This window comes from Micromys minutus, assembly GCF_963924665.1.
Source record: "Micromys minutus genome assembly, chromosome: 14".
NCBI lineage: Eukaryota > Metazoa > Chordata > Mammalia > Rodentia > Muridae > Micromys > Micromys minutus.
The window spans coordinates 16,624,454-16,768,632 of NC_137983.1; the positions used below are offsets into that span (position 1 = coordinate 16,624,454).

Sequence of the window (144,179 nt, forward strand, 5' to 3'; positions counted from 1 at the left end):
TTTATGTGAAAGTATCCACTGCATTGTAAGATGCTTTTAAAATAATTTAATAAAAATATTCATGTTTTATAGCAAAATCTAGGGAAAAGAATAATTGGCAAAGGGCTTTTAAAACAAGTTCTCCCAATATTAGACATAACTTAAATAAATTAATTAACATTATTATCATCATCATCACCAGAAGACTACATTACATCAATAATCTAATTCCCACTTGGCATTGAACCTAGTGTGGCAATCATAAGTATTACTGCAGTAGCAGAAAGAACATGGCTATAGACCACCTCTCAGGTATTTTTATCCTGTTATGTAACATGGGAGCTCTTGGTGCAGTGAAAGGCTTTTAACAGTCTCCAGTTGTAGTTGTTTCATTCTAAAACACGAGAGATAATCCTTTATAATCATTAAAAATGCTCTCTAGAACTAACACAAATTAGGAGCAGAAAGAGATTGGACTAGTTGTCCAAATAAATTTTACAACCTACAACATCTCTTCAGCATTTGGACACCCTAGATTCATGAAGCAAAGAATATGAGTACTCATTGTAGCTAAAAGCAAGCATGCTCTTAATTTATGGCTATTGTATGTGCTCTGTAAAGCTAATTGTCTATCATCATTGCCTTCCCTGATGTCACGGGAACAAAGAACTTATCTCATACAGGGGGAAACCAGTCATCTAATGTGTAAGAGAAACACCACAGTGAGATAGATAATAAAGTTTTCATATGATCTGAACTTTCACATAGAAACTTTTGCCCTTAATCTATGTGGAAGGAGACAGTTTAGCTCTCCTATTGACCTTCTCAAAGGTGGGGCATCAGTAGGGCTGATAGGAAATTAAGTAACATTCAGCAAGTCCATATGGAAAATAGAGTAGAAAGATTTTTTTAATTCAATAACTTTATTTTATAAAACAAAGATAAATGTACAGATTTTAAGCATTTTTGCATAAAAGCATATAAATACATTTTTGTCAGTATTTGGTTTTTTAAAGGTTTGATAGTGTGCATTAAGATCTTACTAGTTACAATGAGCATAAAGTACATGTAAAACAGGATGTAACCTGGAATTAGTCAACGTTTTCTTGGTGTGTAAAGATTAAGCATAATGGTTATTCATTTTATCTTGAACTTTATATAGTCTGTGAGTTGTTTCTTAGGCCATCTGCCCCCAGGAACAACAGAGATCCAGGGACACAGGCCTGGTGAGATGGCGCTCAGAGTAGAAAGATTTTATAAGAATCTTTCTGTGTTATATTTCAACTTTTAGTGAAATGTTGACATTTTCATGAAACCATGATGGTGCAATTCTAAATTCTTGCAATAGAAAATATATATTGCACTTTGTCTTTCTTGTTCATAAATTGTTAAAACATTTTTATACATTTTAAGAGTTTGTACATCTTTCTAACCCCTGTCCAAGACAGTCAAGGTCTTTAACATTCTTTCTTTTTTTTTCTTTCTTTCTTTCTTTCTTTCTTTCTTTCTTTCTTTCTTACTTTCTTTCTTTCTTTTTTTCCTTTCTTTCTTTCCTTTCTTTCTTTCTTTTTTTCTTTCTTCCTTCCTTCCTTCCCTCCTTCCTTTCTTTCTTCTTTCCTTCCTTGCTTTCTTTTTTCTTCCTTTATTTTTTCTTTGCTTTTTTCTTTCTTGTATGCATTCCTTATCCCATCTGATTTCTGTTTCTTTATACATGTTTTCATCTTTCCCCTAATTTCTTTTGCAGTCCATGTTCTCTACATTTTAGTAGCAACTCTAAATTCAGGTCTAGGTTCCTTTGTTGACTGTGTGTTCTGTGAAGAGTATGAACTTCTATCATATACACTTTAGGAAATAAGAGAATCCTCAGAGGAGGGAGGCAGGGAACAGGAGCTGAGCAAGAGCACGATGAAAGAAGGTAGTGTGAAAATGAATGCCATGATGAAAACTATTACTTTGTGAGCTAATTTTTTTAAAAAACCTAAAGAGAAAGAATGTTTTAAAATGAATCCCAGTCTGTTGGTACACATTCTAGGATAGAATCAGAGGAAGCTGGGAATGTTTTGATCATGGATACCAAAAAATGCATTTCATTTCCAGCATTCCTTCTCATTCCTTAGATAAGTGTTTGTCAACATTTTAATGATTAGGAGCATCGGAACATGGACAAAAGGAAACAAAACAACACACACACACACACACACACACACACTATTGGGGCTAAAAGTTACTGTTTAAAGATGAGTAGTTACAAAGAGAAATGAAATAGTTCCTCATGAACCGTAATGAGGGTTGGAAAGAAAACACAGCTGTCTGAGCCCTTGCTGTTCTTGTAGAGGAGCTGGGTGCATTTCCCAGAACTCCTTGTGAATAGCTCACAACAACTGCTAATAATTCTCGTTTCAAGTGATCCTGTTCCCAGGATGTGTGGATTCACTTCATTTTCCTTGCCAGTTAAAGAACTAAAAGGCATTAAAATCAAACTTAGAAACAACAGGTAGCAGAGAAAAAATCTCAAACACAGCAACAAAACCAATATAGGAAAGACACTTAGTTGAAGGTGGAAACATGCTGTGTGTGTGGGGGGGGGGTGGAGCAGAAAGAAGAAAAGCAGGAGAAATGGTAGAGGAGAAGGAGAAGGAAGAGTAAGAAGAAAGTAGCAGCAGAAGTGGAAGAGGAAGGAGGAGGGGGAGAAGAAGAGAGAAAGAAAAGGAAATGAGGATTAGAAGGAGGAGGAAGATGTAGAGAAAAAGAAAGGAGAGGATTCACTGCAAACAAGATTTGCCTATCTTATTCTGGAGGACTGAGGGTCTTCCATGTCTTTGGTAGTCTTTCCCAAGTTAGCCAAGTTTGTAATGCATATTATCAAACCTTTAAAAAAATCAAGCACTGACAAAAATGTATTCATATACTTTTATGCAAAATGCTTAAAATCTGTACATTTATCTTAGTTTTTTTAAATAAAGTTGTTCAATTTATTAAAAAAAAGAAAAAGAAAAAAATCATAAAAAAACAATGAAAGGTGATTATGTTTACTAACAATTTTGGGTAAACATGTTCTGATCTGAATTTTAACTTCTGTCACCATTCTAGACAAGAGCAGTAGATGCGGTTGGGGTGGGAATGCTGACAGAAATAAAAGTTCCTCAAACATGTCCTTAGCTGCTAAGCCTTTGTCCTTTGGTCTGGAAGGTGAGAACAGAGCTGGAACTGGGTCATTTTGTTTGCCTGTGTCTCCTTTGTCTAGCTTTGTGCTTTAAGTGCTCTAACTAACCCCTAGTAACTACACACACACACACACACACACACACACACACACACACATACACACACACACACACACACACACACACTTTTTTGAGTGATGTTTGGAAAGAGAATATAAGTTGCATGGTTTTGATTTTTTAAATGATAAGTTTCAAAGGAAAAAAGACTGCTTCTATATGTTGCAGCTGAGGGCATTAAGAAGTCAGGGCGACAATTCTTCTTAGCTACCTCTACTACCTAAGTGTTTAAGAGCAAATTACAAGGACAGCATAAAAGGGGCAGTGTTTTGGTTTATAGTCTCACATGTGAAGCATTGAATAGATGCTTCCAGGAAGCATTCGTACTGCAGTTCACAGAAATTGTAACATTAGTGCCTAGGCTTTAAGCACAACTTCAATGCAACTCTCCCTTCCAACCTTAACATGTTGGGACCCAGGGAGCTTGATGATCTGCATAGGGATATAGAGATGTCACAGTTTAACTTGGTTCATGATTTACAATTCAGTACCCAATTAGATTGGATTCTTCTACCACAGTGTGACTTTTTAAGCAAAGAGTTGTCATTTTGGGATAAAAAATTTTCAGTTCCTATAAATTAGCAACAGTCACTTCCCAGTTAAAAAATAACCAAGAGATCAGTAATTAAAGCACACAGACCAGCCACTAATTATAAATGCTGTTCTAAAATGTGTCACTGGTTTTCTTAAATAGTCATTTGGGTATATTATTTTCATTTTAAAGGATAAAATAATTCAGAACATAAACTCAAAAGGAATCTTTGGGAATGTCGCCTAGTGTAAGCTCATGCTTAGCAGACAGCAGAGCAACGCAGAGATGTGTCAAGCATATTTTCCTCCATCCTTATCTTTCTAGCACATCTGGGTCATGAACCAGAGCATGCCTCTAGCACTATGGTACACGTGTTCTGCTATATGCACCCTCTCGCCTGGAGTCTATTCTCCTCTCTACCATTGAGAGACATCCCTTCAGAAGCCATGTGTGTACAGAGAACGGTTCATGTCCAAGTAAGTTCATGGCCCTTCCACCATCCTTCAGTGCTTACGCTGATAAATGCAATAACATATTCACACCATTCAACTCTGTCCTAAGTGCTTCACATATGGAAGAAAGGAAGTATTTTTAGATGTTCTAAAACTAAACTCAAAGCAGTTTGTAAATATTAAATCCTCCTTCAAAAACAATCTGGAAGCTAAATCTTACACAACTGCTTAGCAAAACATTTTTGCCTTCAGCCTTTCAGACAGAGTAGACGGTATTAGATTTCTAGACATGAAATGTTGTTTAGAAACTTTCCAAGTTTTGGTTCTATTAGTTGTTGCTGTGAGCTTCTAGTGTTTTCTCAACTTTATCTTTTGGACCAACCATGGTATCTTGGGATTCGTGCAGAGTTTAAGAACATTCTCATTCTGATTGTTAGCTTTTGCTAAATCACATGAGTGACTATTTTTAAAAAGTTTAGTTTCAGCCCTAGTTCATCAATGACACACACACATATACACACAGAGACAGATCCTCACACATTCACACACACATGCACACACACAGAGAGACACACAAACACTCACACACAGAGACAGACCCACACACACTCACACACACACACACACACACTCACACAGAGACACAAAAACACACACAAAGACCCATACACACTCACACACATTCACACACACACACACAGACACACTCACTCACACACAGAGACACAAACACACACACACACCATCTATTACAGTGTGTTGAAGTGGTATATTTATGGTTCACATAAAATTGCATGCAAGCTTCGATAGCAATTTATTATCTTTATCTATGCTACTCTTGCTTTTCAATCAAAATTATTACATCTCTAGGGACAATAAATGTTTGTCTCTGAAATACTTCTGGCTTTAATTTTTAGTTTAGTGATTTTTTTTTTTGGTTGTTTGGGTTTGCTAATATACTCTAAGAAATCAAAGATTTAGATTGGCGTTCAAGCTAATATATAACAGTCATTGTAACAGCTTCCAACGTTCTTTAGAAATCCTCAGGAAGCTTACTGAACAAAGCTATTATTTCCTTTTACTCGCTAAAACAAGTGATTCATTTCAAGTGTAGGAAATCTAAAACTGATTTCCCAGTGGAGAATGAGTGATAGACAGTGTCTGCTGTGTTTCACCTTTAGAACAAGTGAGTTGAAAAATGATTTAGGGTCTGGGTAAATTTCCAAGGTGGGGAACATTAGGTTCAGACGGATCCTGCTGCCTTGTAGGATGCAGAGAGGTTGACTATGACTTTCATCATTTTCCTCTTCAATCACATTACAAGGTAATCAACTTTCTGTTGGCAAATTAACTTTTTCTCTTTCTCTTTTCCTCAGATTTAAAAAAAATATAGGGCTGATCTACTCTATCCAGACAGTAAGTGAACGCACAGTGAACATGGCACCGGCTTAGAGTCTGCAGACCACTCTTTGGCTAAAAAAGAAAAAAAATGTGATGAGACAATTTTGGAAGATGCTATTTCATTTCCTAAAATCCGACTACAATGTAAGGTGGCAATAGACTGAACTTCACAACTTATAATACAATTTTCATTTTATTTTAAACATAGTTTGCATGTTATAAAAATACTGATCACAGTGAGCTTTACCAGTTGTTATTGCTATAAAAATGAATGCAGGAACAATATTTTTAGTGGAAATAAATTATATAGTCATTCTTTTTTTTTTCCTTTTTTAAAAAATCACACGAGAAAAACCTCAGCTGTCTGGTCACTGGCAGGAAACCAGTCTTTGAAGAGGTTTTATGCACACAAGTGCCAGTCCATTTCTGCAGTAATCCACATGGTTCAGGAAACACAGACTTGGGCCATTACCATGGTCCCACAGAGTCTTTCTGTGCATTGACAGTTCTAATGTGACAACAGTTCTTCAAGACAGCAAAAATGATGATGGACTGAAAACAGGTACAGTCTTAATTCAGATGTGGTCTTTTCCAATATGATGGGACACAACGACACACTTCCTCACTAAATGACAGTCCTGGATCACAATGCTTCAGTCGATTTGTACAAGGTCGTCTGTAACAACTAGAAAAAAACAAGAGAGAGAGAGAAACACACATGGTGAAGGCCAAAGTAGCGCGTCAATATGCTACAGACATCTTTTATGTTTTCTTCAGTTTAAAGCAGAAAAAAATTACTAGCTTTATTATAAATGTGTTTATAGGTTTATAAATATTTGAGTGTGTGCTTAGGTTTACAGAATTGGAGAGGAATGGAAAATCCTTTCAAACCATGGCCTACTTGCTTACATAGCAGCTGAAAGATGGACTACTGTAAGCATGTGTTCTTTTGAAGTCCTTTCTGCTTTGTGGATGAAAGTAACATAGAACAGAAAGTTTGAAAGTGAATATTTAAGGTCTGCTGATTTCCTGTGATCACATAATCATGGCAGCGTTCACAAAAGTCTGGGATGAGCCTGGGACCCAGACTTCCAGGCAATTAAACCCAGCCATCTTGGCAGAACCATAGCCTTTGGACAGACGCCCCATCCACCCTCTTGTGTTTTTACTCAGCAGCTGGCTGCATGATGGTGGGCGACTCCTCTCTCTCTACCTGTCTTCCAGATCATGAGAGGAACAGTAACAAACAGGGGCCCTTCTCCATTCACACGAGACTCTCAGTTACTACAGGTGGTGAAAGGCCCCATTTATGATCATTTCATGTTTGGAAGTTCTGCTTGATACAGTAAATTGACTCTAGCTGTGAACAGTGATTCAGTCTGACTGTGTCATAGGCTGGAAAGAAAACATGAAAAGTGCACTAAAGAGACCCTTAAACAGTAAATAGATGATATCATTTGATGTTGAACGGAAAAGGTAGTCAGGGTTTTTTTTTTAATGTTTAAAATATTTAATTTTTTCAACAATTTCATGTACATTTCTACTCTTCCTCATTTCCCTACCACCACTCCTAATGCCTTCTCCTCCCTGATAGCTACTTTCACACATTCTTGGTTTTTATTTTGCTTTATGAAACATTCTGCTTAACCATGACCAGCTGGGTGATCTCTGGGTTGAAAGAATTGACTAGGGTCTGGGGAGTGGGGGTTTCTCACTGCATACACAACAGATGGCAGTGAATTCTCTCTCCCTGAATATATCAGGAAAAAGAATCCAACAGTGAGGGGCTCTATTCCTTTAGCCCCTCCTCCATCCATGCTCCACACAGAAAGAGCATCTATAACCATGGATTCGTGATGTCAATGTTTGTGCCTTGCCCAGAGAAAGACGGCTTACAGAGTTTTCCTCGATGGTGTTAGCTTTTACATTTATTCAGTCCTCTTTTCCAACATGTTCTTTGAGCCTTAGAGAAAGACAGTATCAATGTCTTGTTAAGCTAAACATATGACTGAGCACAGGGACCCCATAGGAGGAGGCAGAAAAAGGACTGAAAAAACTGAATGAATTTGCCACCCCATGGGAAGAAAAAAATATATCAACCAACCAGACACATCAGAGCTACCAAGGACTAAACCACAAACCAAATAGAACACATGAAAAAACCCATGGCTTCAGCCACATATGTAGCAGAGGATAGCATTGTCTGGCATCAAGAAGAGAAGTCCTTGGTCCTGTGAAGGCTTGTTTCCCCAGTGTAGTAGAATGCCAGGGCATTGAGGTAGGAGTGAGTAGGAGGGGGAGCATTTTCACAGAAGAAGGGGTATGGCAGATAGGAAACGGGGGAACCAGGAAAGGGGATAACAGTTGGAATGTAAATGCATAAACTATCCAAAAATATAAAGAAAATAAAAAAGAAATTTTATAAAATTCATAGTTACATAATGAATACAAGTTTATTTTAGAAATAAATATGGACAGTACTCAGTGGTCAAAGACACCCAATGATTAAAGCAGTGTAAAAAAAATACACCCTGCTTTTCTCCATTGTAATTAACATTGAGGAAAATTGTGTAACTGTCTATTTTACAGTTTCCTCTCTTGCTCCATCCATTTGACACCATATAAACTTTGGACCAATACACTAAGACAAATAAACACTCAGAGGGCTGCTATCAGTAGAAAGACTTAGCCTAGAGATATAGTTCATGGCTGGGATATTGTTCCATGTGCATTTTCCCAGGATATGCCACCTTTCACTTTTCATACCCTAACAACAGGAAAGGACTTATGAAAGATTGTATCTTGTTAAGCAAAAGTATAAGGACATAAATATAATCTACTTAGTTAATTTGGCAATTCCCTGTAGAGAAATTATGATGCCAGGCTAGTCTATATGTAGTCAAAAAATAAAATTTCAATATGTACTAGAATCATTGACAAAAACTTCACTGTAGAACATGGCTTAATAAGGTTTGCTGAAATATAGTAGCTTTATTACTTTGGATATAATATCTTATTTTGAAAATATCACTTGGTAAGTAAAGTATGAATATGTAAGTAAAATTGGAAAGTGTGTATTTATTAAAAATATTTTAAATGACTATTAGGATTCCTGTAAGAAACTCTGCAACAATGCAGGAACAAAACTAATATGGTCAACAAAATGCCTGGATTTATAGAATTCTAATTATATAGTCACAACAAATGACAAATCTTTATAATTATAAGTTAAAATGAGAGAACACCCTCTTCAGAATCCAAAGATAGGGTCTGCCTACTGAGTTACTAGTTTTATTAATGAATAAAAGTCATGAGTATGCAACATTAAAAATAAAAAAGGATATGACTCTTTTAGATATTCAAGGGGTATTATCTGCACATATTTGAATGGAAGATGAGATGCTATTAAAGAAAAAAAATAATGAGAATTGGACACCACAATTTCATGTGTAAGGAGAAGAGAAGAAAAGTAGAAAAATATAGCATTAAGGACACCTAGATAAACATGAGGATCTTTATTGGATCCAGCACCTAAGAGGCTTAAGCAGCTTAACACAGAGGCCTCTGCCAGGCTGTTATCCCAGCTTAGATTAGAGACGGAAAAGTACAAAAATCAAGTCCACATGAAGAGGAACAACTCTGTAAAATAGCATGACGGGTAAAGTGTTCTCAGCATTAATGAAAAAGGAAAGTAAAGCAGAAGAAGGCTGTAACCTTCCTAAGCTGAGGGAGAAGAAAGAGCCAAAGATGCTGGAGTAAGCAAAGAAGAGGCATGGATGCAGTACCAACATCAAAAACAGAGATCTCGACCAAACAGTAGTCATTTTCTAAGATGCCATATAAATTCAGTCTGTATGGTATGTCCTTGAATCTCAGAACCTCATTTATTTTTCTTGATATGAAAAGAACAAAGCCATGTTGTAAAAATAAATAATGCTGGAGCAGGAGAGATATCTCAGTGGTCCAGTACTTGCTACTCTTCAGAGAACCCAGATCATCATGCAGAACCGCAGAACCTACATGTTGACTTACAAATGTCTAGCTCCAGTGTCCTTTGGCCTCCATGGGCAGCAGGCACACACAAGGTACCTAGACATACATGTAGGCAAAACAAGTATAAAGGTAAAATAAAATAACATTTAAAAAATGAATCTTGAGTAAAGTTTTAATGATTTTACTTTCCCTTTTTAATTATGTGTATGTGTCTGTGTTTGTGAGTATGTGTGACTTGGTGACCATTGATGCCAGGGAGCTGGATCCCAGGGAATTGGAGTTGGAGGCAGTTGTGAGCTGACTGAAGTGGGTGCTGGATACCAAACTCAGGTCCACTGAAGGAGGAGTATCATGCATTCTTAACCATTGAGTCATCTCTGCACTTTGAACATTTACCAGCATTTTATTTTATTGTGTTAACTAGCTTTATCTATTCATGACAAATCCAGAGTCATTTTAGAAGAGAGAACATCACCTAAAGAATTGAGTAGATCAGATTACCCTATGCCCATGTCTGTGAGATATTTTTTTCAAAATGCTAATTTATGAAAGACCTGGCCACTGTGGATAATTCCTGGATAGGTGGGCTTTGATCTTGCAAGAATATCTAGGATTAAACCAGTATGTGCTATTCCTCCAGGTTTCTTTTGTTCCTGCCTCCAGTTCCTTCGATGCCTTTCCTTGATGTTAGACTGAAAATTTTAAGTCTTCTTTGCCAAAGTTGCTTATGAGTATGGTGTTATATAACAGCAACAGTAAGCAAGGTAGAGCACTTATTTCATTCCCAATAATCATTTAGTGTAAATGTTTCATCTTTTGGATCAAATTCTGAAGGAGACGGTACTGCTCGTGATTTTCAAGTTTTAAAATAAGTTATACGCAGAAGTATAATTTTTGGAGGTTTGAAACAGAGACTGCTGTATGTATTTCTAAAATAATACATGAATCCTCTTGGAGAAGAGAATTCACATAGGACTCTTCTTCATTACCCTCTAGAACAAAGACTTGGTTTTGACCTTCTTCATGTTTTTGTTTGTTTGCTTGTTTAGTTTTCTGTTTGTGCCTTCATGTTCCTGTGGTTAAGTCAAGTCTCAAAGACCAAATATGTTTATGTGGTCCAAAATCCCAGTATTCCTGAAAACTAAGGGAGGAGAATGCCAAACTCTAGGTCAACCTGGTTGTAGGGTAAGTAGCCAAACATCTTACAAAAATCTAGTGTCAAGAACAACAATCAGCATTGACTTGAATAATAATGTTTTTTTTTTATTTTTTTAATTTGGTTGTTGTAGTTGATTTTTGCTTCTCTGAGAGGATTTACTACCTTGATTCTAATAATCTGCTTCTGGTCTGGTTGAGAGAACAGCTTCTGGTTGGTAACACTGCATTTTCTAGAAGGGAATTAGAGCTGTTTATGTAGACGTCTTACCTGCATGTTTGATGGTGGAATTTCTTCCCTTTTAGGAAGCACTTCTGTGTGTTTTCTGTACATTCACAGACACACTTTCCAGGATTCAGGGGTTGATTTCTTGGACATGTTCTTTTACATACACACTGGCATGTATTCTCATCAAATTCCTTGTTGGCTCCACACGAATTAGGGACAAGTTTGTTTTTACACACACACTGGCATGAGTCTCTATCTAGTTCTTTGTGGGGTCCACAGCTGGATGGCCGAAGCCCCCCCTTGCAGACACACTGACAGGTGTCTTCATCCAGCTCCTTGTTGGGTCCACAGACATCATGGAATCCATTGGTTGAGTCTAGAAAAACACAGGACACATTAATTGGGCCTTACTTGGTTCCGGATATGGTTACTAATACATAGATTCAAAAGATCTTCCCTTTTAGTTTTTCTGTAAAGAACTGTGCCTAAACATGCCACGCCTCTTTCTATAGAAGTTAAAAACAACAAGAAAAAGAAAAAAACACATATCATACTTGGTATCTTTTTCAAGGAATGGTGAATAGAAGATTGTGAGAATTTAATATGGAAATATGTTAATTTAAATATAGATAGGGTATAGATAGACTATTGTTTTTCACTCACCATCCTCAACATTTGTATAAAAGATAAAATCCTGCTGAGCCAGGCATCGGCACATGTAGTTATTCCACACGTAATTTGCTGGACAAGTCTTGTTAGCTGCATGGCACCTTTTTGGGAGACAGATTGAATAGAAGCTAAATAACAGTGTAACTGTAAGTTGAATGATCATTTATTTTATATGTACATATAACAAATCAATACTCATGGCAAAGCTTACAAATATATAAGAACATAGGAGATGAGCAGTCAGTGTCTCTTCTCAAACATTCCCCACCTCACTTCAGGCAACTCTAGAGGTCATTTATAAAAGTTTTCTGCATGGCTTTCAGTGGCTGTATAAAACTACATAAGATGATGTGATTGAACTATTTCTTTTGATAACTATTCAGGTGGCTTTCATTTTTGCATGTCAAATACTACTGCATCTATGGTGACATCATATACTAACATATTTATGGTCTTATATATAAAACACATACCCCGTAGGTGTAATATGTTTTGATCAGTGGATAATTTCCACCTTGTATTCATTCCACCACGAAGATATCCAAGGGCCCCCTTTTGCTGTCATGGCCATCTCCTTACTTCTATGTTTTTTACTGACATTCTTTTCTTCCTTCCTCTCTACATTCTTTCTATTTTCCTTATTTGTCTTAGAAAAATTATGAACAAATAGTCTTCAGTCATGAAGTTAAAATACACCATGAATGTTGTGATTACTTTGCCCTTAGCTAACAGAATCTCATTCATGTTACTGACACTTTCGTTATGATAGACCTCACTAGCTCATTTTATTAACTGCCTCCACACCTAGACGGATCTATTCTTCACATAACCATGACTACTACTATTACTACTGCTCTTATTGCTACTACTTTTAAAGTGATGCCTAAGAGCAATCATTTGATATTATTTATGTTCTGTGTCATTCGACTGAAATCTTCTAGACCTTCTTAGGAGTCATAGGCAGCTATATTCTCCTAGCCACTCTGCCCACAAGCCTTCTTAGGCTTTTAATATTTTAGCTTACATAGCATGCATTAACCTTTACTACTTGACTTGTTAAGAGACATTGGTGTAGACACCACAGGGAAATGTTTACTTAGATATCACACACATCATTCATTTTGAAGCAATATTGTAAACAACAGTATGTGGTGGAAGAATGCTGAATTAATTCCAAATTGTTACAACATAGAAATCATCTGTGGACACTGTAAAAAGTACATGGAATACAAAGAAATAGGCTATGTGCTTTGGACGCTGAGAAGAAAATTTACATAGATACAGCCTCAATGTGATGATACTCTGTCTTTCAAAAACAGCCTGAAAACTCTTATGAAACCACACGAAGAACTTTTTCAGGGTTTTCTTTTACAATGTGCAATTCTGAATTGTTTGTCTTAAAGCAGCTCCTCACTATGGAATGTAAGCTGGCCTTGAACTTGTGGTCTTCCTGCCTCAGCCTCCCCAGTGCTGGGATCACAGGCACACACCTCTATGCCTATCTTGCAAATATGCATTCTTTAGCCATGTCCTCCTTCAATCTGGAAATCACCTCTGATGATTTAGCAGTGTTTTCCTTTCCAACTGTCTACATCAGCTCTAAGACACAGTCCAGTCGTTCTTTCTCATATGGCAGTAGTCTAAAATGTCCCATATGCTTCAGCAAATGGCACTGATTATTTTAACTTTGCTCTCTCTTTCTTCTTTGTTGAAGTCTTCCAAAGTTCACAGTCCCTTTAGGTTGTTTTTTTTTTTTTTTTTTTTTTTTTTTTTTTTTTTTTTTTTTTTTTTTTTTTAAGAGTCTATTATAAAGCATTTAAGTTTGACTTTTTTCCACCTTACTATTTTGCTATGTCATTTCAACTACAGCATCTCCTAAAGCACGCAAATTATTCCTGGTAATCATCTAAAAGCAATTATATATTGATGGCAGTAATACTTGCTCTATGATCATGAAACTGTTTAAAAATCTCAGATGCTACCAAGATACTTTTGTTTTTCTTTTTGTTTTTTTGTTTTTTTTACAAACAGTGCAATTTATGATAAGTCATCTAAAATAAGCTACACTTGGGGTCTAATAACAATTCTCTGTAATTTTTATTTAAAATAAAATTATACATGCTTACCATATATTTTTCAGAAAGAAATACATATTCTTAAGCAGAATAAGCATGTATTTGTAGGCAAAAAGAGGATCCCTGATATCCAAAACCAACAAAAGATAGCTAAGGCCTTCAGTTGGTATTTGTGACCTCATACTAACAAATTCCAGTAAAACATTTGTTCTCCAACAATATTTATATAAATAGCTGCTCACTTTATCCTGTGTCTGTTACACACCTTTTGTTTTTAATTTTAAATTTGTAACATATTTACTTATGTGACAATGAGGGAAGACTATAAGAAATGTGTGTTCATTGAACTTCATTCTGGTCCATGTCCAGTGTGCTATTATTTTCTTAGTTATCTCTGTTTATATGATTTACTATTTAATTTGAAAAAATGCAAACACCAATACTCAATAACAGGGCAACATGTTTAAACCTTTGTTCGCTGTTCACTTAGTCTTTCCAGGAACATGCTATCCCATCCCAAATTTTCAATTAATCCTAACAGAAAATTTTTCCTCAACCTCTTGAATGTGAGGCTGGCCAGAAGTCACAGATACCAAGATACTTGATCTCCATTTAGTAGCTGCTGGGAGGAGGGCAAGGAGGTGTGGCCTGCTAGGCCAAGTGTCACTTGGGCGACGGGTATTAATGCTTTGAAAGACTGATGTAGGTTTTCTGTTTCCTGCATATGGAACAAACTCTCAGATATTGCTCCCGCCCATGCCTCCCTCCTGATTCCAGGATGCCTGCCATGATGAAAGTGAGCTAATTTCCCTCTGACAACCATATCTTCTCAAGTAAACCTCTTTCTTTTATAAGTTATCTTGGTTATGGTATTTTATCAGAACAATAGAAAAGTAATCTAGTCATTTTTATAGTATAGTTTAATCATGAATACATATTGCTTACGATAGGTTTAGATAGCACTTATCAATTTTCTAAACCAATATAATGAATTTTTTATGTTTATTCTATCTAAACTTTTGTATCCATACAAAATGCCTTTATTATTCTTCTATATGTGGTAATTTTCCTTTTATATGTTGGTTATAGGTGCACACATAGGGTCATGTTGACAATAAAAAGCATTTATTTTTCATTTTTGCTGGATGTAATTTATCCTACCTTTGCCTCATGTAGTGCTTTTCTTGGTTGGTTACATATCATATGTGAAACATGAAATCAACTAAACAGTCAAAATCCACATTGAAGCCCAGCGTGGTGGCACATGACATTACTTTCAGCATCTGAGATTCTCAGGAAGATGGATCAGGAGTTCAAAGGTATCTTTCTGAGCTATATAATACATTTCAGCTAGTCTGCGCTACATGAAAAAGCATTTCAATCAAATCAAATCTAAACCGAATCCATACATTTCTGAATATAATGGTATGTCATGTAATCACATATGTTATCAGTGAATTTAGTAAAGATGGATTTTTACAACTTTTTTTCAGTTAAACAACACACACACACACACACACACACACACACACATTGATGCACATGCACAAAATCTTAGACACAGGTCCCCTCTCTCCAGTTGTGCTATGCATATATTTGGTTGTAGTTATGTTTTTATAATTTTCAGTCTATATATTTGACACAACAAAGATCTAAGTTATTTAAGTTTTAGAGTGATGGGAATCATCTTAGTTTCTGGTGTCTGTTACTGGAGAATGAAGGAATCCTCCTTCAGGAGAACTTGGTAAGCTTAGTGCTTGTGTTTAAGTTGGCAGGCAGAACTCTAGCCTAAATAAGTAGGGAAATAAAACAAGTTTCTGCCTTTCATATAGTCAGAAAAAATAGTCACAATATTTCTTTATGTCACAATATTTTCAAAACTAATTTAAATCCATGAACTTCATGTACACAAACAATTGGTGTGGTTTGTTCTGGGGCAGTAGGGATAAAAAGTGCACATAATCTGCTTGCACTACCTCTTTTCTCTTTCACTGCACTTGTGTCAAAGACAACCATATTTTAGAAACACTTCCGATTATACGTGCAACAGTCTTGACAAGACAAACATATCAGTTACTAATGGTTTGCTTCAGGGAACTAAATATTTTGAATTCTCATAGTCTTAAAGCACAATTCAAAATTTAAAAAATAAATGAGGATTTATCACATAAATAAGAAAATATTACTCACCATAAAACATATTTCAATATTAAAATCAGAGGTTATGCTAGATATTATTGAATTAAAGAAACAAATATTTAAATAAATTTGCTTTTATGTCTAAATGATGCCCCCTCCTCAGATGTAAAAATGAAAATCTTAGGTTTTACAGAATACCACTCAAAATATGGGTAAAAAAATTTCAAACATTGTATTATTATGATCAGAAGTGCTGTCAGATGAGATTGAAGAATTAGCACAATATACTTATTGCCTTTGTGTTGTAAATCAAGGCATGTTCATGCAGTTGAAACTGATATTCAAGAGTAATGATTAATGTACATATACAGAGACTTTTATAAATAAGACATTTCCTGTACTACATTTGCAAAGCACATACTTGAAGTATAAGTTCTCTGCTTGGCACAGAATAATTCTTAATTTTGGTCTATGTTGGGAACCATGTAAGCAAAGGAACTTTCTCATGTTCTCCTCCAAACAGAACTTGGAATTTTTATGAAAGATAAAGTTACCTTTATAGGAATTATTTCATTATTTGAAAACTTCAGTAGACAAATTTGCTAGCTATTGGTTTTGCTGTTTGAAATCAGAGTTTAAACATCTATTTCTCAATGGGAAAATGATATACTCATTGATATAGTCAATTTTATTTGTCTATTTACATCTCTGAAATTCTTTCTTTTTTCAACTTTTTTAAGTTGGATATTCTCTGCATTTACATTTCAGATGTTATCCCTTCCCTTAATCCCATTCCCCTCCTCCTCCCATTGTCACCATGAAGGTGTTCCCTCTCTCAAGAACCCTTTCCCATTATTCTAAATGTTAAGTGACTATTTCTAGCTCTTACACTTTAAATGTGACATGCTTTCTCACGCATTCTACACTGGTGACTTTTTTTATACCTTTTGTCACAGGAATTGTATATTCCTAGATATTCCTGGACTCCCCAAATAGACACTGAATGAACTAAAACACACTACCCTTATGTGACATCTGATAAAAAATGAACTGACATGTTATGATTCTTTTAAAAAAGTATAATCCTAGTAATAGATTTACATTATAAATTAATCTCAATTTCTTTGCAGGTTTTTAAAGTATAATTGACAAGATTTTAAATACTTTAGTTACAAAAGAAGGTTTTGATATGTGCAAAACATGAACCATAATTCTAGATAATAAAGGAAATCCTAGCTACATGAACGATTTTGATAACTATCACGGCACTTATTTGATTGCTTAAATATTTACCATTAATGGCATCTGAATGTCATCTCTAAAATTATGTTATAGAAGAATATAGACCCTGACACTACTTTTTTTTTATTGAATATTCCCTGTATTGACATTTCAGGTGTTATCCCCTTTCTTCCAATCCCATCCCCCCTGCCACTCCCATTGCATCCATTAATCATTACTCTTGAATATCAGTTTCAACTGCATGAACATGCCTTGATTTACAACACAAAGGCAATAAGAATATGATCTTCCTCCCAACCTCCCTCTCCCACCTCAGTGCCTTGGTGTTCCCCTATACTGGGAAAATGATTCTTCACTGGATGATTGATGCCAGAGAATGATACCCTCTGCTACATGTGCACATGGAGCAATGGGTCTTTTCATAAGAACTCATTGGGTGGGGTTTTAGTCCCTGGGAGCTGTGGTGGGTTTGGTTAGTTAATAATTTGGTTCTTCCCATAGGGTTGCAGATCCTTTCAGCTCCTTCAGTCCTTTCTCTAGATCATTCATTGAGGTCCTCCTGTTCAGTCTGATGTTTAGCTGCAAGCATCATTCTCTATCTGTACGGTTCTGGTCGATGCTCTGAGATTCCATCCTTATCAGGTTCCTGCCAGTAAGCACTACTTGGCATCAGCAATAATGCATGGGTTTAGTGGCTGTATGTGGGATGGATCTCCAGGTGAGGAGGTCTTTGGTTGATCTTTTTTTCTATCCCTGATCCTCTATTTGTCCCATTATGTCCTCCCATGAGATTTTTGTTCTCCCTTCTAAGTAGGACTGAAGCACATCTTCTAGCTTTTTATCTCTTTGAGCTTCATAATTTCTGTGAATTGTTTGTTGGTTATTCCAAGCTTTGGGGGCTATCTTCTTATCAGTGAGTACATACCATGAGTATTCTTTTGTGAATTGGTTACCTCACTCAGGAAGATAGTTTCTAGCTCCATAAATTTTTCTTAGGAATTTTATGAAGTCATTGTTTTTAATAGCTGAGTAGTACAATATTGTGTAAATGTATCACACTTTTTGTATCCATTCCTCTGTTGAAGGACATCTGGGTTCTTTGCAGCTTCTGGCTATTATAAATAAGGCTGCTGTGAACATAGTGGAATGTGTATCCTTGTTAGATATTCAAGTATCTTTTAGGTATATGCCCAAGAGTGGTATAGCTGGGTCCTCAGGTAATACTATGTCCAATTTTCTGAGGAACTCTCAGACTGATATCCAGAGTTGTTGTACGAGCTTACAAACCCACCAACAGTGGAGGAATGTTCCTCTTTCTCCACATCCTTGCCAGCATCTGTTGTCAACTGAGTTTTTTATCTTAACCATTCTTAAAAGGTTGCTGTCTGAAGAGCAACTGGAAAGATTGCCATATTTTGGTGATGAAAAGGCTGCAGATCTCTGGATAAAATCTTCCATTAGTTTTGTTCCACATGACTTTTAAAATAAGTTTTTATACTGACATTATTCTTCATTTTACTGGAATATACTTTTATATTTATATAGATATTGATTCAGTTATAGGTTTTATATAGTGCTTCCCAATCAATAAAAAGTAATACAACCTTTCACTCCAAAGGTTTTTAGAAGTTTCAGCTTTTCATAGATGAGTGGTAAAGTGTTTGTTACTATATGTAAGACTATAGGTTCAGTTCCTACACACACAGAGAAAGAGAGAGAGAGAGGGGAGGGGGGAGAGACTCATACCACATGTATGCAGAGTACCCTTGTATTCAATGTTATATTGTAACTTTCCTCAAGGAACATTGTAAGAATTAATGCGTCTTAAGACTCTGAAGTTTAAAATATAAGAGACTATATTTAATATGCATACATCTAAATAATGTACATATGTTTACTTGTCTTTATTGATTTTTTTGATTCACATGAGTTCCTAGCCTTGTGTGTTTGTGCTGTTGTTTGCCCATGTTCTGTTGGTCTTCAGACAGGAAGAAGAAAGGTCAGAGCCAGGGTTTATTCACTTGTCAAAGAAAAATAAAGTAAATTAAGTGTGATGGGTAGAAAAGTCTATGCATTTATTATATTTGGCAAACAATATTTGAAAGAATAAGGAAGTATGTGTATTTGTTTAAAAAGTAAATTGACAATATTGAATATTTTTTATATAATTTCAAACAACTAAAGCATTAGCATGCCACAAAAGATGTCCAATATTTACTATAAAGCAGTCATGCTATATAGTCATTCACTAATTAGCTAACCACACAGTGCTTGATTTTTGAACTGTATCATTAAGAAAGGAGGGACCCGGATGATTAAAATGTGGAGGAAGGTATTAAGGCCCATGATTCATTGGTTTTTAGAAGGTTTACAGAAGTTTTAATATGATATGACAATAAAAATTATTATATCACAGTCATATTTTATTTCCACAGTTATTTCAGATAAGTTGAATTAAGCTACAAAATAAATAATGTTAAATAATCCAAAATTCATTAAGAATGTGCTGCCAAAAGCCTCTGGTATTATAACCTTGTTACAACAATACTTCACTCGCAGAAAGTTAAACCCAAACCAAGTAGCAACACTAAAAATCATTAACAGGCAATAGAAGGTTGATGTGACCTGAAAATAACTCACTGGTGTCAGGAGTACAAGGGAAGGAAAATGCAGAGGCATAACTTGGCATTTCAAGGGCACTGAAACTCTTCTATGTGGTAGTAAGACAGGGAATATGTGACATTATTCATTGGCCAAATTGTCTAGAATGAACTACCAGTTGAACTTTGATGCAGCCTATGGAATTTTGTTAATTATCATACTAACTCATTGATGAAATGAAGACAAGTACAATCCATCTTCCTTACATCTTTCCCTCCAAAAGGAATGATACTCTATGTCAACAAGGTTGAAATATTATTTATTGTCCAATTAATGAGAACAAAAATATGCCAAATGTTTCAATTTTGTTGAAACTTTTCTTGCCATTTTTTCTTCTGTACACAAAACTTCCTATACTACCATAACCCATTAAAAAGAGAAGCAAATCTCTTATAGCTGCTATTTGATGCTTTAAAAGCATAGCTTAGACTTTTGAATTTATCAATCATTTTATTTTCTGTTGAGAAAATAACATTCACAGTGCCATTGAGGCACATGAACTGATAGACTACTCAGTTCTTTACACTGTGTTCTTCATGCTTCTCGTCAACCACCAAACCACAAAAACGCTATGATGTCAACTGCAATCTTTGAAAAATTAGACCATCCAGCTACTACATGATACTTTGTTAGAAAAAAATATTGCTTCAGGATTTATACAGTGATCCTTTTGCCTAACTTTCACTGGCAAGTTTGTTGAAGCCAACAGGACAATTGAGTATGATAATATCACACACACACACACACACACACACACACACACACACACACACACACAAACATCTATATATACATATATAGTGTATATATTCTATATTGACATATGTTTGTATAAAAGCTTTCTTTTATGTACACATATATAGAGAGAATTTAAGAATTGATGAGCAGATACATACACTAAGATTTCAAGAAAAATAATAATGACATGTGTCCATAGGGATTTTAAATGTGCAAAGACAATATTTCTAGAACATACTAAAATGCATGTTTATGAATGCTGAGAAAAAATTCTTTCTGATCAGATGGTTGAGGGAATGATTGGGAGCCCTAAAGGGGATAGGAACTCTGCAGGAAGACCAACAGAATCAACTAACTTGGACCCTTGGAGACTGTCAGGGCCTGAATTACTAACCACAGAACAGACATGGTTGGATCTAGCTCCCCTGGTACATATGTAGCAGATATGTAGCTCAGTCTTTTGGTGGGTCCCCAAAAAACTAGAGCGGGGTTTGTCCTTAAAGCTGATGTCTGTCTATGGAATATACACCCCTAATTGGGCGGCCTTGTCTGGCCTCAGTGGGAGAGGATGACCCTAGTCCTGCAGACACATGATATATCAAGGTGGGGAGATATGGCATGGGGGATGTATCTTCACCCTTTCAGAGAAGAAAGTGATGGAGTGATGGAATGTATAAGGGAATGTGGACAACATTCATGATGTAATGTGAATACATATTAAAAAATAAAAATCAAAAAATATTTTATATGTTTTGATTTAATGAGAGTTTCCACTATTTGTAATCTTTAATAATGCTAGCAAATAATTTTTATGGTCATCTCTTTATTTATATTTCAAGGCTGGTACAGTGTATGATCTTCAAACTTAAAGGGATATTGGCATATAAAGCTGGGGAAAGAAAATGTCATGACTTTTGAGCATTTGAGGAATTTGAGCATTTTGAGCATTTGGACTGAGGATCTATAACAAATTGATAGTCTAAAGATTCTGAGTTTTATGTCTTCAGCAAAAAAAAAAAAAAAAAAAAAAAAAAAAATTGCCTAGGACTTGTATCTGCTGTTCTCTTTTGCAAAGATAAATGTCTTCAAATAATGAAGCTCTCCCCTTAAATCCCAGTAAATGTAATTTATTACCACTGAGCACATTTTATAACAATGTCAGAAAACAAATAAAAGATGAGTTATTACCTAAGCTAGAATTTTCTGTCTTTCATCACTACTTATCTTTCTTTTCAAGTTGACACTACTCCAAAGACTGACATAATGCCATAATCATTTTCAAATGGTAATTATCAGACAATTTCCAATCTATCAAGTACAGTTTGGGATGCTTTGACTATGCCGAAGCTTTTCGTGTCATTTGCTTATCTGTTAAACTTCCTGTTCTAGTTTCCTGTCTTATACAAACATAAGGATCTCTAGGTTGGTGCTCACTACTTGAAACTTGCAGTCTAACTTTTAATTTAATTTTCTATTGATTTAGTGTATTAAAAGCTAATTAATCCATCTCATTCATTGCCACTAGACTGTTCAATTTCATTACATATTCATGGACACAACAGACACCAACCAATTAACCAACCAGTAAATTCAGCACCCTTAGCGTTAAGATACTCATGTCTCCATATAATGTCTCTCTTTGTATGTCTCTTCTTCTACACTTCCTGATTATATCCTTTTTTTATATTTTATTGTATATTGATTTACCTATAATATACTGTCCTAGGAAAGCATGATCATTTAATATTTCATGGAATATAGAAGTTATAAAATAAACAAGTTAGATGTAAATGTAATAACACAATTACATTTCTGAGGCATATTGTCCAGAGCAAAAGGCAGAAAAGAAATAGTCCTGACTGGTATTTTGATAAAGAAAATGAAGGGAAAGAAGCTTCATCTTAGGTCAAGGAATGGATATAAATTTAGAAGGGCAGAAAAAGAAGGAGAACTCACTTTGCGCTAAAGTCATAATAGAAACAAGATTCAGAGCAGGAAATGAACTTGTGACCAGGGATTTAGACTTTGTAGAACACAGACATGGAGAATAATGACAAGTCAGATGACACAGTAAAAGAGTGTCGAGAAATGTGTGCTTGACTCTTTAAGCAATTTAGGTGAATCAAATGAAGTCTTTTAAGGCTTACAATAGTGAACAGAATAAGAGAAAGAGTTAACACTAAGAAAATGGCTGGATACTGATAAGCTAAAGCAGACCTACACAGAGAATGAAGTGGATGGATATAATTCTATGTAATTATATATAAGTTGGAGCAGGTGTTGTCCTCTTCTCACAAATGACCAATCTACTTATGTGGGATAAAGGAAGAAATAATTAGCCATACCTGCAATTTTCTCAAAAGGATATGAGAACTCTGTGTTATGACAAGTAGAGAAATGGAAGTGAACTGAACTCATCTTTGAATTTGACATACAGCTAATCCAATTATGCGGAAGCATAAGATAAGTGCAGAATAATTACTAGAAACCATAATCAGATCTTCAAATAATATATGGGGAAGCATGAACACAAAGATGATTCCTAAAGTCCTCAGGATGGATGCTCTGCCTAAGGAAATAGGGTCTAGAAATGAGAGCTGCATGAATAAGCCTACATATAGGAACCAATTTCTAGTTAAGATATTTGCTTTGCCTTCTTATATTACTACATTTTCTTCACAGATATCATGGGATCTTTTATTCTTCATTCCAAGGACCACAGATTTGTGTTAATATTTAAGCTGTCATTGAGGTTTCTAAAATGCCTTAAGAAGGCCCCTTATCTGCCAGATTAAGGTGATCAGCAAGAAGAGACTCCATGGGAAGCCCACCATTAGTGAAAATTTTCTGTCCATCTACTTATGCTATTGTAATAAGTACTGGAATTGTGCTTGGTTCACTCTTAAGTACCTATTACATACACCCAGAAACAATCTTAAAATCTCTAAGCACCATCTTTGTTTTGGGGTTCAACGTTCCTAAGACCCAAATGACAATAAAAATCATTCCAATGTCAGAGTTATTCAGAGTGTCCAAATAATTGCTCTGTCGTTTCTTTTAATCAGATGCTACTCTTTGCTTAGTTAAGATGAAGATACAGAAGCAACTTGAATATTCAATGATAGTTTGAATGTTATGTCAAGTAATATCAAGAGAAATGTCAAGTCATTAAGATTTCAGTAGCCACACTCTGCTACAAGTACAGGGAGATATATTTCAACTCTATATATCATCAAAATATGTATGGCTAATTTTTGTTATAAACTTACATCATTGAGGTTTACATTCTAATCTTTAGAATCATTTGCAAGGGAATATTCAATTTCATAGATGTTAACTCAGTGTGAATACTTAGTTTTATGAATAGTGGTAGGTTGTGCACCATTCTATAGAGCATCCCTTTATATTGCAAACTACCCCACATATGCAACAGGTGGCTCAGTATAATTTGACTTTTATTGTATAATATCTTGTGTCTTGTATTCCATGAGAAATACAACAGTCTTTTACAAAGCTTCCTTCAATAAACTTGTGTTTATTGGAAGATAATTTTATATTAGGAGGAGATGTAGAAAAACAGGCTTAATGAATACTCACTGTGGTAATGTTGCTGGCAGAGAGCGTCTAATAATTGAATGAACTTGTCTGTAAACATCCAGTTTAGACATGCACCGGCACGAAGTGTGATTGGCAAAACTGATTGTGACTGGTTTGGGGCCTTGAGAGAGAGGCACTGTAATTTCAAACAACTACAAGGGACAAAAAGAAGAAAAGCATTATATAGATGCTACAGAGGGTGTTTATGGTAAATGTTGGAGTCCAAAAGAGGGTGTGAGGTTAGCTTTCTAAGACTGTGGAATATAGGCAGGGCATTAATGCTGTCTGAATAATAACAAAGTGAAAAGTGGTTTGCTCCCAAACAGAATGTTCCATTAGAATAATAAATAGCTCTGACGCTTACATAACAGCACTAGCTATGAATAATATTAAAAGTACAATGAGCAGCTAATGATATGGAACAAAGCCGTGACACACAGTGTGTTCATGGAAAGAGAATTTGTTCAGAATTCCAGATTACTCAGTGTCAAGGCCTTAAAGCTCATGGATTTAAAGTGTGACACAAATTATCTGTAGCAAATATCTTCCTGACTTATGAGCAAAGCAACTGGCCACACAGCCTACAAATGCTTATGTAAGTTCTATTTTATGTAAAGCGAATCCATAGACATAAATTATGCTTATGAAATTACTTTTTGTTCCAGATAAAATTTCTTCTTGAAGGTTTTACACATCTCAGATCTTAAGAATTTACAACATTTAAAACAAAAAAAAAAAAAAATGAACAATCTATTCTTTTAACAAACAAAGCTGTGTTACTGCAATCTTGACAGGCCTTATAAAATAAGCTAAAAATAAAGTAAGCCATTTTACTTGCTGTTAAACTAGAGTCTGAAAATATAGTTTACCCAAGGTGTCTGCTGCAATCTTAGTTCATGGAGAACTTCAGTTCTCAAGGGGAAAAAGACAGTGTCTTAACCAGAACACAGTGACTTAGTATATATCGATTCCTAAGGTTTATAAGCCATTTTATTACTAAAAACAGGTAAAAGTGAAATCCTACCCATTCACTGTTTTTTTGTAAGATGCATTTATAGTAGAGAAATGACAGTTGAACCCTGTGTTGTTCTGAATCTTTGTGACAATCCGAGAAATGCTACAATGGGCAAAATACCTCAGAGCTGTGTAACTGTTCCCTGACTGGCTGGACTTTCAAGCTATCAGTTGACAATTACTGACAAGGATAAGGGGCTAAAATTCACTTGACAGTTTCGGATATATGGTATAAATACAACATAGATGACACACTTAACAGTTTTGGATACACAGTATAAAGAGAACATAGCTGGACCTGAAGATTGTGTTAAGTAAAAAAGCAAGGCATAAAAGTACAGGTACTTTGAGATCTCATAAGTATTAGAAAATTAATTATCTGGTGTCAGTGAAGTTAAGAGTAGAAAGGTTGGTTTCCAGAAACCAGGGAGGAGTGAGGCAGACATTGCTGCATTAGGCTGTGGTAATTAATTCTGTGACACTGTTTCACAATGGAGGGACTACATCCAGTGATCATAAATCAAATATCTCAACACATCAGAAGGATTTTCAGTATCTTTTGTATGAATAAGTTCATATATTTGGAGACAGATTTGTAACCTGTTTACACAATGTGTGCATATTCAAATGATACATAGGACACCACTGATAGAAATTGTATGTTTTAATGTATCTATCAGTACATTTTGGGTTCTTCTCTAAGCTCACATCTGCTTATATCTTTGTCAGGAAACTTTTCATTTAACGAAATCAATGACATCTTTATATATAGCTTTTTTTTTAATGAAAGAATTCTGCAAGACTACATATGCCACAGCTTCTTTACTTTTCATGGCATGGGCTAAACCCACAATGGTAGCAAGAAATGTAGAAGATATATAAGTTGTGTATAACAGGACAATTTTTAATACATTGACAAATTATTTCTATAAAATTTGTGGTCTTGGGGATATAGCTTAGGCTCTTGCACATGATCTAACCTGGAAGTATGCTTTACTTCTTAGTTTTATATTTATAATTTTATATTCATATTTAATGTATGTTAGAGTTTACAATGTGAATGATAACAAGTCACATATGTCAGTAATTAAATCTAATAATGCATATATAATGGACAGTCAAATGTTTGTGTCTAGAACTGGAGGAGAGCCATAGAAGGGTTGTCAGTATCAAACTTGTGAATAAAGTCATGGACATTTATATGTGATTTAGTGACATTATTGAGAATACAAAGAGAACACATGTAATGAAGAAATGCAGGGAACGGGATCATTCATACAGGAGATAAATGAACATATAATTATCTTGTGAAAAACTAGACTTCTAATGGAGAAGGCCAGGAGGACAACAAAGAAGAATAGAACGGGAAAAGAGTCCCGTTGGTTAAGTGTTGGGCGAAAATCTCTTGGTAAACTAATATTGTTAGGATTAGGAGGAGACGATGAACACAGCCAGCGACTCTGTGGGATGTGGCTGGGAGGAAGCTTACTGTATGAGAGGAACAGCATCTAGAAGTGTGGTACAGGAGGAGAGACTGATATAACTGGAAAAAGAGACAGAGGTGGCAGTCAACTGGGACATTTGTGATTACAGAAGACTTCCTGTTGTGAGAGCTGACATTGCCTTAAAGATGAGGCATCACAGAATCCAGCATAATGGACTGGGCATCACTGTGGATAACAGATATGGATGTAGAAGAGTTGAAGTGACCCTGGCCCTTGAGTTTTGCCAGGAACATCTCTAACCACAATGTTACTGCCATGCCAGGTTCCATCCACGTCATTACTCAAAAGGAAAAGAGACCAGGAGTGCACAACAAAAAGCCCCAGTGATTATGGAGCCATTTAAGAAGCAGGGGGATAACATTCACTGCCATGGTGTCCTGCAAGTATGGGTTGTATTTAGTAGCAAGACCTTTTCAGAATGTTCTGGTTGAAGGGAGAACAGTTAAACTGTGATAATACAGCATATTCCTAGAAAAAAGAACATGGCTTTAAACTTCTGAAGGTAGAAAAAGAAACAGAGCTAAACAAAAAGTTCTCAATTGAGGAATATCGAATGGCTGAGAAGCATTTAAGGAAGTGCTCAACATCAGTAGCCATCAGGGAAATGCAAATCAAAACAACCCTGAGATTCCACCTCACACCAACCAGAATGGCTAAGATCAAAAATTCAGATGACAGCAGATACTGATGAGGATGTAGAGAAAGAGGAACACTTCCCCACTGTTGGTGGGGTTGTAAAACTTGTACAACCACTCTGGAAATCAGTCTGGCGATGCCTCAGAAAACTGGACATAGTACTACCTGAAGACCCAGTTATTCCACTTCTGGGCATATACCCCAGTGAAGCTCCAACATACAACAAAGACACATGCACCACAATGTTCATAGCAGCCCTATTTATAATAGCCAGAAACTGGAAATAACCAAGATGTCCTTCAGTAGATGAATGGATACAAAAATTGTGGTACATTTACACAATGGAGTACTACTCAGCCATCAGAAACAATGACTTAACAAAATTCTTAAGAAAATGGATGCATCTAGAGAATATCTTCCTGAGTGAGATAACCCAGTCACAAAAGAACAGACATAATATGAAGTCACTGATAATTGGATACTAACCCCAGAAAGCTCTGAACACCCCAGAAACAACTCACAGACTATATGAAGTTCAAGAGAAAACAAAAGCCAAAAGCAAAAAAAAAAAAAAAAAAAAAAAAAAAAAAAAAAAAAAAAAAAAAACCCAACAACAATAAAAAAAGAAAATGAAAAACCATTATGCTTAATCTTTACACACCAAGAAAACTTTGACTATTTCCAGGTTACATCCTGTTTTACAGTTACTTTATACTAATTGTAATTAGTAAGATCTTAATGCACACTATCAAACCTTTAAAAAAATCAAGCACTGACAAAAATGTATTTGCATACTTTTATGCATAAATGCTTAAAATCTGTATATTTATCTTCGTTTTTTAAATAAAGTTGTTCAATTAAAAAATACAAACTTTAAGAAACAAGCAGGCAGTCAATAATCAGAAATATGTTTTGAAAATACAAGTGCTACTTTCAGATTAAATATAAATATTCTTCACATAGTTGCTTGCTTGCATCCTTAGTCATTCCATAGTATGAAAAAACAAACAAACAAACAAACAAACAAACAAAACCAACAACTTGGTCTTAAGGGATAAAAGGCATCGGCTAGAGTTCTAGACTTTTATAACTGTGGCTTAGAAAGCGTTATTTCAGTCCTTAGCCATCCTTGGTCTATGACTGGAAAACAGTGCTGAGAATAGATGACTAGTGAGGAATTTCTTTTCTCCCTTCTCTCTCCTCCTCCTCATTATAGCAGCAGCAGGCAAGAGTAACGTAAATATGTGTAACTTTTTGATATTTTAAACATTTCTGCTTAAATTATTTTTTCTTGTTCAGATCTTCAAAAATGATTTCTTGAGTATCTATAAGCAATATAAAGTCCTTGCTGGAATTCCAGAATGACCATCACCAGTAATGATACTTTCTCATATGCAGTTCCTGCTTAGTGGTATTATCAGTGAGAATGAATGTGACCAACCTGAGCATGTACTGATATACACACATATGTACATGTCCTTGTTCACACACATACACATGCACGGCAGTGATAGATGCCATATGAGAATTTTTAAGGTACCAGAGAGATTTTTTTAAAATGCTCTAAAGAAATTAGTAAACACAGTGTAACTTTCATGTGAACTGTCTCTGGCCATTTCATAAAATCTTAACAATATAATTAACTACAATCCTCTGTCTATAAAGTCATGATCTATATTTTATAAGTGGATTATGTCACGTTTTAATACTATACTTGCTCTGCTATCAGACTAATTTGAGTTTTAATCTGTACATACTAGTATTTTTTATTCACTTTCATTCGAAGAACAAAATTCAAGCATGATGCACAAAATTATATAGTGGTCCAGATCTAGCCTGTCTACTCAATTGTTACTGAGAAATACCACAGCTGAGTTAATGCTGCAATCAATTGCAGTCTCATATGTAGTAAGACAGTCTTATGCTATAAAGAAAGTACTTCTAGAATAACACATAATACCTGGCTTAATATTTAAGTGGTAAAAGTATTATTTATGAACTCTGATATTATAAATGTTTGCATGCTTTGTTTTGGCTTTGAAGTGTATTTAAAAGGGCATACTCATAAAGAAGGCTTTTTTTTTTTTAAAGTTTGAGAATTCAAAATCATCTGATTTTACATTCTGTGAAAGTGTGCTAAATAAAGCGAAACAGGAAATATTTCCGACATTAGGTTCCCTGTTGTTATCTACTGGCATTCTTTAATAAGAATATGTAATAGTTAATTCTCATCAACAAGAATGGACTTCTAATAAAGTGCCCTTTGAAACAATAGTGTTTACCCAGCATAGCAACTGCTGTAGATCAACAGTTCCCATTTCCATACATATCCCAGGCTGGTCAAGAGAGAGTGCAGAGCTTCCTCATCAGCAATAGCCTGGAGCCCAGTTTATTACCAAATTCAACAGAGATATTTTGGGATACAAATATATTCTTAAAATGACACCTTTAAAACAGCTTTATATCTAAAATAGAATTCTTTATTCTTCTAGTTGTCCTAACGTTGAGCACATTCAACATAAAAAAAAAAAAAAAAAAAAAAAAAAAAAAAAAAAAAAAAAAAAAAGGCTTGGCTGGAAGGTATAAAAGCAACAATTCCTAAAAACGAGAAGAGGTAAAAGCAGTTAAATTTAGTGTTCTGGCCACACTCACAGTTGTTCAAAACCTACACAACTCAGACTGAATCTGGACAGAAAGCAGATAAAAGAGTCTTGACACCTAGTTCTGAACTCATTTTAACATACTGTGATGCATTACAAATAGGTTAAAACCCTAAATCAGGAGTTTTCAGTCTTCAATAAAATTCCTAGCAACATTAATATCTTTATTTGACCAAGAGCAACAGTTTTTTCCCCACAGATTTCCTTGTTAATTTCTTCAGGAAAAAATATTATTTTTGCATAACTTTCTGCTAACTCTTCCTGGTCAAGAGGTCTTTATCCACATCAAAATGAAACCTGTTTTCTAACAACTGTACTTGCCAAATATTAATTTGTTAAAGATACAACACAAATCGCATTCTATTCATAAAATACACAAATACATATGAGTGTAATAAATTAATCTTCCACACCTCTGCAGCATTCTGGAAGAAATCTTTCTAATTACAGTCCAAATAATACTGCCTGCTTGTACTAGAAAGTTCCATTTTATACTAAGGCACTAAGGCACAAATATGTTGTAAAAATGATACACTGTACTCAAATATAAAAATAACTTTGGCAATACATATGCTTATATGATTTCTATAAACATAAACAAATTGCTGGGGTTTTTTGAGATAAAAATACAGAATTTTGAATAACGTTCAAAATTAGTTCAAAAAGGCTAAGCTGACATCTCTGGCCTAGTACTGACTATTAAAAGGGGGGGGGGAGCTTACTTGCTTGAGAGCAAAGCTCGGGCCTCCCAATTATACCTATGATTCTTGTAACCATCCATTATTATGTTTATGATGACATTCGTGGGTAAAAAAAAGGACATTTAAGGAACTTCTTCTGACTGCACACATGCATTTTCAAAGCAGATGCCTTTCTTCCAGCTCTCCTGTCTGCAGCAAATACCTTTCTGCAAGATTCACGTCAGCTTTTGATGTGATCTCCTAAACATACAACTTCATGTGAGAAAGTACACTCAGTGCATGTTCATGCAAGAGGCTAAGATGGCATTCGATCTATGTGCTTTAGACTTTCAGGGAGAGGCCGCTGAGGCGGTTGCTATTGATTACTTCAGTTTGGAATGCTCAGCCCATGTGGTTTTACTTTGCAACTAGAAACTGGCTTCCTCATGCATTCTGATAACCTGCCCTTCACAGAGACCCATAAAAAACATCATTTCTATGAAGTTTCCATTTTAAAAATCAACAATCGGAGCATAACACTAGGAATGCTGGTGTTGTTAAAGTTTATACACTCAGACTGGTGAAGTTGGCAGCTAAACTATATGCCTGAAGCTTGAACAAAAGTTTTTCCTTCCCCCTTTTACTTGAAAGACATTTAACAAGAAGCTTACTTTTATTGAAAAGATATCTTCACACATTCCCATGTGTACATTGGATAGATGTCTTTTTTATAACTATAGGTGAGAGTTATTAGGTAGAAGATTTAACAAACTGTATTATTAAAACAAGAAACACAATTGAACACTTCCTGCCTTTGGGCATTTCATGCTTTGGCCACTTGGGATGTGAAACTTCATAAATGCACTTCTATAAACCTGTATGGCTCTCATTAATAACTCTTACACTACTTTTGATAACTCGATGAGTATTAATTTTATTTTACACCTATAGTTTTAATTATGTATGTGTGTGTGTGTGTGTGTTTGTGTAAGGGGGGAATTTTCTGTGTATGCTTCATACAAGTGCCTATGAACTAGAAAGCAGTTCGATCCCTTAAAGCTGGAGTTACAAGCAATTGTGACCCATCACACATCAGTGCTGGTAACTGAACTCTGGTCCTGTACAAGATCAGTTCCCTTAACCTCTTAACCCAAGTACTAATCCCCTTGGCCACATACTAATTTCTATTTGGACAGAATGCATATGTCACTACTTAATGTAAAACAACAATAAGTTCTGCTCCTTTAACTGAATTTAAGTTAAATTTATTCTTTAGTCTAAACAAGAAAATAAAAGAGGATCCTTGTGGTGGGAGGAAGGCATGGTTTTCCAAAATGAGAGAAAGTAATGCATTCTAGTTTTACCTTTGCATTTGCCTTTCTCTTCTGAGAAACATGTCTGCTATTCACAAGCACAATGAGCTTCATTTGATAGTACAACTATTAACGTGATGCTTTCTCCCAACTTAAAAGCAGAAGACTTGGACACTTCAGTAGAATTCTGTGTCCATCATCATTCTAGCATCTGCATCTTTCAGTGCTTTCAACCTCCCAGCATCTGCACACTCCCAACTCGCCCTCCTTGAAGTCATTTCCTTTCATTGAAGCACTCATTCTCCCCAGTGCCAAGCGCTGACCACAGGCCAAGTATAGCACTGAGACTTCTCTAGATTAATAAACAAATCATGTTTGTGTTCACAGAATTTAGAGCCCAAGGAATAAAAATTAATAGAAAGAAATAAAAGTCTTACAGATCTCACAATGGTGGCAAATTATAGGCAACAAAAGAAGCCATGGAACAACACAGCGCACTGTCATGGGAATGTTGACTTGGTTTCTATGAGTAACCAACCCTGAGGATGAACAGAGACTGGGTAAGTGGAGGATGCCTTCACAACTGCAGGTGAACAGCTACTTAAACCAAGAGCTACAGAATCTGAGTAGCAGGAAGAAACAGTTTTGGGGTGTGAAAGCAATGACAAAGGGAAGCTGAGAGATGAGAGGAAGAGACTCTAGAAAGCTCTGGGAAACTGTGTCTTAAGGAACTGAAAAATGAAAAGTACACGACTTAGTGTCTTTGTACAAATCAGACCTCATGTTTTTGTTTTTTTTTTGTTTTTTTGTTTTTGTTTTTTTTTTTTGGCTATTCCAACCAGCAAATGCAAACAGAAACTTAACAGTACATTGGATGAATGCATGTCCACACTCAAGAACACAATGCTACTGAAAAGAGTTCATGTCACTACAAAATGTTGCAAGTATATTGGAAGGAGCTAAGTATGAATGTGGATCAGTGCCTATTATATTCCTGGTGAGAGACAAATGTGGCTACATCAGAGTGAAGACAGGCTTTGGTTTCTAGAGATACTTGTGAGTTAGCAAATGAAGTCATTGATTGAACTTTTAGTTAAAAGAAAGTTGGCTTGGCCCAACTGATGACAGGGTAACTTAATAGGAGAGAGAAAAAAGAAAGAGGATGAGTTGTCATTCAGTTGCTTCTCAGGCAGGAGGAGGCATCCCAACTGCCTTCCCGGGAGAAAGCAGAGTCACAGTTTCTTCTTTCTTTCTTTTTTTTTCATAGACCGTCTTTTATTGGTAAAAGTGCACATAGAAACAATAAAAACCACAATGGGGTTTCCTAGAAAGAACAATAGTACACAAAACATCTAAAGAAGAAGCACAGTGTTTCTAGTACACAGAATTTAACCAAACTCTTTCCACATGGTAAATAAGGCAGTGAAAAATTTGCAGGCAATAGTCCCCTGGTTGTCCAAGACTTTAGAAAAACATTTTAGAGAGTTTAACAGAAAGAAAAGAATGTTGTAGAAAATATCAATCAATACAGTTTCAAGTAGGGATTATGGAAACCAGGAGAGAGATGGAATGGATGACTATGACAAGCAAACACTGCAGATGAGAAGCCCTGAGTGTGCAGCTGGAAAAGACAGGTCTCCAAACAAATGTTAGCTGCCCCCTTTCAGTGGCTTTAGGCCCCAATGTTTCCCCTGGCTTAGAACATTAGAAGACACTTTCTTCTCTTTCCAGTTAGTGTGATGTTATCCTTCCTGCTTCACACACCAGCTTCCTCTCTTCTACAGCTGTTCCTGTTCTCAGACTTCCATCCGCAGCTACTGTAAGCAGCACGCCTAATACCACCATCCTCTGCAGAGGATGTTCACGGATGCCCCATTGATTTTAGAAAGACTATAGCAGTCAACAAGGCCTAATGAATTTCCCTGTAACTTACCTCTGTATCTTCTAATAGACTATCTTCTGTCCCTGTTTGTAAGCCCAGTTTTCTTGGTTTCCTTCAATTCTTTGAGATTACCTATTTGTCTCTACTCTAATGCTTTCACATGTACCTTGAGTTAGGCTTAATGATCAATTTTTAACTAGATAGACTGGTATTAAAGGGATTGTCTTAATTTTCACAGTGGTTGACATCATACCAAATTAAGATAATGCTTAGCTGATATTGTTGATCTGCTGATATTGTGGGTAAGTTAAAATAGTTAAACTATCAGTTTGAAAAGAAAAGTTTACCTTAAGCAAATCAAGTAAGAGTTTAACTTTTCTCCTTTTCCTTTACAGCATAGAACATGGTTATTTAACTTTATACTTTAAGTGAATATTTTTGCTAAACTTCTATAACCAGAGGGTTTAAACATTTAAAAGGTTTTATTGACAAATGAAAGTGGTTATTCCATGGGGTATGTGTGTGTGTGTGTGTGTGTGTGTGTGTGTGTGTGTGTGTGTGTGTGTTTTAATATGTATGTGAGTTTAAGTGCATGTGATTATGAAAGCCAGAGGTCAACCTCAGGTATCATATTTTAGGAGCCACCTACTTGGCTACTTTCACTGAGGCTTACTTTGAAAGGCTGACCCTGGAACCAATCTCAGACTCCTTAGCACAGGAATTATAAACCAACATCACTGTGCAATACATTGGTACTGGAGACCAGAACCTCGTGCTTGAAAACTAGAAACTTTAACAGCTGAGTCATTTTTCTAGTTCCTATTGATGAATATTCTTGAACTTCACCACAAATTCAAGTATGAAAGAATATACATACATAGTGCAAGTAGACATACATGCTATAGATATGTGTGTGTGTGTGTGTAATTAAACGATACCATGCATACTTGTTTCTTCACTATGCTTTTACTCTATTATATGAACAGAAATTATAATGCATTAATTTCTTTGTGAAACTGTAGCATCAAAAACCACAACATCATCAAAACATTTATTTCTTTCTCAGTGAAAATGTAAGAACCCCTGGCTTGAAATAAGTCCCTTCAGTGGGACCAATCCCACAAGTCCCTTCTCCCCGGATCACTCAAAGGGCTCTGATGCAGAGCTGGGACATGGAATACCTACCGTCTTGCTGAGGTAACCTGTGCTGGTGTTCATGCATTGCAGCCCCTCGCTGTTGCAGCAACCCCCACATCTGTAGACGGACACACATGGAGGTTTAAAGAAGGTGTTTGTGGCTGCTCCAAACTCCTTCCCCACATCTATACACACCTCTCGTGGCATGCATTGGGTCTTCCTCCACTCATTATCAATACCTGTCAAGTCACACGAAGTCAATTGAGTTATGCAGCAGCCACCAAGGAAGACGCAGAGCCCACAGCATTCGTTATTTATTCACATTTGATATCAGGTGCTAATTTTGTGTAAAGCAAATAGAGAAACAATGGCTAGGATCCTGAGTTTCCCTTTGAATGGGAACGCTATTTTTTCATCAGAATAGCTGAGGAGACATCCTTTTAGAATTATTTCTACAGGAAGGTATAATGAAATTAGAACTAAATTAAGGGATTTAAAAAAACCTACACACACACACCACTATTTTAACAAAGCAGCGTTCTTGCCTGGTATGTACAATTTTTGTGGTCTTGAAGTAAATGTAAACAGCATGATTTTGCTATTTTTTTTAAACCGACAGGTATATAAAAAGAAAACTATGGTTTTGGTGTCAATTCAAAACTCCTTTTCAGGGAAGTCATTTAGTAATTTTAAATAATGTCATGACAGTAGCTACATTCAAGGCACGGCTATTTTCTACCTGTTTAGACTGGTAGCCTAAACTGACCGGTTGCAGAAAAATCAAATTACCCATCCCTTTCATGTGTTCTACTGGACCTCTGCTTCTAATAGGTTATATGTAGGCCTACCTGTGACTCTTCCCTCTGTGCTATATTAAAAGTGCTTCAAGTTATAAAATCACGTTTTTTAAGGACTATAAGTTACAGTGTTATTCGACCATGAATCTAGCCATCTTGTTTGGTTTTGCTGTAGATGTACTTTGCAATATCAAATTATGTATATGTGGGGTGTGTGTGGTTTATATAGAGTTTAGAGGAATACTTCTGGCCTTGTATCTCTCTCTATGTTTATTGCCTTGAGACAGGAAGTTTTTCAGTGAAGCAGAAGCTCTCAGTACACTAAGCTGGCTCACAGGACTTTTCTTTTTTGTTGTATGCATTCTGGGGTTATAGGCACCCATAACTTTGCCTATCTTTACATGGGTGTCTTGCTTTCGAACACACATCTTCATGCTAACATACATAGTTCTCTTACCTACTGAGGCAGCTTCCTGTCCCCAACATCAAACTTTAAAACACCATAATATTTAAAACTTAAATGGTCCACAAACTCATGTTATGCATTTTTTTCACATCATGGTTTTTGTGAAATGCTATGATAAATATTCCCTTGCTTCAAAAATCGCAACTCCGAGCCAGTTATCTCTGATATAATAAGACAGTCAGTAGCTTTTGAAAACTGATTTGGGTTAGTAAATATTATTTCAGTATTTTACAGGTGTGTGTGGGGGCAGGGGGTATGCATATTCAAGTCCACTTGTCTGTCTGTCTATGAAGATAACTCCTGAAGTGTTAAGGCATCTTATGCATAATATATAAACATTTTAGCACGTAAATAAAATGATGTCACTATTCAGACCAAAAAGAAAATATATGCATTTTTAAGATACTCATTTTCTTGAAAAAGCAACCTTTAATCGAGTGGTTTTCAAACTCTGGGTGGGTCACGACCCCTTTGGGGATAAAATGACTTTCACAGGGTCACCTAAGACTATTGGAAAACATAGATTTACAGTATGATTCATGTCAGTATCAAAACTGGAGTTATGAAGTAGCAAAAAAACTAATTTTTCAAGTGGTGTCACCACAACACAGGGAACTGTAGGAAAGAATTGCAGCATTAGGAAGGTTGAGAATCACTGATGTACATTACCCTAAGAAACGAAATCAAATGAGCACAGTGTAGAAAATTAATTTAAGTATTTTCAAATGTCTGCCATGGACTATCGTGTCAATTCATAAGTGCGTGTGTTGATATGGATAGATCTTCTAGCCGTGGACTTCAAGAAATTGTCTCACTAATCAAGAATGAATTTTCAAATAGTTCTGTTAGTTTTTGTTCTCTCAAATGCTTTGGGCTTGAGGTTTCCCAAGCAGGATGCAGGGGCCCTCATTGGCTCAGGCATTGGTAAGGATAACACAGGGCTCTGTATGAACCCAACAACCCGTACTTACTTTTCAGGATCTCGGTGTTATAATGTGCAGCAGCAAATTTTACAGTGTCCCCTGTCCTGGTGTTGACGGTGGGCTGCTGCCAGCCACCTTTCCTCAGATGGCACTTGTACATTTTCCAGTAGTCTGGGTATAGAACAGACATGAGCTCATCTACACTGGACACAGACCGCAACTGCTCCTCCAGGTCTTTGCCTTCGAAAGCCTGTTAAAGACAGCGGCAGGATCAATATTTTCCATGGCTGAGAGTTTAGAAAGCAAACTCAAAACCATCCTGGTTTAATGGATGGACACTGCAGCTGCTAATAAAAGTATTATTAACACATCTTGGCTTGTTTAAATTGTCATGGTGAAATTAAAATGCATATTAATATTTAAGTGTCTCTGGCACAGCACAGTTAAATTGCATTTGTTTATGAGACAAAAATTGACATATTTTTAAAATGATTTTTATATTACTTATTGAAATCACAGCTCTATATCACATTGATAACTGTTGACTTACAAACGTATTCTCTCTCTCTCTCTCTCTCTCTCTCTCTCTCTCTCACACACACACACACACACACACACACACACACATATGATGATATCAATAAGCAAAAAAATAATAATTAGTTCTTTGAGCCCTAGAGAAGTACATATTTGTAGTTATTCAAGGAAAGGATAGTATTCAAAGCTGCTGGGACTTCCCACATGTAGGCAGTAAGTTCACTTCGGGATTGCACTTTACAAGAGTGACGTTCTATCAGGTAATGCATGCTCATTCATTGTAAGAAACTTCATATATGAATATAAACTAGTGCAATACAGAAAATACAGAACTGGTCGAACAAGTTGCAAAGAACAGTTATCTCAGAACGAAATGCAATCACAATACAAAATGATGACAGCTGTATGACTTAAGCACAGAAAAGGTACACAGTTTGTACATTAACCTATACAAAAAGCAGATATACAGTTCTTGAACAAAATTTACTTATGGGTGGACTGAGGAATTGTTGACTGTCTTAAGTAAAAAGAGATGAAGACAAAGTAGCTCTGTTCTCTTAATGTAGATTTCATTACACTTTTATAAATTTTGTATTTTAGGTTTTAAGAAACATATATACATAACTTTTAATAAACAGAATAAAAATTTTACAGTAGTCTTCTGTCAGCATTTTGTAGTCTATAAGATTAGCTTTTTATAATTTTATAGAAGGAACTTCTGATATAGAATTTAAATTATGAGATTCACTGAAAAGAGCAGAAAACATTACGATCAAATAGAATAAAAATGGACTCCAGGCTGAGCAGCTCATTTCCTCCCCCCCCAGGTGGTAATTTTTGTATTGCATTTGTATCAAAGATAGCCTTTGGCAGGGAAAGGCCCAGATGATCACCATTTTGTTATGGAGATCCATATTATATTGGATAATATTAAAATTCATCTCTTGGAGCCATAAATTTACTGTGTGAAATGCCAATACTATCTTATTCATGGAGGTTTTGTGATGACTCACGGAAAAACTTGACACAAAAGTGTAATGTAACTGTTGCATGCAAGGGAACTGTCATTTGATGATCTTGAGTTTAACAGAAACTTCCACAAGGCTGTGATCACAGGGTGTGTGGTACAGAATGCCTCTGATGTGCCTGCTACACGTTCTAACTAACTTGCAAGCTAACAATTGAGCACTGTCAGGTAAGCAGTAGGAGTGTGTTCAGTTGGGATTTCAAGAACAATGGTACATAAGCCCTAAAAATTATGACTACATTTGATTATCTAATAGTGGAACAAGCAATTCATACTCTACTTTCGAAGAAATGAAGAGGCCTCAGCAACTGAGAAAGTGACACACACACACACACACACACACACACACACATACACATACAAATCCGCTAAAGGAAAGAGCTATTTACACAAATGTCAAGTCTCTTCTTGACTTACTCTTGAGTCTGTAAGTTCACTAATGTTTCCTAGTACTTAGGTCATTGGCTTGAATATTCGTGGTTTTTGTTTTCCAGAAGATCTGTGAAGTTTTATAAAAGGTGTTGTCTTATAATACCTAAGTTGAAATGAAGCTTCAGACATTCTGAAACTGAGTCTAATTTTGTAGGTCAGTTAGGGTAGATCAAGTAGGTGATATTACCAGTTACCCTTGCATAGCTTTTCACACTTTTGTGTTAGCAAAGCATGATATAGGAGCCACCAAGGGAGACATTGTAAATTGAAATAGAAGTTAAAAATAAGTTAACCATGATCATCGAACAAGAGAGCAACAAAAAATAAAACAAAACAATAAAACATCACCCCAATGACAATGTTAGCAGTCACATGATGACAAGGAGCCTCCGATCTGTGCCCTGGGTTTCCTCTCAGTTATGAAAAGCCATGACATACGCCAAGAGAGTCATAAACAAAGTGGGCTCTCATCTAAGGGCCTCTGATTTAAAGGTGCCTTGTTTTTCAGACCGATGAGGATGAGTGTGTTCCTAGTGGCAGTGGGGAATTGTGCCCAAGAATGCCATTACCTTCACAGGGTATCTTCTACAGAATTATCCAGGGCAATGTTTTAACTGCTGCTGTTGGGAAACCCTGCAGGGGGCAGGAGAGGGCTTCATTAGGTGGGATATTTTAACTTAATCAGATGCATATTATACACGGCATGTGTTACTCTCAAGAATATCTGAGATGGTATGGATTTTTATAATTTTACTCTGTGAAATCCTTTAAAAACTTTGGAATGAATGAGAGAGTGAGTTTCAGTTTCAGTACCACTACCTGCTTGGATTAATGACTGTATTACTCTGTGTCAGAAACTTGCTTTCTGTTGGCACATTAAGTATTTCTTAACAGTGTTCCCTTGGCTCATAATAGCAAGATGTATTTATTTATATATAGTATTTCAAAGTAAATCTCAAATATTTCAGAACTATTTCACTTTTATTAATTACAATTTCAGAAGCAAGCTTTATGTCTTTGAAAACATACAGTCAACTTCCTGGGAGTGTGCTTCTGTGGACAAAGCACTGATAAAAGAAGAACATGGGGAGTTGAGTTTGCATCTGCAGGACTGGCATAATGCGGGACAGGAATGGTGGCTGCCTGTAACCCCACCCCCACTCCAAGTGCTTCAGAGACAGACAGGGGTTCAGTGTAGAGACCCTGCAGACAGGACAGACAGCATCAGGGTCAATTCCTGTCTATACACTAATGACCACCCATGTGCATGTGCCGCAGCACACACATCAACATACACATGCAAAGACACACACAGAAGAACACTACATATATGGGATAAATTTTCTCTGGAAATGAAGGCATGTAATATGTTTTAAAACATTTATTTTTAGTAAAGTTCCTTTAATATGATAAAGAACAATGTTAATAATAGATACTGTTAACATGATCTGGTACTGATTGTACAACGTTTATTTTTTATTTAATATATAGTACTCAATTAGAAAATATTTAGGTCCTGATCACAGAGTTTGATGGAATTTTATAAACTGAACTTCCCTAAACCCACACAGATTCTCAAGGAAAACACAGAATATATCATAAAAGGCTTCTTTATTCTATTTAATTACAATGTTTCACTAAATGTAACTAACACCATCCTGAGTTGTTTTTAATTCAGTTTTAACTTTGCCTTGAGTTCACAATGGCAGTATGCTGTGGCGCATATTATATGCAGTGCATATGTATGCTGTGGTGCATACTGTATGCAGTGCATATGAATGCTGCAGTGTATATTGTATGCAGTGCATATGTATGCTGCAGTGTATACTGTATGCAGTGCATATGAATGCTGCAGTGTATACTGTATGCAGTGCATATGTATGCTGCAGTGCATACTGTATGCAGTGCATATGTATGCTGCAGTACATACTGTATGCAGTGCATATGTATGCTGCAGTGCATACTGTATGCAGTGCATATGAATGCTGCAGTGCATATTGTATGCAGTGTATATGTATGCTGTGGTGCATATTGTATGCCATGCATATGTATGCTGCAGGGCATATATACATACTATTGGGTTTCTTTTCTCAATTTAGATACATAAAATTGAATCATATATGAAAGATGCTGTTTTCCTATTCTATGAACTACGGCAATTACTCTACTAAATGTGTGAGGAGTACACATTTAGAGGGTACATAGTAAAAAAAGGAATCGAGGGCTCATAAATTAAGCACATCATTAGCTGTCCAGATAAGGCCCAAATGAATATCAATTTACACTTCTGAGGGACACATATGAATTCCTTTGCTCAGTGTCTTTGCCAACAAATATTAGTTGGTTATTTTTACACTTTCAGTCCTTCTAATATGTATCTAATAATATCCCATTGTGGTTTAATGTATTTACTTATTTGTTGAAGCAACTGCAAACTAAAAGCTTTTAATTTCTGTTAATCATCTTTGGTGGTGTTACTTGTAAGACTATCAATGCATTGTGGATGTGTGCTCTTTACATTGTCTGTCTTTGGATATATAAATCACAGACACATATCATATAACTATATTTTTAATCATTCAATTGTGATATTTGGTGAACACACACATTAAGAATCCTAAGATAATATATATATATATATATTATTATATATATATATTATATATCTTAGGATTCTTGTTTTTTAAGATTGAAAACACCACTCTATGTTTCCAAATTTGTATTAATTTTGGGATGACCATGAACCTGGAACTGTTGACTTACTGTAGTGTGAGTTAGGTGTCAGAATCCTATTTTTCATATCTATATAAACCTATAACATTTTATTCAAAAGGCCCATCACATTGGCATAGGACTAAAGCGATGTATGTATGTAGAACTTTTTATCTATGTATGTAATTACATGCCCTTAGGCTAGGACAAAACTTCAATTGTTTAATTAGTAAAGGCTTATACTAGAGACTGAACCCATGGTCTTGCACATGGAGGGTGAGTAAGTGCTCTGTGTCAGAGTTATATCTCTACCCCTTACAACAGCTTTATAATGAAACTTAACATTAAGCATACTATTTGAATTGTACATACAAATGTCCTTAAGTTAAAAATAGAATTAATATCCAAAACAATTGAAATTGTACTGCTTTTTTCTTTTATCACAAACTACAATTAAATAGAAAAAAACAAAAGAAAAAGAAAAAGTGCATTATTATATCATGTCAAATGAAATGCCCAGGGCTTTATGTTATGTGCGAAAGACAATTATAACCAAGAGACTTGGTGACAACAGTAAACATTAGGCACTATGTTTACAGGATTCATTCCTGTAGAGCAAGTTAAACTTTAAAGCCTTCTTCATTCTCAAGATTTTCTTAAGTCCTGTACTCTGGGAAATCTCACTTTCCCTAATCATGTATATGCATGTTACTTAAACGCTCACATTGCACACCTAAAGGCACGTTTTAAATATAGTATCTGCCCGGAATCTGGGTTTCCCAGAAGATCATGTTTTAAGGAAGCATGTGTGCATACCACAACACAATAATAAAAACATGCATCAGCACAGATAGATAAACGTGTATTTGAATCTTAGTCTCCATGTTTACTTTATGCACAATCTTTTGAGTAAATATGGAGACAATTTTATTTCTTCTAGTCACGTATCAATATTGCTGTAAAAGTTTCATGTGATCCCGTGAAATAAAGGAAGTAAGTAGCCAGATGCTTAGTTATGGTTTCCTGGTTCCTTTTAAGTTTCTCTCCAGATAAATGATGTTTCATGAGTTTCCTTTTATGGGTAAGTTTGAACTGAAATTATGCCAATATATTTCATATAGATGATTGATTTTATTTCCTCAGTGCTTCCATCCACAAAGTAACATCCATTTATTTGTTTTTGACTCTTTTCACTTGAAGCCTGTATGTAGAGGAGCTGGGAACATCTATATCTCCCTGTGGCAAAGCATTTTTAGCCTTACCACAAAAAAGTATGATGTACTTAAAATGATGAAATTCTCTGAAGAAGTTCTGAGCCACATCATTACCCACAAAGAGACTTCTTGGATGGTAATCAGGACTCATTTAAGCCTATGAGGATGACAGGTGGGGAGAGGGAAAGGAGAGAATTATCTGTGAGGAGGCAAAGCAGAGGAACATACACCCACTGCTGAAGAGCATTAAGGGACAGCTCAGAAGTCCCAAGGAGTGAGAACTGAAGTTCTGAATCCTTAGTGGGTTTAAAACCATCACCTGATGCCCACATGTCAGAAAGGTGTGGGGATGCTGCGGAATCTTATCAACTTCCCTAATTCTACCCCAGTCCCATTTCAGCAAAGCATCTGCTGAAAACTGCAAAGACATTCTCAAGCATCACACGGTAAAGAGGATTTGAAGCGTATGCATGTCTATTTCTTAAAACTACCTTAACATATACCATGGCTTACATTTAATTTACACAGACAGAAGCATTGCCTTCAAAGGCAAACCGTGAGAGGAGGGACTAGAAACAACCCAAGTGTTTCTGTCCAGCCCTGTCCAGCTATTCTTTCATTATTTTTGTGGAACTAAAGGCCTAAAGGTATGGGGGGGGAGGGAGAACTTAACACATTTTTGGCCAAGCCTCTCAGGAGACATCTATATCAGGTTCCTGTCAGCAAGTACTTCTTGGCATTATCAATAGTGTCTGGGTTTGGTGGCTGCATAAGGAATGGATCCCCAGGTGGCTCAGTCTCTAGATGGCCTTTCCTTACTGATACAGACTTGGATGCTTGCATTCAACCATCAGACTGCGCAGTGGGACCGGGCCTCAATGGAAGAGTTAGGGGAAGGACTGAAGGAGATGGAGGGGTTTGCAACACTATAGGAAGAACAGGAATATTAACCAACCAGACCCCACAGAGGTTAAACTACCAACCAAAGAGTACACATGAAGGGACCATGGCTCCAGCAACATATGTAGCACAGGATGGTCTTGTCTGGCATCAAAAAGAGGGGAGGTCCTTGGATCTGTCAAGGCCTAATACTAGGGCAGTGGGACAGAATTGGGTGGGTGGGGTAGTACCCCCCTGAAGACAATGGGGAGGGGTAGGATGGAGGGTTTTCAGAAAAAAAAAACAGAGACCCAGAAGAAGATAACATTTGAAATATAAATAAACAGAATAACCAATAAAATGTATTTTAAAGTCTATGTAAAGAGCAGAGGACTGAGACACACAAACTAGGCAGCCGCTATTTCTAATAAAGTATTTTAAATAAACAGCAAAAAAAAGTTTATGAGGTTACCATTTTCTATTGAATAACTACAGTGTGCCAAGGAATGTTCTAGTCATGTTATTCCAGAACTAAGTCTCTCCTCCAATATAGTTTATAAGTTACAGATTATATATGTTTATTCTGAGAGCAAAGACTCTTAAATATGTCCCCAAATGTCTTCTTTCAAAGAACTTACAAGTCTTAAGACACACCTGTTTTGTACACAGCAAATAATTCTAGACAAATGCTTTGTAGTTTATGTGCATGTGTCTAAAGAATTCCAGATTAGTTACTAAAGTGTCAGGGAGAGGAATTTGTTGCTATGAAACAATGTTGAGGAAAAACAAAGCTGAATTATTTAACCAGAAGTCTTACATCTAAAAACACACAGCCTCCATTTTTCACTTTCTCTGTCTCCCGATTGTTAAATTACTTTCTATGATTAAAACCTACTTAGGAATTTATTTGAGACAAACTATCAAATTTTAATTGTCTTCAAAAAATTTATATACTAGAGCTGGAGAGATGGTGTGGTGGTTATTTCTTTCTGCCCTCCCAGAGGAACCATTCAGGTCCAGGCTTCTTTCGCAGAGCTGCAAGCAACTGCATGTAACTGTGGCTCAAAGGGCTTCAATTCTCTCTTCTAACCTGGCCTGCTCCTACGCACATGGACCACATGAACACATACACACAAACAAACACAGTCACACACACACAAAAGAATGAATGAATGAACAAATAAAATCCACTAATTCATTTTCTAATACTCTGATACTAATTTGGTCCACAGTTATACTTTGTCCTGGACAGTGGGGGAGGGGGTATCAGTGGGGCTAGGGGTGCATTAGTTGGTGGTTAGAATATGCTGAAGCTCTATACTTTTTAAGGAATCTGGAACAGGAACTATCACCACTCCATATCTAATACATCATTAAGGATTTAGAGTTTCTCTGAGGTCTGTCCACTTAGTAAGCTCTGGGCAAAGCGCTTACTTGGGGGAAAGGGCACATACCTCTTTATCACACCATGATCCCCTACATACCTGACTGCTTACTTTAGGAACACCAAGCCAATTACCCTATTACTCAGTGTCAAGGCTAACTGGGGACAGTCTTCCCATGACACCTTCCTTCATTTTATGCCCTGCGGTGTTTGATTCCACAACAAACTAGGAACTAGGTAAATGAACACGGTGTTAAAAACCCAGGTGGTTTTTCACACAGATATTTCTGTAGGATGAAGTAAGTAGCTGTATAGGAGCCCTCCATAAATAAAAGAAGAAAACTATTATGCTAATGAAATTTGCAACCAGTACTCATAATTGAAAACAGATTTTAGCTTAAGACTTATCCTAGGCCACATTTTATTTCCGGCTTAAAATGTGCCCCGTGCAGGTCAAATTTAAAATTAAATATTTACATTCTCCCATTCTCTGTGCCAATAGGTAGAAGTTGTATTTAAAGTTTCACTGGAGGAAACTATCCATTTAGCTGAACTGACAGATTTCAAAGATTTGACTCTCTTTATAGTCTGCTCTTAGCTTCTTGACCCTAAGGTACAACCAAAGCATTTTACAGACTTTGATTCTTTCGACTTAGCTGGTAAAATTCCATACTTCATATTAGCTAATATCTACCAGGAGCAGCTCTATATGACAAGTAAATTACCAAGCTGGATTTCCCTTTAAGACAACTGAACTGAATATAGACTTTTTGCTTCCTCTTATGCCGAAGACTATATTCTTAAGGTACTTTGACTTGAGAGTATGGGGAAGAAGAGGAGGAGGGATAGTATGAGGTGAAGGGAGAGAAAAAGGGAGGACAAAATAAGCTTATCTGTCCAGTAGAAAAGCAAGGCAATCATATTTTATACATATTCATATTTACTAGTACATTTTATATTTATTGGCTATTTAGGTGAAAGGAACTCCCTATGACTCTGAGGCTCCTACATTTCTAACAGAAAAATCATATATAAAAGGAACTGAAACATGCTAATCAAGTGCCCTGGCCACAAAATTATTATGTCACTATTTTCATCTAATTTTATTTGTTTTGGAAACGTGTTTTAGTATTTTTTAATATGTGTGTATATAGTGGTTTAATAACCTCCTCTATAACCAGCTCATACTAACAATGACATTTGCTATTGGGGATATTTAACAGGCCACTAAGCCCTGTCAAATTGGCCTCAACATTTCCTTGAAAAACCTAAATATCATAGTTGGAATGTTAGATGCCCCCTACCTGACCTGTAAACATATTGGGCTCCAGGAAGACAACCAGGAGAGGTATTAGAACATTTAAGGGTTGGGGATCAGTGGGGGAGTTTCCGTGGGTTCCTGGGGACATACAGCTGAAGGACACTCTGTGACCTTGACACCTCTTTTCCCCCAGGCTCATGAAGATTTTGCTTTTTCTTCAGCAAACACTCTGGTCATGATGGTGCCTAAGCACTGGCCCATAGCACCTGTTCATAGACTCTAATCACCTTAATTAGCCCAGAATAAACCTATTAGCCCAGAATAAACCTTTTCCTCTTTAAATGAATTACCCCAGTTAGTCTGATGCAGTGATGAAAGTCTGGCTCATGCAGTTTCTTTTCCCCCTCTACTAAGTTAGTTTAGAGAAAACCTTATCTCCTTTGTTTTGTGACCACCGTGGGTATTTGATCAAATCTCACATTTTTTCATCTCCTGGATCATATCTGATCACCTTAGCTGACTTTCATCAAGAATTCCATTTCCCAATGTTTCTTCCTCCTTTGAAGAAAACTAATCTAATCCTTTTCATTCTCCCCAAAGCCATTAACACCACAGCTGTGTGCATCACTTCTGCCTCCCCACCCCCTCCCCCCCTGCTTAGGCAACACAGAACTGCTCTTATTATTGAGAGTTCTACAAACTTTATGTTCTTGTGAATTAAAAAAACAAACATGATAAATAAATGCAAGCAGAAGAGAAAATCTCAAGGAGATAAAAGGCTCTTTAAGTCCATATCCTTAGTCTTCTCTCCCTGAGCTTAATGTTTTGAAATAACTCCAGTACTCTTCCTGCTTTCAAGCATCACCTGGGTTCTGCTCTCTAACAGTCGACTGGCAGAGGGCACTATCCCATATGTCATTGTGTTGTTATTCCACTGAAGCATGTGTATGTGTGTGTGCCTCCGGGAGACCATATTTTTCTGATGTTTCCTCTCCATCAACTTCTACTATTACCCATGACCTGTGCTTACTTCCCCTGTGTATAATTTCGAGCACTAGGGGTCAGGACCTGCCTCCAGTCATTTTGCTTCTCTTTCTTAGTAACTTCATCTATTCTTTATCTTCTCCAAATGATCTATGTCTGAAAACAGAAATGGGCAATTCAGCCCAAACTTTTCTCACGTTTGTCATTCGTCTTATCAAGATACCACTACTATCACCAAATATGGATTTCCACAAGTTCCTCCTGAAATCTCTTTCTTATAGTTCATTGTACTTCCTAACCTGTATCTGATGCACCATTGTGCCAAAATGGAAAGCTAGCAGAAAGTCTTAAGCATTTTATTATTAAATTATAGCAATACAATCCCTGTGTGCTATGAAATATTTGGTCAACACAGCCATCACCTGGTCTTCCCACTTGCTTTCTTGATCCTTGCAACCAAATCACTACACAAAACTCACAGGGATTCTCACCAGTGTTCACCTAATGATGCAGTTTCACCCAGCTGATGTGCTTAATTTATATAACCATTGTATTTAAATGTAGTCCAACTACCTAAAGGAATTTCTTGGACTGTCTGGCTTCTGTTGATGCCTCATTTTTTTTCTCAACTGCTTCTACCACCTTCCAAACCTCAAGTTCTCAACCTGCCTGTTGTGAGCCTTTTGGCAACCCTCAAACACCAAGAACCTCATAGTATTTATATTGTAATCCATAACAGTAGCAAAATTACAGTCATTAAGTTGCAACAAAATAATTTCATGGTCACAGTCACTACAATGTTGAGAACCACTGCTTTACAACTTTATTGTCTTCTAACCATTAAGCTTATTTTAAGCAAATGAACTCAGCAAAAATCTCTCTCCTTTCATGTAATTATACTCTCAAAGCACTACACAAGGCTGGTAACTCAATATCCCAAGCCACAAAGTCTATCTTAGCCTGTTCTTTCTTTCCTTTTTTTAAAAATTATTTTATTAGATATTCTCTGTATTTACATTTTAAATGTTATCCCCTCCCCTTTTCTCCCCTTCCCCTCCACTTGCTTCCATGAAGGTGTTCCCCCTCCCAATCACCCTCTCCACCTCAGTGCCTTGGCATTCCCCTACACTGGGAACAAGCACCTTCACTGGACCAAAGATCTCTTCTCCCATTGATGCCAGACAATACTATCCTTTGTTACATATACAGCTGGAGCCATGCGTCTCTCCATGTGTGCTCAGTGGTTTGTGTTTTAGTCCCTGGGAGCTCTGGAGGGTTTGGTTAGTTGATAATGTTGTTCTTTCCATGGGATTGCAGACCTCTTCAGCTCATTCCCTCCTTTTTCTAGCTTCTTCATTGGGGCCCCAGTGTTTAGACACATGGTTAGCTGCACGCATCCTCCTCTGTATCAGTATGGCTCTAGAAAAGCCTCTAAGGATCTAGCAAAGCCTCTGAGGAGGCATCCATATCTATTTTCTGCCAGTAAACACTACTTGGCATTAGTAATCCTGCTTGGGATTAGTGGCTGCATATGGGGTGGATCCCCTGGTGAGGCAGTCTCTGGGTGATCTTTTCTTCAATCCCTGCTCCTCTATTGACCTTGTATTTCCTCATGTGAGTGTTTGCTCTCCCTTCTAAGAAGGACTGAGTCATCCACATTCTGGCCTTCCTTCTTTTTGAGTTTCATAAGGTCTGTGAACTGTTTCTTCTCTGGAAACTATCATCCTGAGTGAGGTAACCCAGTCACAAAAGAACACACATGGTATGCATTCAACGATTCGTGGATACTACCTCCCCTCCAAAACTTTGAATAACCTGTTATCTCTTTGTTTCTTTCATAGCATCCATGGTACAGGACAGCAGCCTCACTTGTTCTTGGCCTTATCTGTTCTGTTACTCTCTGCCACATTTGCTTTGCTGCTTCTAAGCACCTCTTCTTTGCAGCAAACTCACAATACAACAGGGTGCCCATAAGCAGATTCTTTTTCTTTTTCCCATGTCATAAGATAACAATGCAGATAACTTTCACAAAGCTTTGTAAGAGCAACTAAAGGTAACTGAATTCAAATTTCATGAAAGTTTTCATAATGTAACTGCTTTCATAATGATATTTAGATGATTTCCCTTCTTTAGTCTAGATCATGAAAGAAAAAATAAGCACATTTTCTTTTTTAGAGGAACGTTGGAAAAAATATTTGTATTCTAGCCAAGCTTTTTGTCATGTTAATACTGTTATTCTCCAACTAGGCTAAGCCAATGGAAGGATAGTAAACAGAAAATTGATGGGTTTTGCTAAATGCATTTTTCCTTATTTTCAAACTCAACTGAAATGTAACATGAATAGTTAGTTCACTGTCAGAAGAGGTGTTACAAGGGATATTTATATAATTCAAGAAATGTGGATTTCATGTCTTTCCAAAAAGCATGAACTCTAAAGTCTAAGATCGTGAATGATCACCTGTGATATACTAATGTTGGCACACACCATTCTACTGCACTGCCATGCCTGCCTGGTGCAAGCCTTGCACCGGCTAACTCCTACCACTACCAGCAATGACTACTACCAAAAAACAACTGCCACTAAGTACTACTACTAACTACTTCCCCAAATACCACCACTCACTAGTAGCTCTAAATACTACTGTTGAATGCCCTACTTACTACTATCACTGATTATTAGCCTTAAACAATACCACTGACTAATACTGTTAACTGCTGCCCACAAATACTACCACTAACTGTTATCATTGGTTACTACCAAATATTACCACTGCTACCCTAAATGCTACCACTGACTGCCACCATACACCTAAATACCATTACTGACTCTTACCACGCATTAACAACTAACCTCACTTTATCTGAATCACAGGCTTAGTATAACAGAAAATCAAACGAAAAGCATGTGAGGATAAAAGTGGTTGGAAAAGTCCCAGTATAGAAATCTACCAAATGAGGTCTGAGGAAAGGGCTCTGTGGTACGAATGCTTACTCTGCAAGGGCGAGCTTATGAGGAGCTGAGTTCTGATCTCTAGGATTCCCTCAAAGAGAGCATGGGAAGGTTGTGTGAGCTTACAACCCCAGCTCTGAGAGGTTACACATAGCAGATATTTAAAGATTCCTTTAGCCAGCCAACTGAGCTCAAACAGTGAGCTAGTTCAGTATGACATGTTTCAAAGCAGGGATCAGTAGAAAAAAGCAGCTAAATTATTGGCCCCAGGCACACAGAACAGTACAGTCATATGTATGTAGCATATACCATCAGATTGGTACCAAATTAAAAAGTATAAACCAAAGGGTAGAATGAGAAGTGTAGGCTTAGATCTCGGAATTAGTAAAGAGTAATGTCTATAGCTTTTGCCTTGTGAAGGTAAAATATCAATGATATGAATCTTTCTAAGGTGTAGACTCTTCTGCAAGACTCACATAAGCAGTTACAGTCATAGGCCTGAACAAAGACAACATGATACCATGTCACATCTTCAAATTTTATATCATCTTTCTCTGTAACTTTGTCACTGTCTTAAATATAGTTGATGCACTAAGAGCTAAGACTAGGTAAACTACAAGTGAGAAATAAGAGAACTGTCATGCAAGTATGAGCATCCACTTTATATTTCCACAACCACAAACACAAAATTCTGGGGAGAGCATTCTGTGTTTAAACTTTCTGTGTTGGTGGGGGCAGGTGACCAGTAGGTAGAATCAGAAGTCTCTGAGGATTTCTTGCCAGCCAACCTAAGTAATCTGATGAATGCCATGCTCAGAAGGAGACATTATTTCAAGATCTGGATTAAAAAGTAGGTTCAGAATGAGATCCTGGGTTAAGGAGGTAATAAAAGAGCATTAGAGAAAGGCATTTCTTCCCTATAAACGACTGCACATACATGCATGTGCCTCAAAGTATACATGCCCATACATACACATACACACACACACACACACACACACACTCACGAAAACACGCACACATATAATATGCATATGAGACAAAATGTATGAATAAATAATTAGAAGTAGATAAAAACCTTTCCATGTCTAATAAAACATGACAGGTTGAATACAAGCTCACAGATTAGCATCATTCAAAAATCAATTAAACTAAATGAATTATGTTATTTGTTTATTGAAAAACTTTATTTTAAAAAACAAAGATAAATGTACAAATTTTTAAGCATTTTTGCATAAGAGTATACGAATACATTTTTAAGGTTGTAATTAAGTATTTGTGGGTACATATACATATATAATTATGAAACAATAATATAGGAAAAGAGGTTATTAATTTGAGGGGATAAGAGAGAAACTGGGAGGAGCTGTAGGAAGGAAAAGGGGATGTGATACAGTTCTATTTTAATTAAAATATATTCTTTTTTTTCTTGAACTTAATACAGTGTGTGAGTTGTTTCTGGGGTATTCAGAGCTTTCTGGGGTTAGTATCCTATTATCAGTGACTAAATATTATGTCTGTTCTTTTGTGACTAGGTTATCTCACTCAGGATGATACTCTCTAGAGTCATCCATTTTCTTAAGAATTTTGTTAAGCCATCGATTCTGATAGCTGAGTAGTACTCCACCGTGTAAATGTACCACAATTTTTGTATCCATTCATCTACTGAAGGGCATCTGGGTTCTTTCCAGCTTCTAGCTATTATAAATAGAGCTGCAATAAACATTGTGGTGCATGTGTCTTTGTTGTATGTTGGAGCGTCTCTGGGATAAATGCCAAGAAGTGGAATAACTGGGTCTTCAGGTAGTACAATGTACAATTTTCTGAGGAAATGCCAGACTGATTTCCAGAGTGGTTGTACCAGTTTACAACCCGAACAACAGTGGAGAAGTGTTCCTCTTTCTCCACATCTTCGCCAGCATTTGCTGTTGTCTGAATTTTTTAATCTTAGACATTCTGACTGGTGTGAGGTGGAATCTCAGGGTTATTTTGATTTGCATTTCCCTGATGGCTAAGGATGTCGGCACTTCCTCAGATGTTTCTCAGCCATTCGTTATTCTTCTCTTGAGAACTTCTTGTTTAAGTCTGTACCCCTTTTTTAATAGGTTTGTTTGATCCTCTGGTGTCTTGCTTTTTGTGTTATTTGAATACCTTAGATATTAGGACTCTATCTGATGTGGAGTTGTTAAAGATCTTTTCCCATTCTGTTGGCTGTCATTTTGTTTTCTTGACAGTGTCCTTAGCCTTACAGAAACTTTGAAATCTCATTAAGTCCCATTTGTCAATCTTTGACCTTAGAGCACAAGCCATTGGTGTTCTGTTCAGGAAATTTTCTCCTGTGCATATGAGTTCTAAGTTTCCCTACTTTCTCATTTAGTAGTTTCAGTATACCTGGTTTAATGTGAAGATCTTTGATCCACTTGCACTTGAGCTTTATATAAGGAGATAAGAACGGGTCTATTTTCATTCTTCTGCATTCTGAGTGCCAATTGGACCAACACCATTTGTTGAATAGGCTGTCCTTTTTCCATTGAATGTTTATAGCTCCTTTGACAAAAATCAGGTGACCATGTATGTGAGGGCTCATTTCTGGATCTTCTATTCTATTCCATTAATCCACATGCCTATTTCTGTACCAGTACCATGCAGTTTTCAGCACAATTGCCTTGTAATATAGCTTGAGGTCAGGGATAGTGATTCCCGCAGATGTTTTCTTGTTGTTGAGGATGGATTTTGCTATTCTAGGTCTTTTGTTATTCCAGATGAAATTGCACCTTGCTCTTTCCAACTCAATGAAGAACTGGATTGGAATTTTGATGGGGTTTGTATTGAATCTGTAGATTGCTTTTGGTAAGATGGCCATTTTTTAAAAAGAATTATGTTATAATCACAGAAATAAAAATGAGGTCATGATAGAAGAAGGAGACTCTAATATTTTTTAAGATGGAGATCCATATGCTTAGCTGAGGAGCGAAAACTGAATAGATGCTCCTGGTGATGAGACAAACCAAATGAAGCATGAGATTGAAACCCGCACATTCACAGTTCTAGTGATGGCCCAGCAGTAATTCAGAAATGGAAGTAGTGAGGCAAGCCATAAATTAGTAGACTGATTCTTTAATTAAAGATCAAGACCGCCTTCATATTTCCCAGCTACCATCCTCATCACATCAAGCAAATCTGGTTTTCAAAATCCTACAGGGAACCTAAAGACTCATTCAGTGGAGAAACCAGAATTCAGATCCTACTTAAACTCCTGTGAAAAATATCCACCACTTATGGCACCATATCTAACTTTACCTTTGTGACTTCAGTCTCTTAAAACTTTGATATGAAATCAAAATCAAAACCTTTGGAAATAGGTATAAGTTGGATCACTCAGCATGGCACTTTTGTTCTTCAATGAAAAACATCGAAATGTTGAAAACCAACTTAACAGTTCAGTTGATATGGTTGACATCTGCCTCCAAGCCAGAGGATCCAGCTTAAGTAAAAGACACCCAAGTGGCAGAAGGAGAGAACTTCCATTTTGTGTAGTAACTGTGGCATGATTGGAACTGTAGCTACAGTTTGGAATCTCAGGTTTCAGTGGTCAATCTCAAAAACTGGCACATAAACTCAGTTTTCTCTCCACAAATTAATTGTCTTCAGATTTAAACAACTGAGAACCCTGTCTTTCTCACTCACTTTAATGTATGTGCACACACACACACACACACACACACACACACACATACACACATACAGGCACATACAAATACACACACACTCATAAAGAGATACTAAAATCTAAAAAGAAATAAAAGCAAACTAAAATTGTAAATGAAATAAATATACATCATATTTCTGATACAGAATTTATATGTGGAATATACATTTTTTTCCAAATAAGCTTTTTTTAAGATAAAATACTTGAACATATGTTTGGCCAAAATTATAATTAAATTTATATTTGAAATTCCTAGGAAAATGGATGGATCTAGAGAATATCATCCTGAGTGAGATAACCCAGTCACAAAAGAACAGACATAATATGCAGTCACTGATAATTGAATACTAACCCCAGAAAGCTCTGAACACCCCAGAAACAACTCACAGACTATATGAAGCTCAAAAACAAAGGCCAGATAGGGAAAGCCTCAGTCCTTCTGAGGAAAAAAAAATAAGTGTATAGCACCCTCTCAGAGTATGGTACACATCTAGACCTTAAATCATTAATAATCCAAGAGCTAAGAATATAGCTTTGAGGCAATTTTTGGTATTCAAAAATCATTATGTTTAATCTATACACACTAAGAAAACATTGACTGTTTCCATGTTCTGTTCTGTTCTAGATGTACTGTATGCTTATGGTAACGAGTAGATTTCAATGCATGCTATCAAACCTCTAAAATAATTAAGTACTGACAAAATATATTCATATAGTGTTATGCCAAAATACCTTTAAAAATCTGTACATCTCTCTCTCTTTTTAAATAAAGTTGAAAGAGAAAAAAAAAAACAGCAAAAATAAAAAGAAATAAAAATTGAGGCTAAAGATATAAAAGAAATCAAGAAAAGTATTATTCATGCCTTCCTATTCATATCAGTGTATAAGGCAACCATTTGAAGTATATACCTTAGGGCAATATTTAATACACACTACTTACTTTTACAGTGGTTCCCCAAATGAACACACTAGGCTGGGTGCACATGAAACATGTAAGAATCTCCATGAAATATCACTCACTCACTCACTCACTCACTCACTCACTCACTCACTCACTGACTCACACACACACACACACACACACACAGAGAGAGAGAGAGAGAGAGAGAGAGAGAGAGAGAGAGAGAGAGAGAGAGAGAGAGAGAGAAAGACACACACACTTTTTTAAAGTAAGATAAGTTACTAAGGCTGGCAGTGCTTCCCATAAGAACCTTAAACTAGCAACAACCTCAGGGCTAGGCATGAGAACCCTTCTTTTGAATGGCTGGACAGAGTAGTTTAAGAAACTCCAAAAGCAATATAGATTACAGAAGAAGCCCTTTGTTGCTGCTTGAGGGTTAAATTGGACTCCCATTGTTAAAGGCTCCACCTACTTAGGAACCAGGATTCAGATGATTTTATATCAATCTAACCTGAAAGTCTGTTTCCTACATCCTAGCTTCTGTGACTATGCAAACTAAGGAAGCAATTACACAGATGCAGCACCTATAAACCATGGTAACAGGCAGCATGGCACAACATGCTTAAAGGTGTAATGAGGGCACTCACAGGCTGAGAGGCAAGCAACAGCTGTCTAATTAGACTAAGGGTCACACAACAAGAGGGAAAAAAGACAAAATACTTGAACATATGTTTGGCCAAAATTATATTTAAATACTTAACTTTGATGTATTAGAAAGTTACAAAGAGGTAAAATTCAATAGGAGCAACCTAAAAATGTATAGAAGTGTCTGCAAAGAAAATGTTTGGAACATCATGTGTGTTTGCAATTATGTATTACCTGTTCATTATATTATATTATATCCTGATTCCAAGTTGAGGATCTCATTTAAAAAATGTCTGCAGAAGCAACCACCTAATATTGATTGAGGCATGTACTTTTATATTATTATTATTAATAATAAAATAATTACATACTGTGATATCTTTATACTTTTTAAGTAAGGAAAATACAATAAATATACTTTGAAATGTTAAATCACATATTTTATTTATATTTACTTTAAATTATTAGAAAATCAAGCACTCTGATTTTTTTTAAAGTCATTCTGTAGCTAGTATCAGTTCCTGCTTTGAAAAAGAAAAGTTACCTTTTTTAAAAGCATTCCATTTACTTTTAAACTATTTTACTTAACTAATGATTTACTTGGTTAGCTTTGCTAATCTGTTTTTAGTCCTCTTGCATTTCAGAGTGCCCACTGTATCTTAAACTTTTTATTTTAGTTCTCTTTCAGCCACTATTTCTTCTATTTTCCTCCATGTTTTCTTCCTGCTCTCTTGTTGCCTGCATATTTGGATGGGCCCCGCTGATTCACAGCATCTGCTTATTTACAACCTTTCCAGAAGTTCTTCCCTTGCCAAATACTGCTTTTGCTTCTCATGGAGCCTCTTCTATATCACTTACGAAGACCTAACATTAGCTAAACATGTTTTTATAACACTTACAACTTATTATTATTTATTTAAACCAAGTTTTTAGCATAAATAAAAATGTGAGGTCAGTTAAACTCATATCTAGTAATTCTTAAATATAATTCTTCCTCCATCATTCTTGGCCATATTTTTAAAAATATTTATTATTATTATTATTATTATTATTATTATTATTACAGTCCAGTCATTACTTCATTTTGGTTTTCCCTCTCACGGTTTCTTATGCCATTTATCCTCCCTCTGTCTCCAGGAGGATGTGCTGACCCGACCTCCCACCAGACCTGCCTACTTCCTGAAGCCTCAAGTCTCTGAAGGGTTAGGTGCATCTTCTCCCACTGAGAACACACCAGGCGGTGCTCTGCAGTATATTTGTCTGTGTGTGTTGGGGCTGTGTGTGGGGAGGTGCTCAGAAAAGCTCCTGTGTTCTGCCTGGTTGGTGGCTCAGTGTCTGAAAGATCTCAGGGTTCCAGGTGAGTTGAGCCTGCTGGTCTTCTTATGGGGTTGCCCTCTCCCTCAGCTTCTTCCAGCCTTTCCATAATTCAACCACAGTAGTCATTTTAACATTAAAATTAGATCCCTGCTTCTTAATTCAACAGAATATTAGTTTGAACTGAGTGCTTTTTAAAACAAGTTAACATTGTTTCATTTTAGATAAACAAAAATAACATAAATAAAATATAGCACTATTGGGCAATTTGTATTTTGAAAAGTAAAAAACATCCATGTTTTGAATATGGGTGATTTAGCTGTTTTATCATTTATCAATAAATACAAAACCAAAACAAAGCTAAAAAACAAGAGAAAGGTGTGTGTGTATCTGTGTGTGTGTCTGTGTGTGTCTGTGTGTGTGTCTGTGTGTGTCTGTGTGTCTGTGTGTAATGCAACATAACATTCTTTGTTTTTTTTATTTCAGCACTGGGTATTTTGGACAGAGGCTTCTGGAAGTACTTTGGCCAAATCTTTTTCATATTTCTTTATTTGGGATATAGAAAGAATAGGCTTGAATAGGAAATTACAAAACTTGAGGTCAATAGTTTGCAAACACAGGCTCCTGAACAGATTTTCTTTTACAAGACAATGCAAAGTTTGCATTAGGTTAAAGAGTTTCAGCCTTTGACTTTCCAGTGTGCACTATTATAAATATGTGCCTGCAGTTTGATTGTGTTCAAATTTAAGATGGATAAATATTTAAAGCAGATCTCATTAAATTACCACATATATGGAGCCCATTATAAAATCTGTAACACCTAAAACTTTGGAAACTAATACACCTTAAATGAAAAGAAGGTACCAAGGGACTAAAAATAGAGTTTTATAGCCACTATTTACTGCTAACTAGAAAACATCTTTTGTTTGTAGAGATAAACACAATGATTTTTATTGGTAGAAAATTCTTTAGTTGACCTAAGTCTAAAAGCATTTTATTAAGGAGAACAACTGGAGAAATCAAGAACTGTATCCAATACTAGAGTAAAACTTATGTGGTCACATGGTTTGGGACAATGATGACTTTGAGTTACCCTGCTGTGAATTGTTAGAGTTCACCTACAAATTAAACATACTTTCATAATGATGTCACCATATTTTACACAAATATCTACAGTTCAGTTTAAAGTAGGATGTTTTGTTTTGTTTTTTGTTTTTGGTTGCTTTTTGTTTTGTTTTGTTTTGGGCCTGCAACTTTAAATCACATAAGCACAAATCTAAACTCAGCACAAAGAATAACCTTTGGATCCAGCCATTGCTTCATGGCCATTTGGATAACATCAAGTATTGAACTGGCATGAGCACATAACTGATCCGTTTCATTGACAGCCATGGACACTGAGTAAGTTATTTTGTTTCTTCATGCCTCAATTACTTCTGTTCTAAAAGACTGTAATACAAGAGTCTTCCTCATGAATCCCCATGATGATTAAAAGAGATGTCTTGGTAAAGGTTAGTATTATGCTTGGGACACATAATAAACTCTCAGCAATTATTCAATAATTTTCTTATATGCCTAGCAAGAACTTTTAAAATTTAAAAGTGTATATAAATAAAGAATGAAAGACTTTCAAATGATCACTCATTTCAACGCAAATATTTATATTACTTATTTTAAACATTACTTTAAAAATAGTATGTCATAATCATTTAGATGCTTTTCATGATGCTAAATATGCTCACCAAATAGCAATAATAAAGAGACAAACAAAATCATAAAATAAATATTTATCAACGAGCTACTTATATAGAGAAGCATAACCGATTCCGTGTTTAAGGATGGTATTTAAAATAATGGTCTTCTGGTTCTACAATTTTAAGAATTTTAAACAAAATATCTAATGTATTAGTGTGTACACATTAAAAAATGGTTATGTGAAATCAGTACTATTCACAAGATGACCACTAATAATAATTTTTGAGACCACCTATCTTGTCACATTAAGTAGTAAACATTCTGAACTCAAATGTAAACCAATATTGCAAAAGAAATGTAAACTACTATGAAAATTATTTAACTGGTACAATAGACTTCATAAAATTAGCTTGTACAAAAGCATTTTTAAAGTGTCTTATAATATACACCTAAAAGTTATATTTAGAAAAAAACTTAAGCAGTAATAAAAATATGTATTCAAAACTTTCAAAATTCTTTCTACATATGCACATAGAAGATGAGATTGAATTGACTTGCCCTATCATGAGTAATAATGCACAAGTGGACACCATAGACAAAGAATTAAAAATCCCAGTGCTGGAAATGGGCTACTACTACTCGAATTATTATCTACTATGGTCCAACCTATTCCCAAATATTACAGATTCTTGTCATGATTCTTTCTTACAATGTAAAACTTGATGGTGATCCCTAGTGCTGAAGACACCACATATTTGAGTCATAGAACATGGACAAATCAAGCCGATGATGACCTCGAAGAGTCATCCTCCTGGCTAGTTTTCAAAGTGCTGGAAGGTGCTATGAACACTACCAGAAGAGAAAAGTCCTCATACGTAATATCCAGCTGTGATCTCTGAGAGTTGCAACAATGGTTGGTAGGCTTGGCCATTTATGTCCACTGATCCAATAATGACATGAATGTCAATGAGTGTAACAGGCAAGTCCTGGTTATACTTAAGGTTCACTTTACCTTATATGGAACCCATACCTAGTACTATTTGGGAAGTTAAGAACCTGTAGCTAAAGAGATCATCAGTCCTATGATAGAACCTCCTACCACTAATATAGGAGCTAATATCTGACTTATTTGTAAAGAATTCTCTTGATACCCATACCTCATACCTTTATACCTCCTCAGTAGAAGGCATTTAACACCGAGACCCCTGACTTACTAAGGTTCAGACAGTAAGTAGATGATGGAGTGCTCAGCCCTCTAAATGAGGCATCCATATTATATCCCCTGCATCCAAGATTCAGGAATCATTGTAGAAGAGTAGGTGAGAGAGAGAGAGAGAGAGAGAGAGAGAGAGAGAGAGAGAGAGACATAGCTAACTACAAGGAAATACTGTTTTAGTGAACCAACTGGGCAGCTGTACATTCAGGGAAACTATGACATCAATCACATGACCTGTTTGGCTCAAGCCAAATAAAATCCTAGCATAAAGAGAGAAGATAGTAATGAAGTACTACTTTGAGCTGGTGAGTTACTGGTATTGGGGAGCTGTTGGGAAGCAGTTATCTTTGTTTTGCTTTGTTTTTGTTTGTTTTTGAACTTTATTTTTAATAAAAAACAGAGATACATGTACAGATATTTTAAAGGCATTTTTGCATAAAACTATATGAATATATTTTTGTCAGTACTTGTCTTTTAAAGGTTTGATTGTATGCATTTAAATCTTACTAGTTACAAGGAGCATAAAGTACATGTAAACCAAAACGTAACATGGAAATCGTCAAAGTCTTCTTGGTGTGTAAAGATAAATCATAATAATTTTCAAATACCAAGAATTGCCACAAGGCTACATTCTTAGTTCTTGAATTATTGATGATTTAAGGTCTACGTGTACCACACTCTGAGAGGGTGCTATACACTTATTTTTTTTTTCCAAGAAGGACTGCGGCTTCCACTTTTTGATCTTTCTTTCTTTCTTTCTTTCTTTCTTTCTTTCTTTCTTTCTTTCTTTCTTTCTTTCTTCTTTCCTTCCTTCCTTCCTTCCTTTCTTTCTTTCTTTCTTTTTTTGAGCTTCATATGGTCTGTGAGTTGTTTCTGGGGTGTTCAGTGCTTTCTGGGGTTAGTATCCAATTATCAGTGACTGCATACTGTGTCTGTTCTTTAGTGACTGGGTTACCTCACTCAGGATGATATTCTCTAGCTCCATCCATTTTCCTAGGAATTTCATAAAGCCATCGCTTCTGATAGCTGAGTAGTACTCCACTGTGTAAATGTACCACAATTTTTGTATCCATTCATCTACAGAAGGTCGTCCTGGTTCTTTCCAGCTCCTGGCTATTATAAATAAGGCTGAAACAGTTATCTTTAAGAGTGTGGTCCCTGGTATAGAGAATAGACTCCAGTGGATGGGCACACAATAAAGTAGACAGGACTAATTGGACTTGATAGGTATTAAAAACATAAACATGGAAAATTGGGTGGGTAGTAAATAACATCTATGAACTGTTAGAGGATATGAGTAGATATGATCAAACTACAGTTTGATATACAAGTTCTCAAAGAATTCAGAAAAATCGGGGACAAATAGAGGAGCAGGGACTGAAGAAAAGATTTTCCAAAGACTGCTTCACTCATGGATCCATCCCATATGAACCTCCAAACTCAAACACTATTGCTGATGCCAATAAGTGCTTACTGGCAGGAATCAGATATAGATGCCTATTCAGAGGCTCGTCCAGAACCATACTGATACAGAAGAGGATGCTTGTAGCTAACCATTGGATTGAACATGGGGATCCCAGTGAAGGAGCTAGAGAAAAGACTGATTGAGCAGAAAGGGATTACAACCCCATGGGAAGAACAACATTATCAACCAAAAAAAAAAAAAAAAAAAACCCTCCATAGTTTCCAGGGACTAAATCATCAACTACTAAGCACACATGGAGAAACCCATGACTTCAGTTTGCATGTGTAGCAGAGGATAGCACTGTTTGGCATCAATGGAAGAAGTCCAGTGAGGGGTCATTTTTCCAATGTAAGGGAATGCCAAGGCACTGAGGTGGTTAGGGTGGTTGGGAGAGGGAAAACCTTCATGGAAGCAAAGGGATAGGGAGGGAAATAGGAGTTGGGGGGAAAGAGGATAACCTCTGATTTGTAAACACAGAGAATATCCAATACAAAAATCAAATACAAGCCTTCACTAAATAAAATTTAGAAATAAATAAACAAAGTGAAACAAGAATTAAGTACTTATATAGTAAGACAGACAAGAATTAGCAATAAACTACAACTCGTCATCAGGAATCTTTTGAGATCTTTATAGAAATAAAATCATCGCCAGTCCTGGTGTCTGCTCTTCCTGGTGGCGGATGTTCCCGGTGGATGTTTTGCACCCTGGAAGCAGCCAGCTGGGAACAGAGGGCACAATGCCACCGCCGGGTTCTTGGATCCCAGGATCAAGCCAAGCGGGCACACACTTTCCACTTCCTCCTCATGTGTATGGTCACCTGATTTTTGACAAAGGAGCTGTAAACATTCAATGGAAAAAGGACAGCCTATTCAACAATTGGTGTTGGTTCAACTGGCTCTCAGCATGCAGAAGAATGAAAATAGACCCTTTCTTATCTCCTTGTACAAAGCTCAAGTGCAAGTGGATCAAAGATCTCCACATTAAACCAGGTACACTGAAACTATTAGATGAGAAAGTATGGAAAACCTTAGATCTCATAGGCACAAGAGAAAACACCTGAACAGAACACCAATGGCTTGTGCTCTAAGGTCAAAGATTGACAAATGGGACTTAATGAGATTGCACAGTTTCTGTAAGGCTAAAGACACTGTCAAGAAAACAAAAAGGCAGCCAACAGAGTGGAAAAAGATATTTACCAACCCCACATCAGATAGAGGCCTAATATCCAAGGTATACAAAGAACTCAAAAAGCTAGACAACAGAGAATTAAACAACCTTATTTAAAAAAGGGGTACAGACTTAAACAAATATTTCTCAATCGAGGAATATCAAATGGCTGAAAAACATCTAAGGAAGTGCTCAATATCCTTAGCCATCAGAGAAATGCAAATCAAAACAACCCTGAGATTCCACCTCACACCAGTCAGATTGGCCATGATCCAAAATTCAGATGACAACAGATGCTGGCAAGGATTTTGAGAAAGAGGAACACTTCTTCACTGTTGGTGGGGTTGTAAACTGATACAACCACTCTGCAAATCAGTCTGGCGGTTCTTCAGAAAAATGGACATAGTACTACCTGAAGACCCAGTTATTCCACTTCTGGGCATTTACCCCAGAGATGCTCCAACATACAACAAAGATACATGCACCACAATGTTCATTGCAGCTCTATTTTTAATAGCTAGAAGCTGGAAAGACCCAGATGCCCTTCAGTAGATGAATGGATACAAAAATTGTGGTACATTTACACAGTGGAGTACTACTCCGCTATCAGAAACGATGGCTAATGAAATTCTTAAGAAAATGGATGCATCTAGTGAATATCATCCTGAGGTAGGTAACCCAGTCACAAAAGAACAGACATAATACACAGTCACTGATAATGGGATAGTAACCCCAGAAAGCTCTGAACACCCCAGAAACAACTCACAGACTGTGTGAAGTTCAAGAACAAAAAGAATATATTTTAATTAAAATAGAACTGTATCACTCCTAGTCTCTCTCTTATCCTCTCAAATTAATAGCCTCTTTTCCTAATTTGTTGTTGTATATATATATATATACATATGTGTGTGTGTGTGTGTGTGTGTGTGTGTGTGTGTGTGTGTGTGTGTATACCCACAAATACTTAATTGCCTTAAATACCTTAAAAATGTATTTGTATACTTTTATGCAAAAATGGTGAAAATTTGTACATTTATCCTTGTTTTTAAAATAAAGTTTAAAAAAAAAAAGAAATGAAATAATCAGTTGATGCTTTCTGTAGGTCATTCTAATATGAAGTTCTACTTTGAAATTCTGCAAGCATACAATGAACAAGTAGTCCATGGCAAAGTCTACACAGAGTTTTCTCTGGGTAAAAATTTGGGTAAGTACTAAAGTTAGTGTTAAGAGTTTAATGCTAATCCGACAGGCTGAGCATAGGGCTCTGAGTCTTATTTCCAGAAACAAACAGAAAAAAAAAAAACAAAAATAAATAAATACATACATACATACATACATACATAAAAAGCAAGTACAATGTTATTCATAGCAGCACATATTAAATTAATCGCAGAACATTTAAGTGGTGACTTTTCAGGCTCCATATGTTTCTGGCACTTGATCTCTTATTTATAGCATGTTACAGTAAGACTAGTTTCCAAAGCAGCCAGCCTCAAGCTCTTTTCACATGTTGTGTGAAAGCAAAACCCATCCTCTTGATTCTGTACTTGGTTGTTCAGAGTTTTGCTGTAGAAGCCTAAAGTCAGTTTGGAAACATGCCCAAAGCTTAAGTTCAAGATTGTTTCAGAACGTTGGGGGGAAAAATAAAAAAACTCCTACTAGATAAAAATATGCCTTGCCTTATAAAACAAATGCTTATTTTTTAGATTTCTAAAGGTAGAACTTTAGGAAAAATGTAAAGAACCACCACAAATTAAAATTTAAGTATGCGAAACTCCCTAAGCATAGGTAAATCCTCTTCATCATGAGTTCAGGTATTTATTTTTATTGCATATTGAGCAGTTCTTTTTGTGAGACAAAATCAGAATTGACACCCATCAGTTGAAGAAGAATGCAACTCATCAATCAAGGGCAAATAGGAAGTACTCAACAAATGCTTGGTATATTTGTGTTTTAAGCCATTAATTGGCAAGGCAGAAAAGAACTGTTTAGATCTGAAAAAGAGAGGAAAAGAGACAAACAGTAAGGAAGAAGGGACATCAAGCTAATTCATCCTTTACTTTCAAAATTTGCAACGTTGTCAGGCAATGTCTCCTTTATAGTCTTTCTGTCCTCTCCATCTCTGAATGTCCATAGTTGTTTCCTGCCTAAGAGGTCTGAGTTTTTTTGTTTGCCTTTCTCTTAAACCACTGTGTTCCAGTAGCATTATATAACATATGGAGAGTTGTGTTCAATTGACTTTAAAACCTAATATTGTAGCAAGGAAAGAAAATGCTTGCCCTAATTCGAATGATTTAAGTGTTAGAATAATGACTTAACTTATGTAAATCACTCCAGTGCCCAAGGCAGAGGCAGCTGGGTAATCAGCAATGATTCGGATTGTAATGGAAGATTGTACAGCCACATTAAAGCTAGAGAAATCTGGGCTGGAGGGTCCACTTTGCGGATTGATTTATCTGCTCTGCTTATCCTGAGTATCACAGCCATTGAGAAACCACCAGAAGCTACTAAAATATGCTGTGTATGTCGCACCTCAGACCCTTCGCTCCTAATTTAAAGCTAATAAAGTACATGGTGTTCCATACAATCTACAATATATTATGCTGTGGCTAATACAAAATAGATAAAGTGTAACCTTTTCCTGATGCTTTAATGTTTTGCAGGATGTTTTGAGTGTTGCTGATTGGATTGTTCATTAGAAGAAAACAATCTGTACTGAAACGAAGATTTACATAAAAGAAGGAAAAGTAAATTATAACTACCCATGCTTTGGAGGGCCTTGGCTTTTATTATGTTTAGAAAGATATAGATATACCGTCAATGATACAGTATTAATCAATTACTGTTTTCACCTTTTTCTTTTCTTTTTCTTCCTACATGGTACCTACCTTCGTAGCTTAGGATGGATATAAAGAGTTTTAAATTACTTTAGGCTTAATTCAAATGCTAATTTTTGATCCTTCTTAAATTTACCTTCAAAGAGTTATTAGTAATCATTTTAGATTATTCATTAATTCCATCTCCCTTACCTATGGGCCATCTATAAATTACAAAATTATGAACATTGAGTCTCTTCCAACTCAGTTCAAATCTTTTTAAGATCTGAGCAGAATGATGTTCGAGGGCCAAATATCATGTTTATATCAGGAAATAATCACTTGGCTACAGCTGTGCCAGGTCCTGAAGACAATATCTCTTAGTTTGAGACAGGTGTGGTCTGAACTACCATGATAGCGACTGAGGTGAATCAGGCTAAAGGTGGGGCTCAGCGAGTGCTGTCTGAACGGAACAGGAAGACGGGTACAAGACTAACAGCCCAGAGAGGAAGGAATGTAACAAGTTAGAAGGAGACATCAGGAAGCAGAAAGGCCAAGGTGGCTGAGTACAATGGGCAATTATTTAACTGAATTATTTTCTTTATTTATATTCCAAATGTTGCACTTCTTCCGGATACTCTATTATGTGCTTTTCCCTGAGGATGCTACTCTACTAGAAATTATGAGGACAGAGCAGAAATTTGAAGATTATTTTCAAACCATCTTTTTTCCATGTTGAGAATTTATAGCAATAAAAATATTTGAGACAAGGATATCTCTAATAAAGTATGTGGCTACAAATTGATAAGAATTGATATCCAAAAAAACTTGTATAATAGAATCATAAAATAAGGTCAACTTATTAAAAGACTTGTAATGACAAGAGATTTAAGATAGGATACTTCATGTACAATTATATGACTATTACATATAAATGAGATGTGATGGGTAAAAACTTAAGTTTTATAATTTTCATAAAAACAAAATTTATTAAAATTATATATCTATGTGAAATGTATGTGTATTATATTATATATATTAGTGGCTTTATAAAAAGAGACCCATCAACATATCTGCTAATATAGATTGTAAATAGCTGGCTCAAATCTCTCCAGTGACAATCAAAGCTATTTTGCCTAATTTTATACATATGAGTGATGGATATATAAAGGCATTTAGTGTCCTACGCGATTTATTATTTTAAAACATTTCTTCTATAATCTAAAGAAGTACAACATTTCTAAAGTCTTCATAATTTCCCCCAACAAGGTAAATGTGAAATAAATACCATTTAACTTATGGTCTCAAATCTCTATCTTATACTTTATTTTATTTATAATTAAGCTCATACAAATGCATCAAAGTGTTGATTTCCAAAAGCTCTAGTCACTGTTCTACAAACAGAAAACAGGCACAGGAACAAAATTACAGTGAACTCAAGACTTGCCATTCTCCTTGGTTTGGTACAGTTATTGGGGACTGACCTGCAGTTGGTAAAACTGAACTCATGCCTTTGTTTCATACCAAGCACATCCTAAGACTAGACTCTAACTCCAGGCTGTTTCTGTACTTCAAAGGCCATGGTCTGATGTTCTCAAATTCATGACCTGACTCAAAATTTTAATGTACAGTATTAATAAAATTTCAATGCAGTGAACCTCTTATTTTGAAGATGAAATATCTCTGTGTTGATGATGCTTTACAGGAATTCATCTTTCACTCTCACTCCCAAAAGCCTACTGATTGATGCTGGGGTCACTGGCCATGAACTTATTTTCATAAATGCAATTTGGCCTATTAGTATGTACAATGTTCTGGGTCCAACAACCAGTAACAAAAAGCAAAGCAAAAATAACAAAGTAAGTCACATTTTCTTTATTTGTTTATAAGCTTCCACTCCATAAACTTAATCTATTGCTAACGGGACCTTTGACAATTGATGTTAGCAATGGAACATGCAGATGTCTTGGAACATCCACAGAGGCCTAGGCAGAAGGCACACACAGTAAGAGGGAAAACAACTTATTTATTTTATAAACCCTACAATTCTCATGACCACAATTTTCTCATGATATTAAAAAAATGTCTCTAAATGTAAAAAAAAAAAAAAAAAGTCTATTCTTTTGGGAATACTAAATGTGAGGTAATATAAGAGATCACTAGGGCAAAGTTCAGAAACAATGCCCTGTCAGGGCCTCAGGACATGGCTTACTTAGTAACTGAGCTGTCAGCAGCTGTAGCCCAACCCTGCAAACCTGTTTTTCATCTTTAGACATATTAATATTTTTATTGTCCTTGACCAGAATTCGGGCTATGTATTAATACATGGTTACTTTTATGAACTTCAAGCTGGAGATTATCTGACTATGTAAGATGAATGAGAAGTTCACAGAAGTTCTGAATAAGTTACTAAGTTATAGGGAAAAAAACTCACAAGCTCTCCCCCAGTGTTTCTTCCTCTAGACACTACACTATTCACACTACCTTGCACTATTTTTGTAATTCCAAAATGCCCTTTTATAACTGTATAATCTCCAGTCACAGTGAACCCCTGGATAACTTCTGTCTGCATGCACACTTCTGATTGCCGGATTCTACAATCCATGTGATGAGACAAAGTACAGCTAAGAGAGTGACAGAAGGCCCCAAGTCACACACCAGTCACTTATCCTTACTGATGTCTGAGCGCTATTGTTTCCTTATATCATGAAGACATCTTACCATTTGTCACGGGTCACCCAGTTGCCAAATTACTTGCCTGCATAAAACCATTGCTACCACTCCCACTGTAATAGGGACTCTAAGACCTTTATTGAAAACGAACACACACACACACAAACACATGTCTAGGATAGACAGATCCAGTTCCAGCTCCTGTAATTATGACTTAGGAGTCCTTAGCAATCTGCTGGACAAGCATTCCATATGACTTAAGTCTCTGCAACACTGGGTCCTTAGTGCACTCTACCCAAAACTGCCAAAAAGCTTTCTGTGGTTGCTTTTGTCTGTTTCTGTGGGCTCTGCAGCCAGACTGTGGAAATATTAGATCTAGTTCTAGGGACAGTCGTGTTAACTATAGTCCCCAAAATGTGTACACAACCTAATCTTTGCTTATCAAGAATTTAGGAGAAATAGAGTGGGAAGACTTACAAATTTATTACAATCATAAAAATGAGGTACTCTTAAAGCTTTTAATGGCCCACCTGGGTGTGCCCTACACACTTGACAAGTGCAAAATATTGTTTAATTGCAGTTGCAATTCCTGTTTTTCAAGACAGGAGAGAACAACAGCCCCATGTCAGGCTGCCTAATGTTATTAATGGCCATGTAGATAGACACAATGGAAAACAAACAGAAGACGTAACATCATTTTGCGTGCACTTATTATGTTGACGTGAAGAAGACATGTAAGTTCTCAATTACTCATGAAGAAGACATGTATGTTTTCAATTACTCCATTTATACAATAAGGTTCAGCATGCAATCACAAAACTTTGGCTCAGTGGAGGAAATGTTTTCCTAAGATGGCATACTCGATAATCTAGGAGTTTCTGAGAACACAATGTATAGGTGTGAGAGCAAGGAAACAGAGGCCTTAAGTAGCCTGTGAGAGGTGACTTCTTATTTATTAGTGAGTTGGGCTTTTCCCCACCATTTCTATCCATGTGACCAGCAGAGTGCACAAAATATTTTAGTGTGCTTTAGGTTCTCCTGTGATCCCTACTCTCTCCCTCTACTCTGCCTTCTATGCTCTATGGAAGGAGGAAACACTAATCCATGCACAGCTAAGAATGCCTACCTTTTGGGAAACCTTCTATTTACTAAGAAAAAACCACAAGCTACATCAATGTCAGGACATCAGAAGAAAGGAGGCATGAGAAGACAGGAAAGGAGAAGAGAGAGGATGAGACAAAGTAGTGGGGGAGAGAGTGTGAAGTAAGGGTTCCTGCTACGTTCTAGAGGTCAGTAATCTTCCATACCTGTGTCTATGTAGTTTTTATTAGCTTTCTGCACTGAAACAGTATCAATACCTTAATCAGAAAAGAACATCCCTACCAAGTACTTTTTAAAACGTCACTCTCTTCATCATAATTCTTACCATCTTACTTGGGTTCCTTGTATTTAGAAAAGTTGTATAAGTTACTTACAACATATGTGAAAAATTTGAAAGCTGGACAATAGCATGGGGGTGGGTAATCCTATGAATTCCAGTGTAAGTTAAGTAACCATGAGGAGGTTGGTTGTCATATTAAAATTCCAAGCGCCAGAGTAATAACATGAACCTCCATAGAAATTCTAAGCAATTATAGAAATTATCAAAGGTCACCATGCATTAGTTATTCATGGAAATTCACAAAAGAAAAGTGGATGCCAGATGTTGATAAAGTCTTGATTGCTGGGCTTATTAACCAGATGGCAGATATGTACTTACTGCTTGAGTGCTTAGATACCACAGGGATATGCACTTTATGAAAATGTAGATAGAGAGACAGATAACCTCACTTGACTATGTATCATGCTGCATGACAGCGCACATCAAACAAGGGGAAGGTTTCTGCTTAGTGTTCCCACTTACATAATTCAAGCTTTGACGTCATGGAATTATATTATGGGATTGTATCCTGTTACATCATGCATAAGGATTAGTAATGTGGTTTACATAAGCATCAAAAGCAGAAGCATGGGGGCTGGAGAGATGTCGCAGAGGTTCATAGCACTGACTGCTCTTCCAGAGGTCCTGAGTTCAAATCCCAGCAACCACACGGTGGTTCACAACCATCTGTAATGAAATCTGATACCCTCTTCTGGTATGTTTGACAACTACAGTGTACTTACATATAATATATAAATTTGTAAAAAAACAAAACAAAACAAAACAAAAACCAGATGCATGGGGAAATGAAAGTAAATCAAGATAGATGCAAATTTAAGTTTTAAGCTGAAAATAAGTAAGGCTTTGAATAAAAATGAGTAATTAGAATTATTTTCCTATGTGCTGACATGAATAATTTTTGAAATAATAATAAACAGTAGGATGATAAGTGCATAAGCTAAAAATGAGTATTTTTAATGAACTGTCACTGTCTTCTTATGAAGCACATGATTGCAAAACTTGTGTCAGAAGCAAATATTCAATGCCTTAAGTACAACACTCTCATGATAATCCAGGTGTGTTTCATTAAACAGCCCTTAGAAGGAAGTGCCTTGTGCCAAGCAATAAGTATTTGCTTTGATAAATCTTGAATTTAGACTAATATTTTATGTCTCCTGTTTTGGTATGCCTATGTGGATTTGGTACGTCGCACGTGTAGGTACCTGCAGAGGTCGGAATGGAACACCAGATCTCTTGGAAACAGTATTGTAGGCACTTATGAGCTGTTCAGAGTCAGTCCTGAGAACTGACTCTAGGTCTTTGGAGATCAGTGATACACTTTACTGCTGAGCGCTAGACTATTATTTTTCTAAACACTGCAATATAACTATAAATTAATACATTAAATAAAAGTTAAATATAATTTAAGTATTAAATATTGTTCTGAGATTGGCAAAGCCATTTAAAATACATATAGGTATAGTTAAGTCATATAACAAAACTTCTAAAGAGTTTCCAGTGTATAAAGATGGCATTAAACAAGTTCTGTATAGATCCCAGACCATAGACATCATTATCATTTGATGGCATCTGTAATATTTTATTTTAAGGTGAGACAAAAGTTTTTTTTTTTCAATTTTATAAAGAGGTCATGAGTAATAAAACAAGTAAAAGATAACCACCGAAAAAATGGCAAATCAAGCTGACGTGGAAAATAAACAAACTTTGAAGGGGAATATGGCATAAAACTAATCAAAAAGATAAATGAATTGGAGTTAAAGGCATTACTTTTTCAAAACAGAAGGCATTTTGTATTGGACAAAACAAACTGTAATTAATAAAACTATATAAAGTACAGATGAATCTAAGCAACTGAGAAAGTCCATCATGTATGAAGACGAATGGTCATTTTACCTGTAAATAAAATACTTCTAACACAAACCCATCACGTGATTATCTAAGTTCTCTGATCACATTAAAGACTAAGGGTATACAGGAGTCAGGGAATATTTTACAGATATCAAATAGAGAAGAATAAAATGTAGAGAAATGTAACCCATCACCTTGATGGTCAAGAATATCACAGGGGATGGACAGTTTCAAACCACCTATCATGTTTTGTTTTCACATGGGTACCTGAACCTAGTCATGTCCCCAAGCTTGGACAGCAACATTTTACTTACTAACCAACCTCACCAACCACAGAGATAGGTGTTCTTGATTTCTAAAATACTAAATAAATACACTTACCAGAAGAAAAAAGGAAAGAAATGAAGAACAAAAAGAAAAAATATTACATAAATTAAACTAATCCTTATTTAAAAGCCATAATGATAAAGCAGGTGCATATTTTGGCCTAAGTACTGAACTCAAGCTTGAGGGAGAATATTCATTTAATACGCTAGCATATCAGTAATTGCATCAAAATTGATCATACATTTAAGACACAGGTATTTAGGGTTTGCTCTAAAATAAATTGCAATGTAAAGAATCACACATAAAACAAAATTGCATTCACTTTGAAATATGCAGTTCATAAACATAGACTAAATGTAAAATAACAATTAGGAAGGTTATTGTAACACTATGAAAACTATCAAGAGAAAATGTAGTAGCTAATGTATAATGCACAATGTTGTAGTCGGTACACTATCTATTAAGAAGTATTTTTGATACAAACCTAATATTAATGTTTTGATACAGAAATGGAGTTGTGTATATACAACATTTATGGGGAGCAAGCCTCTAGTAGAGTTGTAGTATAGAAAGGTTAAACACAGCATTAGCAAGTTTCCTCTCAAAGATATGTGTGTTTACAAAATTATATATGCAAGCCAAAAAGTACATCCTATCAAATACACCCAGCAGATTCTGAAATAACTCAAGCTATTTTAAAGAGTAATTTGTGTAGTAAGTAATTTGACCACAGCACAATTATGACAGATATAGTTAAATAAGACCTACTTAAAATAATAATAATGAAACCAAACAGCTAAACAACAACAAAAAACTCTATAAATGTTTAGAAAAATTAATCATAGATTAAAGAGGAGAATTTTTATGGGAATAAAAAAGAGAAGATAAGAAAGAATAAAAATCACAATATTACAATAAAGGTACCAGTGTTTCAAATCAGTAAGCACTTTAAAATGGAAAACCATAAGATATTTATTAAAAGGCTGAGATGGGAAACAGAGCAAAGCATAGTTGAATGGTTAGGAAAATGATGGAAATGATTAAATAGAAAGGCTATTGACCAGTGCAATACTATAATACAGGGAAAATAAAATGCAGGGTCACAGATAATGTTATTTTTAGTAGAATTTAAGTAGGCATGTATCCTGATGAGGTTAACTCAGATTTAGAATGTATAAAGAAATAATTTCATGATTGAAACAGGTTACTATGCATAAAGTGGACAGTAAAAATCATAAGGTAATAACGCTATGATTTAACATGGAATATGCAATATGGAGGTTACATGGAATTATGGTGTAAAGAATTTCAGTGATTTAGGGTCTTTGTTCTCTTCTATATTTGGATTCTGTCATAAAAAGACAAACGAATAAATATAAAAATTCATACATTTCTGTTTTTATAAAATATGTAAAGCATATATATATATATAATGACTTCTAAAATATTAGTAATGTGATTAGAAATTTATATTAAATGTTATTTTAATTTTTGACACATGGTTACCCTGAGATGGTTACTTCTCCAGTCTAACTACCAGGGATAGACCTCTACCACACATTTAACAGTAAAGATTATAAGTTATAAAGAACTGAACAAGTGCAAATTGTCAGAAATGAGGCCCAGGCTCCTGCAACATCAGTGAACAGGGGCATAATGTACATAAAAACAGAGAACTGCGGAGGGAACCCTCTGTGTGTGGGGGTGTGGCTTCTTCCGAGCTCCAGCTGTACCCACACAACATACCGCCTTCTTCCCATACTCACAACAGGACAGATCTGAGACCTGCTGCTCTGAAGGCGCTGGAGCTGCTCAGCAGCTTTCTCTTGTACTCCCTTGCTCTAGAGGAGATGAACGCTGTTTGGATATGAACAAATGAGGTGCAGGGAGTCCTTTCAGACACCATGGAAAGGCAATTTTCTCTGACTCCCCAGGTCCTCCACCTGCCATGCGAAGATGACACCTTCCCCTAATAAAAATGTCAACTGAGAACAGGGATGTGCACGTTTCCTCTGACTAGGAAGGATTTTTCTCACACTTAACTCAGAAATCATCATTTGTTCACAGAATTGGACCAGGACAGACCACAGTAAAAAGGCCCAGCCATGCCATTCGCCCAAAAGGTGGGTCACTGTTAGAAATCCCTTTCCTTCTTGGAACATAACAACGTCTTAGTATTATTTTAAAGACAACAGTATGACTTGAGGCACCTTCTTTGTTCAATAAGTGCTTACATATTGTTTACTAATATAAATAAGTTATCCATGGAGACAGGTCTGAAGCCACGTCTAGGACTGCCAGCAATGAACTGAAATTCTTCAGGGGAAGCTTCCCTTAGCCACCCATACCTGTCTCTTGGATTTCTAGCTGACCCGAGTGAATACTTCCCGGTTGCAGCAGTGACCCTCGAACCAGCTCACTGGTGGTGATGCAGTGTGAGAGTAAATACCAAGTTGTTTATTGTTGTTCTGTTTGGAGCTTATTTTGGGGAGAGACAGGAAATGGCAGTGGGTGTCAAGAATGAGCTAGAGTCTATGCTATAAAACAATGAACAGCGACGCTGCATGCCTTGGGCTTAAGAAGAGAGAAGCACCTTATGGAATTCATTAGCTGTGTGGATTCCTCAGCCATGACTCTGTAGCAGCCTGGAGTATTGCTACAAAGTTGTCAGCAGGCAACTCTTTTGGTCACTGGAATCTAGGGTGACCCTTTCATCAGAGACTTGCTTCTCTTCTGTGGCCCAAACGAGTCTTTGCTCATTTTAAGGCAGATCCAAAGAGGACAAGAAAACACCCCTCATTATTTTATCATTTTTAAGCAAAGCTGGGATTCAGTTTTCTAATCCCTCCAAAGTAAAATATCACTGCATTCATCCCCCCCCCCCACAAACTGTGATGGTTTGCACATTGTAAATACACTCAGCTAGGTCTGATTTATAACTACTCAAATTAGAACTATATCGCTTTGTTTCTATCTTTTCGACATTTGAGTTTAGGGATGATTTCTGCAACTATCATTGCCCAAGAGACAAATGAGACTATAAGCACTGGTCTGTCATCTGCAATGTATTTTTATACAAATTATGCAAATTAATACAACAACCTTCTACAAGAAACATTGCTATCATCATGTTCCTAGGTTAAAACTAAGGGAAATGCGAAGTTATCTGATATCTAATGGAGAGTAAGTAGGAAGAATTCCAACCCAGTGTTTCTTCTTAACATTCCACATCCCTTCACGGAGCACGGTATTTACCACTGCAGGAAAACATACAGAGAATTCAAGCCTTGCAATAATTTGAAAACTGTAGTTCTTTATACTGTTTTCACTTGAGGAGAGAAGCATGGGTATCTCTGTGTTTGACTGGGAAACATAATATTTTCCACTGTTGTTAGAATGCGTGGCTCACACCGTTGCTTAAAACAACACAGATGTATTATGTGACAGTGGAGAGGTAAGTGAAAACTGAGTCTCTTTGGGTCACTGTATCAAGGCAGCCTTCACTAAGGAGCCACAGAAGGACCACACACACTATCTTTCCAGTGTCCTGTCCACAGCCGTTGCCTAATGTTGTCCTTGCTGCCTGCAAGGTCAGCCATTACCAGAGAGGCTGGCTCTCCGCTATTACTCTATAGCTTTTTTATTGGGTCTACTTATAGCTAGCAAGACAATAGTGCAAAGAGTAAGGTCTAAGTTAGCAGATAAAAGAACAAAATATTTGTCAAGAAGAAAGACTAAAAACCTCCCTGACCAAGCCAATGTTCATGGTACAGAGCTTGTAAGAGAAAAAAGCCAGCACTAAGCAAATGACCCATAAAATATTACTACCCACTTTGCTTGGGTTCAGTGAGCCTTTTTGATCTTTTTCCCAGTTCTGACCCACTTTCTTTCTTGGGCATGTTTTTTCCTAATAACTTGTCTTTCTTCACCAATATCCATATATGCAAACTCTCCTTCCAGGACACAAGAACTTTGAAACACCAAAGATACTCACTGGACCTCATTACTCACCCATGACACAGATTACTATTTTCTCATCTCAAAAATCTTTGCTGCACAATCTCTACTTACATAGGGAATGGCTGCCATGTAGGAAATTACTCATTGTCCAAGTCCTAGAACATGTTCATCTTCAGGGACCATGATTCTTACACTACATGTTGGATTGAGTTATCAGAAATCTCTTGGTAAACCAGGTATGATGGCACACAACTTTATCCCAGCATCGGGCAGGCAGAGGCTGATAGATCTCTGTGGGTTTGAGGTCAGATTGGTTTATATGGTGATTTCCAGGACAGCCATGGCTAGCTTTAATCTATTAGTGTGGTAAGTACTGAAGAATATTGTTACAGATTTCTTTGATTAGGTGCTGGACACATGCTTATAATCCAAACACTTAGTAACACAGAAGACTCTGTGTATCACAACAGCTTAGTTAACATAGTAATACCCTGTGTTCATGTATGTATGTGTATGTGAGTGTGTGGGTGTGTGTGTTTGTGTGTGGGTGTGTGTGTGTGAGTGTATGTGTTTGTATGTATGTGTATGTGTATGTGTGTGTGTGTGTGTGTGTGTGTGTGTGTGTGTGTGTGTATGAGAGAGAGAGAGAGAGAGAGAGAGAGAGAGAGAGAGAGAGAGAGAGAGAGAGAGAAAGACGTTCTATACTATACTATACTATACTTACAATTCCTAATACAGATTGCCTTATTATCTACACCAAAATATACATTCACATAGAGGTTGCCTACATCCTACTTCTACTGTTGAATTTCAGTACATACTATATTTTACAGCCTTCAGTTAGCTGCTCTCATCTGTAATTCCTAATCCATACATGTGTAAACACTCACAAATGCACACAGATTCCCACACATGGGTAGTTTAAACGTTAAAGAACCTGCTTCCCACAATATGTCCATGTCTTCACGATTTCAGCAAACTCTATTCTAACTGCCCCCTGTCAGCAGCTGCCTTATGTTGCTTCAGTGTCTCTCGTACTGGCAAAACTCATAATTCCCACTTAAGGCAGGACAGACATTGTGGGGATGAATGTCCTGAAAATAACCCTCGGCTGTTTAGCCAGTGACTAACAGAAACTGGTGAATAAATTTATAGACTTCAGTCTCAATACTTTTGGTTAGGATTACACAAATGGACACACTCTACACCATCAGCCAGAAATGAAGGTCCCCTAGGATTACACTTCATAGTCCCTCAGTGGCAATCCCCTCATAGTCTGTCCCATGTGGTCATCTCCTTGCCAACCACCCTGGAACCATTCCTCAGAATATGTTTTGCCTCACATATATCTCAAGGATAATTTCCTGGAAAAATTAGACTAAGATAATGACAAATGTTTAGAGACAACTCTATGACTGCTATGCAGTTTCTCAACTACAATACATGCATGCAGTCTGTATTCAAGAAAACCTGATCATGTTTTCGTGTTCTCCTCTGTTGCTTTGTGCTTGTCTATTGGGTTTTGAGACATTGTCTGACTTTTTCACCCTGGCTGGCCTTGGTCTTGAGACCCCTCTGTCTTCACCTTCTCACTGGAGATTACAGGCTTGTGCCAACACATCTATCATTGGCTTCGCTGCTATCAACATGCTTTCCTACTATTGTGAATGCTTTTTTTGCAGAACTCAGTTTGAAAAGAGAGTCTTGAAGATGCCTGGCAAGTATGTTATAGTCTCAAGCCCTTTGTCCATGCACACAGAGATATTTGTATTGGTTTAATACCATTTTGATGTTACTTAAAAAATAATTTACCATCGTAAATCTATCAAGGACAGCTATTTATTGAGCACATAGTTCGGAAGGTTTAAAAGTCAGACAGTACCAATACCAAGTGTTATGTGAAGACCGTTAGGCTACATCACCTGGTGTAGAAGATGACATCTACATGGCAGAGTTCAAAGGGGAGAAACAAGAAGCAAGAGACAGCATGCTCACTGTCCCATAGTGCATCCTTTCCCTATGAAAACTCAACCATTCTTTTTGAACCACACCAGCCTCTTCCGGAGCAATGTTCACCAGAACTAACCATCCCACAGTGTTTAACAGTGCTGATCTCAAATTCTTGTTCAGACACAATGCTCTTTATATAATACCAGGCAAAGTCTTATCTTTTAAAATTATAATCATTCCATTAAACTTATAATAGTATTTCAAGGTCTTATAAGGCAATAATTTTCAATTTAATGACAAGTACGAAATGTTCATTAAGATGTTTAGGTGTTAAAATCCCTTTAGTCTGTGAGTGTCATGTGCTAGTAATCCTAGTAGATCAGGGGGTTTGCACATTGGAAGGCATAGGCTACATAACAAATTTCAAGTCAACTCAATAATATAGTAAGGTATTGTCCCCCCCAAAATGAAAAGAAAATGGAAAAAGAAAAAGAACAAGAACAACAACAACAACACCAAAAAAAAAAAAAAAACAAAAAACAAAAAAACAAAACAAAAAAAAAAAAAAAACAACTAAACATATTTTATTCTTACTTGTGAACACAGCTATAAATAAAAATCTTTCAAAGCTTTGGCACTTCCCATATAGAAAGAGAGTTCATTAAGCAGTATGCAAAGAAGTAAAGAAATAATCCAATGAGGAGCATGATAGGACTGGGTGGTTAATTTGGAATAAAAAAAGAATGTAGACCCCTCCTCCCCACAACACACTGGCACTGAAGCTGGAACCTCAGCACAAAGCAGATCCAGCCATGCTCATCTAAGGAAGAACATTCCAAGCTCTCAGAAAAGAATGTGATTACAAAACAGACAGAAGGAAAAGGCTGCATTCTTCTGAAAATGTGGCAATGTGGTGGGAACAAGAATCACAGAAAGTCTTACTGGTGAGAGCAGGGTGGTGCTATCTCTCCTCAACATGGGGATGTGTCAGGGAGGATGTAACTTCACAATTAGAGAAACTTTCTGACTTCCATGGATAGATTAGACTGGAAGATACAGACAAGAGGAGATGAAAGGAGAGGAGAGTAGAGGGGAGGGGAGAAGGGAGGGAAGGGAAGGGGAGGAGAGGGATTTAAGGGGAGGAGAGGAAAAGAACCAATTAGGCTTTACTGTAATCATAAAAGCAGAGCATAATACCAAACCATTCTAGGAAAAGCAGGCATCGAAATCCATGGCATATAGATTTTAGACATACTTTAAGTGGAAAAATAGCTGACTTACTGATACTCAAGTGATTAGGCAATAATGTTAAATGAAAAAAATTCAAAGGTTTTCATAGGTTCCTGTTAATCATATACACATGCTCAATGTTCCTAAGAAGTATCCAATAAACAGTAGCCAGGTATAGACAAAGGAGAATGAACTGAGAAAACAAGATGTATATATGTATATGTATATAGCAAAATAAGCTAATGTATAAAGCAAGTTTTTCTTAAAAAGGATTTTCTCCCTTAGGACTATCCATAATCATGATCCATTGTTGACATTGGCTTTTCCACTCCTCCTGTTTATTCCCAAACATACTGGCTCTGAGACGTAATTACATATGAACGAATGTTTAGGCCATAAGCTTTGGCTTGTTTCCCTAGCTCATTACTTACATACCTCATTTAAACTACTCTGTCTTCCCATGGTTAGTTACTTCTCCTCATGTTTATGTGACTATATCTTCCAGAGTTGGGGATAATCTCTCACACCTGACTCTTTCTCAGAATCCTTTGTGTCTTAAAAGATATCCCACCTTCTAATCTTACCTCTGCTCATTGGCCATAGTCTTTTCATATTGAATACTACACAGGTGAAAAAGGACTCAGACTTTGCATGTGAGATAGAAATGATAGCTTATAACAACTAGATTTGGAAGAAAAATGTTTTTTTATTAACAACAGAGATCCATCTAATTAGTGTATTGATGTTAAATCTATAAAAAAGTCACGTATATGACACTTGTCCTGAATACAGTACATTTAAGTAACAAATGCATAGGTGATAACTACTCCTACAGGTGGAAGATGTAAGGCCCGTGGTTTTATATATATATATATATGTATATATATATATATATATATATATATATATATATATACATATATATATATATATACATATATATATATATATAATTATCAATACCATTTATATTACAAGGCATTCAATTAAAATCATCAGCTTGATATGCCACCAGCTATTACAAACAGATACAATAAGAAGCAATCCTTATATTCCCAATAAAATAATATTGATTCAACTATAGCCAATGTTGAATTCCAGTGTAAATTCTAGAGTAAATATTAGAGACAATAAATTCAAAGTGCTATCTTCCAAGTAATACATATACATATGAACTTATATATAATATAAACATATATAATATTGTTAATATATAATTACATATGATATTGTTCTTTATTATCATTCCTTATTCAGCACCTTGTGTTTGATTTTAAATTATACACACACACACACACACACACACACACACACACACACACACTAATTTTATGGGTGGAAGGCCTCATTAAGCAATATGAAACCATCATTAACCTAATGATTTTGCAGTTGATAGCCTTTGTTAGGACAACTAACATTCAGAAATCTTTCAGAGCCAGTGTCTTTTAGGAAAACACTCTCTTCTTCTTTTTTGTTTTTTTGTTTTTTTTTGTTTTCATAGAGGTAAATATATAGTAACTCGGAATGTTTTCTGTGTTTCTTAATCTGAAATAGTATATTCTGCATCTCAACATCACTCAATAACATATTGTTGTATTACAACATGCCTCACATAAGCATTCACTCATATGGAGTTAAAATATGGAGAGATGTGTCATTAACAGATAGAAATGAGTAACACTATTGCATATGTAAACGCTCATTTTAGAGGACATATCTTTTAATTGTGCTTTCCTCATAACGAGTGTTTTACCTTCTATAGTCATGCTGAATTTGTGTGTACCCTGTTGCCTTGTGAGGACTGCCAAAAGAATATCTAGAGGTTCATCATACTCCCTTCAGTACATTTGTATTTAGATGAACAAGTACCCAGCATCAATCACAGCAGACAGTCCTGAGAATCAGGAAATGTACACTTTCAGTCTTGGCAACTCGCACAAGAAAAGTTTCATACTGACAAAAAGAAAATAAATGAGATTATCCATCTTTATCCATGTCAGGAATGATAGAACATGCATGTGTCAGTAGTTTTCCAAGTTAACAACATTCTGGACTTGGTAATTTGTTTGGTTGGGTAACTTGTCCCCAGGAAATGCATTTTTCTTCCAAATCTAGTTGATATAAGCTATCATTTCTATCTCGCATGCAAAGTCTGAGTCCTTTTTCGCCTGTGTAGTATTCAAATACCAGACTGCACTGTTATCTGTGTTGCTGAGCTTTCCCTCTTGAAATGCTCAGGTTCAAGGCCTTTTCTACACTACCACCATCAAATGATTGCTCACAGAACAGAACCATGCCTTTAGTGATTCATCATCAACTATTATTACTTATGCAGCTCTTTTCTAGACTCCTTTGTTTAACTAATTGTGAACAAGTCCTGTAATAACAGATACAGAGATACAGTGCTGGTGAAATGGCTCAGTAAGTGAAGTACTTGGTACACTACCAAGAAGATGCATACTGTAGCTCCAGAACCCATGTGAAAAGCTGGACATAGAAAGTAGACAAGGTGTAGACAAGGCAGAAACAGAAAGAACACTACAATTTACTGGCCAGTCAGACTCTCTCATCAGTTCAAGGAAGATAGCCAGTAACAACCTCTGGCTTCTGTCTTCCAAAGGTATAACTGTGCAAAAGGTCACCAAATCATGTGTGTGTGTGTGTGTGTGTGTGTGTGTGTGTGTGTTATCTGAATGATGCAATAACAAAGACTGATATTAGTTGATTAAATAAGTAATCATACAGATAAAGAGAGGGTTAGAGGAATAAAATAGACAACACAAATGAAACCTAAAAATGCTTAAGCGTGTGTTGGAAGGCAGAGTCACAATATACAGAAGGGAACAGGTAATTAGTCAGATAAGGTAATCTAAAAACAAAAGCTGAATAAGAAGAGTAAATTCTGGCAGATGTTGCTAAACAAAATGAGAGGTTGGGACTGTTGCACGGGGTCGGAAACTTTCTCTTTGATCTGGGTCTGACTCTCTAGGAAGCAATATTTCTCTACCTTGCTTTTGAGGCCTGGCAGTCATAGACTACCACTGGTCAACACAGACTATAGGACCTCCTGAAATTACTCTAACTAGTCTGTTTTGAAATATTTAAATACCCCACCCTTCCTTTTTATATAGAAATTCCACTACAGGCTGTAGACTAAATTCTCCCTTCCATGCTGATCTCTACCAACTCAATAAAACTTCGTACTTTCTCCAGTCTATGCATTAATGGAGTGTTTTTATAAAACTAACAGTGAAATATAATCCTCGATGTAGTGGTGGCTGGTAACTAGATCTTGATGGTGAAGCCTTATGAATAAGACAAATACTCAACTTGACTAAAGTTTCTATTGCTATGATAAACATTGTGACCAACAGTATCTTTGGGAAGAAGAGTTTGTTTCAATTTCTTACACCTTAAAGTTTTTCCACTTATGAGGAAAAGTAAGGGAAGTAACCAAGCAGGAATAAATGAAAATGTCATGCTTCTTACTGGAGACACTGTAACTGGATTGGTGCTCATGGCTTGATCTGCCTGCTTTCCTAGACTACCCTAGACCACCTGCCTAAAGGTAGCACTCCCCAGGATAGTCCAGGGAAGTGTGCTGCTTACTAGATTGCTCTTCATGATTTGTTCAGTCTAACTTCTTAGACTACCCAACCACAAGAACAGGAAGGGCACCAATCACTAACAACCTAGAGGCTTGTACACCAGCCAAGCTGCTAAAGGCAATTAATAAATAGGGTTCTTTGTTCCATAATGAGGTGGGTCACTATGGCATACAAAGCCAGCACAATAATCTTTGTTTGGTTGGTTGTTTTGTTTTTATTTTTTTTAATTGGAAATTTTCTTTACTTACATTTATAATGTTATCCTCTTTCCTGGGTTCCCCCTATTCTAGACCCCCTAACCCTGCCTCCGTGAGATTGTTCCCTGACCCACCAATTCACTCCATCACCCCTCCCCACCCTGAAATTCCCCTACACTGGAGTATTGAGACTTCAGAGGGCCAAGGGTCTCTCCTCTCATTAATGCCTGATACGGCCATCCTCTGCTACATATGGGGCTGGAGCCATGGGCCCCTTCCTCTTTGGTTGGTGGTTAGACTCTGTGAGCTTTGAAGGGTCTGGTTGGTTGATAATGTTGTTCTTCTTATGAAATAAAAACTCCTTCATCTCCTTCAGTCCTTTTTCTGACTCCTCCCCAGCACAATAATCTTATGATAAAAGAGAATTTCGAGAAACTATTTGTCCTCTCTCCTTCACTGTGTGAGGCCACTTCCTAGAGGTGGGGTATGAGATGAATGGTTATCTTGATCTTGGACTCACCAGCCTCTGGAACAGTGAACAACAAACTACTGTTGTACACAGCTCTCAGTCCTAAGGCATTTTGTTACAGGAGCATGAACAGAACAAGATTCCCTGTAACTTTATATGGACATAATACCCTCCTATCCCATCTTTTAGACCAGATGTTCTCAACCGTTCTAATGCTGTGACCCCGTGATACACCTCCCCATGTTGTGGTGAGCCCCAAACATAATAAAACTGTTTGCATTGCTACCTCATAACTGTAATTTTCTATTGTTGTGAATCACAATGTAAATATCTGATACATTGAATATCCAATATGTGACCCCTGTGGAAGGGCCATTTGACCCCCAAGGATTGTGACCCACAGGTTGAAAAAATCTATTAGTACAGTAAACTTGCCTTGTTCCCTTTCGATGTCCTTTCCAGTTTCCTTATATGATTGATGTGACTTAACAAAGACATAGTCGGGTGCCTTTCAGTGGCTTCCACCACCTGAAGGACATTGGTATCTTAAAAACAGTTATTTTATTTTATTATTTTAGGAGATATTATTTTATATCCTCGTAAGTTTGCACTTCACAAGCACAGAAAACATGAATTAACGGGTGCTTAGAAGAGCTTCATTTGCTACTGTGGGTCAGGACAGGAGTGCAACTCATTCTTAGGGACTAAAGACATTTGATAGCACAGGATAATGGACCAATGTTTTATTGGAAATGATCGCAAACGTAAAATACTGTATCAAAGAGACTTCCTTGCAATGTGGTAATGTGTAAGACTTTGAGTAAAATGTTTCATGTGGTCCCCAGTTGGTAGAACCATTTAGGATGGTTTTGCAAACGTTGGGAGATAACCCTAGATGAAGGAAGCTGATCACTGAGAATATGTTCATAAGATATTTTGGTTCTAGACTTTCTGTTCTGTCCCTGCTTCCTGTTTGCCATGGGTATTTCCCAATGTTCACATGCCAGAATGTTCTTCTTTACCAAGGGTCCAGAAACCTGGAGCCAAGCCTTAAGATACTGCCTGTATTAAATCATGAACAAAAAAATAGGTTTTCCCTTCCCAATGATCTATGTGTACAACCAATGAATTGCTCCTCTAGTTTATAGTCCAGGATGCCTGATTTAATGAACAGAAAATTGTATACTTTCTAATGTACTCAATTCATAGCTAGAACTGCCTCCAAAATCCATATGATTTCAATGACCCTATGCTCTCTACTAATAATTCAAAATATAATGATTAAAGATAATATACTTGAATTATCTGGAATTTAAATCTAGGTCCCTGTATTCAGTAAAAATATTATTTATCTAGTAGCTCATAGTAAAGAAACTCAGCAAAACCTATTATCATAGTACTTGAGACAAAATCCTTGTTCATTAAAAATATCTTCAGGTGATTTATAAAAGAAATATCAGCCAATTATATAAGACTGTAAACGAGCAACTATGGAAATTAAACTAGAATGTTCAATTTCTCAATTGTTCTCTGGCTTCTATCACTTTTACTCCACTGGTCTCAACATACTTAGAATTATAGCAGCAAAACCAGGTCTACTTCTCTCTGAAGCAGCTGAATGCACTCTGGAAATATTAATGCTTAAAGGTAGGAATCCATTTTAAAAAACTTTTGTCATTAAAAAAGAATTTTAAGATATATCTAGCAATCATATTTGGCTACCTGTAGACTCATTTCAAATTTGGCAAGTCATTTATAATGAAAATCAATAAATTCTAATATAACTAAAACTGTTATTATGGAAACCATTTAAGGTATTAGTCACCAGAATGATCTTTTAAAAAATACCTAGCAAGTTTATTCAACTAGTTATGAAGTCTCTTTTACAATGTGACATGGTATGTTTAGTGAACCAAATAAAGTCCCGCAGTAGACATCCCAGAGAGCAAAAAAATAAAAGTAGCACAGAGCATGCTTCAACATTGAAATTATCTATTTCTGGTTCTGTGTCCCTACCTCTAAAACCAATGACTGAACTATTTTACAAATGAACAAACATTGTGCTGTGGGTTAAAAAGATTAGAGTTTGGAGTTTAATGAAGATTTGGAACTGCACTGTGGCTGGTGAACCATGAGGCATGTCATGATTCATGTTGCATGTGATGAGCACCGTTGTGTGTAGAAAGCCCATGTTCATGAGGGTCCTACATCCTCCTCTTATTTAATACAACATGTAAGTGCAAATAACTGATAATTGTGCAAACGTTACCTTTCTTGGAGAAACTATTTAAATAACATTCAAAATAGGAATTGATAAAGAAATGTACACTCTAATGTGGGCTATCCTAAGATAACAGCACATTTGACCGTCACACAGTCATACTGTGAAACAGTAAGAGCACATAATTTAATTGCAGGTGAAAATTCAAATATTAAACTAGTCAAATCCTAGTATGGAAATTAAATGGGAAAATATTCAGATGTCAAATATTATTAGAGAATGGATGTTTTCAGCTCACTTTAAAGTGCTTTTCCATGTCTAAGTCCAGCTACATTTGATACTCGGTCTACTTAGTGAAAATATGTTTCACATGGTATGATTAGAAATTCAAATAAAAAACTGGAGAGATGATGGCTTAATAGTTAAGAGAACTTGTTCTTGCAGAGGCTCTACATTTAGCTTTCAGCACCCACATGGTGGCTAGCAACTGATTGTAACTCCAGTTCCAGGGAATTTGATGCCTTCTTTTGACCTCATGAGGATCAGGCACTCATGTAATTTACATTTATACATACATACATGCATACATACATACATATGGACAAAGCATTCATTCACATAAAAATAGATAATCTAATTTCTAAGTACTAGAGTAATAAAATCAATAGGATGATAAAATAGGATAAGAAGGAAATAGAGAAGTGTGTTCCAGTATTCCGTTAACATCACAAATACATTAAATACATTTCTGAGCTTCCAGTTTTCACATTATCCCGTGTTATTGAGTAAATCATAGTGCTCAAGAGAGACGTGTATACATATTCTCGCATACACATGAAGAGTTCCACATCAGAACCAATGACATAGACGCCACTCACAAAAAAAGCACTATTCCTTACTTTCCTCCCTGAAGAGACTGCATTACCCATGTATGTGAGGTGGTACACTAGTGTGAAAAGATGAAACCACACCCTCCTTGATGACTTGACGTTTTTGTCATAATCACATAGTGAGGGCCTCTGGTTTAACATCAGCTGTCCCCACCTTTCATATGAACACACATAAGAAATTAGGATTTACACTGAAGAAAGCTAGGCCCCAGTCTATTCATGAAGAAAAGAAGAAGAAGGAGGAGGAGGGGGAGGAGGAGAAGGAGGAGGAGGAGGAGGAGGTGGAGGAGGGAGGAGGAGGGAGGAGGAGGAGGAGAGAGTAGGAGGAGGAGGAGAAGGAGGAGGAGGAGGAGAAGGAGGAGGAGGAGGGAGGAGGAGGAGGAGGAGGAGGAGGAGGAGGAGGAGGAGGAGGAGGAGGAAGAATAAGAAGAAGAAGAAGAAGAAGAAGAAGAAGAAGAAGAAGAAGAAGAAGAAGAAGAAGAAGAAGAAGAAGAAGAAGAAGAAGAAGAAGAAGAAGAAGAAGAAGAAGAAGAAGAAGACCTCAGAGAGAATTAATATTGGAAAATTTTTCTGATTTCAACTTTACCCACAGAAAATAAAGAGAGTAAAAGAAGAAGGAATATCATTCTGTTACAGAAAATAATATATTTACCTAATTGATTCTCCATGATTTCATTTTCTTTAATACACATTTATTTTTGACATATTAGAATTGATTTCAAATCCTCATTTCTGTGACTATTTCACAGAAAGAAATGCTCTCTGCAAATTAGACCTTAAGTCTTTAGGACATGGATAGTAATTTTAATCTTACTCAAAACTCAGTGTTATAAAAACATTAACCACGCAAGTTACTCTAAAAATAATGAATCAAGGTTCAAAGCCACAAAAAGGGAAAATACTGAGAACACAGCAACAGATACTACCAATATCCTAATTAGATTCCATTTTTCATTTCTTCTTCAAAAGGAGGATTTGAATGTCTTTGAAACCACACGTTTTGCCTCTCAGCCTGTCTTGAACCTAAAGATGGCAAAGAGGTAGTCTTGATCAAAACTGATTTTTCAGAAGCTTTTGTCGTTTTATTATAATGCTACCCCCATTCTGATACTCCATTCTTCCAACCTTTCTCCAAAGATATACAGTGTTGCAGAGGTATAAGAGTTACCCTGGCCACAGAGACAAGGAAAAAAAATTCATGCTAAAATGAACAAGTGAAGAAAAAGACTGACTATATATGACAGATGGCAACTGTGTTGTGCCATCTTGGCCACCCACGGAGGTCATTTGATAACTAAACAGAAATAAACGTCCATATTCTTCAACCACTAAGATGCCACTTTGTGTTATATACACCCAAATCTCGAAATATTTGGTAAAGTCATTTGAGAAGGAAATGAAATTATTTTCTGGTTTTGTCTTTTAAGTGCTAAAAGTCCTTTCTAGTATTGAAGAAAACTAAAAGCAAGTTCTTAAAATGTATAAAGGCAAAGAGGAAAGTAATAATGATTGTGTTTGATCAGTGAGAAGCAAACTGATTCTTCTTTGATTTCAGCTGATTCACTATGACTAACATATTCATTTAAAATGTTAATTTTCAGACATACACTTAGAATAACAATTTCATTCCAAATGAAAGTAAATGACAAGTTAATATTCTACATTTTAAAACTTACATGCCCTCAGCAAATTTCTAGGAGGAAAAGACTGCATTCATGATCACCAATAAAACATACTCTAGAGTGGATTTAGGCCACACATGTTATGAACTTCTTTACAAATGTACACTTTAGGATCACGTAATTTGTGCCACAGCCAATGACTTCTACGGAATGAACCAAAATACAAGATAAAACTTCTGGTTGGTGTTTGGTTTCATGAAACTCAAGGATGATTTTTAAAATTTAATTTAATGCATTAGTTTTAAAGTAATACAAGAAGGGGCCTGTGGTGCAGCTACTAACATCCACAGACTAAGTGAAAAGCAAAAAAAAAAAAAAAAAAAAAAAAAAAAAAAAAAAAAAAAAAAAAAAAAGCACCCGGGCAGCTACTCTGCAACTGTGTACAGTTAGGACAGTCTGTCCACACTCAGGATGTTTGTCAGATGTCTATGGCAAACAAATTCTACACAACAGGCAATGGTAAAGATCATGAAACAACAGAGTCAAGAGTCAGAAAAACATGACTAACCTTAGCAATTAAAATGTCTGATTTCTCTAAGCCTGGGTGGCACATGCATTTAGTCCCCAGCACTCGGGAGGCAGAGACAGGCAAATCTCTGAGGTCTACAGACTGGGTTCAAGAAAAGCCAATGCTACATTAAAAGATGCCATCTCGGGGGTGAGGGAGAAGTTTAGTTTCCCAATATCAGCACAGTAAAGATGTCTTCTTTGATCTAGATTCTGTCTTAAAGGGGGATGACTTGATTTGTAGCTCATGGATTGTCACTGCAAGACTATCCAAAAATCCAATTGCTCCTACTACAGACCAGAACAAGCTACAGGACAACTGATTTGCTTCATGTAACTGGTAAAGTCAAAGTGCTTTAACATAGGCAATGTGTGCACATATGCTGCCAACTCTGGGGAAGTAAAACAATCAGGAAATGACTGGAAGGAGTCATTTTAGACACATGTCCTGGAATTAAAAATGTGCAAATCCTTAGCCCAGGAGGGAAATGAATAAGTTGCAGGAAGAAAGCTAATTACGATGCAAATCTTGATGTACAGTTGCTTGGCTTGTAGTCTCCACCCCCAGTTTATGACTAAAGAACAAATGGAGTTGAGATAGATATCTTGAGTCTATATGTAAACTGTCAGATAAGTTACATTGCCATGAATCACACTTCAGTTATTATTATGTTCTTTTTTTCTAAAACTGTTAGCCCGAAACACTTAATCAGTGCGGAACAGTTTGTACACATTTGGAAGTGTGTTGCACAGAGCAGTGCAGAAAAAAAGCCTCCTGCACGTCACCCAACTGTGCTTTTTATCACCTCTAGACATTCCTTTGAGTTTTAGAATTGCAGTTAAAACAGTTCACGTGACATCTGCAAGCCGTTGTTGACAGATGGCATAAGCTTATAAACTATATATCGTATACCCAGCTGTTTTAAATTTCAATGAACATTCTTTCCTAATGTCCCATTTGATGACTCTGATGAACCTAGGCTTTCCAAGGCCTATAATCAACCAGGAGTGCTGAACAGTTCAGGTATTTTAATTATTGATCTGAAGGAAACTTAAGACATTTTTCTTCTTCAAGCATCACTTGTTGTCAGTTTGCAGACTTCTTTTTCTCTCTAAAATCTTTAAGAATTTTCTCCTCTGTACTGTCTAGTTTTCTGGATAATAAGCACGACTAGGACTTTATCTTCAGGCTACAAACACTTCTTTTACAACTATTTATGCGATCATAACATAATTGTAAAATCCCCCCTTCCCTTTCTTCTTCCATCCTAACCCTCCCATATGTCTGTCCTTCCTCTGTTTTAAATTCATGGTCTTTTTTCATTAGTTGTCATTGTAATATATATGTATATACACAATATGTCCCTAAGTATAAGTTGCTTATCAGAATAATGTTACTTATGTACGTTTACAGGGCTGACCATTCAATTTTGGGTATCAACTGGTATCCTTCTTCCTGAAGAAGATTTTTTCTCTATCCTTGGCATTTCTTAATTGCCTGTAGTTTTTTTGTGTAGGGTACAGCCCTTGTAGGCTTTTCACTGTCTACACTGGCATGTCTATTGGTATGGTCCTGGTTCACCTGGTCTTGGGGCAGTCTCATTCTTCATACTTTATGGGTATAGATTCTGGCATTACTGAGAGAGGCACAGTGTCATAAAATATTCCTTGATGATCTTGCTCTTAAAATCTCTCTACCCCCCCCCCACAATGTTCCTTGTGCTTAGGTATGGAAGTATTTTGTGCATGTATCCATTGGGCCTCCCCTCCACAACTCTGCATTTTGATTGGTTGTGGTTTTCTGTAGTGTTCTCCATCTGTTGCTAAGAGAAGACTCCTTGGCCATGCACTCTTCCAATGAGGTGGGCTACCCACAGTCCTACCTGATCCTACAGACTCATCATATCAAAGACCATCACAGCACAATAATCCCAATGGTACAATAAAGGCACATACACAGGTACACCTTAGCAGTGACCATCAGCTCTCCAGTTGGACTTTAGACTGGTTCAACAAGAGGGAAACCATGTCTGGCACAATAGACATAGTAACTACTCAGTGCAAGTGAAGTCATGGATACTGGAGGAGAATCTACAACCAGGACTTCACTAAACAAGAATGATATCTAGCATTCGAAACATTTGCCCTTATACCCACAAATAAGTACAGTCCTCACCCCTCATGAAGGAAACTTCTCTTAACAAACACTTTTAACTAGTAGGGTGGACAAAACCTACGGCCTTACCAATGCATGTAACTTTTACTTATTTGAAAGCTACAATTGAATAAGACACCTTGAAGCATGCATCGGACAGAAATACAACATTTTAAAGAAGCCATCAGCTAACTATATAAGCTGAGTTACAAAAATACAAATTAAATGGATACAGAAAGTGAGGTACATTTACACAATGGAATACTACTCAGCTATTAGAAACAATGACTTCATGAAATTCGTAGGCAAATGGATGGAACTAAAGACTATTATCCTGAGTGAGGTAACCCAGTCACAAAAGAACACACATGGTATGCACTCACTGATAAGTGAAAGTTCTGAATACCCAATACTCAAGAAACAATTCACAGACATTATGAAGCTCAAAAGATGGAAGGCCAAAATGGGGATGCCTCAGTCCTTAGAAAAGAGAACAAAACTATCATGGGAGAAAATGCAAGGTCAAATAGAGGAGCATGGATTGAAGAAAAGATCACTCAACAGCCACCTCACTTGGGGATTCACCACAAATGCTGACACCAAATCCAAGCACTATAGCTGTCCCAAAAATTACTGACTAGCAGGAACCCAACAGAGATGCCCCCTCAGGGACTATGCTAGAGTCATATAGATATAGCAGAGCATGCTTGCAGCTAACCATTGGTCTGAGGATGCTAATGAAAGGACCTAAGGAACTGAAAGGGATTGCAACCTCCTGGGAAGATAACATTATGAACCAACCAAACTCTCCAAAACTTCCATGGAGTAAAAAACCAACCTTTGTGCACACATTGAGAGACCTATCGATCCAGTTGTGTATGTAGCTGAAGATAGTAGTTTCTGACATCAATGTGAGAAGAGGGTTTTGTTTCAGAGAGGGCACATTTTCCCATTGTAGGGGGATGCCAAGGTAATAGAGGGGAAAGGGGAATCAGAAGGGAGTGCACCTTTGTGAAGGTAACTGGAGGGGGAGGAGAATGGGAAAGGGGCGGGGTAAAGGAATAACATATCAAATGTAAATACAAAGTATCTAATATAAAAAAAGAAAAATATATATACAAATTACTCCAGCTCTAAGGCTCAGTACACTCAGGTCACCAAAATGTGAATTTAGAAAAGCACTCCTTTCTCAGGGCTTTATGTTAATAATTATGAAAGTGTCAGTCCACATCAATGTAAAAAAATTTCTTTAATACACAGAACTACATTTAAAATTGTAGAACAGATTCTGCTCCACGGGTAAGAAACTAAGGAAACAAGAATAAATATAGTTTCCTCAGCAGAACAGTATAATCTCTCCCATAACCCCCTGCTCCATTTTATCAACCAGAACTAACCTGGAGTGGTAATAGTTACAAGTCATACTGAGTTCCATGACCTCAAATAGCTAGGCTTCAGCTATGAAAAATTCCAAGTATTTATCTGAACTGCACAGATAAATTGAATTAGGACTATGACATAAGGCAGGACACATGATCAAATCTGTGACTAGAAACATGTCAATGCCCTGGGATATTTCAAAGGTGTTGCCAAGGCTTCCAACAGAATAATCTTATAAGAATGAGAAGCTGCAATAAAGAGAGAAGGGTCAGGAAGGAGTGGGAAGAGACGACACTCCCTGCCCCTGCTCTGCCCCCAGGCCTGACCAGAGCTCAGAAGCAGTTTTCTATGACGATGTTATAGCCCAAGAATTTCAGAAAAAAAATTGAAGTTTATTACACAAGTTATAGGTTGATTTGCTTTCAGTGCTTTGTATGTTTCCGAATGAACAATTCACCTATATAAAGAGGAAAATTTACCCTAGAGTTAATAGTTAAGTTTAGTACAGTATATGTTTTTATCAATGCTTTAGGCTATAGATAGTGAGGTTATTATAATTCTAACATTTCCTACCTTGGTGCTTATTATTTAACATGTCCAGATAGGACAAATTTTAACTCTTAATGATCTTTAATATATAATTTACCTAACATTCTTTAATCATATGAATTACTTCCTCTAGGTTTTATTCAAGACCTGAGCACTGGAACAAGAGGAGCAACCATTACTTGCTAAGTATACTGACAAATGTTATAAAGTGATTGACAGAAATAGAAGGCCATTCTTGGGTGTATGAACAGTATCTACAGACAACATTTACGTAAATATCTGCTTTCTTTGTTCAGTTTATCTGATACCCAAGTATTTATTTATTTATTTATTTATTTATTTATTTATTTATTTATTTATTTATTTATTTTAGAAAAGTCCTGCCTGAAAAACTAAAAAACTTGATAACTTAAATAAGGTCCTATTTTATCCACAATTACAATCACAAATATAGTATATTTTAATCAAAACAAATATAAAAAGAAAACAGAAACATGCAGGACAAAGGGCAATGTGACTTGACCGGTTTGTGGATGGTCAATGTGTGACACACGCAGAGTCCTGGTAGGTAGCATTGCTCGGAAACCTCAGTTGTTCAACTGTGTTAAAATGTGTCTTGCTATTTGTCTAAAGTAAAGAAAAAACCTATTTCTCAAGGTAGCTCATCAGTTGAGGATACTGGCTCCTATTCCAGAGTGCTCCGAGCTGTCTGAAAACCCAGGCCCAGGGATTCTGAGGCCACATCTGTTCTTTGTGGGAAGCAAACACACAAAGGTAAAATGCATATATGCATAAATTTAAGAAGCACTCAGGGAAAGAACAGATAAGGGAGCAAGGCACTCCTTCAGAAAAGAACACTACTGGAAAGACAACTCATTCTTAAAATTAGAATTTCCAGCAGCAAGCCAGAAAATCAAATTTAGTACTACAACCTTAGCAAATGTTGAATCAGGAATTACTTACTCAAAATAGGTGATTTAGTATCTAGTTTTGTTATGAGTTTTTCTTTAACATCTAAGGACTTATTTATATAGAGTATCATAGATTTTCTTCATCTTCTGAGTGCTAAAATAATTGAATGTAAGTTAACTTTAGTAGCTAATAATAATCCATATGTATTAAACAATTTCATGCCCCTGCTGCAAAAACAACAACTCAGACTCAAATCAACATCTGAACTAACCCTTCCAATTTTTTGAGAATTCTTTTTATTTTAAACATTTCTAAAACTTGCTGATTTTTAATTGTTACATTTGAACAAATCTGTCTGTCAAAATTTTAACAAATCATATCCTAATATCAAGGACTGTCCGTTTCTTCTACAATGTATCCCAGAGTTGAAAATGCAGGATTCTTTACACTCCTTATGCCTACTTTATATAGAATACTGTGCTGGAGGTTACTATACATGTAATAAAAATTTCAAGTTATAAGGCCAGCTACTACTACATTAAAATCAGATTCACCCTCAAAGAAAAGGATCAACTATAAGCAACAAATAATAAGAAAATGAATAATTTGAGGTGGAAATATAATAAAAAAACAACTTTCAAAAGAATTTAAGTTTAAGCCCACATTGACTTAAAACCTTTTTTAGTATATGCTTCCATGTATTTTATGAAGATATAACTATACATATACAGACAGACACACAGACACACAGATGTGTAAGTAATAAAAATTCTGACAGTGATGAACACAGCTATTCTGTAATTAAGAAATTTTGTAATTTGGGGACAATAAAATTGCTGGTGAGTAAATGCATCTATACTGTGTTTTAGTTACATTTCCCTTGCTGTAAAGAGACACCATGGCCAAGACAACTTATGTAGACAGTTTACTGGGCCCTTGCTTACAGTTCTGGAAGGTGAGTCTGTAACCATCACGAGAGGGAGCAGGTAAGCAAGTATTGTGCTAGCCCAGAAGCTGAGAGATTACATCTGATCCACACAGGAGACAAAGAAGGGAAGGAGCTCTCACTAGGAATGGCACAGGGCCTTTGAAATTTCAAAGAATAGCAACACATCTTCTAAAACAAAGCTACACCTCCTAATTTTTCTCAAACACTTCCCTGAATGGAATCCTAATCATTTAAATACGGGAGTGTTGGAGGACCATTCTCATTCAAACTACCACACTGTAAACCTCTTCACCAATTTCAATCTCTATACGCCACACCAAATAAATAAATAGATAAACAAATGAACAAATAATAAAACATTCAAACAAAATTGCTTCATGGGTGATGAAATGATTTGATTGGTTGATGGGATGACTTTCTGAGTGATGGGATGACTTGGTGATTGCATCCACAATTGCAGAACTTCTATGTTTGGTGAGATTGAAGTTAAAGGCAGGAGAATTGACTTGAAGTTTAACTGCCTCCAAGTATAGAGTATACTGCACAGGAGACACAGAATAACTCTGACTCAAAGGTGTGGAGATGAGAACTGACTTCCCCCATTGTCCTCTGACCTCCATGCACAAAATGTGGTCTATGTGCACCTGCGATATCTGAACCTCTTCCTTCCATTATTTTAAATCAATTTGAAGCCTACTGAAAATATGTAATTGGTAACAAAATAGTATGCGAGAGCTAAATGTAATGTTTGGAATATACTACAGAGAACACTTCTTTGTCTTTGAAATTTTCCTTTGTAACAGTTACTATACCTTTGAATATCACAGGACACATTGATCAATAGGATACTTTGCTTTACAGTCAAATATACTCTACTTTAGAAGTCAATATGACCTTCATACAATGACCCTGACATTAAGACATACTTTTTTTCCTATTGCATATAAGAAAAGACAACCTATAGCCAATAAAAAAACACAGGACCCTGAGAATAGCAAAGTCCTTTCAGAAAAAAAAAAATCAACGAAAATGATGATAGCTTAAGCTTAGACAAACACTTCTGTAAAGACTGACTGTAAACTTTTATAGAACCACACAGCTTCAGACACTGTCTCTGACTGGAAGTGAAAATCCATAGTTGTCATACTGAAATCCACACTTAAAACATCTAAATGGCCTTTTATTAAAGAATTGAAGATTTTTAAGCGTCTGCACCTTTATGTGGAATTCATTAAGATTCAGACTATTGGCTATTGCTCACTAGCCATTTTCTGGAGCTGTCTGTTAAAACTCACCAATTCCATCCACTAAGCAAAAAAAAAAAAAAAAAAAAAAAAAAAAAAAAAAAAAACCAAGTTTTGATGCACAACAGACACAATAAATACAAATTGTATAGCTCAATTCAACATCAAAAATGCAACTTGAGTGCATAAAAGCATTAGTTGGTACGATATTTTAATTTGCATTGGAAGTTCAATTATATTCATTTGTTTATTTTAAATGTTTACTTGTCTGAGACAATCCTATAAAGATGAAGCTGTCCAACCCAACAAGGAGTGTGGCTACTGACTTAGAAATATGAGGCAAAGACTTACCACAGTACACACAGGTCTCAGTGGTGTCATGAAAGCCTTGTCATTAGTACCTACCATGATATGAAAAATAGCCAAAATTCAATTTCAGATATTATCAGCTAAAGGGGGAGGCTGTATTGCATACCCTTGTGTGAATCAGCTTTCTGTCACTCATTTTCATCAGACTCCCAGTTCAAAAGATTTACCAGTTTCCAATGGTATCCACTGCAGGTGGGCAAGCAAACCATAAGCATATAGAAAGAAATAAGGGAAACAAAGGAACCAGGGACATATAGATCAAAACCAAGTCACTTCAGTGTAAGATGTGCTGGTCACAGAAACATCACTCTACTTGTATGACTGTGGTGGTGGTTTGAATTAGAATAGCCTCCACTTGCTCATAGGTTTGAATGCTTGGTCCCTCCTTGGTAAAACTCTTTGCAAAGAATTGTGAGATATGGTCATGTGGGAACTGGTGGGCTCCTACAGTAGGCTTTGAGATTTCCAAGCCTCTGGCCATTTTCCTTATCTACATCTGCCTAGTGCTTGTGGATTAAGATGTGAGCGCTCACACTATCTTTACTCCACCATGGTGGATTCTAATCTTCTAAAACATTAAGCCAAATTAAACGTTTTCTCTTACAAATCACCTTGGTCATGTCATAGCAACAGAAAAGTGCCTAAGACTGTAACACAAATTGAAGGGTCCAAATAAGCTTGCAACTAAGCAATCACATGTAAGTGTCTTGTTTGTAACTCATAGCCATGTTTCACCAGGTATCAGTAACAGATTGATACTACAGTCCTGGAGATATACCACAAAGGTGAATTTTTCTAAATTAGAATTTGTCTCCAACATGCCAAGTATCATTACTAGCAGTTTTGAAAAGGGAAAGTCTTACATTAATCTATGACTTTATTATTGGCTTAATGTGTGTATCTAAAGTGGCTTCAGATGCCCTGTGTTAAGTGTGATAGTCATGACTCACGAATAATTTTGGCCTAAATTTCTAGTTTGGCATGGATAAACACCAAAAAAAAAAAAATTAAATAAATAAAAGAAAGTCAGGAGACTCAAAGGGAACAAACAGTGAATCACTATGCTCTCAAAACTAAAGTTTGGCTTTAAGACAAAAGGATTAGTTTGTTTTCCTGGGATGTCATTAATGGGAAGACCCATATGCAAACATATTCATTTTTTTGAACACTAAGTAAGTGTTCATTTTTCAAATCATAAACTTGGAAGAAGACTTTAAGAAGAATAAAGTAACTAAATACACACAACAGACACAAATAGAGAAAAAGAATGAAAAATATTCCATTTAAGCAATAATACTGTAGTAAAGTAAACCACGGTGGTTTCAAACAGACCCACATCTGGCATTTGATATTAACTGGCTACTTCCAAGAAACGTTTTGAGTGAGAGGAAATAGCAAGGCATTTTACAGATTATAGGAATTCAACGATGGGACACAAGGCAGCTGTGTGGCCACTCAAGTTAAAAGAAAATCAAGACATTTTACTTAAGATCCAGACTGATTTAAACTGTCGGTATCTACTCTGTTTTGGACAGGGAGACATAGAAATAGGATGTCTTGACTATAAACATAGAAAAGAGAAAAGGAACCATTGATTGGAGAAAGGCTACATACAGATAAAGCTGCGACCAACAAAACTGTTTGCCACTTGGAAAAAGGTTGTAAATATTTCACACTATTTGTTTGAGGAAGCAGATAAGTAGCTTCCTGGATGGTTAGGCGGTTCCCGTGGGAGCGCTGGGCTGCTTGTCTCTGCCTGGTGCACATACACACACACTGTTGTTTTACTTCATCCTGTTCTCAGCCTTTTCTAACGCATTAGCAAGCTGGACTCCAAGGTATTATCAAGGTCTTGAAAATTTTCTCATCGTGTAAAAGAATATTAAATAAGGTATGCTATTTTAATCCTGATTTGCCCCAAAATAAAATAAAATAGCAAAAATAAAGCACAGTAGCATTTTAGAAAAGAAACAGTATGGAAACAAAAAAAATGATGAAAAAATTATTTTATGTAAAAATCTAAGTCTAAATGGTGTGAAATTTCCACATAAGTGAATGTTTGTGTGCTTAGATAAAATTTTAATCTTGATATTAAAATTTTAAATTAATTTTTAAAAGGATATAATACCAGTGCATTGTAAACACACATATATGCCTAATGTATTCTCTATGTGTACATTCAATTATAGGATGAGTAGCTACTGTGTTCTGCCTAGAAGTATGATTGATATCTGACTAAAAAGCCATAAAAATACTCCAATGAACATCTGTATCAGGATCCTAATAAAATGACTAGGTTCAAGATCGTATCTGAAGATTAGACTTATACATTTTCTTTATTTCTCTTTATTCTTGATTACCATTGCATACATATCTGAGTGTATGTATACATATGCATTCTTTTTAAATTGAATATTCTCTTTATTTACATTTCAGATGTCATCCCCTTTTCCCCAATTCCATCCTGCTTCCCCTCCCATTGCCTCCATGTAGGTACTCCCTCTCCCAACCACCCTCTCCTAGCTATCACCTTGCCATTTCCCTACACCAGGAAAATGAGCCTTTGTTGGACCAAAGGCCTCTCCTCACAATTATGCCAGAGAGTGCCATCCTCTGCCGCATATGCATCCGGAGCCAGGGGTCTCTCCATAACAACTCATTGGTTGGTGTTTTCGTCCCTGGGAGCTGTGGTGGGTTTGGTTAGTTGATTGTTTTGTTCTTCCCATAGGTTGCAGACCCTTTCAGCTCCTACAGTACTTTCTCCAACTCCTTCATTGGGGTTCCCCTGTTCAGTCTTTGTATCAGTATGGCTCTGGCAGAGCCTCCTCGGAGGCATCCATACTAGCTTTCTGCCAGGAAGCTCTAGTTGGCATCAGCAATAGTGCTTGGGTTTAGTGGATGCATATGGGATGGATCCCCGGGTGAGACAGCTCTGGATGGCCTTTTCTCCAAACCCTGTTCCTCTATTTGTAACATATGCATTCTTAAATCTGGAACATAACCTGCTCATTCGGTGTAGTGTTTCATGAACGATCATTTGGCATTAGATAACTAATTGATGTCCTTTATTTTTAATTGCCTTTTTTTTTCTGACCACTCATGGGTCTCAATGCCCAGCATCACACAGTGAACCAATGGGAATCATGTTCTTTTTAGGATTGACTAGTAACTTAATAGAACCATCAGATGAAACCAAGAATGGTATTTTGAGTACATTGAAAGCCACTGAAGTCAACCAGACTTTTAAAAAAAGTTTCAATTCCATTATTCATTTAAAATTTAGCAAGGGGAAGGTACATTATATGCTGGTTGGCATTTGGGGAGACAATCCCAAAGGGGTAATTAAAACTCCCTTTCCTAAACAAATCCACAGAAGTTCAAATTTTGCATATAAGTTTCACTGATTTTTCTTCTCTCTTTCTTTGTTAGAAATGCAGTTCAAGATTTTAGGCAATATGCACTGATTTAATTTTAGATTTGCAACATTTATCAGCACATGTAATAATTTAGTTGAGATTTTAGATGTCTACATATTGAAGTACCATATTAGTATATTCATAATTAACATGTTTTATTAAATTATATTTATTGAATTTATTCTATCCTGAAAACGGGGGCACACAATGTGACTCACACTGGCTTCAGATTTGGTTTTTTCCTACCTTGCCTCCTGAGTGTACAAATTTCATTACTAAACAGATTTAATTTCTTTATTTTTTTTTTTGCTGAGTTCATATGAAATTATGTGGTATAATACTATTTTGCTTAGCCCCATGTACTTTTATCCAAAATATCCCAGTAAGAAACACTTTAGGTGAGGCATACTACATCATCCTGTTTTCTAGGTTTTCTTTTCTGTGGCCATGGCTGTCACTTTACTTCCAAGGACAGACAAAAAGGAAAAAAAAAAAACAGGCACTCGGCACAGATGAAGACATATTCTAAGCAGCACATGTTTGTTTGGCTTTGGTCTATACAATTAACACTCTACATTCATAACTCTTTAGGATAATTTATCATACATAATTTGCAATTGTGTTTAATGTTCTAGATAATCAGAGTTACTTCACATGCCCATAACATAATCTTTGCTTTGAAAATCTCCCCTAATCATGAAGCCAAATCACTACGTCATGAAAGCTAAGAGAATGTCACTAACAATACTTGTCCATCTATCAGTCTTTTATCTACAGACTCTTTAAGTTCACTGATGTAGTGAGGCACTTTGTTGTTATCTTTATTCGTAAACGAGCTAGCCTGTGCCGTTCTGCAGAGTGAGTGTGGCTAGCCATCAGGGTTCAGAAGTGTCACAGAGCCCACGCCCCTCCCCACTGCTGACATCTCTGTCCAGGCAGTTCTGTTTGGGGCTGTTATGAGACTGCAACAAGTGACAAAGGAGGGCAATGACTTCTAGGCACTGTTCTTCCAAGATCAAAGCCAGGTCCAGGCCTTCTGCAGGCAGAGAATAAAGCAAGCTGGGATGGAGTTTTCACCACGTAAGACCATAAACTTTACATGAAAAGAAAAGGGCCATTTGGCAACTAAGATTTGAGGTAAAAGAAATACCAAAATAAAACCTACTGAAAATCTGTAGATGACACAATCCTACCTTTGAACGTTACCAGTGAAGTGTCCACTCAGGAAACATAAGAATTCATATAAAATCATAGTATTTTAAGACACATTTTGCCATGAATGCCCAATAAAGCCAAGTGTGATGGTTTGCATCTGCTTGGCCCTGGGAGTGGCACTATTAGAAGGAGTGGCCTTGTTAGAGAAAGTGTGTGACTCTAGGGGGCAGGAAGGCTTGCAGACACTCCTCCAAGTTGCCTGAGGATGCTCAATCTGTTCCTGGCTTCCTATGGATGAAGATGTAGAACTCTCACCTCCTCCTGCACCATGCCTGCCTGGATGCTACCATGTTCTCACCTTGATGGTAATGGACTGAACCTCTGAGCCTGTTATCAAGCCTCAATTAAACGTTGTCATTTATAAGACTTGCCTTGGCCATGGTGTCTGTTCACAACGATAAAACCCTAAGACACGAAGTTATTTTAAAAATCACTGTTTTCATAACTACATGAAGGATGGGAACCGAACATTTACATTGCCAAAAAAGAACTAAACTGAAAGTGCTTGCTGTAAACTATAGAATTTCAGTACTTCTCAAATCCTCCCTTGTTATTCAAAGATATTTGCAATATTCAATCTTTTATAACTTGAAAAATCACTGATACCTTAGCTCCCAATTTACATAAACTTGAACGTGTGCTTATATAGCAAAAGCTTAGCTTGGTTAATAACAAGAGCACATATCCTCCAGTAGCAACGCAATCCTTAAAGGATGACAGAACTCAGGACCTGATGTTAGAGAAGGGATGTTGTTCTTGCCAACCAATATTTATTCTTTCTGGACCCTCTTATTTGGGGTGGTTCATTAAACATGTAAAGCCATATGTTGTTGTTATTTTCCAAAAAAAAGAGAAAAGTAAAAAGAAAGAAAAAACAAACAAACAAACAAACAAAAACCCCTTGACATTAAAAAAAATCTATTTGAAATTCTTGCAAAGACCCTGGCTAAGCAATTGTTTTTTCGATATATCTGTAAGTCAGAACACATACACCAGACATAGTGGCAAAGGTCTGTAATCCCATCACCTAGGAGGTAAAAGAGAGTCCATGGTCATCCCTAAACAGATAGTTACAGCACATCCTAGGCTACATATACCCTGAGAGTTACAGGACACCTTAGGCTACATAAACCCTGACCCAGATAGACAGACAGACAGACTGGCAAGCTGGCAGGCAGGCAGACAAATAGTGACCACCTGTGATCTAGGTTTAGTCAAAGTGCAGCAAATGGTTAGGGCCAGAATAAAGTTCATGTTCATTCATAAATAAGGGTAGCTTGTTGCCTGTGATGGATGTAACGTGTTCTTCTCTTCGCTTCTGCATATTATTGCAATGATTGGAAAAATTGAAGATTCTGAAAGGAGATAAGAACATTAGTCTTTCATTAACACAGAAGGTGTTGCAAAGGTCCCCTTTGTATAAAAAGAAAAAAGCAAAACAACCACAAAAGACTATTCTTGAGATGGGGAATCAGCTGTCAGTAAAGTGGCTGTCACCCAGATATAAGGATCTGATTTTGAACTGGTATATGCACATAATAAGCCAGGCAAAGAAGAATGCACTTGCAAACCCAGGGATATGGCTCTGGATTCTGAGACTAGTCCCCTTGCCAAACAGGCGAGCTCCAAATTCACTAAGAAATACTGTTTCAAAAAATATATAGACACTGAGTTAAGAAGACACTAACTAAGGTAGATCTCTGACCCAGTCATAGCTGAGGCAGGCAATCCAGGTTGAAAACAAAATGACTCTATCTTCATCTCAAGAGCTAAGTCCCACAAATCTACCATCCCAATACTTTTCAGATCCATGGAGGATAGGAATAAAAACTACAGACCTAAAAAACAAGCCACTGAAGTCAGTACTTAACTGTGTCCTAAAACAGTCTCAATGGGATGACATGAAAATCAGTTATTAATCAGGAAATCAGAGTTGAAAAGAAATACAAAGAAGTGAAAGCCAAAGATGAGTTTTATGTGTTCAAATCCTGCTTGACAAGTATGCATCCAGCGTTCTTGGTACACAGTTCAAGAATTGAGTCTTAGTGCTATGTACCTCTATGATAAAACATGGTTTTGCTATGTGCAGCTTCCCTGCCATGTAATTACACACTTTACTCATGTGACCGTCTTAACCTTCAGAGTCTGCATTGTTTGCTGCTCTGGGTAAAGTTGGCCATTTCATGAGACTTTAGTGGGCCTCCTTTACCAACTGCATTCTCCCAGGTCCTACCACCGTTAAAACAATAAAAAGAGAACTATACACACTAATGCCAAAAACCTAAGAGAAGAATGAAGTAAAAAAAAAAACACTTAATAATATACTCTGAGGAGAATCACGCTTTATAACCCTATGTCTGTCCTTAACTATCAGCTAATTTCGAAGAAGAAAGATGGACCCAACCCTTCTTCCAGGCCCTCCTCAAAGTGGACTCCTAGAAAGTCAAGCACTAAAATGTTAACAGATATTGAAATGGGATGTGGGATGAAGTAATGAGATATTTAAAAAAATCTCTTATTTGAATCTTAGAATTCTGATGTTCTGAAAGGGGGGTGGTTCTTCCTGCCAAGAAATATAGATAGTAGAACACAGACATACAGACAAGGCTCCAACTTAATGATGGTGCATTACTCCTATATACAGACTATTTTACCTGAATAAAATTACATTTTTGTGTGTTGAATACTGACCAATATACCACATTCTTCATGCTTCATAGAAATTATAGTAACAATTGTCAGAAGTTTGTTACAGTCCTTGAGTTCTACCAACCCTAGTCAATTATGTCTCTTTAAGACAGAGGTTCTCAACCTGTAGATCACCCCTGCATTGGGAATTGCATCTCAGGTATTTAAATTATGGTTAATAACAGTAGCAATGTTATAGTTATGAAGTAGCAATGAAATAATTTTATAGCTGGGGGTCACCATAACATGAGGAATGGTATGAAAGGCTGACAGCATTCAGAAGGACGGGAGCTGCTGTTACATATGCCTACTTTGAAGATTTGCTTTGCTTTTCCAAATATGTCTTATTCCTAATACAGTCTACAGAATAACAAACACTACTACCCATCCTCTTCTGTGAAACAGCCTAATTCTACAAGGGTAAAGAATATTTTCCTATGTCTAAAACATCAAGGCCAGGGTTAGTCTCTGCTAATATGACTTTCAGAGTAACCAATCACAAGACTGATGGGCCCATCTTCTGAGATAGCTCCTCTATCTTTTCCTTCTCTCTCGATCCTGCTGGGTCTATAGAATACTTCATAATTACATTTTGCTTCCAAGGAAAACTCTTTATGACTTCTATCCAATCTTATGATTGATTTCAATAGTCTGCTTATATATTTGTTCAGATCATAAACAATCTTTCTCCCATGACTCAGACAGTTCAGTCGAAATTCTGAAAGCTGGCGGGTGGGACAATCCTCAGAATTCTAGCTATCTAAATATCTTGGAACATAGAAAAACTTACTGTTGTGTGTATAACACCTCTCCAGCTCCAAACTGCTCTATTTGCTTTCTCATGTCCCCACCCTATCTTAAAGAGCACATATAGATCTGGCTTTGAGGAGTCTGTGTGTTTAAAAATCATTTCCAATTACAACTCATGCTCCTCTCTCAAACAGATCAAATAGCCACACTGATTAGTCTCTTACAAATCTCAAAACATACAAAATGTTTTAATGCCAATTTTACAATAATAGATAATAATTTATCTTGATTATTTCACTATAATGGTAACCCCCATCCCACCCTACCCAATTAAAAAAAAAAAAAAAAAAAAAAAAAAAAAAAACAGAAAAATGACATGTCCTTCAAAATGACCTCTACATGACATATTAGTTCACAAACTGATCAATAACGTTGAAGACTATGTTAAAAACGAATGAACGTAGTTGTTCCTATAACCACACAGCACTTTTACTTTGAAGAGAAATGGCCCGAGGTATTAGTTCAAGTGTATCTTTCTAACCAAAGCCCAGAATTATTTGCTATCAGGTTAAAGAAGAAAACAGTCTTCTAGGGAATTCTGATGTAGGCACACATGTGGTACTTTGAAGAACACTGTTGACTCCATGAATACCAAAGTAAAACACACAGAGCTTTATTTTAAATTAGATAAAGAAAGCATGGTCTATTGTAAACAAAATATGTAAAGACCTCAGCTATTTGCACAACACATTTTTTCCAAGAACAAGTGAAGAGAACATAAAGTTTGGGGAAGGGGGTTCTGGAAGGAGTTGGAAAGGCCGAGTGGAGGATGGCTCTAAGCAAACTACGATGTATACATAAATAAAATTATCTAAGAAAAAACAATATTGTAGTTTAAAAGTTTGATAGATAATGCAGAGAGACAAATATGGTCAGTGTCTTGCTCGGCCATCCTCAGAGACACTTCCTCCTGAGGCAGACAGGAACAAACACAGACTCTAATAGCCTGATACTATGCAGAGAGAGAGGAAACCTTGAAACACGCAACCACTAAGTGGAATTCACCATCAAATCCCCTGTCTCAGGGTTCGGAGAACCCTACAGAAGAGACAGAAAGAATGTAAGAGCCAGATGGGATGGAGGACACGGAGGAAACAAAACCCTCTAAACCCACAGGATCAATACACATCTGAACTCACAGAGATGGAAACGGTATCCACAGGGCCTGCACTAGATGAGGTTCTAGAGCTGAAAGGAAAAAGACAGACATGACCCTATCCCAGAAACAGAATAAACAAAGGACTCTTAAGCGTCCGCTGCCCAGCAGTACGTGGCTAACAGACAACAAACTTAGTTTCATCTTTGGAGCTTCCTTCTCTCATAATGTCATGTAGAGCCTATTCATGCAGGGTCTATTCATTTATTCATTCATTCATTCATTCATTCATACTTTAATCTGTTTCTTGTACCTTCTCTTGGGCTCCTTCCCTTCAGTTTGTTGGTTTAGTTGTTTGCTTTGCTTTCTTTTGATTTTCAATTCAAATGTCCTGGTTTTACCCTATTATATTTCATTTTGTCATTATTCCCATAGTAGCCTCTTTGGTTTCTAAGAACAGAAAGAAAGTGGAATTTGGAGGAGCTGGAGGGAGTAGAGGGAGGGAAAACTGGAGTCAGGCTATATCATGTGAGAAAAAAAAAAAAAAAAAAAAAAACATTTTCCAAAAAAGGCAAAAATGTTTGATAACTACAGTCTGTATGAGGTATGCCTTTCTTCTGATTTACTTTTTGTCATAAGCCAATGTCTTTTGCAAAATTAAATTCATCAACTCTAAGTAAGCAGAGTATGCTCTACCCAGACTGAGACCGCAGATTCTTAGATACGGCGATCAAGTGCTTTTCCTGAGATCAGCAGTTTTCTGACCCCGACCTATTTGCATCAACATGCTTCAGAAAATATTTCAGTACGTTTCATTAAATCATACAATCAGGGAAAAAGAAGGAAAAGAAAGAGAAAAACCACTAAATCCACTTTCAATTACCTGCATGGCTTTGGGTACCACAAAGAAGACTGGATGCAGGGCATTGCTTTCCTATAATGTGCATTTTAAAGTGCTACATGGGTTTTTATTCATTAGAAAAACATTGTATGAGTTAATTCTGTGTAAAGTTGGCATTCTGTATTTATCTCGTGAAATAATTTCTTGGGGTTTAAATTGTTCCTGGGGAACTAACAACTGGTTTCCCTCCAGTTCTCCAATCCTTGCTAATTGAGGTGCTTGGAAAGACCACTAGGGAGAGACATGGAGTCTTTGCACCAGTGAGTGGGTCACTGGGTGCAAGTTTCACAGCGAGGATAAAGTATCACTCAAGGCATCAGTAAAACAAGCTGTCAAACTCCTACTTACCCACTAGGAAAGGTTCAGTAAGCCAAAGTATACGGCTCATGAAATTCAAACATATAAAGTAATGTTTTCTCTGATAGATTAAAAAAAAGCCCTATTACATACCAAATATCAGTTCTTGTTCCACATACAGTATTTAAAAGATGGCTACATATGAAAAAAAAAAAAAACTTGTGCAAACAAATGTTTCAGAGAAAATGACACGTTTAATGATATACCAAGAAGTGTCTTAGAGATTAAAAATGAAGGAACTTGTTTTTATCCAACAAGTTTCCACCTCCTGCTAACACTCTGCTGAGCTCTCAGACACAAACACAGGCTCCCCTGCTCTGGCACAGTCATTCAGGACTGACCCAGTAGTGACAGACTCCTTGTATAAACTATTAGCTTATCTGGAAATGTTTCTCATTTTACTCCATGCACCACACTTTCCCACTGTAAATCAAAGCCCCGCTATCATAGGCGATGGTGATGTTGTCTGACTAAGCCACAAGTACATCAGTTTGAATTTGCAGAGGCAGAAAGTGAGTAGGTCTGGCAAAATTCAAGGGCTCAAATTACAGGAAGTATGATTGGGTCCCGTGCTTTTAGAGACATCTGTGGCATTTAGAGACGATGATATTCCCATCAGTGTACTTACAGAAGTGTGCTAATGTTGCAGTTCTCATGATGGACTGCAAATTCTGGTGGTGGTATTTTTCCCGAATGTAGACACAATGGTAATTTGATATCTTATAACCTAGTCTTGCCCAAATTAAAGTTTAGCTCAGAAAATCCTTCCAGGGAAGGTGATTTGACCTTCTGCACATTCTGAGTATGTTCACCAACAAAGTCAAATGAAAGTTGAGAGTAACACACCCCCTTCTTTTTTCCCCCCAATTTCAGTCAGCTATAATAAACTACTTCCGTCTGCTTTCAGCGAGGTGGGGGCATGGGGGGGGGAGACTTCACAGTGCCTTAAACACAAAACTTCTTCAGGAGTTCAAGATCTCAACTTTTATGCCAAGTATATAAACTTTAAGACGTTATAAACGTATTCTTTGGAAAGTTTAAGTAAGATGTACACAGAGTAAGGTAACAGAATCTGAATGTCTTAAAAGGCCCCTTAACATGTTTAGAAGGGCACTGTTTTACTTAAAAACAAAATAAAACAAACAAATTGATACTTCAATTTTCAGAATCTTCTAGCCAAGGTTTAGGAACCGAGTTGATAAACTTGGGGAAAAAGTCTCACTTGACTCTGATTTAAAAGATTTTAATCTCTGGTACATCTTAGATTTGACCAAGTTCAAGTTAATTCTGAAATCCAAAACTTTAAGCCCTGTTTCTAAATTTACTTACACTTTTTCCAAACTAGCTCACAGAGCTCCGGGCTCCTGCTATAAACACTCCAGGATCATAAACCCCCGTTGTCTGGTCACACACCCCAGAAGCTCTTTGGAGTCCAAAACCAGCCAGGAATAGAAAAGAGCATTTCCTATAGCAATGAAATTCTCTCTGGAGCCATGCCACCACCGCCACCGGGGCAGGGTGCAAACTCCCCTGTTGGCATGAGACCACTGAGAAGGAGAATGAATATGTGTGACTGAACACTTCTTTGGGCCCTTCCTTCCACTAAGTTGCTTTCCTTTCTAGTAACAGCTTTCCACTGGGGGGGGGGGGGGGGGGAGTGAAGAGAAACTTTGCTCCAAGAAAGCATGCACCAATCTCTAACTTTGGATCCAAAGGTTAAATAAATAATTATGCACACACTATCCACGGCAGGTTCTCTGTACACTCAGTAAAGCCAAGCCCACACACAGTCCAGGGCTTGGGAGCCTCGGATCCTCAGCCCAGCCCGACGGGGTCCCGTGTACCTACCTTGACCTCGCCCCCGTCCGGCTCCGCTTCTGAGAAGCCCAGTCCGGACTCGAAGGCGGCGACGGTGGCTGGCGCCTCGCGCGGACCCGGGATCAGCGCAGCGGCGAGCAGGGAACACGCCAGAGACAAGAAGCACAGCAAGTGCATGGTGGATGGACCGGGAGCAGGGAGGCCGGTCCGCTGGCAGGCGCAGGCTGGGGCTCGAGGCTGAGGTCCGCTCCTCGTCCCAGTCCCGTGGTTTCCTCCCGGGGACCCCCCCTGGGCGAGCGTCTCCCGGGACTCGGCAGCTCCCAACTTTTGCCCTCAGATATGGCAGCCCGCGCCGGGGAGAGGCTCCGGGTGTCAGGTACGAGCCTCACAGGAAACCGGACATCCGAACTGCCCTCGGTGGCGGCCCGGGAGGTGAAGCGAGAGCGCCGGGGGCCGGCTCCGCCGATCGCGGTTTTGTTTTTGGCGTTTTGCAAAGAAGGGGGGGTGGGGTGGGGTGGTTAAGCCCAGTCACCCCGCGATGTTCCACTCGTCCCGAGGAGCCCTCGGGTCCCTCGTCCCCCTCCTCCCTCCCCTCGCTCGAAGTGAAAGGAGCCGGGCCGCGGGAGAAGGCGGAGGTGGCGGCGGAGCCCGGGGGCGGGAGGAGGGCGGCGGGGCGCCCGGCGGCGAGGCCCGCGAGCTCCCGGGCGCTCGAGCCTCCTGCACGCGCGGGGCCGAGCGGTGGCGGTGGCGGCGGCGGCGGGCGCAGGGGCAGGGCATGACTGATGCGCCCTCTGCCTGCGCTTATGTGAGAGAAAGCGGCAAGAGGGAGGGAGCGTGCCGAGCCCAGTCTGCCCTCCCCTCCCTTCCCCTCGGAAGCCTGCTCCTTCCAGCCCCGCGCTTTCCTCCAGCCCCACCTCCAAACACTCTCCTCGCTTTCCCTTTCTCTGCCCTTCTCTCTGGGCTCTGCTGGAGGGGCGGAGGGGGGGGGGAGGGCAGGGAGGGGGGAGAGACCAGAGGCTCAAGTTAAGTCTGGGGACAGGACCTTTCTGCAGGACTAGTTTTAGAGGCCACGTGACTGAGCTCAGTAGCTACAAAGATGGGGAGGGGGGAGTAGGTACAGTAGGTAGGAGATGCAGGCTTCGGCCCTGGCAACCCCTTGGGGTAAAGTCCTACCCCATGCATTCTTTATCCTTAGAGACATGAGAAGTTTGGAACCAGTCTAAGAGTTCTAAAACTCTTCAGAGAGAAAGTCATCATTATAGCAAAGACCTTTGGGGCCACAGTGCCCTTGCCAGCAGCACCATCTCCACTGTTTTCTCAGTTACTTGTTGAAGCAAGAATGTTGTGTGGAACATCTCAGAATACAGGACAATCTGTTTAGATGCACGTGCTATGAAGATCTTGGTGAGCATCAGGATGACCTAAACTTCCAGCATATGGAAAGATCTGCCAGAATCTTGAAGAACAGTGAAAGAGACCCACCCAAACTGTTTGTGCAAGACATAAATCCCATTAACAAGAGGAAAAAGGATGGACAGGACAATTTATATGCCGAATAAATCTGTTCCCTGGAGAAGCACCTAGGGACTTCGTTGTCTTTCCAGTGATGGTGATAGCAACTGCTTTCCTCTTCGGGCAGGTGGGCAGATTAGAGAAGGTCCACTTAAGCCACTTCAAAAGCACGTAAAACATGAAGAATCTTGTCTAATCGAAAACTATGTTAAATACATTAAAATAAAAAATCCCGAAAGTAGTAGTTGGAGAAAAGACGTTCCTTGCGATTCAAATCCTATGACTGGCGGTGTCCTTGCCCACCACTTACATGAACACTTAACTACTCCAGCAAGCAGTGAATGCTCCGCAGTGACTATGCTTTCCCTTTGTGGAAGACTGGCATCGCTAAATCTTCCTTCCAACTATCCATTACTTGTGACTTTGGTATTTTGGACACTTCATCGAATCTAAATCCCACATGTTAGACCCTCAGATATCTGGAAATATTTGTCACGTTCTCCCAGGGCTACTTTGCCTACTAGTGAAAGATTCCTTTTTATTTTAATCCGACAGCTTTAATTATCCTCATCCATCATGCTAAGTTTATGTTCATAAAGTACGCCATTCAGAACATGGCTCCATACTTAAAATACCCCAACGAAGCATGCAAAAATGGGGGAGAGGTTTCTTCCTTGCCTAGAGAGCAAGCATTTGTTGACATAGCCTTGGACCAAGTTTATTTTCTGGCAGCCAAGACATGCTGTGGATGCAAAGAACTCTTAAAGTTGACCAGACTTCTCAAGAAATGTGCGTGTGTACTGCCATTTAGTCATCATGTCTGCATTACTCTGCATTTGTGGCGGGAGTCACCTTCCTGTGCTCTAATTCTATCGTTTATCTTGGGGAAGTTATACCTTGCCACTGTCGGCCCAGCATAATGTCGCAAGGCAACTCGGGAACCTGACATTGTCAATACTTCCTCTTTCTATCTTCCTGATGAACTGGCTGGTTTTAACTCCAGTAGAAATGCAGTTCCTTGTAATCTTGTCCCAGTACAGTGGTTCTCAATTTTTATTGCACGTGGAGTCACAAAGGGCGGTTGTAAAAACAGATGCTTGGGCACACCACCAGGATTTAGGGAATTCTGGGAAAAGGCTTGGATATCAGAATGCCTCATATAGTCAGCCCACACTGACAACATCACACATTTCCAACAGCCTCAGGGTACAGCATGCTATGACTACCATAAAATCAACAAATTTGACATGTAGCAAAATAAATTAGTGACACATTTTTAAAAATATATTTAGCATACACACATTCCGTGTGTGTGTGTGTGTGTGTGTGTGTGTGTGTGTGTGCATTCCTATTGCTATTACTATTTTGTGTAAATAGCTTTGTAGAAAGACCTGTTTAAATAAAAGAAGCACAAGTAGTCTTTAAAACTACTACTGTACCTCTGGCCATATAGTCCTATGTTAGAATGCTAAACTACCATGCATGAAGCCTAGGGTTTAGAAGAAGTTATCATCATTATTATATATAATAGTTATTAGTTAACATTATTTAACAACACACTTTTTTAAGAAATGAGAAGGTTTAGAAAGTAAAACCAAAATTTTGCTGGGGATTTTCCCCCTGCTTAACACCTAAAAAACAATTAAATGAACCATTATAGATTTTAAGCTTAAAAAAAAAAATTTTTTAATTTTTTTTCCTGTCAGTGACTTCCTGCACGATCTTTCCAGATCCATTACTACTATTATTTTTCAAGCACTTCTAAAGGAAAGAGGGAGACATTTCATTATATGGTTTTTTTGTTTGTTTGTTTGTTTGTTTGTTTGTTTTTCAGGAACTATTACTTTGTTAGTTGAAACCGAGATGCAAGTCTTAGTACCACTGGCACATTACCCCCAGGTTCTTGTAGCTTTGGGTTTCTAATCTTGTTGATGTTAGTGTTTGATTTTGAATCACTAAACATCTAGGTCTGCTTCTTATCAGGGTTCATGAGTCTCCCTTGGGCCAAATTCCAACACCTGCCACCTGTTACAAGTGGTAGTGATGCAGGAAAGGAAGTCCCAGTGTGACTACACTGGGAAGATAGTAGGCCTTGTACTATGAACTGACAGGAGCTTCATGCTTACACAGGAGAAAGTCCTGGAACAAGAACTACGGTCAAGCCATCTTGATCAAGCTTGTTTGTGTGTTGTTTCTGCTTGGGGGTTCTGTTGGCAAAGGAGAACTGCTTTCAAAGTCACTTTAGTTTGCATTGTGTCCTGTCCAGAGATGATTAAACACACTTAAGGTTGGAGAGGACCCTGATTTCCTCAGTGGAGTAATGACTCCCATGTGGGACCAGTGTTTGTTCCCATCACTGAGCAAACTGGCCTGTAAGATTTAACTATTTAGCGAATCTTAGAATTGTTGGTATCTTTATCCTTGAAAATGGATGAGAGGTTAGACAAATTTAAGACTAAGTCACTGTTGCTAGTTTTTAGACAGGTATCTTGAAAGAGGTTTTAATACTTCTATATAGTACTTCAGCAAGTAATATGATCCAAGCATAGGGCATGGCTTCAGGCCCTAACAAACAGTGATTTCAACACATGCTTTATGAGCTTTTATGAGCCTTACCTCCAATGTGCATACTTCGACATTCATTAGATTCTGTCCATCTTCTTTAGTTTAATCTATATCTGATTTCAATCACTTTCTTGTTTTCATTTTGCGATTGTAATTCAAACTTTTCTAATTGAATGGTGAAATCATTTTCAATTCATGGTTCTAATCTCTAAGGAACACAACTTAAAAATACACGTTTTAGGTCTCAATTCTGTATAATCTATATTTGCAGATTTTGACCTTTAATGGTGTTTTGTTTTGTTTTATTTATTTATTTTTTGGCAAGGAAGTTTAAATAGTTTTGTATTGGTTACTTCTCTGCTGTTGTGCTAAAAATCCCATGACCAAGGCAATTTATGGAAGGACGAATTTATTTTGGTTTAGGTTTCCAGAGGAATAAGAGTTCCTTGTGGCTGCAGCAGCAGGAAGCATCTTTAACAGAAGTAGGAAGCAGGAAACGGCAATGAGCATCAACCCCCAACTCTCACCATGATGATGTACTTCTTGCAGCAAAGCCGTTCTACCTGAACCTCCCAAACATCACCACTAACTGGTAATTAAGTGTTTGATACCTGAGCCTATAGTAGACAATCTCATTCACACTATGTCATTCTACTCCCTGGCCCCATTGGCTCATGTCCATTTAATCATAGAAAATGCATTTAGTCTTCCCTCAGCATTCCTCCATGGTCTTCAACAGTTGCAACACTGTTTAGAAGTCCCAAGTGTCTTCTAAGATTGTAGCAGTCTATTAACTGTAGCAACCTGTAGATTATCTACTTCCATCATACAAGGGAGCAGAATGTACATTACCGTTGCAAAAAGAGCAATGGAAGAGTCATGAGGAAAACCTGGACCAAAACAAGGCCAGACAGCAGATCTTGCCACTCCATGTCCAGTGTCAACAAGGGTTAGACGCTTCTGCCCTTCCAACTTTGCAATTTGCAACATACAGCTCTCTCTTGGTCTGGTTCCACTTTGTAAGCAGATGACTCAAGGCTCTGGTATCTGTAACATCTTTGTGTCTGAAACAAATGATTCGCTTTCACAGCTTCATATAATGGCCTCACAGAGTCTCCTTCATACCTAAACTCTCCTGTCATGGAGTACATGAACTTTGTGGCTCTCTGAAACCAAGAAAGAAGAATTCATGACCCACATACACCTATATACTTCATCTTCTAAAATCAACCACATACAGAAAACACTACCATCTTCAGCTTCCAGCTTGAGATGAAGCCCTGGCTTCCTCTGGACCACAACATCTCTGTGCTGACCCTGAGGAAATATTCCCCCAAAGATTTCACAACAATGATCCCGGTCTCTTATTAATCACAGCTGATTCTTCAGACCCAGCTAACCATCATCAATTCGCTAGTCACGCAAATCCTTCCACAGATCCTGAATCCAAAATATCACATAGATGGATCTAAGAGTATTTACTTCCCTCTCAAATTTTGACAGCCAGGCCTCCATTGTGAACATGTCTCCTAACATACCCTTTCTTAGATTCTCATATAAAAATTTATTAAGCTCCAGTACTCATAACCCTTCCCTCACCCAAAGCTCCAAACTTATGCCACAATCACCCCAAGAACTACATGGTCTTGTCAAGCATAGCAGTTACCTCACTCTTGGTATCATAACCTGTATTAGTAAGGGTTCTATAAGAGTCCAGAACTAATAACTAATAGAGTGAATATACACACATACATGAATATATATGCATATATAATATATTGGATTTACTAGATTGGCTTACAGGATAATGGTCTGAAGACTCCAACAATGATTGTCCCACACTGGAGAAGCCACAAGTTGTTCAGTCCACAAAACCTAATTTGTCATTAGTTCAGTCTGGAAGTTTCCTGAAGAGCTGCTGATCTTCAGCGTACACGGGAATCGCTAAGAAATCAGTCATGATATCTATGGAAGATTATTGGTAGATTGCTAGTAACAGAAGAAATAAACTGGTAAATAATGAAGACAAGCAGGCAAACACAATGTTTTCTCCGTCCATATCTTTTTTATCTGGGCTGCCACCAGGAAGTGGTGCCCACATTTAGGGTGGGGCTTCCTGCTTCAAATAATCAGTTGAGGAAAATCCCACAGAGAAGTGCCTATCATCCTCTATGTTCTTGAGTCTAGATGCAGTCACGTTTACAACCAAAACTTGCCACCATAATAGTCTAGTTTTTACTCGTTTAACTTTATCTAAAATATTATTTGTGTTTTACAGTTTGAAAATATATTTTTAATAATGTATAATCATAGTCTATGTAATTATGCTATATAAATGATGTATATTTTAGAAGTACAGTAGCATTTCTTTGCACCCAAATGGTTGATTATTGCAACTATTTTTTGTTAGTGTAGCATTTGTTATAAATTACATTATAGCTTCTTCATTATATTAAAACCCATGCAGGAGGGCAAAATTTAGAGCTATCCAATAATACTTGACTTTGTTCCTACTTCATATTTTTAGTTGTTCCTACTTTTTCTTTTCTATTATATAATTTCCCGTTTGAAATACCATTTTCCCTCATCAAAATTATAGGTTCTGAGAATTAACACCAGGTATAAACTTGAAAGAATAAGTGAACATGACTTGTTAATCTCTCTAATAAAACTCTAGTCTGGGAAAGATAGCAAGCAAACAATTTAGATTTACTGTTGGCTTCAGAAAATGCTAACAAATCAATGTATTAAAGAAAATAATATTATTGCTCTGACAGATAGCCTCCTTATCACTAATAGTTGATATTTCAAAAATTGTACAGGTATCAGCCAACCTTAAAGGGCTATCTCATGAGCTGTCTGCCCAATCTTCCTTAATTCCTCTCTTAAGAAGACCCATCTTAAAACTTTTTGACTACTGGCTCTGAAGCCCTTTTGTTTTCTTACCTCTGACAAGCCTGACCCTGATGAGATTCTCCACGGTGGCAGTAAACCAGACAGAAGTGCAACTTTTGTTTACTGAGAGTGTGCCTACTGTTATTTGGGCAAACTCAGCCCAGGAGGCCCAGCCACCATCATAATAGCGTCTCTCATTGCTCAAACACAAATGCTTAATTCAAAAATAAATCAAACCCCTGACAGTGGTGGTGGTGAGTATTCTTGCTTAGAGATATTTTTAAGCTCCCACCAGATTTCAGTAGCAATTAACTGTTTATCATGCAGCCAAGTGCCTGGTGACTCTTGTCTCCTAAGAGTCCCATTCAGGGATGCTTTTGATTGTGTGATTGTTTTCATCACACTTATCCCTTGTAGAAATCTCCTGCATTTTTAACAACATTGTCTTTTGTCACAGCTCTCTTTGTTGCTTTTCTTTGGGAGTCAATAAGAGGAAGTTCATGAGAAAGAGATTATCACATTAACCTTGTTAAATCAATTCCTTCAGCCAGCTCTGGGGGTCTGACACGTAGACATTGTCTCAGACTGACATTTATTGGTCAAACTTTGTCAAAGGCTTTATCAAAAGTTTACAAGTCTTTCAGAAGCCTTGTTCTTCCTATGAGACACTGATTTTGAAGATTTCTCACCAGGCTTTTCCCACTTCTTAGAGCTATAGTCACTGGCTGTGCCCTAGAATTTTGTAGTCCTTTGTTGAATATCTCACTGTATAAGGTTCTCAAAACAACACTTTTTTTTTCCAATAATTGCAATAGAATAGTCTGAAAAGACAAGGCATTTTAAATCTCAATGCCGATTGTAATTTTAAAAAAGTAACAGCAAGAGAGACCCTTTCAAACCCAGTTTATAGCAAAACTGAAGAATTCAAAATTTAAGATAAAAAATATTGGAATTCTTGAATAAAAAAAAGGAGGCTGTACTGGAGACTCTTTGGGGAAGATGTCTCACACCTCTGGAAATATTTAGCTGCAAAATTAGAAAATCACTAGGTTCCCACCTTATGTTACCTCGATAGCCCTGACATCTGAGAATCAGCAAATTCAAAATACAAGTGAGAACTAGAATTCACTCCAAGGGATTTAGGGTGGAGATGATAGAAAAAAGAAAGAGCCGAGAGAAAGTGGTAGGGTAGGAAGAGAAAAGAATACATGTGTGGTGTTAAAGACCAAAATGAATCAACTGACACTTTTCACCTGCAGACTATAGTGAAAGCCATTCCCCATACCAGACCTCTGAAAATTCTCAGGGAAGGAGAGTAATAGGGAAAAGAAGTAGCGCTGCTTCACACAGTTTAAATGATTTCTTATCTCCCCATAACTGTTCATGGTGTGGCTCAAAATATGAAAAGATTGCCGTAGACATGTTTTTGTAAATACCGGCTGTATAATCTCAGCCCCAAACCCCACTACACTCATGTCTCCTAAAGCATGACTCTTCTCACACTAATTCACAAGCCCTTACTCTCAGTATGAAGAGTAATTTGTCACAACAACAGAGACAACAAAAGTGATGACGATCATGTGCTCCTCACAGGAAGGGCTGTTGTCTACCACCAGAGCATCTCAGCAGTCACATGCAAAACCTGTTTCCCTAATGGAACCCACCAAAAGAGGACAACATCAGTCTACTTTTACCCACATAAGGGATCAATTTTAAAAAGGACTGTGACAGTGGTTCTCAATCTGTGGGTTGTAACACCCTTGGGAGAGCTGAATGACTCTTCCACAAGGGCTACTTAAGAACATTCAAAAAAGATGTTTACATTATTACATTATAATTCATAACAGTGGCAAAACTATAGTTAGGAAATAGCAACAAAATAATTTTATGGTTGGGGGGTCATCAAAACATGAAGAATTTTACTAAGGGGTCACAGAGTTAGGAAGGTTGAAAGCCACTGGTGTGTGTGGATGGCTGCCATGACACACCTTATCTGCATTAGTGAGCTGCTGGTAAACTATATATAGGTGAATCATGAACAGGAGCCCACATAACAGAGGACTTTGCACACTTATCCTAGGTTTCAATTACTGATTTCCAAAGTAAAATGAAACTTTTTGTTTGTTTGATATTGTGGTTCTTCCCAATAAAACTTTAAAGATTTTCTGATTCTGAACTCTTACCATAGACTATTCTAATCTATCTCCCAAGCATTGGCTCAGCTATTGGAGACCTTAGCAATATCAATGTTATTTCCCCCACCCCCAAACCTCTATAAACATACAAAAATTATTATGCTAAAACTCAAATCTGGGGCTGGGTCGATGGCTCAATGGATAAAGCACTTGTTCTACAAGCGTGAGGACCAGAGAATTGTTAGGATCCCATGAACTCACCGAAACACCTGGTGGATATGGTGAGCAAATGTTTCTCCTCACATGGCTGGCAAGGACAGGTGGTCTCCGAGCATCCTGGCTACCTAGACTCACTGCAACTGGTGAGCTCCAGGTTCAGTGAGAAACCCAACCTCAATAAAATAATTAATGAACAATAGAGGAAAAGACTTCATGTCAGCTTTGGACACACACGCTCACTCATGCAAACAAAACATCAACAACAAAACCCTCAGATCATCACTTATTTATCCCAGTCAGAAGACTGAACCATGCTTTGTACCTGAATATTCTCCCCCACCCCCAGATTTTGAGATCTGCCTTAAGCTATTTTCTGTTGCTTTGTATGAAGACCACAGTCAAGGTAATTTTATAAAGAAAGGTGTTTTGTTAAGGTTATGGATCTGAAGGCTTCGAAGTCCAGAGCATCGCACACCCATTTTAAAGGGTCTTCTTCAAGATACTAATCAGAAGAGACCAACACATGTCTAGGTAGAACAAGCTGGTGGTTGACCCAAGTTTCTCTTTATTTCTTTCTTCTCTGCTTCCTTCCTTCCTTTCTTCCTTTCTTTCTTTTTTTTTTTTTGTTCTTTCTCTTTCTCTCTTCTTCTCCTCCTCCTCCTTCTTCCCCTTCCCTTCCTCCTTCTCCTTCTTGTAAAACCATTAGTATTACAATGGTGTGGTTTTTCTTTCTTTGCATAGATATGACAGAACACTATATAAAACACTTATGAACTATTCATCTTATCATCAATAGTTATGATTTGCACTTCATCTGTATTCTCTCAAGTTGATACCACAGATGTTACAAAAAAGTCTTTATCCTTGGGAAAAGACTTCATAGAAAAAGTCCCTGGAACAATGCTGACCACACTGGAAAGAAACAGAAGAAAATTTTGACAGAACTCTAGTAAAACTCAAGGCTATAAACACTGGGACTAGAAGATTTCCCAGCTATAAAGACACAAGATTTGACCTACTGGAAACCGGCTTGTTGTTGTATGAGATTTATAGTTTGGGATTCTTGAAAATTCTCCAGAAGCAGATGGCCTTCAGAGGGAGAGAGCCTCTATCACAACACTATTTCTAGAGCAATCATGAAGGATGGATACCCTGCTACTCAGCACTCAAAGAACCAGGACTTAAAAGACTGGGGCTGAGTAGCCACCCTGACAGGTGCATATTCTTTCCTCATGTCTCTTCAACCTTCTGTCCCCCATGTCCTTCCTTCTTCCTGAACACATCGTATCATTGTAGACTCACAAGGTCTGGATACTGAGTCAGTGAGTTTTATTTCTTAACCAACTGAAGTTCTAAGTCTCTATCTTCAGAATAACTTTCTGTGTCTTTAGTCATTCCTTGATTTGAATGCCTAGAGTCCTTTGCATGACCTGACCATCACAACCATTCAAGCTCCGATTTGTCCATGTTTTCCTGTAGTGCAAACCAGCCAGCCAGACCCTATGATACCAAATTCAATAATTCTGACAATTATTTTTAAACCATTAATTTTTACCCACCTCTCTGGGACATGACAAGATAGGTAGCCAAAATCAAAACTCTCCAGAAGAAAGTTCCTGCCTACAATAAAAGCAGCTCACGGACCCCTCTGTCAGAGATAACATCTGTAAACAAACTTCCACAGAAGAAATACTCAGAAAGGCAATGAGAAACAGATGGTTTGAAATTGAGACCTGCCTCACATCTACAAACCTCACAAAGGAGGCTTAATTTGTAGATACTGACTGTCTATCACAGCTCTCCTATGTGAACTTTGGTGAACCCCTATTTGCCACATGCAATTCATGCAAATAATCCATTTGCTAATTCTGAAAAACTCATACTACTTGAAGTTTAATATTCTCCCAATAAACTTTGGTTGAGTGTTAATAACAATTACTAATTATATGTATTATATATTATTAAGAATATTTTTCTGTTTATCATAGAAGGGGTTGTCTGTGACACAGAAATTATGGAGTGAGTTATTTTTTTAAGAAAAGATTAATTTTGGCTCCTCACTCTGAAGATTCAAGGCTGGGAAGCACAATTGGTGATCTTCATGCGGACACAGTCCCAGCCTAACACAGGATACAGAAGAGATAAGAAATACACATGTTTATTTGTGTATCTTTACCTTTTTATTATTTATTTATAAATTCTTTAGGCCAAAAATTGATTAATCATGGAGGCGCCACCTTAATGCCATTATCCAGGCTTAATCACCTCCTAAGAGCTTTTTCAATAAACACCATAGATTACATTTTCACTCTTAAAATAAATAGGAATGGGATTTCAGTCCCAAGAAGCCTTGAAGGACATACGTTAGCCATATCCAAACCATAGCCCTTGGCAAATGTTTGAATAGTGACATTATAGTTCTTTCCTTTCCCTCTATCACCCTCAAATAAAAATCTGATGAAAATATTCATACTGATCCTCTTAATCTTTATATTTAACCCACTAAACAGCTGATGTACAGAGATTGGATTTTACTCATCACTACCATCTTCATAGTGTCCATCAGAGTAATTTCTTAAATATAATTAGAAAAGTGGCTGAGAGATGGCTTAAGGGGTACAGGGAGTTTAGATCCCCAGCACCCACACAGATGACTGCTACAGTGGTGCACATGTTACTATGCCAGTACTAGTGGCAGAGACTGGCCAACTGACTTAGCACAAAACCTGGAGTTTTAGTAGATGATCTTGTTTCTACTAAGAGATGCAAAGTATTAAAGAAAGATATCTCACACTGACCTCCAGCCTCTTCTCTAAGTGTGTGTGTGTGTGTGTGTGTGTGTGTGTGTGTGTGTGTGTGGTCACATATATACATACTTCTATTCATGCACATATTCTATACATACATACATATATACATAAACATACATATATGTGTGTCATACACATATACCTAAACTGCACAATATGTATTATATGTAATACCTATACCACAAACATACATATACATTATATACATACATATGTATTCTAGAGAAAATCTTGAAGTGAAGGCAGTTGGGAAAGACACAGGGAAGGAATTAAATATGATGGATCTAGGTAAAACATTCAGTTGTGAATAGAGGACTATGATAGCTAATTGAAGAGACACTTTAGATAGAGAGTGAATTTAGTTTCACTATCAAAAGAGCAAGTTAAAGAATGACTATATAGGATGACCAATATTGTCTTTTGACAAGACTTAGAATTGGAGACGTCTGTTAGAAAGCTTCTAGACTAGCTTAACTGAGACGAGAATGACTGGAACATGGGGACTCTTTCAGTAGACTGGAGTCTCAGACGGGATACAAAAAAGAAGTCAAGTGGAGAAGCAACATCATCTTTCTCTGCTTCCTGACATCAGGTGCAGTATGACCACTACCTACACCACCTACCATACAGTGGAATGAATCCCAGTATGAGCTGAAAATAGCCCTGCTTCCTTGAAGTCAATTCTTGTCAAGTATAATTGCACTCAACAGTGAGAGAAGTAAGCAATATTCCCTGGAGGTTTAATTGTATAATAATATGATGCAGAATAGAAGCATGTAAGGAGATGGAAAGACAGGCATTAAAGGTGGGAGAACCAATGGAAATTATTACAGTGTGACTCAAGAGATAAGTGGCAAGAAGGTAAGTTAATTATGATAGTTTTAATCTTGAGATATAACCTTTACATGTGCCACCTTAGTTCATCCCAGCCAGGGTAGACTTGCTGATTTGCATTTATGAATGAGGACACGGGGGGACAAATACCAAAATTTTAATCTGCACTGTTCAAAATGTATGTGGTTATTTCTAAAATGTGTTTTGTGTTTTCTTGCTACATTATAGAAGAGCCCTCAGCCAAAGAAGCTAGAGAATCAGAAGAAATGTTTGTGCCCCAAATCAGTAAGGCTGTCAATATTATCATGATGCATAAGGAAACACATCATTTAGCCACATTCTATTGTCATCCAGGTCTTTGTCATTGCTTTGTATTTTTATTCCTCAGAAGTATCCTGCCAAACTACTGGTGAAAAGTGTTCCTGCTCTCCCCTCCCCCTTTTTTACATTTTCACTACTTCTTTGGGGGTTTTATACACAACTTGAATATATTCACCTCCTTTCTCTACTATCCCCAAGTTCAGCCTGAAACTTACCTGTGTAAAAACAACTTTAAGTTCATGACAGAAAATATTTGATTATTTTTAAAAGATTTTTTGAGGATATTACAGTAAAGTTTTGATGAGAATTTTATTATACCAAATAGCATATGTATAAATTATGCTTAAAATAGTATAGTTTCACAAATGGTTGTTATGTTTTGGATGCAGATAAACTGGGAAAGAAGCAACAGGAAGTACCTTTTTCAGAAAGGCCACAATAGACAATATCATAGAAAATATCACTTGATATTTGGATTAAACTGGCCACTTAGAATTGACATAACACATGAATAATTAAAAATTTATTATATTTTATGGCAATCTATTGTTTAGGAAAATAATATTTATATTCAAGGAAATTTATAATACTTTAGTATTTAAAAATGGTGGTGATATCTATCTAAGAAGGCACTAAAAATTCTGAGTTTCTATTAAAGTTATCTGGGCAAAAGACAAACTGGTTAAGAAAACACCTTTAAAACATTAATCTTCTTAAATTATTTGTGAATTTTCAAACTGTGCCTTTCTGTTTTCACCATGAAGTTTCTCTGTTCTTTTCTGTATGGTCTGATGTGTCACATCTGTTCAGCTATGACAAACAAATAACTGCCACATGCAAAACTATAGGAGGGAAGGGCAGGTGGAAGAGGAACATACTCGTAGAACATTTTTTATTCATCATTTCATCATTTCACATCTCTAATAATATCCCACTTCCTGGTGGTCTTTCCACAAAACCCACATATCATATCTACTCTTTTCCCCCTCCCCTTTGCCTCTATGAGGGTGTTTCCCCACCTTATTACCCTCTTCCACCCCACTGCTCCAGTATTCCCCTATATTGGGCCATCAAACTCTACAGAAACAAGGACCTCCCTTACTATTGATGTCAGACAAGGCTATCCTTTGCTACATATATATCTGAAGCCATGGACCCCCCCCACAGTTCTTAGTTGGCTGTCTAGTTTCTGGGAGCACTGGGAGGTCCGGCCAGCTGATGTTGTTCTTCCTATGGGGATGCAATCCCCTTCTGCTTCTCCAGTTGTGTACCATAAGACTACTTCATTACCACTCTTTGATAATTAAGATTTAAAAATGCTACCACAGATGCAACTCCTAGGTATAAAAACCACCTTTCAGAACAGAAGTAATTCTTACATGTGTCTAAACCAGCAGTTCTCTCAACCTATAGGGTCTGGACTGACCTGTTGTGGATTTGGTATAAGGCTTGTATTATGTTATTTGGGTTCCCACAATTGTACCAAAATCCATCTGTAAGAAACTGAGGGTCCTCACCCCCAGCTATTTCTGATTGGTAAATAATGACACTGGTGGCCAATGACTGGGCAGGGAGACAGAGATGGAACTTTGGGGTTCACTGGCAAGGAAACAGAGGGGAAAGGAGAATCACCATGCTAAAAAAGAAACAAGATCCAGGCTTGAGAGCTATAAAAGAGAGAGTATACCAAATATTGAAGAGCCAGGGGAAGACCCCCCCCCCACACACACACTCAACACTTGGGTGTAAGGTAACAAAGATAGAATGTAGATTTTTGTATAGAATAACTCAGGAATATCAGAGAGGAGGCAGGAAGAACTTTGAGATTAGCCCAGCCTTTGAATAGATTAAGGCACATTAAAATAGAAGGCTGTGTGTGTGTGTGTGTGTCTGTCTGTGTGTGTGTGTGTGTGTGTGTGTGTGTGTGTGTGTTTCATTCAAGAATTCAGAACACTGGGGAAGGTTGTGAGGAATGCATGCTGCCACCACCAGGGGGATTTAAGTCACATTCATTGCCTACTACAGCACGAACCCTTTCAGAGGAGTCACCTGAGATTATTGGGCATATCAGATACTTACATTATGATTCATAAATAGCAAAATTACAGTTATAAAGTAGCAACAAAAATAGTTTTGCAGCTGGAAGTCATCACAACATAAGAACCGAAGGGACAGTATTAGAGGGTCCCAGCATTAGAAAGCATCTTAGGGTCTCTACTGCTGTAAAGAGACACCATGGCCACTACAATCCTCATGAAGGAAAACATTTAACATAGGCTGACTTACAGTTTCAGAGGTTCAGTCTATGATTAGGAGGGAGCATGGCAGCCCACAGGCAGACATGGTGCTGGAAAAGGAGCTGACAGTCTGCATCTGGATTGGCATCTAGCAGGAAGAAATTGAGACACACTTCCTCCAAGGACACCACATGCTCTTCAACAAGATCACAACTCCTAATAAGGCTACTCTCTCTGGAGCTATGGGGTCCAAATCCATTTCTACTTACACCGAAACAGGAAGGTTGACAAATGCTGTCCTAAGCTGAACATATAATGTCCAATATGCATCTGATCTTGCATGACTCTCTGTAGAAAACAGGAGCTTTGTGGGGTCTTCATTTGCAGATGGTGCTTTATCAGTCCTCTCTTGAGTAGTTGATGGATCGTATGAACACTCTTCTAGCCAGGTGGTGATTTGTATTCAGTACTTAAACTTGATGACAGGAAGGTCCTACATTTACTGTATTTTTGCATTCATCTTCGTTGACTTTTCTCTTTCTCTCTGTTGCATGTACTTGAACATCATGTTAGAATAATTGTTGCCAAGCTGTAAATCAAGAAATGTTTACCCTGTTCACATTTCTTTAGGAATTTTATGGTTTTACATTTTACATTGGAGTCTTTACACATCAGTTTAATTCTGGTTTGAGCTAAATAAATACATATTTTTATTTACGTATTACTATAAAATGTTTTATATCATATAAAATATTATACATGAATATAAAATTATTTATTTATATAAATATAAGTATTTACATATGTAAAAATATATATACATATTATTTATGTTATATAAATAACATAAATTATATGATATTATATATGAGTTATATAAAACATATATAGTAATTATATGTTAAATAAATAATTAGATATAAGTATAAATACATAAATTGGGCTAAAATATAAAGGTACAAAAATTGAGAAGATTGGTGTTAGAACTGAAGCTAACAGAATAATGTCAATTATGTTGGAATCAAATAAAAATTTGTGTTTTTCACACTAAGAGATGGGGCTGAAATTTATTCCCAAAGTTTTATTTCAGCTATTGGTCCTTTAATAAATTTTATTTATATTATTAAATTATAAGACTGTCTGTTAAAACTATTATAGAGCTTTGTTTTTCTTCAGTGTATGAAAGACCAAAAAAAAAAAAAAGACTAATTAACTGAAATAAATCAATTTCTTGTTCACAGAAACTACAAACACAACTGCATAGCTATATTAACAAAAATTAAAAGAAATTCATAAATTTTAATTATGTGCATACATATATATTAATTTTTCAAGTATACCCAAAATATTTCCATTTAAAGCTAAATAGAAATAACATTATTATATGATACATTATATAATCATTGATATTATGCTACCTCTCTTATAACTGGTATATTTAACTGTTACAGAATATTTGAATGCAGATGCACCACTTTTCAAGTATTTAATTAGGAACAAATGACTACCATAAAGAATACAGTTCTAGATGACAATTTTTCTAAGTAGGGCATTCTGTACTATCTACTCATAATTCATTTTCCTGGTTGTTATGGCTTCTTTTTTGTCGTTTCTGTTGTTGTTGTTGTTGTTGGTGGTGGTGGTGGTGGTGGTGGGTCTCCCATTCTTGGCTAGTTTATGTATTTACATTTCGATGCCCCCCACTCCCAGCCACCCACTCCTACCTCAACACCCTGGCATTCACTTGAGAAATGAACCTTCACAGGATGAAGGGCTTCTGATCCTATTGATGATTAATAAGGCCATCCTCTGCTAAATATGCAGCTGGAGCCATGTGTTCCTTCATGTGTACTCTTTAGCTGGTAGTTTAGTCCTTGGGAGCTCTGCGGTGTCTGGTTGGTGGATATTGTTGCTCTTCTTATGAGGTTGCAAACCCTTTCAGCTCTTTCAGTCCTTTCTCTAAATTCTTTATTTGGGTCCCCATGCTCAGTCTGATGTTTAGCTGCAAGCATTTTAATCTGTATCAGTAAGGCTCTATCAGTGCCTCTCAGGAGACATCTATATCAGGCTCCTGGGATGAAACTAGAAAATATCATTCTGAGTGAGGTAACCCAGACACAAAGAACACACAGGGTGTGCAATCACTGATAAGTGGATATTAGCTCAAAACCTTGGAACAGCCAAGATACAATTCTCAGACTATATGGAGCTCAAGAAGAAGGAAGACCAAAATGTGGATGTTTCAGTCCTTCTTAGAAGGGGCAACAAAATACTCATGGGAAGAAATACAAGAACAAAAAATGGAGCAGAGACTGGAGGAAAGGCCATCCAGAGACTGCTCCAACTGGGGATACAACTCATACGCAGTCAACAAACCCAGTCACTATGGCTAATGTCAAGAAGTGCTAGATGTGGCTTCATAATGAGTTCCCTGTGACCCTCTATTCTCTCCAGGGGCCATTGGCCACCTGCCTGTAAGTACAAAAGAAGCTGAAGTAGAGGAAAGAATGTCACTGTTGTGATGCTGGGAGTAGAGAGGTATGGATAGACTTCTGAAATCAGACTCAGCAAGACAGCTCGAATTTATTGGGGTGAAGAGGACTATATAGATTTAGGAAGTGGGTTGGGAATTCCAAGGTAGATGTAAGTTATTGGCTAGGGAGGTGGCCTGAGAATGGTTCTTTTACCTAAAGAGGAATTCCAAGAGCCTTCCAGGCAGGTTCTTATCAGCAGAGAGGAAGTTAAATATGTAATCTAGCAACAGACTACATGACTGTTACCAGAGGTGGGGGAGGGAGAAGTTGTGCTTGGAGCATATAGGCTGAGAACAGGGGGCGGGGAGCAGCCTCAACTCAGAATGAGATTTGTAGGGTTGGGGAGGAAACATCTTATAGTCTTACTCTTGCTCTAGGACAGTTCACCTATTCCCTAGTACCAAGTCCCCACAGCCCCACAGTTTCCCAAAAACTGATAGTTTTGCCTAACCACTGCTTTATCTTTCATTAGAACTATGAATTGTGTCCCTGATTTCAATGTTTATGTAGATCACTATTTACTTCTTGATTCTCAGTACCTTTACCTATTCAAGCCAAATGAATTTCACCTGTTTTCAGCCTTTCTTTGTTAGAAACATACCGTGTTCTGGCTGGTTTTGTTTCAACTTGATACAAGCTGGAGTTATCACAGAGAAGGGAGCTTCAGTTGAGGAAATGCTTCCATGGGATCCAGCTGTAAGGCATTTTCTCAACTAGTGATCAAGAAGGGAGGGCCCCACCCATTGTGGGTAGTGCCATCCCTGGGCTGGTAGACCTGGGTTCTGTTAGAAAGCAAACTGAACAAGCCAGGGGAAGCAAGCCAGTAAGCAACATCCCTCCATGGCCTCTGCAACAGCTCCTGACTTGCTTGAGTTCCAGTCCTGACTTCTTCTAGTGATGAAGAGCAATGTGGGCAGTGTAAGCTGAATAAACCCTATTCTCCCCAACTTGCATCTTGGTCATGATGCTTGTGCAGGAAACAAAACCCTGACTAAGATACATTGTGAATTCATATTTACATGTAAATGATATCTCCAGTGCTTTTACCCAAAGTGTAGTTTATTTCAAATAAATTTCAAATTAAAAGTAAATAAAAATTAAAGAAAGACATAGAAGTAACAAATGAAGGAAGAGAGACAGAGAGAGAGACAAAGGGTTCATATTAGTCGAATTGAGAATCCAGCTTCTTTAGTTCTGTTGGTTAGCTTTTGTCACCTTGACATATGCTAGAGTCACTTAGAAAGACTGAACCTTATCAAAGGAATTTCCCATCATTGTGTTCTGTGGACATGTCTGTGGGAGTGATTTCAAGAATAATGATACAGGAGGACCCAGCCCACCATAGGCAAGTGATCCTGGGTTGTATAGTAAAAGAAGCTGGGCATGCCATAAAAAACAAGCCAGTACATTGTACTTTCCCCATTACTGTTTCAAATTCCTACCTTAAGTTCATGTCTTGGAGTTCCTAGATGTCAGACAGAGTTCCTAAATCAAATAAACCCTTTTCTTCCCAAGTTGCCATTGTTATTTAATGTTATTACCTAATGTTATTAATGTTAATTATATATTTTAATAATATCCCAATGACCCTCCTTTGAACAGTTACCTTTTCTTCCAACGGGCTTGTCAAGTTGAAAGCTTTTCTTTCTTTGACTATTAATGCTACAATCATAAATACACATTATTCTGTGTATACACAAATATATGTTCATAAAAACCAGTTGGATACTTATTTTTTTTTTTTTTTTTGGTGAAATGTACATGGCTTTGAGGCTGACCATTCTGCATTAGAGATGTTTAGTCATATTGTTATCACAGCAATTTTGAAACACACTTAGGATCTCATTTGAAATCCTTCATTTTATTCAACCTTATCTATTTAATGAACACAGATGCCTACAGTTCGGAGAAGTAGGGCTGGTCTGTGAGGTTCCAAAACACCAGAGTCAAACAGAACTAAAGTTGCCTCTAACAATAGGCCACTCCTTTAGAAGGGGTGCTCTGCAGTGCTCTCTGTTTTCTGTTGAAACATACTTGTACTTTGCCTACTCTACACTCTTCTATTTCAAAGACATCCTACCTGATAGAAATAGGTCCAGTCAGCATCAGAATTCAACAGTTCCCTGTGGCTCTATACACATTTCCCAAGTGATTTCACCAACTGTCCAGAATAGTAAATAACGAACACTCTCAGCTCAAGTACTGGCACTTCTAGTCCTTTACATTTCCTTATTTATTTGATTTTTCTGACTGCACTTCCCCATTTATTGCATAGCATTCATTTCTGTACTATTACATTCAGCAAAATATAAAATAGGTGAAATTCTTTTAACAATGCTATCATTTCCATTCTCCATACTCTCCTTTTTTTATGGTGAGTGTGTGTGTGTGTGTGTGTGTGTGTGTGTGTGTGTGTGTCCTTATATAGGCATATTCACACAAGTTAAGTGCCTGTGAAGATCAGAACAAGACATCAGATCCCCCGGAATGATGGTGAACCACCTGACATCCTGACATGAGGGCTGGGAATCCAATGCATGCTGGTTCTTCTTCCAACAACAGGATGTGCCCTTAATCACAGGGAAATTGATCCAGCCATGCTACATCCTTAATCAACCATTAACATCTACTCATTCTTCTCCAGAGATTTTTCTTGAATTCTTTCTTTGTTTTGTCTCATTACCAGGGTCCACTTTCACATCTGACATTTAGACTTTTCTCTGTCTCAGCAATGCTGGGTCTTCACTGCAAACTTGTTTTTCTACTATTTTCCTTCTCTGAAAATTATAAAGATAAAAGTAATGCACAAGATCATGTATTATGAGCTTTCCACTGCCAGTACTAGACATTTTCACATGCATTATTTTGGAGTACAATAATTTTTAAAAATACTTATTTTTTATAATTATAAAGTTGAAAACCTCTAACTGAAAAAGGTAACAAATCATATCAATATAAATGGGAAGGAACAGAATTTAGTAATCAGCATAGGATGTTGATAGCATGACTCCTGTGTCCTCATAGGGTATAGAAAAACTCAAGATGTGCCATAAACATAAACATTATGGGAAATCTTTCAGAGAACAAAAATCCTGCCTGTGAAAGAAGTCATCAAGCAAGTTCCTGTTTCCTCCTTTGAGGAAATACCAGCAGAGATTAGGAGGCATCAAAGGTTACAAGTTTCTCATGGGGAAGGGGGAGGATAAGTCACCCTATAAGGGAAGGAATTGACACTGGTAGCCAGACACAATACCAGAACCCAGTTTTCTGTGGAGAAGGACACAACATGGAAGTCAAACATTTCTATTCAATCCCTGATCTATTTGTCCAATTTTAAAAACCTAATTCATATTTTGTACCCATGTTGTAAAAGTAGGAGCTCCTGTGTCTGAAACTTGGGAATGAGCAAACCTGGCAAGTTACAGAAAGGAAAGAGCATGGAGCTCCACTTATTTTCCTCTACCCCTAGAGTTTTCTTTACAAACTCTTGCTTAGATTAGCATTGGCTTTTGTGCAGAACTGAGCAGGCACCAAATAGATAATCTAGGCATGCAGCAGTGATTCTTGCTCTGACTGTTTGTTTTTAAAGTTATGAAACAAGTGCTGTGTTATATCTGAGTGCTGTTGTCAGGGTTATTTTTAAGAAAGCTCCCTGGTGCTTTTTGTAGTGGTACATCTTTGTAGACTTCCCACTGATTGTCTGTGTTGTATTAGCTTGGTGAAACATGCTCAAGTGTAGCCAAACAAAGAATCTTGGCTAATATCTTGGTTTTGTCCATCAACATGATGGGATGGTGCTCTTTTATGATGAGGATGGCTCTAATACAAAACCATAAGGTCCACATTGTATGATTAATTTCGCTGAGTCAATTCAAGTATTCAAGCAACATCACATTAATGTGATAGCACATGCTGTTACACCAAAACTTGGGAGGTAGAGAAAAGAGAATCATAAAGCCGAGCCTGGGAAACATGAGATTTTGTCCCAAAGTAAAGCATGTGCACACACACACACACACACACACACACACACACTCACACACACACACACTCAAAACCAAAGAAGTGCATTAATTTGGTTTCTCAAATAGATTGAGTGTGACATACAGGTGGTTACATATTTCCATAAAATACAATGTAATATTATATAGGAACATTGTGTTTATTATGGATGCCCATAAAAGGAAAAATAAACATGCTTACCTCAATAAAATATGCTGAAAAATTAGCTATATACTTTCTCACTTACTTGAACAAATTAAACCCATCTGAGTACTTGAGCTGAAAATGTATTACTAATAAAATAATTGTATCAAGTTGGAGAATAAATACATCTGTGGCTAGAGGATTAAATTAAATTTTTGAAAGTTAGTCCTGCTGTCACATGTGTTGATTATTATTTTCCTAATGCTCTTAGAAACTAATTTATATGCACAGCTATATCATACAGTCCATCAATAAGCATGTTTTTCTATTCAAATATCCAATAATAAACTAAACATTGTGAGCTAGGGATGTACATCATAGAATGACCATTTACCTGGAACTTACAGACTCTTAAACTAAATCACCCATGATTGGGGGATGGGATTAAAAGCAAAAGAATCAGAAAAAGTTTATATAAACTTCTGTGTATTTATTTAGTAAACATTCTAAAATAAGAAAGTTTTATCTCAATGAAAATGAGTCCTTTACAGTATCAATTGTTTCTCATCTTTAAGCACAATTTCTGTGTTGCCCATGCATATATAATTTTCATATTGCCCTTGTAGCAGGAAAGGCCATCTATTGGTCCTCAGGATCCATTATGTGCAACACAGCTAAGCTGCTAAATATGAGAAGCAGTATTCCTGCCTTTGAAATGATTGCTCTATTTTACTTATCCCCAGAGGAAAAGTATAAAATGCTACCTGCAGTTCGTTACAAGCATGTGTGTCATCCTGTAGCAGTAGGAAGAAATCTAGAGCATTCTCTACTGAGCCATGATCAATCTGTGTTAGTCACACTCGCACTAGGTCACTTCCCACATGGGTGGTTGTACAATGGAACTACAGACAGAATCAAATCCCTGTTGCCTTTGTTCTTAGAGTTTGCAAAGGGAAAGAAAATAAAGTGCTCTGCTCAACTCTGTTTAGCACAGATCAAGTGAGGAAAGCTAATCTTTCTTTTAGACCTTTAACTCTCTTTTATGCTCTACATTTTGCTTGAGAGTTTTTATTTTAAAAGAAAGGAAAAGGAAGATGTGATTGCAGAAAGCGAGTCTTTAATAATACAAATAAAATGGTCTACAATACAACTATTGTACAATAATTGCTTTAGCTATTCAGAAAAGGAGAAAACTGTAAGGCTATAAAGACTTTTCTTCCATGTGTCATTACCCGTCACAATGCACAGCATGTTAGTGGCAAATGTGCTGCAATTTATTTATAGGGACTGTCAAAAGATGACAAGGGTAAGTGAAAATGAGAAAAAGAATATACGCAGAAGAAAGGTAAGAAGCACTGTGTTGTCCTAATATGTAATGAGATTATCAGTATCCCAGGACCGTTGAGTCTTGGTTCAATTTTTAAATTGAGTTTATGGGGAGTAAACTTCATTTTTGAACGGTGAGTTTCTAGGTCCTGAGTTAGTGGAGAAGATTTCCATGGGTAGTGCTGTGCCAACAGAAATTCTTGAAGTCATCAAGATAACCCAGGATTTATATATCACTGAGCAACTAAATAGCCACTGTTCTTAACTCTAGATTGTGCGTTTTTATATCCAATATGCATAAGTAGTATTTCCCATGTAAGCGTAAAACATAGAGGTTATCTTTTTGTTTGTCTCTCTCTGTTTTGAGATAGCGTCTCATTGTTTAGCTCAGAGTGACCTTCAAGTCATAAGCCTCTTTCACAACCTCCCAAGTATTGGAATTTCAAAAAAAGGGGGTTAATGCTATCTCAAAGTTTCATGACAAAAGGAGAAACCTCAAGTGACTTGATAGATTACTGAACCAACTCCTAAGAGTCAATTGTTTGGATTAAGTAACCCCAAAGCTGAGTGAGAACTCTGTTTCTTATATAGGTGGAATTATTTATTCTCTTTAGAAATAGGGACCACTAAACATGTCTTTTGCTCACCAGTTTTTTCCATATAAATTATTTTCATAGAACTAAATTTGACTGTTTTGAACTAATATAATAAAATGTTCAATGTAGTGTCTGGCACAAAAAAGTTAAAGTGTTAAATAAAAACAAATTTAAAAATACTCAACTTTATGACATCTACAACTTACCAGTGGTAGATTAAATACCAGTTATTCTATTTAGGTTTAATTATAAATTACTTCCAGTGTTTGTGACCAGATTACTATTTAGAGTAGGTTGTCCCGCATTCTGAATATGGGGGTACATTGATTGTAATGGATCAGCAATTTGTAATATATGAACATATCAGGGAGACATTTAGGTTAGGGAAAGATATAAATTGACACAATGTAAAACCAAGTGTGGTGGTTAATATTAATTATAAATTTAGTGAAGAAGAGAATTACCTGGGTGAGGAACCTTTTTGAAAGCCTGTGGAAAATTATCTTGTTAAGTTAATTGATGGAGAAGACCTGTCTATAGAGGGTGACACAATTCCCTAAGCTGGTATCCTGGGTTATATGAAAAGAAAAAAGTGAGCTGAGCACAAGCATTCATTGATGGAGGTGCAACAGGATCATTTGTTTTAAGCTTCTGTAGCCCTAGGTCACTGACCATGTTGGACAGTATTTTCAACTAAATTGTAGTTTATGTCTATATACAGGCAAGGGCAGGCACTAGATAAGACAAGGTTTGTGATTGGGCAGTAAAAAAGATAGACAGGGACAGAGTTTTGGAAAGACTGGAGAGATAGAAGAAGGAAAGATGGAGGAGAAAGTTCCACCTCAGTGTGGATTTGAATAGCTATAGGTATCTATGTATAGGATTATTATAGAACAATCTGTCTTATCTAAGTGGGCAGTTTATATCAATATCAATTGGCTCTCAGTTTATTGTTTGGATATCTTGTGGAATGAGAATTTACTAATTGATATATTACAAAACATCAAAAGTTTTGATTTTGTCAGGTTACTGGGAATTGTGACAGTGACCACAGAGGATGGATGCTGGGAATGTAAGCTGAGTTCACAGCAGAGGCCAGCCTGGAGAGGGTGGCCACTGAGTGAGCCTGACTAGCTGTGGAGGCAGAGAGACTGCTGGAGACAAGAGAGTAGCAAGCGAGAAGTGTATGTAACCCTCCCCCTTTTTTAGTACTTACCACAACACCAAATAAACTCCTATTTCCTTAGTTTGCTTTTTAAGGGTGTCTAACCACAGCAACAAAAATATAATTGATATACAGAGAAAGTGTATGAATTTGTAAAGTTTTCTTCAATATTAAAACCACATGACTACTATTGTCCATATCTCTCTCCCTGGGATAATGGCAGGAAGAACCTCACCATAGCTCTATAGCTGCTACCATGGTAACTGCTATGGCCCAACACAGACCTGTAACTCAGGCTTCTTAGCCATTTCTGTTGATTAGTTAGAGTACAGAGACCTCTGGCTTCAATTCATAGAAGGAACACATGACATAAGGTGAAATTTAAACAGAATTCCCAAATTCCTGAGATTAGGGACATGGTCCTGGTCTGACTCTCCTTGCTAATTCTACAACTCCAAGGAATTTGTCAATAAACAACCATATTGCAATTGCCACTGTTCTGTCAGGCCAACATGATCTTATAATAATTATGTTTGAAAATACTTGAAAATCAAATACAATTGTCAATGGGGGAATACATTAAATAGACAGAAATATGCTGGGACCTCATCAACAAATGATTTGAGAGCTTCACTTAATAAATGTTTCAAGATAACATATAGTCATTGTTGGTTCTTTTATTTTTGAGACTTATGGAATATGCTCATGGCAATGTATCACAGGAGAAAGTACATAAGTAGATAAAGAAAATTATGAGTAGTTAGAGTAAGTACCCACCAAGGTAACTGAGAAGTCTTTGCAACTGAAAAACACATTTACTGAAAAAATAAAAGCCCACTTCTTTGGGTTTTTTTTTTTTTTTTTTTTTTTTTTTTTTTTTTTTTTTTTTTTTTTTTTTTTGTAAAAGCGGTCATCTTGTTCCAAAGTAATTTAGGATTTCATTCTTGAGGATCATGAATTATGTTGACAAATTAAAAGCAAAATTTTAAAATGAATAATTTTGTCTGAAGTTCAGATCTTTCCCAAGATAGTTCACATGGTTATTTTAGATGTTTGGTTTTTAAAATAAGTTTGTTTTCTTTATTGGCTACAGAGCTAATATGTTCCCATATCCAGAGCCACTACTGTATTTCCTATTTAGTCTCAAAATTCAAAATTATGACACTTATTACTGTCTCTTTTTTTTTTCAGTTTCACTCCATAATGACAAAGAGATGAAAAGATAAGCATGTGCATATAGCTAGGCAGTTTGAGCCACAAAATACAAATTAGCATCTAACTGCAGGGTAAAATTGCTGCCTCCCTCAGTTCGTGTCATGGAAGGATTGAAGAGAGAAACAATTGCATTTCCTATGTCCCCTCAATGACTTTTGACACCAACTATTTGGAAGTGAACCAAACTTCACAATTCAAGGATATACTTATCCGAGGGGAAAAAAAAAGAATCATGCCATGCCTCAGCTGCTGGTGTGCATGGGGTGAAATCTTAGTCTGGATTCTCCAACCACTACCATTCTTGCCAGTTGGATTCAAATTTGGGAATTCCCACTAATTCTACAAATTTGATTTGCTATATTGACTCATGAAGACTTCAGAAAGTGCTATACTAGTGGTTATACTTTATGGCTGACTACAGGAAATCAGAACCATCCAAATGGAAGAGTTCAGAGTAGGATCTAAGAGAGGCCCAAATAAGAAAACTCTTACTGTCTGTGAACTTGTGGATTCTGAACTTGGAAACATTACTATCTTAATATGTGGCAGTACTCACAATATCAGCAATCATTGAAGCCCATCTTAGCCTCAGTGACATCATTTTGTTAGGATTCCATTATATAGGCTGAGTTGTTTGTGCCAATGGATTTGTCCTTCAGTCTCTAGGTTCCTCCCCTTAATGGAGAGATTAGGGTGATTTCACTGTAGATGAAACCTTTTATAGGCATAGAAATACATGGATATAATCCCAATACCTGGGGATAAAGTTAAGCAGGACCTGGAATTCAAGGACATTCTTGGCTTTAGTAAATTCAGTTCCAGCCTGGACTATGTGAGCTGTTGTGACCCAAAAATAAAAGAAAGAAAATGGGTGTGGGGGAGGGAGGAAGGAAAGAAAGATGGAAGCAAAAGAAATCAAAATGCTTCATCTTTCTAAATACATGGTTAATTGCTGATTTTTTTGATAATTCCACCCTAGTGACTCATTTTGACATAAATTATATAGATGCTTATCATGTATCATTGTACTAGTATGGATAGTTATGAGAGTGCCATACTGCATATAACAAGAACACACAAATTGTTTGAGAAAGCCCAAGGACATAAAGACTTTCTCCAAATTGGGGGGGTGCTTAAAACAGCCAAATTTCTCTATACAGCCATAATAAAATAAAATCTCTGAACTCCTAAAGAAATAGTTTACCCTGTTAAATATAATTGTTTTTCTTTATGGATGACTCTAAAACTAATGAAATAATAGAAAATAATTGGTAGAACGATTCAAATGGGAAGATGCTACACAGTTGGTGGAGCTCTCTGTCCGGAATATGTGCTTCTGAGTTGGATCATCACAAAGTAGGGTCAGATCAATCTGTACATATTAGAAGAAAAAAAAAAACAATGACAAAAGCAGTAATAAAAGTGACAGCAAATAGTGGTTAAAGTACATAAAAAAGCTGGAGAAATAGAGACTGGGATAGCTGGCCACTAAGGTGGAAGAAACTCAGGTTTGCACCATTGCTACCCTATTGCATATTGTACTTCAACATGAAAAACAATAGAGCTTGCTCTACAGCAACCTTTTTTTTTTTTTTTTTTTTTTTTTTGCACAATAACCAACCTATTCATGGAGAACTACATTAATTATTTCATGAGGACAGATTTATTTCATTATATAAAATACCTACTAAAGACCTCACCACCTCTCAACATTATTCCATTGAGGAGACAAAGCTTCATCACCAGTTTTGATGGGAAATTAATCATTTGCCACCCATAGTCTTGTGCTGAAATGAGAAGTCATAGCTACAACACTCCATCTTTTAAAGGAAGATTTTACAGCAAAAATCTTATTTTACTTCTATTTTGTGAAATTAAAAGGGGAAGATAAACTAAAATCAATGCAAACAAAATAAGAATTTTAGAAGATTATGTCGGAGGTAGAAAAGCTGAAAAAGTATCAGCTAAACATCAATTAGTTCTTTACATGATCAAAATTACAGACCACGTTTTACATAAACTTACCAAGTAAAGAAAAAAGATAGACAGCTCAGGAAAGATACCAAAATTAGATTATATAAGAGGAAAATGCAGAAGTAGTTGGCAAAAATTCATGATGAAAATATTAGTAAATCAATCCAACAGTGTAACAAAAGAATTATATGTACATTAAGAACAAAAGACATTTGTTTTGAGTAGAAATGTATTTTGGCATAAGAAAATACACATGGTATACACTCACTGACAAGCAGATACTAGCGGTTAAATGCTATGAATACTCAAAAAACAATTTACAGACCTTATGAAGCACAAAAAGAAAAAAGGCCAGACTGTGGATGCCTCAGTTCTTTTTTAAAGGGAGAACAAAGCACTCATAGGAGGAAATACAAGGTCAAATAGAGGAGCAGAGATTGAAGAAAAGATCATTCAGAGACTGCTTCACCTGGGGATCTACCCTATATGCAGCCAAACCCAAGTACTATTGCTGATACCAAGGAGTGCTTACTGGAAGGATCCTGATATGGATGCCTACTCAGAGGATCTGCAAGAGTCAAACAGATACGATGAGGATGCTTACAGCTAACCATTGGACTGAACCTGGGCACCACAATGAAAGAGCTAGAGAGAGGACTGAAGGAGTTGAAAGGGTTTGCAACCCAATGAGAAAAACAACATTATCAATCAACCAAACCCTCCAGAACTCCCAGGGACAAAAACCCAACCAATGAGCACACATGGGGAGACCCATGACTTCAGTTGCATATGTAGCAGAGAATAGCATATTCTGGCATCAATGGGAGAAGATGTTTTTGGTCCAGTAAAGGTGTGTTTTCACAGTGTAGGGAAATGCCAAGGTGCTGAGGTTGAGAGGGTGGAAGCTCCTTTGTGAAAGCAAGTGGAGGGGGTAGAGGAAAGAGAGTGTGGAGAAAGAATATAATATTTGAAATGCAAATACAGAGAATACCCAATTTTTAAAAAAGGAAAATGATCCACATTAATAGAAAAATTGGGAAATACATACCGGTCTCCATAGATATCCACATATCCATACATAAGTTTTCAAAGATCTAATGACATACGTATAAAAGCATACCAAAGAAACTAACAAGAGAAGAATCTTCTTCAATTTGAAAATGAATATCTGAACTCTACAACAGGATTTGTGACAGATTTACTAAGAGAAAATTTAATGTTGACACTGGAAAAACATCTTTTCTATAAACAGACACACAGCAAGTATCCACACTTGCCACTTCATTGGATCAAAGATTTTCACCAGTTAAACTTAGAATTTTTTAAAATTTAACTTTTATTAAATTATTTTATTTATTTACATTCCAAAATTGCCCTCCTTCTTTGTGCCCCTACCCTGAGTTTTTCACCCTCTTTGTCCCACCCAATCTCTGGGAAGGTGCTCTCACATCTGCTGTCCAACCTCACCCCCACCATCATCTCTCTTCTCTGGGGCATCAAGTCTCAGTAGGACTAAGGACATCCTCTCCCACTGAGGGCCCACAAGGCAGTCTGCCGCTGCACATGTGCATGGAGCCAAGGACCAGTCCAGGTATGCTCTTTGGTCAGTATCTTAGTCCCTGGGATGTCTGAGGGTTCCAGGTTAGTTGATACTATTGATCTTCCTATGGGGTTACCCTTCACCTCCTTCATATCATTCCTTAACTTTCCCATAAGGGCCCCTTACCTCACTCCAATGGATGGCTGAAGGTATCTGCATTTGTCTCAGTCTGATAATGGTAGAGACTCTTAGAGGACAGCCATGCCAGGCTCCACTCTGCAAGCACAATATGATGTCAGTAATAGTGTCAGTGATTGGTGTACACACCTGGGATGGATGCCAAGTTGGGCCAGTCTCTGGATGGCCTTTCTTTCAATCTCTGTTCTATTTTTGTACCTGTATTTCCTTTGTATAGTAACAATTTGGGGTCAAAGTTTTAAAGATGGGTGGGTAGCCTCCTGCCTCAGCTGAGGGCTCTGTCTATCTACTGGTAATGGTTTCCTCTGGTTCCATTTTCATGTTGTTGGAGATTTTGGCTAAGGTCATATGCTTGGAGTCCTGGTAGCTTCTCACATTCCAGATTCCCCTAACAACATCCCCAATGACTGTATATTTTGATTGATTCGCATGGTACTTTGGGCTTCTCTCCTGTCTCCTCCTACCCCCATACCCAGTCCTGCCCCTCTTTTCCCATTTTTCTTCCCTCTTCCATGTAGATTTCTCTCTCCCTCTGCCTCACATGATTATTTTGATTCCCCCTTCTAAATGAGCTATCCACATTTGGGCCTTCTTTCTCTTTAAGCTTCCTACAGTTTGTGAGTTGTATCACGAGTGTTCTGAACTTTTTAGATCATAGCCACTTATAAGTGAGCGCATACTACGCATGTTCTTTTGGGTCTGGGTTATCTCACTCAGGACATTTTTTAATCCATCCATTTGTCTGTAAAAGTTATGATGTCCTCATTTTTAATAGGTGAATAGTATTCCATTATATAAACAAATGACATTTTTTGCTATACTTTCTTCAGTTGAGAGGTAGCCATCCTTTATATAAAGTATAAGTGGCATGAGAAAAAAATTAGGGAAACAACACCCTTCACAATAGGCACAAATAATATAAAATATCTTGGTATAACTCTAAACAAGGAAGTGAAAGATTGGTATGATAAGAATTCAAGTCTCTGAAGAAAGAAATTGAAGACTCCAGAAGATGGGAGGATCTCCCATGTTCATGAATCAGTAGGATTGGGATAATAAACATGGATATCTTATCAGAAATAATCTATAGATTCAGTACCATCCCCATCAAAATTTCAACTCAATTATTCACAGACACGGAATGAACAATTCTCAACTTCATATGTGAAAACAAAAAATCCAGGATAGGGAAAATAATTCTTAACAATAAAAGAACCTTGTGGCAATTTTTGGTATTCAAAGATCATTATGCATAATCTATACTTACCAAGAAAACTGACTGTTTTCATGCCATGTTCTGTCCTACATGTACTTTATGTTTATGGTAACTAGTGGGATTTCAATGCATGCTATCAAACCTCTAAAGGAATTAAGTACTGACAAAAATATATTCATATAGTGTTATGCCAAAATGCCTTTAAAATTTGTATATGTATCCCTCTTTTTAAAAAAATAAAATTGTAAGAGAGACAGAGAAAAAAAAGAACTTCTAAGGGAATCATCACTATCCCTGACCTCAATCAGAGGTATTACAGAGCAATACTCATAAAAATTTTATAATATTGGTACAGAGACAGGAAGGTAGATCAATGGAATAGAATTGAAAACTCAGAAATGAACCCAACTTGATCTTTGACAAAGGGGCTAAAACCATCCAGTGGAAAAAAGAGAGTATCTTCAACAAATAGTGTTGGCCCAATATATCACCAAGAGGATCAAGGAACTCAACATAAAACAAGATACACTAAATCGAATAGCAAAGAAAGTGAGGAATAGACTTGATCGAATTGGCACAGGAGAAAATTATCCTGACAGAACACCAAGGGCTCAGGCTCTAAGATGAAAAATTGATAAACAGGGCCTCCTAAAACGGCAAAGGTTCTGTAAGGCAAAGGACACTGTTAGAATATGTTCCTCCGCTGGGGAAAGGCATTTAAACTGTACCTTGTAAGTGTAGAAAACTGTTGTGTGTTATTTTAAAACTCCATGCAATCACCTTCCTGGGGCCACACTCTCAGCTCAGGTCTGAGAACACTTGTTTTACCACCAGCATAGCCAACTGGTTCCCTAACTGGGAACTATGCTCCCCCAACCTCTGTGGCTAGCTCCAGAAAACCTTTAGCAAGCACGCAGGGTGTGCCCTTTCTTTTGCCTACCATAGTTGCTGCAGATGGAAAACATCACCCAGACTTAATATTTAAAACTAACTCAGATAACTCAATGGCTGGGCGAGGAACATCCTGGCCCATCCTCCTTGTCCTCAGCCTATGCTGGAGGCTACAAACTACAGGTGCTCAGAAACCTACAGGTTTGACATCTCCTCTGCTCCATCATCTGCCTCTTCCCCCTCTCTCCATGTTCCTTCTCATCCTCCTATGATCAGGAATTTCTTCCTTTTCCCCATCACCCAGGCAGGGATTGGCTTCCACTGTCTTTATTGACATAATCAATAACCAATTAGAACCACACCTTCACCTACAGAAAAACTTTAAGAATGCACACACACACACACACACACACACACACACACACGCACGCACACACACACACACAAGCATAAACACTCATGCAAACATACCTATAGAGATAAAGGTTCAACAAAATAGAATAATACAGGTCCATTATACACATTTTAATGCATTTATAAATGTTATTAATTAATATACTGAAAGTACACACTCACAAGTACTATTGTCAGTTATTTATAGTATCACTCCAACTATAAAATGCTTAGGTACAGAGGCATTTTAGATATGTAGAATCAAATTACAAAATAGTTGAATGAAGCTTAGCAGACTTAAAAATAGAAATCTTGTGTTGATAGAACAGTGGCTTAATATTACTGAGAGAACTGATTCCTTGAAATTTAAGATTGAAGTCAACCTCCAGTAAAATATCAATAACATTTCAATAGAAATAGACAAATTAGTCTTAAATCAAATGAAATTCAGAAGTACTCTGAAAAGCCACTGTAATATTTATAAAGAATAAGGAGAACTCATACTCTTGAGTTTTAGAATGAGAAAACCATATTAATATCCAGCATAAAGATAAATACACTGATAAATGAAATAGAGTTGAGGATACATAAAGGCGCCCACAAATTTACGGTGAGCTGACTGGTAGTCATACTGACATCAGTCTTTGATGAGAAAAATGAAGATAGTGTTTTAAGAAATTGTACTGGGACAATAGGAAATATTCTGTAAAGAAAGATTGTTCACTTCTATGTCAGACCACATGCAAAAGATAACTAATTACCTACATTTAAATACTGATTAAATGAATACATTTATACGTTTCAAACAAAAAGTATTACAAGGAAAAATGAATCTGCATCTTTGCACCTTTGGATTAGTGTGAGTTGAGCAACAGTTTCATTAATATGCCACCAAAAGTACAAAGGGCCAGATTATAAAAACAAAGTGGATCTCATCTAAGCATGTAGTTTAGGAAACAAAATGTCTATTCTTTTTTTTTTATTATTCTTTTTTTTTATTAACGACTTTATTTTGCAAAACAAAGATAAATGTACAGATTTTAAACCTTTTTTGCTTAAAATTATACATTTTTGTCAGTACTGTTTTTTCAGACATTTAAATAAATTTTACATAAAACCATGTGAATATGTTTTTTAGTCAGTACTTGATTTTTTTTCAAGGGCTTGACAGTATGCATTGAAAACGTACTAGTTGCAATAAGCGTAAAGTACATGCAAAACAAAACGCAACATGGAAATAGTCAAAGTCTTCTTGTTTTGTGAATATATGTATATTTTTTGTTTTCTTTATTTCTTGAACTTCATACAGTCTGTGAGTTGTTTCTGGGGGAGTGCAAGCCTCTGGGGTTAGCATCCCACTATCAGTGACTGCATATTATGTCTGTTCTTTTGTGACTGGGTTATCTCACTCAGGATGATCTTCTCTAGATGCAGCCATTTTCTTAAGAATTTGGTTAAGTCATTGTTTCTGGTGGCTGAGTAGTATTCCATTGTGTATATGTACCACAATTTTTGTATCCATTCGTCTTCTGAAGGACATCTGGGTTCCTTCCAGCTTCTGGCTATTATAAATAGAGCCGCTATGAACATTGTGGTGCATATATCTTTGTTGTGTATTAAAGTGTCTCTGGGGTATATGCCCAGAAGTGGAATAGCTGGGTCTTAAGGTAGTACTATATCCAATTTTCTGAGGTATCGCCAGACAGATTTCCAGAGTGGTTGTATTAGCTTGCAACCCCACCAACAGTGGAGAAGTGTTCCTCTTTCTCTGCAGCCTCGCCAGCATCTGCTGTCATCTGAGTTTTGGATCTTGGCCAATCTGACTGGTGTGAGGTGGAATCTTAGGGTTGTTTTGATTTGCATTTCCCTGATGGCTAAGGATGTGGAGCACTTCCTCAGATGTTTTTCGGCCATTCGGTGTTCCTCAACTGAAAATGATTTGTTTAGCTCTGTACCCCATTTTTTAATAGGGTTATTTGATTCTCTGGTGTCTAGCTTTTTGAGTTCGTTGTACACCTTGGATATTAGGCCTCTATCTGATGTGGTGTTGGTAAAGATCTTTTCCCATTCTGTTGGTTGCCGTTTTGTTTTCTTGACGATGTCCTTAGCCTTACAGAAACTTTGCAATCTCATTAAGTCCCATTTGTTAATCTTTGACCTTAGAGCTTGAGCCATTGGTGTTTTGTTCAGGAAATTTTCTCCTGTGCCTATGTGTTCTAAGGTTTTCCCTACTTTCTCATCTAATAGTTCCAGTGTATCTGGTTTAATGTGGAGATCTTTAATCCACTTACACTTGAGCTTTGTACAAGGAGATAAGAACGGGTCTATTTTCATTCTTTTGCATGTTGAGTGCCAGTTGGACCAGCACCATTTGTTGAATACGCTGTCCTTTTTCCATTGAATGTTTACTGCTCCTTTGTCAAAAATCAGGTGACCATATACATGTACTTGTTTTGCATGTACTTTACGCTTATTGCAACTAGTACGTTTTCAATGCATACTGTTAAGCCCTTGAAAAAAAATCAAGTACTGACTAAAAAACATATTCACATAGTTTTATGTAAAATTTATTTAAATGTCTGAAAAAACAGTACTGACAAAAATGTATAATTTTAAGCAAAAAAGGTTTAAAATCTGTACATTTATCTTTGTTTTGCAAAATAAAGTAGTTTAAAAAATAAAAAAAAGGAAACAAAATGTCAAAGTTTACAATGAGGAAAAAAAAGAAAAACTTAGCTACTACTTCACACACAAGAAGAGTATAATCAAACAAGAAGAAAGAAAGGCATTGCTTAAGATGTTGAAAAGTTAAACCCCTCATCCACTGAGAACATAATACAAACTGTGGCTAGAACTGTGCGAAACAGTTTGACAGCTCTTTAAAAATCCAATGCTAGAGTTACTAAGATAGCTACCAACTTTGCTCCCTTTTACATAGCGAAAAGAATTCGAAACTAGTACTAAAACAAATAGTTTATATGAGCATTCAATAAAGCACAATTCATCATAATGAATAGGTCAAACTAGCCAAATATTCAACAAATGGCAAAAGAATTCTTAAAATTATACAAAAAAATTTAACAAAAATGAGATGAGTGTGCACACGTACTGTAACCTAGAAGAACACT

The 144,179-nt window shown here is 37.0% G+C and overlaps 1 protein-coding gene across 1 annotated transcript; it reads right to left on the minus strand.

Annotated features, from left to right (window-relative positions):
• Positions 1-5,862: 5,862 nt before the first annotated feature.
• On the minus strand, positions 5,863-108,995 carry VEGFC (vascular endothelial growth factor C). The gene is made up of 7 exons (XM_080928368.1): positions 108,360-108,995; positions 37,205-37,406; positions 35,019-35,209; positions 24,144-24,295; positions 11,686-11,792; positions 11,065-11,398; positions 5,863-6,330 (listed from the first exon to the last, which is right to left on the minus strand). Exons 1-7 carry the CDS (start codon positions 108,504-108,506, stop codon positions 6,216-6,218), a joined length of 1,248 nt encoding a protein of 415 aa, XP_080784494.1. The 5' UTR covers positions 108,507-108,995; the 3' UTR covers positions 5,863-6,215.
• Positions 108,996-144,179: the final 35,184 nt, after the last annotated feature.

Excerpts from the sequence above, each read along its gene's own strand:
- VEGFC (XM_080928368.1), bottom strand. The coding sequence starts at position 108,506 with ATGCACTTGCTGTGCTTCTTGTCTCTGGCGTGTTCCCTGCTCGCCGCT. Across the intron at positions 35,210-37,204 it reads TAACACCGAGATCCTGAAAA|GTATTGATAATGAGTGGAGG; the intron begins GTAAGTACGGGT and ends GTGACTTGACAG. Across the intron at positions 6,331-11,064 it reads TTCCACCATCAAACATGCAG|TTGTTACAGACGACCTTGTA; the intron begins GTAAGACGTCTA and ends GTTTTTTTCTAG.